Here is a 108,494-nt window from a genome sequence, read left to right as displayed (position 1 = left end):
TTTGCCTGGTTCACACTCTGCTCGCTACTTCTCTCTCCAGCACAAAACTTAGTTTCCTGGAATGTTCTTCATGTTCGTGGTGGCCATTTTAAGACCACCACTGCAGCTTGCTTTTGGGAGGGATTTTCCTATCAGGGAGGGGAGTTGCGGCTCCCCTCAACCTCCAGGCGATTTCCCCCTTCTTCACCACCCCACCAGGGTGGCTCTGGTCCATAATCGAGACCCTCCAGCAAGTGAGCTTGGGCGAAACTGTGCACGATCACGGATTCTGCACCGACACTGATGAGAACAAACTGGAAGTCGTAAATACCCATTTCGAAGGAAAGCAGCAAATGTTGACTGAGTGAATTTGCCAAAAAACAGATTCACTTCATTGTTTTAGGCCAGGACTGTAAAACTTGCGGGCTGTGGGCCAGATTTATCATGCGCAGGCCACGCCCACACTGTTTAGCGAAGGGGGAAAAGATGCAATACGTTATATAATGACGCGAGTTTGAAACCCCTGTTTTAGGCCAAGACCATAGCTGCTTGAAATTCAGATAAAATTTGGACCTGGTATATTTTGTCCATTAAATCTGAATTATTTCAAAATGAGGCCCAGGTCAATGGTGTTATGGTACATAATAGATTATGTGTTTTTGCATTATTCCTTTATTATATCAACTCTCTGAAGGAATTGTATATCATTTGCATGCTCTTATTAAATGTTTAGTGCTTTTAAGCCCAATGGTTTCAACTGGAAAATTGAGGTGCTAAAAACGTTTTGCCTTAAAACAAATGTAACTTAAAAAAACTTATCTGCATGACACAATATGACTCACTCCTCTCCTCTCCCAGTCAATCGACACACTTTGTGGCATCACATAATCTCAGATGATCTTGTCAAACATTCAGCAGCCATGATTTCCGATCATTGCTAAGCAGACTGGCACCTCATTTTCCAAGCTTTCCTTCCATGGTGGCACTTTGATGCAATTATGCATCATTCCACCCATTTCTTCCCCATTTTAATGGCTGTGAATAGCAAAATGATCACACACAAAATGCGGAGAAGCCAGTTTTTCAGGCATCTGGAAGATTTCATCCCAATGAAGGACAATGGCAAGGCAGTTTACCCTCTGGCAAATAGTTCTCATAATAGAATAGAAGAATGGAATACCTTTATTGTCATTGCATTCCACGAATACAATGAAATTTGAAAGCTACTCCAGCACAATGCCCCAAACACCACACCACAATCACACTAGAGTATTTAAAAATTAAAATAATTATAATAATAATAGGACTAAATCACAAACAGAGTTTGATTCAAGACAATTACTGCCCTGGAAAAAAAAACTGTTTCTCAATCTATTAGTCCTCATTTTAAGACACCTATATGAGTGAAATATGAGTGTCCAAGATGAGAACAGTCTGTGGAGATTTTTAGTGTTCTCGAGAGGAGTCTGGTCTTCACAATCTCTTCCAAAGAAGAAAGCAACTGATGATGATTTTTAACCCTCTGGAGCATCTTCTTATTCACTGCAGAACATCCAGCATATTGTGGGAGTTGATAGATCAGGAAAATTAGCAAACAAGACCAGATTGGATTTTAATATTTCTGGGTTAATTGGGTCAATCAAGTGACTCCAGCTTAGAGTTTTCAACCTAGTTAAGCATGTTTGCAAACTGTAATATAATTTCTTACTATTTAGTAATATTTATTAAATCACATTGTGTTTCTCAATAAACCAAAACTAATTTGAACACATTGTAAAAGGGAGAAATTGCCGATCTAGTTCAAGGGGTATAGTTAATATAACTTAACTGCATTAAGTTACTTTGATATTTTTCTTATATTTTAATAACTGTAATTAACAGTGTGGTTATAATTCTCATAAACTACAAAACGGAATGTAAGAATATCTAAATAATAGTCTAAGAGCCATGATGGTACAGTGGTTAGAGTGCAGTAATGCAGGCTACTTCTACTACCTGCTTGTAATTTGGTGGCTCAAATCGTACAGGGGTTGCGCAAGAGGTGCAGCACAGGCAGGGTGAATGAGGATACACAAGTGGCCAGCATGGTGTGAGTACAGGCTGGGGTGGGTCGATTTACCCACTAACTTGCAACCTTCTCTGGCTTCCACTTTGACTTTCTGTAGAAGCTGGCATGGAAACTTGCAAATGGTAATTAGGTGATCTCAGGGTGCTTGGCAACCAATCGTATGCTAAGCACCCAGTTAGCGATAATGCGACCATGGAGATGCTGGGATGGCCAGAAGACTAGTAATAACCACCATTTATTCAGTGCTATCGTAACTTGGAATGTTCATTGAACAGATGGTCATATGTCAAGGACTACCGTATTTGCCGGCGTATAAGATGACTTTTTTGCCCTGAAAAGATGCCTCCAATTGGGGGGGTCGTCTTATATGCCGGGTCGTCTTATACGCCGGCAAATAGTAATTGGGAAGCACTGCGGCTGCCCGCGGCTGAGGCACTTTGCGCACCGTGGAAGCGAATCCCATGAAGCCGAAAGGAGCAGCCAGCCTTCTCCCAGCTCCCAAGGAAACGAGGCTCGCACCGCCGAGCTCCGCTGAGGTATCCGGCTGGGGCTGTCAGGAGTTGTTACCGCTGGCGCGGCTCCGCGTGGCTCCAGTCCCACGTTGCCTCGGGAAGGGAAAGGCAAAACCAGGAGCTGCTGCTGCCATTGCAAGCGCCGCGGCTCTTCCTTTTGCCTTTCCCTTCCCGAGGCAACGCGGGACTGGAGCCGCGCCAGCGGTAACAACTCCTGACAGCCCCAGCCGGATACCTCAGCGGAGCCCGGGCGGTGCGAGCCTCGTTTCCTTGGGAGCTGGGAGAAGGCTGGCTGCTCCTTTCGGCTTCATGGGATTCGTTCCATGGTAGACAAAAGTGCCTCAAAAAAAAAAAAAAGTGCAAAAGTGGAAGGCGTCGGAAGAGGGCGAGTATATAACAAACTATATTTTGAGTGGAAATGTTGGGGGGTCGTCTTATACGCCGGGTCGTCTTATATGCCGGCATATACGGTACATGTTTTTAAAATGATCTGGAGAGTTAAACGTTTTATTGTATTTTTCTTTGAAAAATGCATCTACAAAATATCATTACTTTCAACGTTCCATGTTTTATCAAATACATAAGGGAGACATTCTATGCAGAGACTTATTTCCTTGCTTCTTCCTCTTTTCTGCTTCCATCTTTTATATCCTACAGGTAAAAGTGTCCATTCGATAGCCTTTTGTAATTGGGCCTCAGTATCAAGAAAAACATATGAAAAACTGAAGCCACCCTTTTACTCTTGACTAATAAAATGCAGTATAATACCAGCAAGCATATACAATGAATGCCAGTCTGAAGATAGCAAATAGGCCAAATTTTCTAGTTGCTTTGAAAAGTTTCACTCAAATCAATATTGTCCTTAATGTTCTGGATATTTGCTGTCTTCCAGGACAGCCTTCTAAATTGCTGAAACTATCATCATAGTTAGTGACTAATCATTCACCACTGAGGTTCTTGCGTCTTTTCAAGACACTAAATCTTGATGTTAGCCAATGTTGAATGTGTGGAATAAAATCTAAATGTACTATGTGAAAAAAACACACACAGGTGTTTGGTTTTATTGTTTTTCTACTCAAAGTAATTTGAAGTGAATGTAAAAAATGTATCCCCTTTGAAAAGTCTTAAAATACTTATCTAGTAACAGTACTCTGCTGAGTCAAGTAATTTAATGTTTGTTTCCATTGGCTATTTTTCATAGTTTGAATGCAGACATTGTCACTGAATGCAAAGGTTTTAGAAAGAATTAACCTGTATGTATTTAATCTGTGTTAAACACGAACCACAATTAATTGTACCACTAATATATTTGATTGAATCTTGCATTAAAATATAGTCTAAAAATAATTTATTAATGATACACTCCCTTAATCTATTAAAATAAAGTGATATATAAACATATAATTTACATAACGTTCAATACACTGTTATAAACCCCACTTATTCTTAAGCAACTAGGTCAGTCATACAGGTAATGGTACTTGTTCCTTATATTTGTGCCAGAAATAGGACTGTACTCTGATTTGATGCATGGCAAATCATGCATGTCATGCATAGAAAAACATAAGCCAAAGACTAATCATTGTTTAGTCTTCTCCCTTATGTGATACCTTTTTGTTCAGATGGCTGCAGAGGAACATGCAAACATCTCCTCTGTCCCATGCTTATCATACAATAGTTCAGGCCATTTTATGAGTTTAAATATTTCAAACTGATCTGCAAAATCCAATGTAGAATAGAAAATTAGTGGAATCCCAGTGTTAATGCCTACTGTACAATATAGAAAGCAGTCATACAAACAGTAAACAAATGTTTTGTACTTGGAACAAGTTAGATCTGCTCAAAGAACAGTTACTAGCACGATTCAAACATTTAATGTTTCAATGAAACAAAACTTCAGAATTTTGTGTGTGTTAGGCCTTAGAGAACAGCAGATTTAAACAGTGAACAACCACAAAATTAGGTGCAGTTAGGATTTGTGCTGTGTGCCTATTAAGACAATCTTTGGTGGGAGGAGGGGGGAAGGAAGTAAATAGGATGATTTAAAGAAGATTTTAAAAAATTAACCCAGACCACAAATAAATTAACTGAAAGGTGGGGGGGGGGGGGGACAGTCCTCTGTACATGACCTTGAGGCTTTTTCCAAATGCACATGTGGAGTGCACACATTTTGCTTTTATAATCCTGCCTGCAAACAAAATAGCAGTTAACAAACATCCAAGCACACTTTTGCACATAGCCATCTGTCTAAAAAAGGAAGGCCCAGTGCAGAGAACATACATGGACATACATACATGCAAGACACAAACTTTCTCAAAAATTAAATCACATACATACAGTTTCCTTAGCAACAATATCAAAATAGCCTGTGTCTCTTTGTCTTGAATATGTTTTTAATCTAATTTACGGCCTTGGGATCCTGGTGGTCTCTGGTTGAAACATTAGCCAGGCCTGGTGTTCCTTAGTGTCCAAGCCAAGAATTAAGCATGCAAACAATTACAACCATAATACATAGATTGATTGGGCAGTCAACATTCTCGTTCTTGTTCTAAAACAGTTCTAAAAATATGAATCACTTTTTGCTTATATCCATTCTCCAAATCTGCAACTCTGGAGAAACGTAACGTTAAGACCCAAGCAAAAATAATAATAACATGAAACAAAATGTCTGCATTTTGCCCCAAAATAAGAACAAAACTCAAGCTCCCCCCCCCAAAAAAAAATTTTTTTTGGAAATGTTTTGCAGTCTTTGTAGAAAATAAACATTGTTTAATAGCCCTCAAAACATGTGTTCTGCAAAAATCTTAAAACTTTCAAATTTCAGCTGAATCACTTTAGTATGCAAATTAAGACTATGGAAAAAAATGAATCTGGTATGTTTGATTTGGTTCAGGTTCCCCTCCCAAACCCAAAGTTAATTCCATTCAATTACTGCATCTATTTTTAAAACATTCATATAAAATTCATTAATCTATTAAATATATTAATGTAGTTTGTTATGTATGCAATTTTGTTACATTTTTGTAACTCTGGGCTGATAACAAAATTGGGGAAACTTGCCAACACTTGTATGTAACTATTCCAATTTATACCACTCGTTAATTTTTCCCCCTAAGCTAAATACAGTATCAGCGGTAGCATCAGTAAAGATTTCACCAGTAGTTACCTGTGTTTTGCTAAATGTGTTAGAGAAAATGTGTCTGAGGTTAATCAGCTTCTATTTTAACTGCACCAATTTTAGCAGTAATTAGAGATAAAAGAAAGTTATGAGCAAAATTTGTTGAAAATTAGCTTCCTACTAATTTGTTTTCATCTCTAAATGTATGCTGAATTATTTTTCATACTTAAAATGAATTGTTTGTTGAATAGGACTTTATATTGCATATTTACTATAAATAGACCCATATATGCCAAAGTAATAAAGGTTAAATAATTAACAAAAGGTTTATTGTAAATACTGATTTTAAAAAAACTTTCACCAACCATAAAAGACAGTTTCAGAAAATGTAGTGTTTTCTTTAATTTTTAAAAATGTGTAGATATTCTAGCTAAAAACATATTTTTCTTGAGCTGGAAAAGTAAGAGGGAAATAGCGTAAATCAGTATTATCATTAAAAGCTTTTTTTTTTCATTAAGAGTTGATAGACAAAGCCTCTTAAAATGGAACATTTTTCCTCCCATTTAGTAGTCAGGCTGCAGGGCAGGAATGTGGAAAAACTCCACTCAGGTCAAAGGCTTCGCTGAAGTCCAAGAAATCTGCTTGCTGGGCTTTAATCAGCATAAAGTTTCTCAAACATCCTTGGAAGGAATTCTTAGTGGTCAAGCAATTTTGTTTTATGTCAGCTGGAAAACAAATGAAAGGAGGCATGTTTACTGTGTGGATGACACTGCATGTAAATCTTGGAAGCAATAATTGAAGATAAATTGCCAAGTTAGAGCATGCAATAATTCCTTCAATCAATCTAATTTGTATATGGTAGCTTCATGCAATAAAGGGAACCCTGTTGATCATATAATCAGTGAATAAAAATGCTGGTCTGTAACCATAAGAGTAATTATTATATTATTATTAAATCAGTGAATAAATAATTCTTAAGGGCTAGATGGGTGTCTGAGCCCAGGATTGTGTTCAGACAGATTCTCTGGCGGCCTGAGGTATAAAGCTATAAGAAAAGGAACAAAACCAGAAACATTTGATAAATGGACACTGATGTTTTAATAGTCTTCATGTTTCAGAGAATTAACTTTATACGGCTCACTGTTTTTACATTGATTACTCGGAAAAATATACAAGAAATCAAGATTAAGTCAAGATTTTTTCCTGCTTTGCTTTGAATAGGAGTAAAATTACATACCAGGATACCCTCCAACATAAATGGGGTTATTTGTATCTGCAGAGGTTGAATGAACATGTGGATTATCAGTCTGAACCACATTTCCATCGACTATTAGAGCAATATGATGCTTGTTTTTCATAGCCTGCACTTTATGCCACTGTCCATCACACAGATTAGTCATTCCTTTTGGTTCATAGGAAGCCTTTATTCTGCCAGCTCCATTATTGACATTGAATAAAATCTACAAAAACAAAATAAATCACAACCAAACAGCCAAATGGAGAGCTAGAAGATGGTTCTTTTAATCCAATACATTTTCATAACTACTGGGAGATTGGGTAATTATTAAATCAATATTCATTTAATATGACTTTCTTAGCTTTGCATTTTGCCAAGAAACAACTAATTCAATGTGTCCTATTTCTATTTTGAAAGATTTGTTTTACATTACAATCATTTCTCCTCCACCACCACCACCCTTGATAACTTATGATAGATACATTTCTAAGTACAATGGTGAAGCACAGACAAGCTTTAAGAGACATACACTGACTATGTATCTTCCCTGAAAGCTTTAATGTTAGTTTCTGCTGTCCAGTAATTGATTAAAATGGTTAACTATAGTTTGGACCAACTTTCATAAGAGATTCTGAAAAGGGGGAAATGTGGAGACTTCCTTTGATATTATAGGGCAGGGGTCCCCAACCACCGGTCCGCGGACCAGTACCGGTCCACGGAACAAGTCCTACCGGGCCGCTGGCTTGCTGGGCGCCGCCATCTTTTTGATGAAAAAGTGCTTCCGGTGAGCTTTTCCGGGTAGAAAGCTCACCGGAAGCATGTTTCATCAAAAAGATAAGCGCCAATGCTTCCGGTGAGCTTTCCGGGTAGAAAGCTCACCGGAAGCACGTTTTCATCAAAAAGATGGCGGCGCCAGCGCTGGTGAGCTTTTCCAGGTAGAAAGCCATTTCTATCCGGAAAAGCTCACCAGCTGGCACCATCTACCATCACGATGAAAAAATGCCTCGGTGAGGTCACCGGAAGCACTTTTCATCAAAAAGATGGCGGCGCCAAGCTGATGCGGTACCGGGCGCGTAAAAGGTTGGGGATCACTGCTATAGGGAATGGTGATATCTTGGTGTATGTAGAGATGATTATTTTTGGAGTATGGTCCATGCAAAAATAAATATCAACTTTTTTTTTTCAAACAATTCCTAATGTTGGTCTGGGAGCATTTTGTATTTTTTTTCATGATTTCTTTTATTTTAACCACTGAACTTTTCACTGAAGACAAGATTATAAATATATTTGTAAAATCATAGGCATTTGCCTTCAAATTGGTTTTTTATCATTTCATCTGTTTCATAATTTTATTTCAGAGCTTTCACACCATCATCAATGGAACTGTTTCTTTTAGTATAACATTTCTGTTTTCCTATGTATAATATGTATAAATAGAAAATTGCAATTGGCTTAATAATCTAAAGCTAGTTTTCAGAATAAAAAAATTCTATTGCTATAGCATAACCAGATATGTTTTAGAGATCATTAAAACATATTAATTCCAGAATAATTATTATATATTAATAATTGCCACAGCTTTTCTCTCAAAAAATGCATATTTCTTATATATATTCAGATCCATCAGTTTAGGTACCACTTAATATTTATTAGGGCAAATTTATTGCAGTATATCCATTTCAAAACCTACCTTTCCATTTACAATCTCCAGTCCAATGGCATCTATTTTAGCACTACTGATTCCAAGAAGTACTCCATTCACAACATTCGTACGGAATTCAAAAGTAATGTTAATTTCAGATCTGACTTTATAGCCTTCCCTAACTGCAAAAGAGAGAGTGAAATAATGAAGTTAGAGAATTGTTGTCTATAACTGACATTATCAGAAGATCCAAATAATTTTGAGAAAAGGTTTAGAATAAAATAATACATTACATTGCACGCCCAATCCATATTAATTAGACCTCCATATTGCATGGTGTCCATATGTTGCATGGAAACCATAAATCTAACATATCTTGGTTTGTGCTCCAAAGACAATGCTTCCCTTTTCTTGCACTAGAAGCCTGTCTAATAGAAATGCTTAGTACTGTATAACACAAATAGTTCTGCTCGAAAGCGATCCTGACCAAGTGAGCAGACCAGGAATTATCCAATCGAATGATCATTTGACCAAAACAACAATAAAGACATAAAGGATAAATATAAAAATAAGAGCTTCTTGAACCATCTGCAAAAAGTTACACTAGTCCAACTTCAAAACTAAAGCTCTGTTTAAATGACAATTCACTTAGCAGTTTACAGAAAATGATAGGCCTCCATTTTAAAGAATTTCCTACTTATCTTTTATACATGAAAGTTACTGTAAAAAACACAGCTATCTAGGTGGGAATGTGTGCTCACTTTAAGTCTCTCCTTGAACTAGACAAGTGGGTTGGCTTTATTGGAAACAGAAGTTGTCTGCAATACAGAGATTTCCTTGTTCTTCAATGAAGCCATTCTATTTCTGAGTAAAGGAAATTATATGATTCTTACCCACTACCAGCAGCTACAATAACACAGAATTGGAGATAAAAGAACAAGAGGAATACATTTAATGTTATTGGATATTTTCTATATTTCATTTTTTACACCTATATTGGGAGGGGGAATAAAATAATACTTTGCTTACCAAGAGCAGCAAAACCACTTCCATCAAAGTAAGTTCCTTTCTGGATTGTAGCATAACACTTATTCACAGCAAAAGTTGAGACCAGACTATCTAATTGCTTGCTATTAATGGTTACTTCACTAATGCATGCAGGAATGCTGCGAGTAATCTGCAAAGACAATTTGGTAGTGTAGTTACTCCTGTAGAACGGTGTTTCTGAATCTTAGTAACCTCAAGACTTGTGCACTTCAATTCCTAGAATTCCCCAGCCAGCATACTTGTCTTAAAGTGTCTAAGCTTAAGAACCATTGCTATAGAAAATGTGTATAATACAGACATCTGTTATTACCCACAGAGATGTACCATTCAGAGCCTTGCTACTTTATAATTATTAAATCATTGAGAAATTCAGACATCTATTAGAGGAAGTCACTCAAATTTTGTGGTAAATTTGCACATCATTTTATATAGCTTTTTGTTTTCACATAGGTCCCATTGCAGCTTGGTGGCCTGGCTGGGAGAGGGAGGGGAGAGGGAACTGGGCTGTGCAAACGGCAGATCAGCGCATGTGCATGCTGCTCAAGTTGCATGAGCAGCGAGCCAATGCATGTGCATGCAGCTTGACTTGCGCGATTGCCTGCCAGCCCACTGCACAGACTGAGCTGTGTGTGTGCATGCACTCCAGCCAGCCACTCGTGTGGCCCAATTCTAAATAGTGTAGTGGGCCACAGCCCAGAGACTGGGAAATCTTAGATTCGGGGCAGGGAAAGAGAGCTGAACTATAATAAATACAGCAGGTACACCTTTGCATTTTATGAGGGAAATAAGATAGGATACAGAAAATCTATGATCAGCGGTCATCCACCCAGCCATTTTTCTATGCTGCTGACCTTGCCCTGTCGGTCTGAGTCTTGCTTTCATCTATCTGGAACAACTTGTGGGGAAAACAGATGCAGTCTAAACAACAATGTTTTTTTCTGTTGTAAATCTGAATAGTTACTTGGAAGAAGGAGAAGATTTAGGATAGAAAAACAGTGCAGCAAAAGATTAATCTGCTCTTTTCCATTACCGCTGTGGAGATCAAAATCTGACTTACAAGAGTTGTTTTATTTTGAAAAAATGTTGGGGAATCCATCTGTTTTCCAGTTTAAAATAGTTTCTTTCCATAGAGTGCAATTTAATACTGCTATTGTTATGGCTATGACCGTGAGCCTGCTTATTATGGTTACTGGAGAAGCTGAACATGCTGTTTCAGATACAGACATGTTTGATATCTTTTAACAAATTTAGTAAAACAAAAACAAAAACCAGTCCTATTATTTGACATAAAATGCAAACAGAGGAACTGGAATATTTCAGATCAAATGTGGATAAGCAAGTATAAAATAGCAAAATAGCATGTAAGAAAATGAACCTATTATCAGCATTACCCAGAATCAATTCAAATATATTACAGTGGGAATTCATTTCCTAAATCACTCTGTATGTTATCACTTGACAGCTCATGGTAAACAACAGTTCCTATCCTTCCTATGAAACTTCCACACAACTAATAACAACCACTATTTTACACTTCACTAGTCTCCCAATTAATTTTGAACTGGCACAATTGCCCTCAATTCTAGCTATTGAGAGTCATCTGAATAGTTCAGAACTCACTCCCATCCTCCCAACTTGGCTAATGGCAGAGGGAAATGAATCAGCCCCTTCCCTCCAGTGCCTTGCTGTGTTTGCAAAAGATATATACAGAGAAATCCCTTGGATTGAGCAAGACAACATTAAGGAGGGAAAGTACTGGAGCCTAAATATGGCACAAGTCCTATCAATGGAAATAACCAGTTGCCCACCAGAGGAGATGCAAAATTATCTTCACAATGTTTCTTCTAGAGCTGATGTGAGCTGATTTATATACAAAACACACCACCCTACAAAAACTTCACACCCCAGTGGAATTACAGCACTTCCTCAGATCAGCAGAACATTGACATGGAATATAGTCTGATATGATATACCTGGCACACAAAGGATCAATAAGAAAGTAAAGTCCTTACATTTCTAACGTTCTTTGTAAGGTAACCTAAGGGTAGACCCCCCAAGTACAATTTCCCATCCACATCCAAGGTGTTTCCGTCACCTGAAACATTGACCGCTTCAGTAGCCTGCCCATCAACTATGATTATACCTTTCCTCTTAGCATAATCTGTTTCCACCTGTAAGGTAAGATACATTAATTGTGAACAGTTGTTCATAGTTAAGAAACATGTAACTAAGAATAGTATTCCATATATGTATTTGTGACCAGCAGAAATTTATATTCTTGTTTCACAGTTGTTCGGGATTTTAAATATATCAACCAAATATGTCAAATGCAAAAACTACTGTGTACCTAATGCAACGTTTCCCCCCCTTAGGCGTTAAATATAACAAAACATTTATGTATCTGGGCAGTTGAATACAAGAATTTAAGAAATGTACCGTATGCCATTTTCCATCGCTGATCATTGCTCCATGAGAAACTACCGACTGTCCTTTTCCAAGATCAAATGAAAAACGAAGCTTTCCTTCTTGGAGTTGAAGGGCTGCATAATCAACTTGCTTCTGATGAGCTGTGTAGTATATTAGGCCACTAGAAGCAAGGGTCCTGACTCTTAATTGAACAGAAAACCTACAAAATAAGATATGGATCTGATCAAAGTTTGGACATTTCAATACATCATGTGAAGTCCATTGAAAACAGCATCTTTTCTTTTGAAAGACAGAAAATAATGTTAAATTCAATAAATATTCTAGGCTGGACTGTTGTGAGCTACCCAGAGATGTAAAGAGTCAGGTGGCATACAAGTTTAGTAAATTGTTGTCATTCAAGCATGTTGAGGTGGTTCAGCGCAATATTGCAGGCTAATTATGCTAACTGGCAGGAATTTGATCCTCACCAGCTCAAAGTTGACTCAGCCTTTAATCATTCCTCCCTAGGTCAGTAAAATGAGGATCCAGATTGTTGGGGGCAATATGCTGACCCTGTAAACCACTTAGAGAGGGCTGTAAAGCACTCTGAAGTGGTATATAAATCTAAATGCTATTGCTGTTGCTATGTTTGGCAGAGAAGCATTCCAAAGGAAGCAAGATAAACTAATTGATGAAAGCTGTGCTGCTTTGTTGTAGTTCAAACCCCGTCACTTTATTGTGTGGCTTATTACACTGCAAACAAATACGAAAAGGGCAGAGTTTATGGCATAATGGTACAAGACCACTTTCACCATCTTAATGAAAGTAGATCCTGCAAGGATATTTGGTTCAAATATTCTGTGAGCCTTCTTCCTCCAAGTCTAAATAGTATCACCTATGCTATTCTGGAAGGTTGGCAGATGCCCTGGAGTGGCATTACAGATAATACTGGCAACTTTCCACTGGTTTCTAGTTCCCTCTAATGGGAAATTCCCCTAACATTAACTGGAGTAGACATAAATGAAAATACTTCCATTTTCAGAGTGTTACAGGATAGTAAATAGGTGAATAATTACTGTAGAAGAATACAGAAAGATAAAATTCTAGGCAGCTATTACACACAAAGAAATCCATTGGGAAGAAAATAAAATAGTCAGAAACTAAGGAAAAGGAGTTATAGTAAACTGTACAATATTCCAATTTGCATTTAAAATTTTTGTCTATTGTAATGGAAATAACTTTTATTTCTTTAAAAAGCTATGAGAAAGATCATTGAACTTTTTAAGTTTAGAATTCCTGTTAGAATTAAAGATATACCTACTTTTTTCTTACTGTAGACTGATTGAAAAGTAGCATTAAATGGCTGTTTCTGGTAACGCCAAACTGATGGGCATTGGAAACATACTTCAGCTCTCCATTTTCTGAACACTGTTTCTGTAAACAGAATAACTGAGGTAAATGAACTAATTCTCCATTCAATACTCATTCTCTTGTTTTACTGAATATTGATGATACCCCAAACTACATACAAATTTCATGTTCAAATTATCAGAATCCAAGACAACAGAAGCCTGATTTTTATCTCTTCAGGCAACTGTGGTAGCATTATTTTTTTAAAAAAACAAAGGGCCATTTTCATGTCTTTCCTGTGAGGTGGGTTGAATTCCCAGACAGACAGAGGGAGTCACCTAGTCAGCTTTCATACCTAAGGTGGGAGTAGAACACACAGTCCCCTGGTATATAGTCTGGTGCCTTAACCACTACACCAAAATGGTTATCTTGCTTCTTACAATTCCAGTAATAAGCCGTGCTAATTGGAAATCAGGGAACTTGCTCCAAGTTTTTGTAGGAGACTATGGTAGAGAGCAGCACAGTGGTACTTTCTCATTTTGATGATCAAAAGAACTGAATTTGTGAAATATCCTCATGTTTAAAAGAAAAACTAGACCTACATTCAAGACAATCTGCAGCAGAACCAAGTACAGAATAGCTTCTATCATTTTTACCTCTATGATTACAATGACACATAATTGAAATTATTTATATCTAAATTTATATAAAATTATACTTATTGATCCAGTAATAGTTGCAAAAACACACATTCAGAAGTCAGATAAAAACCAAATAAAAATAAAATTGATTTTATTTATGTGTATATTTAATGAAAAGTAAATGAATTAATTCCATATGGTTAATAGGATTACTTTCCCTTGTATTTAATAAATTGCCCTGTGAGAGAGCAGGCGCCCAGAAAATTGCCAGCACCTGTGCTTTTTTCTTTCCTTCTCTTTAAGCTTTCTCACCAGTAGCAGTACAGCAAAGCTGCCTATAAAAGATGTATTGTAAAAGAATTGAGAGAGGGGGAGAGAAAGAGTTATGTGTGTTGTTTGTAGGGAAGTAAACTAGCAGAAAGCAGCGAGAAAGAGAAAGAGATTTTTTTCTCCCTAGCAGTACTCCCAAGGAGCAATACTGAGGAAGAATAAGTAATGGAGAGTAGTGAGTAATAGTACGCAAGTACTATGTATACTTGTGTTTGTTGTCTAGGCACCTGTGTTGTTGTTAACTCTTTTTGTGTCTTGAGCCCACCAAATTGGGCATAGTTAAAAGAACCCTTAACAAAGTGGCTTTATGATTTACCTGTGGCAAAGAGATGAATTATGAAATTGAAATTGGAAAATAAAAAAAGAAAATTTTCTTTCCCAGCTTAATTATGATCATAAGCACAGATATAACCATCATAACATACTTCCTTAGCTTGTGAAAAAGACTTTAGAGAACTTGGCAGCATCTGTATTTCAGATCGGATTTCAAAGTCTTCTGGTTGAATAACAGGCTTAGATTTCTCTGAAGGAAAGCAGCTGTCCATATCAACACCTTCATACCTTACTGCAGTGGTGAAATCCAGAAATCTGTATTTTTTTTAAAGGAAGGGAAGGAAAGAAGAAACAAATTGCAAGAAACATGAATTATTTTCAGCTGAAAACTAAGAACGCAAAAATATTTATCAAGTGCTAGCTACTTTTCTCACATATCTTTGATGTGAAATGCTAAAGAATTAATCATGTTTACTCCAATCCAACACTGTGCAATTCCATGATTTCCATGTTATATATCTACAGATCTTACTTGCTATCATGTTCCATATAAGTGACATCTTCTATTGTAGTCAATAGTTACAGAATAGTCTCAATGTCTGTAGACCAAAAATTGTCCAGCTAAGCATGATATTCTTTCCTATCCCACTGAACAACTTAGATATATTTGGTGTGAAAATCAGTTCTATATGTGGACAAAGGAGAACAATTTAAAACCAAATCTATCCATTAATAAAGCAAAAGACATGGCAATCAGACCTTCTGCCTAAAAGAGAGGGCCAGCCAGCCAATTGCATTTTAGGCAGGAAAAAGAGAAACAAGAATTCCAACACTGTTTCACTATAAATAGACTGGCACTTGATACTCAGGAATATTTGAAATTCTTTAATAATGGGTTCTTGGCTTTTCTACATAAAACTCTGCATCAGAGTTTCTGGATTATTCTGTGCCTGTTAAGTGGTTTTAGTTTAATCTTCTGTGACATTTAGCAGACAAGATATTCTGGTTTAAAATAAAAGCAGAACTATCATATCATGGTAAAAATAGTAAATGATGCCCTTCAATAAATAAAGGAATCCTTCTCTACCATGGAGATAGCATAGTAAAACTGAAACAAAGATTATTTTTTAAAAAAATAATGTAACTTTTCATCCATTAGTTAATTAAATAACTTATATGAAATATATATTCTTTAGAACTAAAAAAGCTTCTTGGATGAGAAGCGAAGGGTTTTCAAAGAAAAAAACCCAAGAAAATTCAATCACCTTTTGGAAAAAGCACCTTTGGAACAACCAGGATGATAACTTACTCGGTATTAAATATCACATTAGCTATACAACCATAGAAAGAATCCATCATCATTAATCCTGAAATGCTTTCTTCAGCAGGAATTCCACCAACGAAGAGCTTTGATATATTAATTGGTCTGCTTTCTGCCATGAATCCAAGTCTAATTTCTTCAGGTTTACTTTCATCCACTTGCACACTTATTATTCTGGGCAGCAAAAGAAGTGGGGAGAAAACAGAGAGAAATAATATTCAGTAACATTTTTTTTTTCAAGAGAATAATTTCAAGGAAGAGAAATCGAGTAAATTTTATAATCCACCCAGAATAACTAGAGCATAAATTTGGTTCTCCAACATATTTGGAGACTTGCTACTATGAAACATCAGACTTTCTAATGACTTTCTGATTAATTTATCTTGTAGGCTTTTTTTAATATATAAGACCTGAAGGCTTCTTAGCGTAGACATCTTAAAGTTGTCTTATGTTCTACAAATATTTGGTAACATTGCTTTTGGAAGTCAAAGCATCTACAAATTATAATGGGAATAATCACACACATTTTAATCAGTAGCTGGATACAAAAATATAACACAGGAAACTGAACTGCCTTGAACAGCAGGAAACTGTAAATGTGATTATTTTTCTGAAATAATGCAAGTTAGTTCTTTAGACAACATAGTAGGTAGCATAAGTGGTAATTAAATTGGTACTTCAGCTTGTACCTCTTATTCCGAGTAAGGATAACAGAATGTTCTTTTCCATCACTGTAAGTTCCATTATTAGACTTGACCATGACCCTTTTTGCACTTGCTCGGTCACCAGCAAGGACCTGCACAGCCAAGTGACCATTCACTAGCATGATGGAGAAAAAGGGCTATAAGGAATAGAGAAAAAAAAATAGTTCCATTATTTCTAGGCATGTTGTTAAAATGCGGAAAGTGGGGAGAGGGGAAGGACATCTCTCTTTTTTCCTCTGTCTGTCTTGGAATTTTATTTTATTATTTTATTTTTGGGAGAATGGGTTTGACACAAAACTATGTGGGTAGGCCTCAACTTATGACAGCAATTGGAACTAGAATTTGCTAAGCCATGGTGGTGCAATGGCTAGAATGTAGTACTGCAGCTGATTGACGGCTGCCAACTGTTTGGCAGTTCGAGTGTCAACCAGCTCAAGGTTGACTCAGCCTTCCATCCTTCCGAGGTCAGTAAAATGAGGACCCAGATTGTTGGGGGCAATAGGCTGACTCTGCAAACTGCTTAGGGGGACGCTGTCAAACACTGTGAAGTGATATATAAGTCTAAGTGCATTGCTAAGCCATATGGTGATAAATGCAGACACATTGCTTAGCAATTCCAATCCTTGTAGTCCCAAGTTGTTGTCGTTATCCAAATCCCAGTCATTCAGCAATGAAACTTCCTGCCGGTTTCCCACAACCAAAGTAGAGGACACAATACAACAAGGGTCAGGGAGGTTTTACAAAGGTTGTAGGTCGGGGAGGATGCACAAGAATGCAGCACAGGTCAAAGAGGGTGTACAAGGTCAGGGAGGATATGCAGACAGAACAGGGAGGGTGTACAAAGATATGGTGGGGAATGGAAATTATGTGCAGGGGTGTACAAATGAGTGGTGCAGTATGATACAAAGGGACTCAGGGAGAAAGCATGGGTGGGGGAGACTTACACCAGCAATTTGTGACCTTCCCTGCTAGCTTCCCCACTGACTTTCTGGAAGTCGGCAGGGAAGGTTGCAAATGGCAATCACATGATTGCCGGGTGCTGCAACCAGTCGGTAAAGACCATTCCAACTTCAAAAGGTCACTGAACAAATGGCTGTAGGAGGACTACCTACTTGCCGTAGTGGTGTGCACTCTTCTACTCAATCCAGTTTTTAACAGAAAAGGGAAAGCTCCCTTCATTGTCTCAAAATGTCCTCAAAGTTTACATGTTTATTGTGCTGACCAACCCAATTTTATTTGCAGAATTCAAACGAAAACACTCCCATATGTGAGCATCCTTATTTCTATAATGCCACCCTAACCTTTAATCTAACAGCTGATGATAAACATCTGTGTTTCCTCTGAACTGAACTCAAGGTCTAGTGACTTCACAGGCTTCTATTTTCTTGGCAATAATGCAGAACTGGCTTGCCAAGATGGTCTGTGATTTTTTTTCCAGTCTAAACAGCAGCCCTTTTAGAGATTACTCAAGATCCATTCCAGAAATAATTAAAAGCGTAAAATTAAAGATGACTGGGTACTCACAAGATGGACTTGCCTGCGTCTTCGTTTTGCTTCACCTTTGCTAAGCCCCACAAGAATGATTCCACTGGAGTTCTTTGTAGCAAAAGTAGCCATAAGTTCAGATTCCACCAAAAGGTGTTTGGGTGGCAACTCAATGTAACCATTATGTAAGATATTAGCGCTGCGTATAGGCTAAATTGCAAAAGGAAAGGAACAATCAGTCAATACATCACTTTAAATTTTAAAAAACCACAGCTTTTGATTATTTAACAGTCAACATGCTAGTCATTATAAAGTCATCATGTATTATTAATTCATTTCTCAGTAGCAAACAGCTTAAATCTAACGAACAGAACTGTTAGTATGTCTTACCTCTAGGATGCAGCCTTTTCTCACACCGTATGAATTTTTAAGCAAGTCAAAAGTAGATCGGGATATTTCCAAGTTCTTCATGCATCCCACAAATGTTCTGCTATGAACCCCTTTCCTAATAAAGGGAAATACTGAGCTGCTAAAATTGAACAAAATACTGAATTCTTCATAAAAGTCAGGATGGAGTCACTGCGTAATTAACTTCTGACAAATCAACACGTTTTCAACAATACCCAGAGACTACATCAATTACAAAATATAACAATATTTCAAAAACAAAAACCCCCACAAAGCACAATAAGAAGCTTTTCTTTCCATTTGATGTTGGCAACCCTTGTGTTCTAAACTCCTATGATGAATTTGATGACTAAAACTGTTATTAGTTATTTGTACTTTTTGTTGTTGTTGTTGGAGTCTAAGGTATAAGGGAAGGGAAGCAAATGAACCACAAAGTGTGGCCCTTCCCCTCCAATTTTCTCATTTTATGGAGAAGGTCTGAAGTGAGAATGGCTGAATAAAGTTAGTATCTGAACCAGTGAGGAACCTTGATCTATGTAATCAGGGTTGGCAGGTGCTCAGGCAATTCTCTTCCAATACGAAGAGACAGAAATGAAAGTTATCAGATGGTAGGCTTATCTCGTTTCCCCTCCATGAATTCTTTTTCCTCATGCCTTAAGAAATCTCTGATCAAAAGACAAACAGTGAGTGTATCCCTCCATGAAAGTGAGGGGTTGTAAGCATTTTTTTTTAAAAAAAACCCTCACAATATGATGGATACTGTTTGTTCACTTAAAATCTGTGTTTCAAAGTATATATTTCCAAGAAAATCTGAACGAAGGTACCCTCCACGACTCCAAAAGGAAATTGTTCTATATAGACCACTATTGGGAATAAACACAGATAATAGTTGACATCAAGCATATTTATAGTAGGCAAGAAGTGCCTCACTAAAAATCTAAGACTGATTGTCTGAAATAAGTCAGTTATACACATAATTTGTGTCCAAGCAATATAACGGGTTTTATATACCTTGCTGAAATGGCAAGAGGGTAACCAGTTTTTATTAGAGCTACATCCACTATATTTAGGGCCATATGCAATTTCAATAGAAGTATACTCAAAACTGAAAATATGTACTGGAAATACATATCTTGGAATTATGCCTAACATTTTGGATTGGCTCAGAATTCCAGATTTTAGTTAAATGTCAACTTAGTGAATTTTAGGGATGAATATTGCAAGACTAGTATACTTTAGTCTTTCTATTCTCCTCCTCAGCATGGCCCATCAGTCTTCTCAGAGACTCCCTTTCTCTACCTCCATTTAGTGCTGTCAGAGATATAATTGGTTTTATATACAGAAAAGTAGACAGAAGTTTGCCAGGGAGTAGGAGGATTAGTTGGATATGCTGTCCTTGGACTCAAGGCAAAAGCTTCTCTATTTGTTATCTCAGATTTTTCCTGTACACTGTCCACCCATTGGTCCTTGCATTGCTTTCGAGAAATCAGAGGTTCTCAGTCATCCAGGTTATAGCTGTCCCAAAGGTACTTTTTCAAGAGGCAACTGGACTTTGATATTTCACTTCTCATCCAAGAAGCTTCTTTAGCTCTTGGATGAGAAGAAGAATTGAAGAAGCTTCTTGGATGAAAGCGAAATATCACAGTTTAGTTGCCTCTTGAAAAAGCACGTGTCAGCCTTCAAGATTTTCTTCCTTTGCTTTGCATCTTTTGGCTGTCATAAGTAACGGGGGGGAGGGGGACATGGTTATGGGAAGCGAGCTGGAGGTGTTACAAAACAGAACTGTATAAGTTGGGGGGAGATTTTTGCTTAGGCTTCTATCCTATGCTATACAGAGCCGCAACACTTTATCAAAATATGTCAAGGTCAACGGACAGAGGCCTCATCACCACCTGGAGATGCCCACATGACACAACTTTTAATTGGATGAGCCAATTCAACTATTAGGGGTGGGAACTTGCCATCACTTTGTATATGTGATTTGTGCGCTCATTTTCTCAGATTCAGAATTCTTTTGTTGCTACCACTTGACTTCCAGTAAAAGATATCTTTTCTCTAATTAATGGAGTCTAAGTATTTCTTTCTTGGATTTTGAATGGAGCACCATCTGACAGCACGTTTGGGTACGAGAAGTTAGCATGCACAGAATAGTTGAGAACATTTTGTGCAACTACTCTTAAGGATTTTCCTTGAACATGGTTAATTGTACCTTACTGTCCTTGACCTTGGTAATCCTCCAATGTAAATTGGGTCTTTATCAGAACGATTCAAGTCAGAGGCTACACCAGAGGATTCTCCTTGCTTGATTTCTTTAGAATTGAGGCTGTAAGCATCCATGACTGCCAAAATCCCTGAAAGATAAAAGAAATGTCTGAAGTTAGCAAATAGTTTGTAAGAATTCAGGAATTTCTATTTAAACAAACATTGCAGAAAATGTAAATAACAATACATTGTTTTGTTAGTCATTAAGATCATTTAAACCCCATTCACATATAGTAGAAATACGAAGCATACAATATACATGTTATTTCAGACAGTACATTTACAGCACATTTCAATTTAAACAAAAGAGCAAGAAAACAATCTACCCTTCGCTATTCGACAGTTGAAAGTTTAGAAAATAAAAAGGTTTATTTTAGGAGGAATGGCTTTCAGGTAACCCAATGTGATCTGATCTCAAAATGTTAGAGAAATGCCACATTATTTAATATCTGCCTAGGGTCTACCTAGTTTTATCAGGTAATACTTGGAAAAGTGGCAACTTCAATTTTTTTGTGTGTGTCAAGATAATCAACCAACTCTTGAGAGTGGAATAATTTTGCTTTATAAAGGCTTTGCTTTTTTCAGCCTCATCTCTATTCATTATTAAACTGATACAAAGATGTTCCATCTAATTAAGATAATTCTTAAATACCTGTGTTTCCCCCAAAAGAAGACCCTGTCTTTATATACACACATATACATATACAGCATATATACATATACGGTATATATAGGTCTAGATGTGTTCGGGTCTTTTCCCGTATAAGATTAAGAGTATCTTGGCAACGTTTTGGCGAGGTCCGACTCGCCATCCTCAGGCTAGTGCTTTCGGCTTCGTGCCAGTGCAAGCAGTGTGTGATCAGAGCTGCCATCTCACTATAAATACTGGTGGTGGGGGCTGGTGTGCTGGGCTGGTTGGCTGCGCTGCTGCCTCTTGATTGGTTGATGGAGTTGATGTTGGTATAATGGGCTGTGTGATGGCCTTGTGAGTTTTGTTGTGGAGATATCCTGGATCTTGTGTTGTAATCTCCTGGGTTGTTTGTTTTGCAGTGATCTTTTTTCCATTAGCCTCTCGTGTTTTAACAGCTTGGGTAATGGGTTGTGTGATGGGCTTGCGAGTTCTTTTGTTGTGATATCCTGGGTCCTGCGTTGTAATCTCCTGGGTCGTTTGTGTTTTGATCTCTTTTCCATTAGCCTCCTGTGTAGTAACGGCTTGGGTAATGGGTTGTGTGATGACCTTGTGAGATTTATTGCTGTAGTATCCTTGGTCTTGTGCTGTGATATCCTGGGTCATTTGCTGTGTTGCACCTTCTTGAGTTCTTGTAGTGTAATTTCCTGGGTTTTCTGATGTGATATCCTGAGCGGGTGGCTGTGATGTAGCATTCTGGGTTTTAGTCTGGCTTCGAGTTTGGGGTCTGGGTCTGTGTTCTTGGCGTGTGTCAGCTTGTTTGGTTTTGGGGTCAAGGGGTGTGACAGCTGGCAAAGCAGCCGTGGTCTGTTTTCTGATTGGTGGTTGTCCTTCATTTATAGGATGGGCTTGGGCCTGGGGCTGATGAGGGGGATTGGCAGTGGTGTCCCATGTTGTTTTGGGTCTGGTGTTGGTTTTCATGGCTGGGACTTGTTTGTTGGTGAGGGCTAGCTTCCAGGTATCATCCCGTCTATTCATGTTATGGGGGTGTTTCTCTATCTCGATGGCTTCCCTGATTATTCTCTTGCTGGAGTGTTCAGTGTTGGATATTAATTTGGTTCCTTTGAAATTAATTTAATGTCCTGTGGCTTTAAGGTGCTGAAAGAGGGAGGAAGTATTTTCTTCTCTTCTGACTGTGTTTTGTGTTCTGCGATGCGTGCATTTATTCTCCTGTTGGTTTGTCCAATGTATGTGGCTGGGCAATTGTTGCATGGTATTTCATAAACTCCTTGGTTTTCTAGCGGGATCTTGTCTTTGGGGTTTCTTAGGATGTTGGCTATTTTTTGGTCCGTGCTGAAGGCTGTCCTGATATTGTGTTTGTGGAGAATTTTGCTGATTTTGTCTGTGGTGCCTTTGAAGTAGGGGAGGAGTGCGATACCGTTGTCTTGTTCTGTGTCTTGGTTTTTGGGGGGTATCTCTTTTCAGATTAGATTGGTGATAGTGTTTCTTTGGAATCCGTTGGAAATTAATACATTAGTGAGGGTGTGCAGTTCTGTTCTCAGGTGGTCTTGGTTCTGGAGATGAGGGTCTTGGCTACGGAGTTGATCTGTGCAGGGTGGTGATGGGATTGTGCATTTAGGTAGCACTGGCACAAAGCCGAAAGCACCAGCCTGAGGATGGCGAGTGGGACCTCACTGAAACGTCGCCAAGATACTCTTAATCTTACACGGGAAAAGACCTGAACACACTTAGACCTACATACCTGTAACCGTGAAAATCTACGAAAACATACACACACACACACACACACACACACACACACACATTTACCACCAAAAAAGGCACCAAGTCTTATTGTTGGGGGCAATGTCATCCATTGACTCACCTCACTTGCGTGCGTCACCCCCAGCCTCCTTTTTGCTGTCAGATGCCTTCAGGAACTTTTTCTGTGGCTGGCAAGGCTTTCCTGAAGGTCTCTGCAGCCGATCCAGAGCTCTGTTATCAGCTGCAGAGGCCTTCAGGAAAGCCTTGCTGGCCTTGTCAGCTACAGAAGAAATGGGCCGGCAAGGTAGGTGTTGGGGTGTTCAAGGCCTGACTGCAACTGTCCGAAGGTAAGTAGTAGGGTAGCTCCACCGCCCGTCCCCACCCTAGCTTAATTTTTACCTGTGCACCCTGGAGTGGGGTGGGGTCTTAATTAGGGCTTATTTTGGGGGGGTAGGGCTTATATGCAGCACACATGTAAAAATCAAACAAGGACTTACTTTTGGCGTAGGTCGCATTTTTGGGGGGAAACACAGTATTAGAAGCTCATGCAGAATCCATTAAAGAGCATCATCCTAATTCACCTTTCTGTGAATTTTCAGTTGCTATTTTTCAGTGTGCAGACTTGTAAACTATCAGATACTGATATGATAGTATTTGAATAAACCATTCAAATCAAACTTCTACCAAAAACCAATTTTCAAAGCTTTCTTGTATGTGCATAAACCATCGTTTTGAAGTGAAAAATTAGATGAAGCAGGTCAGTCCTGCTATATGCTTCTGTGCCACTTCTAATTCTTCCATTTCAGTGAAAACATGATACCTCTGATTCTTCAATCAAAGCAGTACAGGGATTGTGCCTAATTTTCATAGCCCTATCGTTTTAATTTTATAATTAAAATCAATGTCCAGGACAAACACACTCAGCTATGTCTGGATTGAGCTAACATATTTTACCTTCTTTTTTGTTTCGTCTGAATGAAAGTTTATACCATGTTCCATTATTGTAGCGGTTTTCTGTTTTAAGTGTAAGGGGGCCTGAACCAAGATCAACAGTTACTTTAATTCTGCCATCGACAAGCTCCAGAGTCAAGAAGTCCTTCTGCAGAAAAAGAAACCAAAAGTTAGGGAAATACACCACCACTTAATGCTGTAACTATTCAACTATACAAGTAAGATAACTTTGGAAACTTCTAACAGTTGTATTTCATTTGAAAACTCAGACTGAGTTACATACATTATCTTGATGCAAATTACTGGACAATCAAATCCCGTTCATTTTTATGAGAATGCTATGCATGTAACACACTGTACCGCTATGCCATTCTTATAAGGCATTAGGCATGAAAGCTGGCTGGGTAACTTTGGGCCAGTCACTCTCTCTTAGACCCACCTACCTCACAGGGTCATTGTTGTAGGGAAAATAAAGGGGAGGAGAAAGGAGTATGTTCATTGCCTTGAATGACTTATAAAGTAATAAAGGCAAGATAAAAATCTAATAAATATATAGAGCATAGTGATGAATGTATTCATTTTTATTTAGTTACTTATCAAAAAACAGCCCCAATGTAGTTTATGGAACTGATTATATCTTTTTTGATAAATTGGGATGATCTCCTTACTGTGCCATTGGAAGCCAGGTATACTAAGAGTCCGTTAGTTGAAAAAGTGTTGAAAAACAGAATTATCTGGGTCACAGTGGGACGAAGTGATTTCTCCACCACTGAATATCCACTGCCATCAAAATGAAATGAAGGATCTTCATATTGTGGGCTAGGGAAAACAAACAAAGGGAAGATTGAGACTGGCAGAATATAACTAAGTTCTTAGTAAGATGCATTCTGCTCACAGAACTCTGTGTACTACATTCTGTAATGAAAATCCAATTTAGCAACAGTCAAAATACTGAGTCTATACATCAGCTGAATACATCAACTGAGTCTATATGTAAAATTGCCGAATTGCTCTTTTAGCCGAGGAATTAAAATAGTGCAAAGGATCAGGACAAAATTAATTTGGTGTAATTTAATGTAGGTCTAAATTTTGGTAAAGCTGTATTAAATTAATTAAAGACAGTTTAAAAGTATATATGAGCAGAAGTGATTTACCTTTTGAAGACTGGTTTAAATATATACATGAAACTTTCTAATATATTATTTTCCTTTTTCAGGAAAGAAGGCAATATATGAATTTCAAATATACCCCATCAGTAAAACGGTTACATTTAAAAAGCAACATAATAAACCATTTGATAGTGTCTTTAGCAATTTAAAGGAGAATTATCAGCAGCCATAATTCTACAGTTTGTTAAGATTCTTCAAAACAGATTTATAAAATAATCATTTATCTCCCCCTGCTGGTTAAAACATACTTATGCAGCTACGAGCAATTTTAAAATTGGTTTTGATATAAAAATGATCATTTACAGAATTATCTCTGAATCACTTCTTAGCTCAGAGGAAATCCAGAAGGTAATTTTCAATATACATCATTACAACAATTTAAAAACAGGAAAACAATAAAATTAAATTCTGGGAGCACCCAAAATGGAACGTTGGTACAGGTATTTATTTTTTAAAAATCACCAAAAAATTGAATGTACAATAATGCTTTTACAACCCATCTACAAAAATTGCTGGCCTTCTGAACAGTTGAATTCCCCATCAAAATGCTTTGACAGAAATGCCTTGACCCATCTTTATTTCACAAGGAAGGTCAGAAGGAAAGCTGGAGGATCCCATGGCATTCTTCACTTGTGAAGGTTGTGGTACATGATCCAAACAATTTTAAAGGTCATTTATTTTTTAAGTTGCTTTATAGCGACCGGGGAAACTCTAATTAGATTTATAAAGGCCTCAAGCAATCCATATGGCCTTAGGCATACTTTTCAAACCCTAAATAGTTCTAGGCTGCAAATTAAATTCCTTTATCTATTGACTGAGATGATAATACACAAAATAGATAAATAAAATGGGTATCAGCAGCTACTTTCCAGTTCTCACCTTCCAAAGCATCCTGTGCACTTGCCTTCTCTTTCCATAAAATTCCAAAGCCCCACTGGTCTGCCATTCAGGAATGTCTCCCCAATGCACCCTTTAAAATGTGTTACTTTAATTGATGGTGACTTCTATAGAAAACAGAACACGTTTACAGTAAATAAAATAAGCTTTGGCTATTTGAAATTCCTTCAGGTACAGTTACAAAGGTAAGTGAAAAAAAGTTTGATTCATTATTCCCTGCTCTGTGTGTGTGTGTGTGTATGTATGTTTGTGTGTGTGATTTAGTGTAAGGTAAAACAAAATCAGTTAATAGAACGTTTTATCTGAGCTCCACTGATGAACTCTACTGTATTTGAGTAGCATGCCATTGTCCACACTGCAAAAATGAGACAATGGTATTTAATTCAAATCAAGTTAATATTGACTAATATCATTAATCCCCATATATGTAATAACATTCACCTATCTCCGGTGGTATCCTCAGGGGCTTGCTGCTTTTGTCAGTACTGCAGCACAACGCTGCAAATTTTGTGTTTGTGTGCAACAACATGACATATGTCCAAAAGAGATGAACTTGAGTCTTGAAATTAGTCTCATGAATTTGTCCCCCACCCCACCCCATGTTCCACAAGGATGGTGCAGTTTCTCACATTAAAATTATAGTCACTGGCAATATTTTAAAGCACTCTGGTTTACAAGAACAAGCAACCATCATATAGATGTCTTTCTTTTCATTTCCGAATGCTTGACAGCTCTTACAGATTCATCACAGTGAAGAGGAAATCATCTTCAATATTTGTCAAGTGAACTATCGCATTACAGTAAACCTTTCACCTTGATTTGTCCTCCAAGTCCACCAATGAACATTAGAGTTGACAGATTTACATCTAGTACAGTGGCTGTTCCAGGGGAGGTGGCACTTCTGATGGGCTTCTGAGGAGAACTAGTCTCCTCTACACTCAGAGTGCCAGTTTTCGCAAACCTAAGTAGAAGAATAATGAAGGAACTAAAATAGTTAAATCTGCTAACTGGTGTTACACATAGATGCAAATATTTGATGGCAACTATTCTGAATACCTTATCATTCATTAAATTCAGTTTATTTATGCAGACCCCCCCTTTTTCTAAAAAAAAAAATTACAGATCCTTTACCAAAGTATGAAAACTCTTCTACTTCAGAGTATACAATTTGCTTGAGTTATATGTATAACTGTGAATAGGTTATAGTGAATTTACAGGATGGTTGAGAAGGAGAAAATCTGTTGGGATAAATGAGGCTTTAGCTTGAGCCAAGAAAATGATGATTTACAAAAACACCTCAAACAGCATCTCCTCTCCCACTTAATTCCAAGATGCACAATGAATGCTTTTTAGTCTGGTCTATCCCATAGAACTGACACAGCCATGACATAATGATGATATTTTTCAGCTAATAAAGTACCTGGGAATCAAATTGCATTAAGTTACGTAAGTTTCAAAGGCCATTTGAGTAAGCTTCTGTGGTTGAAAGTGGGCTATAATGTCAGTCTCCCTGCTTCTAATGTAACTCCTTAATGAAGGCTCCTGGGCTGAGAGAGGGAAATTGGCCCAGTGAGCTTCCTTATCTGAGGATGATTAAGAGTCTAGGTCTTCTCTCTCCTGGTCCAACACCTTAACCATTGTACCACACAGCTCTCAAAATATCTACGTCTATATCGGGTTCTGTGATTAAGTGTGACTTATCAGCATTCTTTTATGCTCCTCAAGTAAATATGCTTTTACATTTGAGAGTATGAAGATGGGTTTTAAAAGGCAGAACTATTACTTTATATTTTACAAAGGCATCACTTTCAACATTCGACATTATATTTGTCTGTGAAACATGGCTCAATGCATCTCTCCCCGACTCCATTACCACAGTAAGAGACTATCATGTTTACAGATCAGATCGTGAAAATCGTCGAGGAGGTGGAGTTGCTATATTCTATAAAAATCCTTACATCTAAAAATATCCAAGTTACCCAGGAGTTTGCCCTTCCTGAAACCATCATCTGTGAACTATCCTCAAATATCACAATTCGATTCTTACTATGTTACAGAGCACCTGATTATGACATCGAACATGTAAACAAGCTAAATACATTACTAACATGGGCTGCATCCTGCCCATACCCTTTTATCCTTCTTGGTGATTTCAATCTACCTCATATTAACTGGACCCTAAATGATTGTACAACTGAAATCATACACACAACCTTCTACAATGCTATTACAAATCTGGGACTGGAACAACTAGTAACCAACAACACTAGACTAAACAACTGCCTCGATCTCATCTTCTGCAACAGTTTGAACCTAATCTACGGAATACAATCTAAAGAACCCTTTTCCAGTAGTGACCACAATATGATCGACTTTTGTCTCAACATACATCCACACAAAAATCACCACAATGATGTAATCCCTATTGTAACTTCAAAAAGGCAACTATGATCTTATAGACAACGATCTCTCATCCCTTGATTGGCAATCTCTATTCACTGGATGCAATACTGTTGAAGACCATTATAACATATTTTTACTTGAAGTCAAAAGAGTCATCAAACTATATGTACCAACAACAACTCCCAAAACAAAACAAAAAAGCAGATTACCCATATCAATAAGGAAACTTCAATCCAAAAAGAGATCACTCTGGCGGAAAAACAAATCTGGTCACGTTGCCAATTTCAAAAACCGATACAAAAATCTATGCCACCAGATAAAGACCGAATGCACCAATTATCACATTAAACAAGAGGAAAACCTTCTAAGCACCAATTCCACCCGCGCTTTTTACAATTTTGTAAACAACAAACTAAAAGACTCAAGGTCCATCCCTCCCTTGATAGGACCTGATGGTAAAGACTGCAACGACGACACCATTAAAGCCAACATCTTTAACACATTCTTCAGCTCAGTATTTGTAAACAGCAATGGATCATGCCCAGTATTTCCTAGCCGTACCACAGATAACAACAATGATCTAATACATATCGATTTCACAGAAGACAATGTTGAAAAAGCAACACGCAACCTAAAACCATCTCTATCTATTGGACCGGATGGAATATGTGCCTACTTCTTAAGAAAGCTATCCTCTGCCATAGCCAAACCTCTAAGCATAATCTTTGAAAAATCTTTCAGAACCAGCTCCTTGCCCAACCTATGGTCACAAGCCACAGTCATCCCCATCTTCAAAAAGGGAGACCCAAGCCTAGTTGAAAACTACAGGCCAATCTCCTTATGCTGCGTCACCTGTAAAGTCATGGAATCAATTATTAACCAATCCATCATCCTTCACTTAGAGACAAATAACCTACTCTCCCATAAACAATTTGGTTTCAGGAAAAAACTATCCTGTAATCTGCAACTCTTACACTGCAAAAACATATGGACGACACAACTCGACCAGGGCAAAACAATAGACGCAATCTACATAGACTTCTGTAAAGCCTTTGATTCAGTGGTACACGACAAACTACTCCTAAAAATAAAATCCTATGGTATCTCTGGACAACTGAATAACTGGATAGAAGCATTCCTGTCAAACAGACAACAAATGGTCAAAATCGGGAACGTCCTATCAAATCCAGTACCTGTCAATAGTGGTGTTCCCCAAGGCAGTGTTCTAGGACCAACTCTCTTCATACTCTACATAAACGACCTCTGTGATCATATTAAGAGCAATTGCGTTCTCTTCGCTGATGATGTAAAGCTGTTCAATACCACAGACAATACTGCTACCCTACAAAAAGATCTTGACTATGTATCCGAATGGTCAAACAAATGGCAACTTCAAATCTCAACAAATAAATGCTCTGTCTTACATATTGGCAAAAAAAATCAGAAAATAAAATACAAGCTGAATAGTCAAGATCTTGTTGACGACCCAAGCTCTGTAAAGGACCTTGGAATACTCACCTCTAATGATCTAAGTGCTAGAGCACACTGCAACTACATAGCCAAAAAGGCATTAAGAGTTGTTAACCTAATCCTACGTAGCTTTTTCTCTGGTAATATCACACTACTAACCAGAGCATACAAAACATTTGCTAGACCAATACTCGAATACAGTTCATCAGTCTGGAATCCACACTACGTATCTGATATTAGCACAATTGAGAAAGTCCAGAAATATTTCACAAGAAGAGTTCTCCACTCCTCTACTCGCTGTAGAATACCTTATGCCACCAGACTTGAAATTCTAGAACTAGAAAACCTTGAATTACGCCGTCTTCGGTCTGACTTAAGCATGGTATACAAAATCATACATTGCAATGTCCTACCTGTCAATGAATACTTCAGCTTCAACCATAACAACACAAGAGCACACAATAGATACAAACTCAAAGTAAACCGCACCAAACTTGATTGCAGGAAATACGACTTCAGCAATAGAGTGGTCAATGTCTGGAATACTCTACCCGACTCTGTAGTTTCTTCCCCAAACCCCAAAACTTTAACCTTAGACTGTCTACTATTGACCTCACCCCTTTCCTAAGAGGTCTGTAGGGGCGATGCATAAGCGCACCAACGTGCCTACCGTCCCTGTCCTATTGTTTCTCCTATTCTTTTATTTTTCTTATATGTAACCATTTCATGTATTCACAACTATGTATACATTTATACTTATTATCTTGTAAACAATTGGCAAATCAAATAAATAAATAAATAAAATAAAAATAAATTTAAAATGGTTGAATGTGCTGCAAAATTTGGTATTAACTAGCTATTGAAATTATAAAACCACTAGTATCTATATATCTCTGGATTGTATCTGTTTATCTCTAACATCATCTTATGATAAATACCTTTATCAGATAAATTAAACTATTATTCTAAAAATGCTAAAAGCTATTTATTGCCAACACAGCTTATCTTTTCTAGATATCTGATGTTCTACATAGATAGTATCACACCCATAATATTTTACCTTGTAGCATGTATTCTATGCCACTTGTTGTTATTAATAGATAAATCAGGGTATTCCAGTCTTGTTGATCCAGAGCCCAAATCCCACAAGAAGGCCACCTTGCCACGTCTCATCTCCACTGCCATGAAATCAGTCTAAAAAAAAGTTTGTAGATGTTAAAGGACCATGTCTAAAAGTGTTCTAATTTTTTTTAAAAATATTTCAAAAACAGCCTTGTTATGACTCCATGAGAGATTTTAATTTTTACTTTACCTTTCTGGTCCTGCAAAGGAAATTTATTATTTGACATACTGCTTTGAATCTCAAATACAGCAACTTAAATATGAGATATACTATACAGCCAACATTGTGTTGTGTTGTGTTGTATTTTGTATTGTATTATATTGTATTGTATTGTATTGTATTGTATTGTATTGTATTGTATTGTATTGTATTGGTATTTGTATTATTTGTATTTGTATTGTATTTGTATTGTATTTGTATTTTTGTATTGTATTGTATTGTATTATTGTATTGTATTGTATTGTACTGTATTGTATTGTATTGTACTGTATTGTATTGTATTGTATTGTATTGTATTGTATTGTATTGTATTGTATTGTATTGTATTGTATTAACTAGCCAACCACAAAAAACATATTGGAAAGCCCAGGGGGAAAATAATATAATATTAATACCGATCACACTCATATTTGAGAAGTCAGTAGTATACACAAATTGTGCTAAACTTTTCCAACTCAATTTTAAGAACTTGTTAAACATTTTGCTTGTAAATGAAGCATTCAAGACAAAAAAAATTTCAAAATGTAAAGGCCACATAAAATATATAGGCTTAATTAACCACAGAATCATTTAAATGAACATATTGTACCTCTAACTCCACTATAAAATACAAGCCATGTAGTTAAAGTACAAATTAGCATTGCATAACAATAAACTATACTATAAAAATCAATCCAAATTAGCTGTACCAATTGAGATACAATTGATTACAATTAACTGATTGGGAGCAATTGTGATGGTAAAAAATATAAAAAGGGAAGGGGAAAAAAGGCAGTATTGTTTTTTGAAATCCAAGTAATTTACTATTGAATTTCTTTTTTCCAATTGGACAGCTACCTACTGTCACCTATAAAGGTTAAGGAAATAAGGTTTCATTACTTATATATGGATTTCTATTGACTATCATAGTTTACTTCATGTAAAAGCAACAAAGTATCTTTAGATGTATCAAATTACAGTTTGTATAATATCTTTGTCATTTGGCTATGTTTTTGGCCACATGAGAATTATATCGTTTCAAGAATCGTATTTTCTGATCATTAATATTTGAATATTCAGGATATTAAATTTAAGAGAATATACATTACTGACCAACTAAAGTCTGTAATACTTGAAATATGCAAGAGATTGCACCCTTACATTTCATAATAACCCAAACTATTTTGCAACATTACCTCACATACTAACAAATATTAAAGTTGCCACTATTATTACTCATGTATAAAAACCCTTTTATAACCATTATATCGACCACTGAAATGCAATTTATTTATTGTATGGATGTCAGATATATAATTCAGTAGAAACCCAATGTAACTTGGTAGAGTACCTGGCCTATAGAAGAATCAAGATATAAAATCCTTTACTTACTTTACCATTGCTACCCAGATAGAACAAAAGATTGTCAGGTTCCATTGTTTTAACATTTAATGTTAATGTATTGTAGTTAGTAGATAATAACTGGGGTTGGTAGGCCCGAATACAGTCTTTTTCTACAGATACTGCAACTTTAATCTGACAAAAGGAAAAACAAAAAACTTATATAATGCAGGTACAATTTACACCTATACATATACATTTGGTGATGTATAGTGGATATCATAGAAATATTATTCACATTAATGAATAAAATACTTGACATAATCAATATGCTGATTCTGTAAACCGCTTAGAGAGGGCTGTAAAGCACTATCAAGTGGTATGTAATTCTAAGTGCTGTTGCTATTGCTAATCAAATGTAGGAGTCAGTGAGATGGGCAGCACATAAATTTATTAAATAAAAAATAAAATCAACCAATGGGAGGGAGCATCTTTCTCTATATCTTTATATTCCACCCAAATAACAAATGGTATTTCTGTATGATGTTGGTGGGGGCTGCTATGTACATCCTACAATGTAAAACATATTGAGGAAATAGTAGATAGTGGAAAACAATGCATGTTTTTTTTCAGGACCCTGGTTAGTTGTACTTGATTAGGGACTTATGTTCCCTAAGATGTGGGAATTAGATGATTGAAACAAAAGCCATATTGAAAGTATGGCTTCTGAGAAAAGACTGGAACAGATGGATTAGGTCAGGAGTCCCCAAACTTGGCAACTTTAAGACTTGTGGATTTCAACTCCCAGAATTCCCAGCATAGCTGGCTGGAGAATTCTGAGAGTTGAAGTCCACAAGTCTTGGAGACCTCTGGGTTAGGTAATCCCTAAGGTGATAGTTTTAGGAGGGAACATGGATTTCTGAATAGCTGAAACCAGCACTATGCAGAATGGAGTGATGAGGGGTCCTTGGTGCTCTCTGAACTTGGTTGCTTTCTTGCAGATGTTTCATTACCCAAACTAGGAAACATCATCACTACTAGTTATCATTTAGCATTGATGATGTTACCTGGTTTGGACATGAAATGTCTGCAAAAAAATTACCACATTCAGAGAGTTCCAAGGACCTCTCATTTCAAACCTGAGCTACAAATATTCTCCTTTTATTAGAAAGAAACGAAGAACATCCTGGGATGAAAATAGAGTCGTCCAGGAAGGCCTTGGAGAGCTTTGACAATAGAATCAATAGTTTATACTAATTATGCATACATTGCATGCACCTGTTCTCTTTGAAACTACATTTTTTAAACGGAAAGCTCATAGGCAGCCATGGAAGTGTAATATTATTTAAAGAAAAAGACAAGTCCTTTCCTCCCTCACTATCTACCATAGTGATAGTAGATACAACTATTTAGGGTATGTGCTGTACTTTACATTAAAGAACATATGTAATTTGTCAGTTATAGTTTATTACAATGATGCAACTATTTAGGATATATCCTGAAACAAAATAGTGGTTTCTTTTCTGGAACACAGAAAAAAGGTTAAGTGCTTACAGAAGCTGCCTGTTTGCGAGCCTGGTTTATGAGCTCTTTAATTTCAGAGATGTTTCTGCTTAAATTCTCCTCCAGTATTTTTAGAGGTTTCAATCTTCCATATAACAGACCAGCCTGGATTTCAACTTCATTCACTTTTTTTTCAGCTGATGCTGCTGCCAAAACAGAAGTGGAGATAAAGAGTTGAAAAAGAGTTTTTGGGGCAATTCTGCTAACTATTTATTTGTGTTTTAAACTGCATACAAATGAATAATGAATACACATACAAAAAAATATGTAACTAAGTACATTTAATTTTTTACTGATGTTTCATTCAGCCTTGCTAGTCTGAAAATGCCAACTTTCAAACAAAAAAAAATCACAAGTTCTCACCATATCAAAGTATACTAGTACAAACTACTTTCAATGTGAATAGAATAAAAAATGCTTTGGATTAAAAATTAATCCCACTCTTGCATGCAGTAACATTTCTAGTAAGCAATCAAGCAGCAAACCTACCAGCATTTGTTGAGTCAATTATAAGTTCATTTGTTTTCTGCAATGTATCATTAACTTTAGACAATGCAGATGAAGAATTCCACAGCTTCTCACTAAAACCATCAGTATGGCTTATACCATTAAGGGCAGTCAAATTAGCAGAAAGAGCCAGCCTTTTTATTGCCAAAATATTTTCATTAGTATCTGAAACAAATGATCAACATAAATTTCATTATCTATCACCCTGCTTGCAAAGAGTAGAAGACTCAATCTTTGCAACTTGGTTACTATCACCCTCAGGAACAAAATGAACCTAGTACAGAAGATCTGCAATCAGAATCTCTATTTATTTTAATTCCCTAAACTTAAAGTGTACCCTACTCTGATAAATGCAGTACTATCTTATGTCTGCAACTAAACAAGTAATCTTACAATAAAAACCTTCTTGATGCAGCTACATCTAAGCATATGCCTGCCCACTTCCTTTAGTTACTGATCCCCTATTATATGGAGGGACTATTAAAGTTCATATAAATTTCCATAAACTGGTCGGCTTACAATTAAATGAACACAAGAATAATCAGACCCTGCTATATATCTATCAAGGTCTGGAATTAAGAAGATTGTGAGTCTGTAAGCAGTTCATTTGCTTTTGTACTTTGGGCATAAAACAATACTGATTATCTCAACCACCATTCTATTGTGACACCTGTCAAATTAAGTTAAATTTAGGGTTCTTTTTAAGCCATATTCATAGTGTCCTGAATTCGTTTGGTTTTTGGCTTTAATCTTAAAGAATTGACCATCAAAACCAGAGTTAATGTGGAAAACTAAAGTTATATATATAGTTATACATATAAAAGTTATTCATAAAAAATTATATGATTTTTTAAATTGTGGTTTTGTTTTAGCTCTGGTATATTAACTAGGTGATGTCTACTACAATGAAGAAGTAAAAGTAGTACTATCCTGGAAAAGGAAATGAATGCCATTTCATCTAATTGTTAATATAAAAAACTGCTATTATAAAGCTTGCTACAACTGGCTATTACTTATACATGCAGTGTTAAATCATGGTTTATTAGCCATAAAGACCAATAAAATACCATTCAATTCTGCAATCCTATTTCAGCATGGCTAGGTTTCAGAGCTTTAATGACCAGAAAACCAGCCAATGAATCTTTGCTTCGCACAATGCACAGCAATGTAAGACTAATTATTTCCTATTCATTTTGTTGTTCTTTTTTGTTTTAAACAAATGCAAATATGCTGAAAACAGCAACCATATATTGTTCTCTTACACGCATGCTTTCAAAATAAATAAATAAATGTTTAAAAATCTGAAATAAAAAGATAAGATTCTCCTGTGCTGATGAAGTTAAATAGATCTGCCTGACAGAATGAAGGACAGTATTATCAAGATGAATTTCCCTTACCTCTGGGCAATGCAGTCAGCTGAAGTAGGGAATCATTAAACCTTTTTGCAATTCCACTGGCTTTCGCTTTAAGTCTTTCCACTTTTATGTTAATTTCATTTAACCCTGACCTGAGTCCTACAGAGAAAAATAGTTGTAAATCCAAAGCAGTAGATTAATTTTTGTAATAAACTAAAAGCAGTGAATTGTGCCTTATATAATCTGTGCCCTCTATGCTAAAAAGATGCCTATTCAGCAGATGCCTACATATAGCTTAAACTAATGAGCAAAGCCAAAGGTTGCAGGGATCACATATAAAAATGTACTAAAACATAATTGCAGCCTGTGCCAAACAGATGGCTGTTTTATTGCATCCAGGGGAACAACTTCTAAGTGGCCCAGGTTTACAGGTTCTTTATTACAAAATTTCTCATGCTAATATACAGCAACCAATATTTACACCCTGCAAAGATCTCAGGTGGAGTAAACACCTTGCTTTTATTAGCACAAGAGTCTTATGACGATAAAAGATGTAACATCCCCCAGTAAGCTTCACTACTGAGCAAAAATTAATATCTCAACCTATATGTAATGAAACCTACCATCATACTTCTTGTCAAGATGTTTTGCATCAGTTAAGACCGTGGAGCCAAGGTGAAGGACATTTTTCCCAGTAATGTTAAAGGGCTCTCTTTGCTTAAAACAATCACACAACAAGAAAACATTTACGAATAATGAAAAAGCAATATTAATATTATATGATTCAAGCATAATTTTTGGAAAACCCTGCTATATGTCATGTGGCTATAAAAAAACCTCATTTCTATAGTTTTATATTATTTTAGCTTAAGCTTTCAATCTCAGTTCTATGATCAAACACATCAGATTAATATGTGACATAAGACAGAAAACCATAAAAACATATCTTCACATACATAACACACAACTATATTAGAAATAGGGTGTTGTGAAGATCATTAATGCTTACACAAATATTTTGCTAAAATGGCCTTGTACAGATGTAGTTGACTTTCATCAACACATTCCATACTTGCTACTGTGGCTTGGGACTTGTTCCCAGAGATCACGGGTTGTACCAAATGCTTACATTGTGCATAATTATTTGGATTTCTGGGAACTTTGACCTCAAGAAGAAGGGTCTCATCCCTTAACCCATGTACACAGTAAGAAAAAAAAGGATCATGCCAGGGGTTAGCCAGGTGTCACATCACAAAGATCTAAAGATTAGGTCTGCTTAAAATTGAAAACAATTAAACTTTCCAATTCTTCTCAATGAACTGAATTTCTTAAAAGGAAAAGCTTGTACAAGTAAGGAGATACTTATCATTCCTAACTTTCATTATGTTTTCAGAAGATCAGGAAAATATTGTTTTTATAGATTTCAATACAGAGCTTTCAACAAAGAAAAAAATATGATTGCTGAACAAGCTTTTGAACAAGTCAGAAGCTACTTCTGTTGCATGGTAGTGGTAGTTATTTTTTTAAGCTTACATAATTTCATAATTAGAAAGAAAATCTGGGCATTTTGGTTAGCCATTAGAACATTCCAAAGCCTTTCATTTATTTGAGAAAGGAAACAAATTCATGTGTAGAATTTTTAAAAATCTGATATTGTGGGATACAGGCTATACATACTCAAGACACAGCTGCTTTAAAGAGTTGCATTAGAGACACAGGTGTTTTCATGAGGCAACTCCATACATTTTTCCCAGGTTTACCTAGAAGTCTGAAAAAAATGTAGCTCCTTTAAAGAGATGAAGGGTTTCACTCCCAGATGTTCCAAAATAACTCTAGCATATAAGTTTTGAATGATGAATATCTATATTGAAGAATATATATCTGTATTGATATTACACAGACTTATTATGCACTCACCACATGTATTGGTTCATAGACAATCTTAGTGACATCACTTGCCAGGTTCTCTGCACTTTCAACTAGATTTTTTATGGTAGAGTACACATGGACAGAATTTGTCACATTCACAGTCACATTTCTAACATTCAAAAGGCCACTGCAATAGAAGATGAAAATTATACCTTTTGCATTGAATTTAAACCTATTAAAATACTTATCAGATTTTACTAGAACCTAGAACCTATTTTAAGCCTTATATTTGGAACAGTTTATTTATTTTATTTTATTTTATTGATTAAATTGCTACAATGGCCATCTCGCCTAAATGACTCAGTGGTTTACAACATGCACTTGAAACAAAATAGCATTGCGTTATTTTAAAAACATAGAATAAAAGTTGCATATTGAACAGTCATTAATTCCACTGTTCTGTCACAATTGAAAGTTTATTTCCCTGAATAATTATATTATATTCTAAATAAAACAGCTTATGCATTTCTGTTCCAGTAGTACATTATCTAGCTATATGTAGCAATTAAGTATGTTAGAGCTTAGTACAGTATAAAAGAAACATAAACTCAGAAGAGCTGCAGTGTTATAATTGCTGAAGAAGGAAATTGTGACCATCTGCTTGAAGCACCTGTCATAACTTCATGAATCGCATGCATATAGAATCTATGTCCTTAAAATTCTACGTATGCAGAATTCATAATTAATTTCTGGTTTGAATGTAAGGGTTGAATTCCACACTCTAGACTGGAAGTTTTATATTTCCTATGTAAAAGTTTTGTGTCTAATAATCTTTAAGGCAGAAAGTCATTTCTAGTAGACAGACATTTTAGACACTAAGACTGCCTGCTATCTCTTTAAATAAAGCTTAATCTATTGATGACACTCTTACCTGTCTAATGCATGAACATTTTTTTCTAACTCAGCAACATGGTCTTCTGTCTTATAGACCAGTTCAAGAGCGCCTCGAGTAGACATCTGCATAACCAGGTCATCCACATGTTGTCTTAATTTACTACTCCATAACATCAATTCATCCTGATGGATTTCTAGATCCTAAACATTCAAGCTTAGTTAGTATCATATTATGGGTAATTAACCATGTATAAATTAGGATTATGAGTGTTCAGTGACTTACAGAGGTAGAATTAAATATATCCCTTGCAAAGGCGGTAGCAGCAGTTGTTTGGATTTTTCCTTCTTTTATCAGCATAACAGAAAGAGCCTCATCTTCTTTAACATTTAGCTTTTTATTCTGAATACAACATTGGGTATAATTAAAACTTTATATCAGCTATTACAGAGGTAAGTATATCTTACATAAAATCCCTTTATGCTTAAAGGGATGCAAATGTTAAGTGCAATATACTTTGCCTAATGTGAATATTAAACCTAATTTTTTTTTCTTTAAAGACTATTTTACACAGTCAGACAAATCACGTAAAATATACTGTGAGTCTTCTTACATTGAACTCATTGAGGTTGTTATTAATAGGAACAAGCAGACGTCTAGCCTCTTCAGTGTTACTGTTTGCTACGTTCACAACATCTTGGGCTTCTTGATGTTTGGAGCTATGGTCAGATAAGGCACCTTTTGCTGCTTTTTGAATGTCCTTAATTTTTTGCTGTGATCTCCAATATTCTCTCTGGATTCGTGTCAGCAACTTTTCTGCACTTCTAATACATACAGAAGACATACACAAAGTTATGTAATCCTCTTGAAAGTAAAAGCCACACTAGAGGAAGTTAAGATCTGTCTCATATAGCTAATGAGAAATTTGGCTTTGTTGTTTATTTACACTGTTTGTAGTCACCTATCATTCCATCAAATCATTATCCTAGGATTACAGACTAGTGCTTATGATATAAAATGCAAAGTTGCATTTAACCTTGGCTTGTTTGGATGGTCTAAAGTATGACCTGTGTTTGAATAACACAAGATGTTATTCCCAAAATATTTAAAGGAAAGGAGATAAAGAAACTATCTCCTATTTAGTGACAAGACCATGAACACTAACATACTGTGCATTCTAAAAGCGCTTTTTCAAAAGGCAGCTGGACTTTGTTTGCTCCTTGAAGATGTTTTGCTTCTCATCCAAGAGGCTTCTTAGTTCTGAAGAAGCACCTTTGGCACAACATGACCCAGATGACTGAGAACCTCCATAAGACATTCTGTGCATTCATATTCCAAATTGTTAAACTCATCTGTTTGGCATAACGTGATGAATGTGCTTAATATTTATTCTTGCCATGGTCTCAAGAGCAGAAAACTGAGTAGAAAAGTATCAGAACTCTTGATGGGAATCAAAAGATGTTTTCTTAGATGGCATCTTCTTGACTATAACTTTAAGAATATTTCTCAATTCTTTTAAATATATTTTACAAATTTATTCATACATTAAATCAGATTTCATTATTTTCCTTTTTTTTTTTTTTTACAAATTTCCATTTTAATTATGTCTAAACCCATACAAAATTACATTAAAACATGTTTTTGGATTTTATCACAAGTGAAATCTTGACTGCTAAATATCTTTGATATATATCCCAATACGAGATATTTCACCCTCTACTTCTAACATATTCTAAATCTAAATTCTAAATCAATTTACTCTAAAGACAGCTTGAAACAATTTATCTGCATGAGATATGAGTTATGTACAATAGACCGTATAATTCCTGGAACTGGAAATTAGTGCTAAATTTAAAGCACATATAAAAATCAATGAATCGTGTTAAGCCTTTAAAAAATTATGAATTCTAATTTTAATGAAAATCCTGTTGTTTTATGACATTAAGCTTTTAATTTGATTTAATACATTAAGCATCTTAGAAATTACATTTAGCAATTCATTCTTATCATAAAAGGACAGATACATTTTTCTCTACTTGTCTTAAATATTAATTATGATAACTGCAGCAAGCCACAAAAAAACTTACTTTAATTCATGTATACTATCTTGATGCAGTTTCTGGGAATACCTTCTACGCATTATGTCCAACATCATGGGAATATCATCTTGCAATTTCTGGAGTGTTTTATTTGATTGTGGGAAATCACTATCTCCTGTTGTGTTAAGAGTAGCTGCCATTTCCACAAGCACTTGGTGGAGAAAGAAAAAAATAATTGGGAAGAAAAAAGGATTTTAAAAATCATTTTATACAAATGCAGAAACAATAGATTTTTATTTATAAATATCTTATTCCCACTCCATCATATTTCTACTCCAAAACTATAACAGCCCCAAGCCAATCACCACATTACCTTTCATAGATGCCTGCAATGTGTTGATAAATTTAGCCAATTCTTTACTCTTGTTCAAGGTACCTTCAGTAGCATTGTTGAGATTTTCTTCTCTTTCTAATATTCTTGTTAACTAGTACAAAAAGCAAATATATATTTTTATGAAATGTGCCATTGAAATTGTGACTCTTAATTACCGTAACAAAGAATAAGGAACATATGTACAATTGTCACTCAATTACATGCAAAACAAACCTTTTATTTGGTAAAAATAGCATTTTATATTATTTTTATCAAATAAATGCTGCAGAAAGAGTGAAGTGTTTCAGATACTTAACATCTATGCTAAAAACTTTTTCAGTGGAAAAGTAACGGCATTTATAAATACTTGCATTTGAATTTTAGAAGAGATAATCTTACAATCCCTAAGAAAAGCTTAACAGAGCCAGTAAAAGGTAGAGGTGGTAGTTTTTGCTGCAAATAATGAAAGGTAATGATTGGAGAAGGGACAAATTACCATGCACCAGAAGATGTGTAAGAAGACCATAAGTGAGGTAGAGATCAGGATTCCATGAAAGACCAAAGAGCCACCATGAATGTAGACAAAGGCATTGAACTCAATAGCCTTTATTCTATAGTAAGCATGCTAGGATTTCCTTTTTGTTATTTTATTAATTTATTATTATCCCTACAGCCTAACTGATCCCGATTCATTTTAGAGTAACAAAAATAAGACTCTTTTGACAGTGTTCTTACATTTCTTAGAGCTGCTAAGTAGGCTGAGCTAAGCAGCAATTTGGGAATAAGAACTACTAAACTCTGTGCAATTTACTACAAAGGTTCAAACCCTTTCTTGTTGTTTTCAGACTTTTCTTTCTCCTTTGTTCTTGCCCATGCCTATTTCAGTCTAATTGTAATTGTTGTTGCAAGGGGATGTATGTGATTATATTACATGTGAATTGACAGATATGAGGAACAATTCTGCAACTCTTATTTTACAAGAAATTAATTTTAATCAATATATTAATATTAGCTGATTTTTTTCTCTTAATTTTGCCGTATTTTGGAATTTAAGCTACACACAGACACAAATTTTCCACATATCTCACACTTACATACATGCACACTGCTAGGGCAGAAAAATATTAAATATTTCAGCTGAGTCAAATCTCTAAGGCGGGCAAAATAAAATAAAATAACCTGTGAAGGCACATAATAATCTTCCCTGCTTTAGATAAGCTTTACAGTAAATAACGAAATCTTCTGCTTCTTTATTGAAACAGATTTTCACTCAGTAAATACAGAGCTAAACATTTATAATTACCCAATTCAATTCAATGTTGTGGTGTATCTTCTACTTGCAGGTCTACTTTACCAATTTTTACTTTACCTGTTTTCCTAATAGGTAAGCTTAAACTTGAAATAAAGAAGCAAAATCCCTACCTCGTTGTAGAACTGATCTGAAACATTTGATATTGTATCAAGATTGCCATTCATGATCTTCATTAAAGAGATTGGACTTTCTTCAACTCCCAAAGCGTCCTGGAAATAAAACGTGTATGCAAACAGCTTCAAGATTGGAGACAAGAATTTAAATTCAGACCTTTTAGCATGCAATTATTTCCATTTAGGTGCTTTAACAGTCCTTTTCATCAAGTAACTTTCCTAGAAAACCTTAAAACGTCTGTATAATAACTAGGAAATTTGTTGGTATATAATAGAAAATGAAATAAATACTATACTACATTGGTATGTGACTGAAAAACAAACTGATCAACATGTGAGATTTTAATTCAGCCAAGGTGTTAGTGAGACAGTCTAAAAAATATTAAGTTACAGATTCAATTGATGAATCTTTGAAAATCTGAATCTGTAATAACCTTTCAATGTAATTTTACCAGTGCTGTACAGTGATCCAAATTTGAAGGGAATAATGTGATTCAGAATTTGCATAAGCACATACATAGAACCTCTCAGGAACACCTTAAAACAAATATTTCTTGAGAATCAGTGATGTGGGGCACTGGGAGCATACCACATATGTTCGCATTCACATGTTGCACAGTGCAAAATGTGAATGGAAGCATATGTGTGGCACAGTGGTTAGAATGCAGTATTACAGGCTAACTCTGCCCACTGCCGGGAATTTGATCCTGACCAGCTCAAGATTGACTTAGCCTTCCATCCTTCCATGATTGGTAAAATGAGGACCAGATTGTTGGAGACAATATGCTATCTTCTGTAAACCACTGAGAGAGTGCTGTATGGCTATCTCTATGGAGTGGTATATAAATGTTAAGTGCTATTACTATTGGATAGCTGCGCGGCTAACTACAAAAATGTCCCCTTTCAGTTTTATTATATTTGAAAATATTTTATAAAGGCAATTATACAAGTAATTATATAAATAACAACAACTATATGGAACATTGTTATTATTAGGAGTATCATCATCACTGAATTCAACATGTGAAATGAACGGTCTCCTTCCATGAAATAACACATAGATTTATTTTAATGCACTTTATATAGGATTTACAGTAAGACAAGAAGCTGTTCCTTAACCATAATATTTGACAGTATCAGCCCAGCTCTCAACCATGGCTTAGTGGGTGGCAAGTTCAGAACAGTTGTTTCCATGGAATTATTTCTAATTAGAAATAGTGTTTTATCATAGAAGGAATAAGAACCAATCATACCATACTTAAAATAGCCCAGTGGTAATCAATATATTAATCTTCAGCTACCTACACAATAATATAAACTGCAATATAAAAGATAAGCAACAGCTTACACACCTTTAAATTTTTTGTGGCATTTTCCAAGTCTGAAAGTGCTCCATAAGGTGCCAAGATAGCATCAGTGAAGTTTACCAAATGCATGGCTTTGTCAAAATTATCCAGATCATTCAACAACTGCCCTGTACAGTCATCATCACAAGCTGAAGAAAGAATTTATAGATTTTGTTTTCATGTTAATACACATATTATATTAATGCTTACATTAAGTTTTGTATACTCATAAACTAAACAGAAAGTGAAAGATATTCCAAAAACAAAAAAGGAGAGAGGCAGCCCCCACATTTGTACCTCTTAAAAACAGATTATTTCATTGATTAACACAAGAATGACAACCTTTGTGATATCTCTTTAGAGTCTCATGCTTGGCCTCCAAAATACAGTATAAAGGAAAAACCCACACAACTTCAGAGACTCTTTCATGGTTAGATTATCATCATATACATGGTTACAAATTTTATAATGTACTTTAATTCATGGCATTCATGGCATTTACCATTTAGAAACTCATTCCTTCAGTTTCTGAAACATTTTTGGAGTTCTTCATTGCCACTTCTTTATAATTATACTAAATAATAACTCCAGGTAACTATGCATATGTTGAAAACCACTATTTCCAACAGAGAATCTAGAGTAACTCTCTCACTAATTGAATTTACATTCATTCCTCCACACTGCTTTTTATTCCTCAATAATTCTTTATTGATCAGAAAACAGAGTTCTTAACCCTCAAATTTTGTTAAGTGGAGAACTTTGTTAAGTGGAAACTATGCACAACAAATAAATATATTAAGTGGATATTTTTAAATTTATGCAATTTTATTCCTTCTCTATATGTGCATTTCTTTCTGTAACTATTTCCTTTCTTTTCCTTACAGGAATACTTACACTATATTTATACTTACACTTTTCCTTACAGGAATACTTACACTATTCAATAGCTTCATCTATTTAGCTGTCATATCCAAAATACAAACAGCATTTTTTAAAGAATGTAACTGAACAAATATGCTTCATGCTGCAATATCTTATAGATTGAATAATACTAAACACCACTTATCAGTCCCCATTCTAGGCACACTTCAACTTAAAAAGCAAATGGGAAAAATAAAAATAAAGCACTTACAAACACATTCATTCTCCACAAGAATGTGCCTTGAATCACACTGATCACACAGCTGTCCTGTTACACCTTGCTTACAAACACACTGCCCAGAAATATGATCACAGTGGTGATGGAGAGAACCATTTTGGTTGCACTGACATTGCTGACATTTGCCACCTGGTACTCTAGGATGTCCATAGTAACCTGGAGAACATCTAGAAAGAACCAAGACAAGTTAGCCTTTCTTGAATGTCTAGCCTTCTTTTAAAAAAAAAGATACCTTGAGATACCACTTATCATAAAACTATAATGTCCTCTCTGTCCTTTCAGGATCTCGTCTTTTATTTTAGCATGCTACAAATCTCACAATAGCCTGAGACTTAAACATACAACGTATTCCCCATGCTGAAGGGTATTAGGAGCCGTGGTGGTGCAGTGGTTAGATATACTGCAGGCTACTTCTTGCTGATCACCAGTTGCCAGAAGTTTGGCAGTTCAGGTCTCATTGGCTCAAGGTTGATTCAGCCTTCCATCCTTCCAAGGTGGGTAAAATGATGACCCAGATTGTTGGGGCAACATGCTGACTCTACAAACCGCTTAGAGAGAGGCTGTAAAGCACTGTGACGTGGTATATAAGTCTAAATGCTATTGCTATTGCTATTCTACATTCTGTAGACTCTGCAAATGAATTCTGAGAAATTCATTACCAGGGGTAATACTTAATTTTTTTGATAGCATCATAGTCCTATTGAGAGAATTTCATACTAGGATTGTAACATATAAAGAAGCAAAGGCATACTTTTGGACTGAATGATTACACATTACAACACAGAGATAGCCAATAAATCAGGTTTAATAGTCATTAGTTTTTTATGTTAATACTTTAATTCTACAATGAAACATAAGAGCAACTTGTTATCTACTATATTTCTAATAAGGTAATGAATTTTTGCATTCCTTTTGCCTAATGCTGTCTGAATCAACTAAAATTAAGCTATGTCAACTCTTCTTAATGTAGGCACATTTGTTGCAAAAGTTTTAATGAGTTGAATATCTTACCTTTCACAATACTGCCCTTCATATCCAGTGACACAAGCATTGCAGTGGAAATCATTTATACCTTTTGCAACACATGTTGGACTAAAGCTTGAAGAACAAAGAAATCATTAGGTTTAGGAAAAACCTATTTATCCCAACTGGTATATAACTTTATTTATTAGATTTGTATTGTTTCATTCAAGGACTTAAAGAAATAGACAGCCCTTGCTTTCCCCATTTTTTCCCCATCATAATCCCATGAAATAATTTCAGCTGTCATTGAGTGGTTGACCCAAAGTAACACAATGATCTACAAAAGATGTGGGTGAACCTGAACCTGAATCCCCCCATTATCACCCCAATATCTTGTTGTATAGCTATAATTAGGTATGTGGGGATATAGCTATAATTAGGTATGTAGGGATATAGCTATAATTAGGTATGTAGGGATATTAAGTCTCATTCATATATATATATATATATATATATATATATATATATATATATATATATATATATATATATATATATATATATATATATATATATATTCATATTCTTAAGTTTTCACAGGTATTTATATGTATGGTATTCAGCTTTATTCGGGTATTTTCCCAGGTCATTATAGTTGTGCTTTTAAAGTTGTAGCAACGTTTCGGCAGAATCTCATCTGTCATCATCAGGCTTCACAATACAGAAGCCTGATGATGGCAGATGAGATTCTGCTGAAATGTTGCTACAACTTTAAAAGCACAACTATAATGACGTGGGGAAATACCTGAACAAAGCTGAATACCACACACACACACACACACACACACACACACACACACATCTCATTGATTACAATAAGGCATTTCCCTAGGTAAATAAGATTGTTGCGTAACTATATTAATGCATAAATACAATTCTGTTCCTTGTTGCAGTCTTTGTGTAGCCTAATACTTTCCCAAAATGTTGCATTATTATGTTTAGTCATTGTGAAAGGGTGATGTGATGCAACCACAAGATCAACCACTAGACTATGATAATGTCTATTAAATTATCTGATTAAGCTGAATTACAAGTCCCATTTTAGTCAAGGATTTTAAAAAGAAGGTAGAATCACCTAGAAATGTAGCTGGCCACACCAGCTATTATTGATATAATACTATATTAAGTATAATAATCATTAAGCCAGCCAGGTGAATACTTAGCTACCTTTCAGGGTTCGTTCTTGGACATGCACATAGTGAACAATCATTGATGGATCCTTTAACTTTGCCGTAATAACCAGGGGCACAAATATTGCAGTGATCACCAACTGTATTTTCTCTGCAATCCTATGAAGCAATAATTCATGAATTTTAAAATTAAAATAATAATAATTTCCACTTCATAAATACACAGTGCTCCTACTAATTACCTAAAATGTCAATAGATAGGAATAACAGATAATATATGTATTCCTTTAATTATAAAAAGATTGGTATTTATAGAAAACCAATGGAGTAAAACTGTAGAAAATTCTTGCCATTTCAATATGGGTAATCCTTGGAATGAAAGTAATTAGTTCAGTTTCTTATTTTAACATTCCTTGATGATTGCCCTAATTTCTTCAAGCCATCTGAATCATCTCCATCAGTGATTCATTTTTTGTAATGTTTCAAATGAAATTGTAAAATTTAAGTGGTTAAGGCCACCATGCTTAACCTAAACTACTGTAGCATACTCCACAGAAACAGTTATTTTGAATTCAGAGCATCTTGAAATATTGTGTGCCTGTTTAATTTAGTGTTTCAATCCTTTCTTCCTTGTACTAGTTTCTTTCAGAAAATAACCTCTTAGACATAGTCTAATACTTGTTTGTATTAGCTTTGTAAATCTTATTTTTCAGATGTCTTTTTTATCTTGAATTATTTCATTTATTTTAAACATTTATATAACTGTCCACCTTAAAGCAAATTGGGCAGCTCCCAAATATTGATACAAAAAGGATTATTTGTAGGAGTTTACATACCAAACACTTCCCTGTTTCTGAATCACAAGCACTGCTGTGATTGTTGCACTGGCAGGGCACACATAATGAAACTACTGAGGGTAACATTTTTAGGTGTGCGTTTCCATGCCTCTCTCTATAGTATCCGGGTGCACAATCCTACACAGAAAAGAACGTTATTAACATGGTAGACTTATTTTTAAATAAGGCATTTAAGGTATGACAAGATGTTACCCTAAAAAAATTTTTTTTTCACTAAGACATACCATACCTGACAGGAGAGTCCTGCATAACCTCCAGGGCACAGGCATTTTTCAATGTGGTGAGCTGGTTCCTTGGCCAAAGGCATGTAATCGGCTTTCACTGCAATATCCATGGAGACATTTGAGATTCTAAAAGGTGTTCCATAAAAACAAAGTAAAAATGAGGCAATCTTCATTTATCAGACAAGAGATAACAATTCCTTATTATTTCCTACCAATTATCTGGATGGCTTCTGCAAAGAGCTATACGTTACAAAATTAAAAGGTAGAAATAAATTTCAAAACACAAGATTTGGATTCTTGAGGTACTAGTAGGTAAGAAAAATTAATAAAAGGCTTAAACAAATGGCCCTCCTGGCTAGACATTTCTGGACATTTTCATCCCAAAATATTTAGAAGGACCAGAAGAGCAAGGCTGCTCTACATAGCAAATCCTGTGATAATAATGTTCCTGAATATGATAGTCATTAGGTGTGTTTATTAAAGTTTCTCTGAATATGCACTAATAATTTTTCAGATAACCTACAAAGGATTGCTAAATTGTGCACTATAATCTGCATTCAGAGTTTCTTCTGAAAAAAATGTCCTGATTATCAGAAACATTTTTAGAAGCATAACCATCAAAAACAGCATAACTTTATATCATATTTATATTTATATATACTGAACAATATGTGGTGAACTAATAAAAGGACTCCATTATTATTACCCATTATTTTTTAAGCTGCATTTTATAGTTTTTAATGTTTTTAAAAATAATAGTTATTTGTGAACTCTTGTTTATTAACTTTGTTATATGCCACCTAGTCACTTGTTTTGTGACCGATGGCTATATGAATTTAATAAATAATTACATAATTAAATAAATAATATCAAAGTTTGAGCACTTTACCTGCTTTGTTGCAATCCTTGACCATATGAAGCCTTGATAAGAATATATTCAATATGGCTCAGAACTGACATGAAGTCAGAATGTGAAACAGATTCATCTGAAACAGCATTAAAGTATTTCCAGGTGTTCTAGTAAAGACAAGAAAAATATAAACATAAATTAATTACAAACTGTTAATAACACATACTTGGTTAATCATATTGTTTTTTAGTTTTTTGTGTATAAGTATTCCTCATTTAGTGACCACAATTGGGGCTGGCAACTTTGTCAGCACTACGATTGTCTTTATGATTTTACTTCAGTTTTCCTTTGCTTTATAAATCTGCAAAGGTCATAAATGCAAGCATTGGTTATAAACTTCCTTTTTTATCACTGTGGTAATTGTAAATAGTCACTGAATGAGTATTATCAATATTTCCCTCAACACCTTAGCTGCCAAAATTAATTGCATATGAAATGTAGAGTGCTTCTGCATTTAATAAAGCTGATCATAAGAATTAGTTATGACACTTTCCTAATTAAGTCTTCACTGGCTTTATGAGCTCAGTGGAATAAAATTAATAACCTGGAGAAACAAACATATAGTAAATTAAGCATATTCTAAATTACTATGCTAAATTTGAAAGATATTGAAAATTATTTTCAAAGACAGATGCACAAGGCTGTAAGGAGCAAGGCTGATGCAAGAAAATATCTCCTGCTCAAAATATAGTAATATTATTTGATAGATTCAAACCCAAAGTAGTATTATTGCTTATGCCATAACTGTGATAACATTTTTGCCCTCTTCAAGTCATAAAGTTTACATATTACATATACGTTTTATTGAAATGTTGCTCAGCAACCAGTCTTTCAGTAATTTGTGCAAAGATTTCCAAACCAACTCTGATATTTGTATTCCGCTTTTGGTTCTGGGACAAGTTTATGTATGTATTACTGTATGTACAGTATGTATGTATATATAACTTCTAATACACATTTATTATTAAAAATAATTCTAGAATTGTTTCATTCAATTTCTATAGGCTTCCAATCAAAATTTGAAAGAGAATAAGGACATTTTTCATGGACATGAGACATTTTAATATGACACATGATGATGTCATACAACATATGTTATAAAACATAAATAACCTGAAGTGAAATGGCCTATGATTTTTTTATGTTCACACAAAAAAAGAGAAAACAATGTGTCTATTCAACTGTGAGCAAAAACTCTAGATACATTTCTATACATATAACCAAAATTTTAGCCTTACCTCCATCATTAGTATCTCTTCATCTTGCCTTAATCCATTTTCTGGAGCAGGAACATCCACATAGATGACCTGTTTCCTTGGGCGACCTCCCTTAATCAGAACTTGTGGTTCAAGATTTGCAGTTCCAAGATCATCCAGAGCAAAAAAAGCTACTGAATATTTCAATTTCCCACCATATGACATGAGCTGTTTTGATAAATAAATATATTGTTAATTTAAGATACTTTTGAAGTACTTTCACTAAAATCTAGGTTTAGTAGCAGACCATCTTTTTCTTCGTGGTCTGCTCCAAACTCTGATCTCCAGAATCATCTCTTTTTTCCTACTACTTTTCATATATTGACTTCATTTACAAATCAAGCAGGAATTTCTTATTTTTCAAGATAGTCAATATAATTAGGTTTTGCTTTTTGCTTTCCGTTAAGCATAATTTCTTGTGCCATCAGAATCAAGAACTATAATCAACTTAACCTATATTCAGTTTTAAAAAGCCAGTTCAGGAATCTAAGATTTCAAACAAGCATGTTTAAAACAATCTAAAGCAGGGGTGTCAAACTTGCGGCATCACGGCAGCATCATGTGGCGTATTGTGACTTTTTCCCCCTTCGCTAAACCAGGCATGGGCGTAGCCAGCACATGATGCATCCGGCCAGTGGGCCATGAGTTTGACAGCCCTGATCTAAAGCTAACAATTGCATTTCATTCTAGAAAAGTAAAAGTAACATTTACAAGCTTCTCCACTGAGAATATTGGGGGGGGGGGGGGGAATGAGGTGAGGAACTATGTTGCAATATACTGTAATTTGGTGAAAACAAATTAACATCTGTTACAATAAGATATGTAATTCAACAGTCCCCAATACTAGTTGATATCCTTGCTTCTGGATTTCTTGAGGGATAATTTCATTATTTCTCTACTTCTTAGTTTTAGTCACCTTTTAATCACTTGCTTTCATTATTTGCTTGCTTTCAACAGCAATTTTTCTATTACCATATTCTTAGCAAATAGAAGGCCCTAAATGTCACACACTTCCCTTTAATGTAATCTTAATATACACGCCTTACATAAAAATCAAATACAAGAATAAGCACAATAAACAATGAAAACAATACAATGCAACTTTGGAAATGTAGATTATTGTAAAAATATACAACTAGTTCTTCATTCTTCTGGACTCTGTCTGTACTTCCCCATACTCATCCAAGTAGCAATTATGTTAAACAACTACCAACACATCAGACAGCTAGGACAGCATCAATTCAGAGTCAGAAAACCAGGGCATTTGGTTGGGCTTTCAATGACAGTACTAGCTAGCTACAACCCCAGGAATATGCTACAGTCTCTGTCTCTAAATTCACTCTGAGTCTAAATTCTTATTGAGTCTAGTAGCTTTCAAAATTATGCAAGTGGTCTCAAAAATAAAAGATATGTAAAATTGTAACAGTTTTGCTGTGAACATACAGTGAATGTATATCAATGAATGTAAGTATTCAGAAACACACAGTGAATTTTCTTCAGAATTTTTTATTTTATTTATTTTATTTTTTAAAACAAATTTTATTAATTTTACAGACAAACAAAGCATCATTAAACATTAAAGACATTGAACCTCTTTCCATTATAAATTTTACAAGGCAAATAAAACATTGTTTTATACAATACAATTCTAATATATCCCATTTCCACTTAAATATTTTTTTAACAAATTTCTCATTATTTCTCTTTAGTCTTATTCAATTACATTTCTTCTATATTTATCCATTTTATACTCATCATATTCATATTTCCCTCTGCCTTGTTTACAAATATTCCTCTCGCTTTCTCCCAAGGTTTTATTAAACCTCAATCAGACATACACACACAAAAAACAAAAACATAAAACTTCTTTTTAAAAAGTAGCTTGGCCCCGGATTACCTCTCTTTGTATGGACTTCAATTAAATAATTTTCTTCAGAATTTTTAGATATTCAGTTGCAGACTTATCCACAGAAAGGACAGAAAAATAAATGTTTACCTGATTTCCCTGGAATTGATCTGGTAATTTCCAGTAAAAGGGTTCTGCATTCAAGTGTTGGCGGACTGTTGCTGCATCCATTACTATGTCTGGAAATTGGGAAAATACACCTTCGCTTGTTCCAGTAAAGTTACTGAGAGAAACCACGTGTAATAGTTCCTGTTCTAGAGTCAGTGTTATCTGCAATAACAAGCCAAGAGGTTATCCATTTTCATAAAATGAACTACATATGGTCTCAGACTAAGAAAGATTTCACATGCTTCCTGAAAACAACTAACACATCACCCATCCTTTGAAATTTGGAGCGAATTTTATTAACGCACCTTACATTTTGTATTAGTATAAAGCTGCTTCTACATTGAATGCACAATTGTGTTTCATTGTTTATATTTTTCTCCTTCTATCTCTAGATATACGTATAAATCAGCTGAAGATAAGATTGCAGGAAAAGAAAGCAAAAAGAAACCAAACTTGGATTTCAAGAATGCATAGAGAATTCTATAGTAAAAGCAATTCAAAACAATATAAAATTTCCTGCAAGTGGAATGCATATAAATAAGTGATTTACTCACTTATTTATGAGTTACTTAAGTATTTGCATTGAACTTTCAATCAACCAGGACAGCTTGCAACAAATTTTAAGAAACTTAAAGTAGCAAAATAAACTGATTTGGAATTGGATATGTCTAAATTAATAAAATAGAAAATTCTTGATGGCAGGAAAATTCTGAACAGAATACTACGAAACATTAAGACTCTTCCAAATATTCTGGTGTCTTCCCAATCCAAGAACAGGTGTGATCAAGCGAGGAAGAAATTAGAATAGGAATAAGACTGGTACACTTTACTAACCGGAATTCGCACATAACCATCTACTTCTGCACAGAATTCTGTCATCCCAGAACAGAAGCAAGGGATGCATCCCAAAGGATTAATAGCATGTAGAGCAAAGGTCCCACTTTTGCATTCATTGCAGTGTAATCCAAAGACATTATCCTGAAGCAAGAAGAGATCATGATCAGCATCATGGCTTGAATAATAGTATTTTTGTAGCCTTAACAATATGTCAACAATAGATATTTAGTATGTATAATTCTATAAGATACCTACAGAAGCTTGTATTTATTCCCTAGGTAACTATTAATTCTAGCCAACTCACTTCCCCATGAAGACTCTACCCCACTTTAAAGGAAACGTCGAACTTCTATGATCATAGTAAATATATTTATGGCTCAGTTCGGGTGTATCTAAACTGGAAAAAGTTTTTTACCCTGAAATACTGAGGCTTGAAAGGTACTTAGATTGTCCATTTCTTCAATTTTATATTCCCTTAATTACTTAGCTTCAGCTGGTCTCTTAAGAGAAATAGCCCAGCAAAACTGACAAAGGTTCTGTTTGTTCTCTCTTCTCTTTCACCAGAAATGTAGCATGAGATTGTTTAGGGTAAGTTTTTCTGATATAATGGCAAAGTGAATAGAGAATGTTGGTTTTTTGCAGAAGTGCCTTTACAATGCTTCCCAATTCCAGCTGCTTCAAAATATTACCAAGTTTTTTTCTCTTTCTCTCTCTCCTACAACATACAACCATGATTAAAACCATTAAGAGCCATGGGGGGCAGTGGCTGCAGGCTGTCTGCTGACTGCCAGCTGCCTACAGTTCGGCAGTTCGATTTTCACCAGCACAAGGCTGACTCAGCCTTCCATCTTTCCGAGGTCGGTAAAATGAGGACCCAGATTGTTGGGGGCAATATACTGACTTTGTAAACCGCTTAGGGAGGTCTGTAAAGCACTGTGAAGCGGTATTTAAGTCTAAGTTGCTATTACTATTATGAAAATCCTAATAGGCCAATACTTATTATTATGCTATACCTTGCAAACACACACACCAGTTTCCTCTTCACAGCTGCACATTCCTTGATTGCACATCTCGGCTTTACTCCCACGCACATCACAGTCACAAGGAATACAATCAGGATAGTCCCTGTAACCCAAAGCACAGAGGGCACACCTGTCCCCTCCGTATCCTTGCTTACACTGGCACTGAGAAGTCAGCTGGTCACACTGGAGACTGAGGGAACCTAATTGACTACAATTGCAAGCCTGAAAAAAAAAAAAGATAGAATCCTATAATTTGAAAAAAAAAACATGTTTAAAAATACTTTTTACAGTCATTAAAAAGTCACCAATATTGTTTTCTTTTACAAGAGCATTTGTTTGTTTTGCTATAAGAAAGAGAAATATAGCTATTTCTCTAAAAATTATTATTGGAACTTATTTTAAAAGTTGTCTCAAAGTAATTTACAAATATACCTTTGTAGTAGTGATTTTAGGATGCAATAAAGTTGACTGTAATGAAATCAGTCAACTGAAATAGAAAGAGGGAAAATACAGTTTCTTGAGGTGTTCCATTTAGAAAAATTCCCTGGATTTTAAAATTGTGAATCTAGGTTGGAGTTTGAAAAATTCAGAAAGTTTCAATAAACATCAAAGCACTGTTGTTGCTGTACATTATCTAATAAATGATTGTATTATGGTTTAAAATTGCTAGATAAATTGCTGGCTTATACAATATTTTCAACACTGGGAAGACTAAATAAGGGAAGACTTAAACAACACAATGTAACTCCAAGTCAATCACACTTCTGTAAAATCAAACTGTCCACTTAGGTAGTAACACTGATTGACAATCAATGTCACATGCTGTTGTGCAAATGGAATAGACAACAGGTGGAAAGCATAGACATCCCCAATAAAGGAGTGGTTCTGCAGGTGGTGACCACAGACCACTTCTCAGTTCCTATGCTTTCTGGCTGATGGTTGGGTCACTTTTGAATGCTGGCGGTGCTTTCACTTTAGTGGTAGCATGAGATGGAGTCTACAACCCACACAAGTGGCTCAGGTAGTACAGCTCATCCAGGATGGCACATCAATGCGAGCTGTGGCAAGAAGGTTTGCTGTGTCTGTCAGCGTAGTGTCCAGAGCATGGAGGTGCTACCAGGAGACAGGCCAGTACATCAGGAGAATGTGGAGGAGGCCGTAGGAGGGCAACAACCCAGCATCAGGACCGCTACCTGCGCCTTTGTGCAAGGAGGGACAGGAGGAGCACAGCCAGAGCCCTGCAAAATGACCTCCAGCGGGCCACAAATGTGCATGTGGCTGCTCAAACGATCAGAAACAGACTCCATGAGGGTGGTATGAGGGCGTGACGTCCACAGGTGGGGGTTGTGCTTACAGCCCAACACCGTGCAGGATGTTTGGCATTTGCCAGAGAACACCAAGATTGGCAAATTTGCCACTGGCACCCTGTGCTCTTCACAGATGACAGCAGGTTCACACTGAACACATGTGACAGACGTGACAGGGTCTGGAGACGCCGTGGAGAATGTTCTGCTGCCTGCAACATCCTCCAGCATGACCGGTTTGGCAGTGGGTCAGTAATGGTGTGGGGTCGCATTTCTTTAGCGGGCCGCACAGCCCTCCATGTGCTCGCCAGAGGTAGCCTGACTGCCATTAGGTACCAAGATGAGATCCTCAGAACCCTTGTAAGACGATATGCTGATGTGGTTGGCCCTTGGTTCCACTGCAGCCACATGCTAGACCTCACGTGGCTGCAGTGTGTCAGCAGTTCCTGCAAGACAAAGGCACTGATACTTTGGACTGGCCTGCCTGTTCCGCAGACCTGAATCCAATTGAGCACATCTGGGACATCATGTCTCGATCCATCCACCAACGCCACATTGCACCACTGACTGTCCAGGAGTTGGGGGATACTTTAGTCCAGGTGTGGGAGATCCCTCAGGAGACCATCCGCCACCTCATCAGGAGCATGCCCAGGCATTGTAGGGAGGTCATACAGGCACGTGGAGGCCACACACACTACTGAGCCTCATTTTGACTTATTTTAAGGACATTACATCAAAGTTGGATCAGCCTGTAGTGTTTTTTTCCACTTTAATTTTGAGTGTAACTCCAAATCCAGACCTCCATGGGTTGCTAAATTTGATTTCCATTGATAATTTTTGTGTGATTTTGTTGTCAGCACATTCAACTATGTAATAAACAAAGTATTTAATGAGAATATTTCATTCATTCAGAACTAGGATGTCTTATTTTTGTGTTCCCTTTATTTTTTTGAGCAATGTATATTACAAAAATGTAATATACTATACAATGTGAAAAAAATGAACTAGGAAATAAATTTTTCTATACAATCTTTTTTTATAGATAACAGTGCAAAAGATTGTGATAGCAAGATTTCTTACAGTTCAGTTAACATATTAAGAGAATAATTTAGAACTTCAGTAATTGAGATATTTACATTTGCATTGTCTAAAAATTGGATTAGCAAAAATAAAACTTTGTATTGATCATTTTTACTATGGTAGAAGACGGATTCTCTGGTCCACGCCTTCTGAGAAATCTTACGTTAATTTTCTTTCATCAGGCAAGAAAAGCCATATTACACCTAATGTAGCAACATTTTGTATAGCAAATATGAACGTACCCAATTGATCTACAAGAGTGATATCTTTGTATTTGCTCCAACAATCACAACTTATTAATATTTTAGATAAGATTTTATAAAACATTTTTTTCTATATCCTGAACTTAATGCACAGTAGATTGAATTTCTATTTTTATAATTCACTTATAATTTTAATGTTTTTTCTTAACCTTAAGAACTAGTTTTAGGTTTAATCTTTGTGCTACATTATTTTACTTACACCCAAGTATTTCATGGATTGTATGGTAGATTTTATCTTGGTTTAATCTGATTGGTCTGTCTGTCTGTCTGTCTACCTATCTATCTGTCTGTCTGTCTATTAACTATCCATTTAGATGCATTTTAAAAAAGAGGAAACTTCTCTGAAATAACCCATGGTGGAAAAAAAACCTAATATGTATATTTTTATATAAAATAATTCATGAAATTTCATCCAACTTTTCAAAATTCTTAATTTCCTTTTTTAACAAATTACAAGCACATTACCTTGCATCCCTTTTCTATATCATGACCCCAGAAATTTTCTTCACAAAGTTCACATTTTTCTCCAGTTGTATGAGGAGCACAAATGCATTGTCCCGAATCTTTATCACATGTATTGTGAGTATGAGCACAATCACAAGCTGCAATTAGGGCAAGACAGAAACAAGTAAATTGGAAGAATTATTAGTTCATTTTTTAAAATCTAGGATTTAATCATTCTGAAAATCAATGCCTTGCAAAATCCTAACATTTGTTTTCCAATTTTTATTAAAAGAAATTTAAACATCCATTATTGGGCCTATATCAAGTAAATGTTCTTGCAAGTAAATGTGATGTGTTTTTTTATTGTCTAATCTTTTCCATCTGTATTCACCTTTAAAATGGACCAGCTTCATACAGTAATATGAAAGAAAAAGAGAGAGAGGCAGAGAGAGAGACAAACTCCATTTGGTGTAGTTTGATGCTGGCCTAGAAACCAGGAAATCATGAGTTCTAGTCTTGCCTTAGGCACGAAAACCCAGCTGGGTGGCTTTGGGCCACTCTCTCTCTCTCTCTCTCCCAGCCCAAACCACCTCACAAAGTCATCATGGGGAAACTATGAGGAGGAAAGAATGTTAAGTATGTTCACCGCTTTGAGTTACTTGAAGGGCAGGATAAAAATTAATAAATAAATATAAAATAACTATATTGTAGGCTCTAAAAACAGATTAGATAGCACAATTCTCCATGTTAAAGTGAGAACATGAATATCTTCAAAGAGGCATTTCATATCACTTTGATGCTCTTGTGTTTGCAGCTCCTAGGCAATGGGCTGTTTTCACTTTTAGAACAATTTCAGTTATTGCAAGATCTGTTTATGAGCTAAAAATTACGTTTGCAACCACCATCCTGAAATGCATAAAACCCTGGAGCACAATGTCCACACTTGTCTCCAGCCACTCCTAGTGCACAACGACACTGTCCTTCTTCATTACAATCTTCTGTAGCTGAGCCAATTTTACTGCAAAGGCAGGGAAGGCAACTAGCTGTAGTACTGAGGCCATAATAACCAAACTGTAAGAAAGAAAGAAAAAAGAATTTGGATACTTTTTAAATCATTCTTTCCCCACCCCCTTCTTCTTCTCCTTTCTAATACCACATTTAAGTTGAAAGTTGCCAAGGTTGGAGCCCCTGCTATAGACTCTTGCTGTTCTCTTTGGAAGTGCATTAGAAAGGAATGTTTTTCTCTCTTATGTTTACAGCACAGAGAATTTTTTTTTTAAAAAAAGCATTTGGGTACTTTTTAAAGTAATGCCCTGGGATTCATCTAATAAAAAAAAATAATGAAACATTTTAACAGTCAACTATCTACTAATATCTGTCAAAATGTAGAAATACATCAAGATCAAGTAGATTAGACAAAACCAATTAAATGCTAATGTCATAAATTTAACATTTGGGGGAAAGTACAATCTTTATTAGCATATAAACAGCTCCTAAATGTGTTAGATATTTAATATTTTGATAGCTAGAATTTGCAAGTGTTGAAAACATGAAACTACTTTCAAAGGTATATTTAAGATTGGTGAGATAAAAAGCTTGCTAAATTTCTAATTAATGCCAGATCCTCTGGCTGTCTAATTTTAGCTTTTATATTTTTAATGCATGGGTCAATTCTAAAATGTGACAAGAGGATAGGACACTATTATAATAAAGAGTTTAATTACATCAATTCAAGTATGCCTTTCTGGAGATGAACAGGACATCTGTTTCTATTTTTAATTTCCTAATTTTAAATTACTATAAAAATTAAAGTTTAATGATAAAGCGATACTTCAATTATCTGAAGCTTTATCTCTATCCAACAACTTTGTTGCATTCTCACAGACAGTATAGCTATCATTTTAAATGTTTTTTTCTCAATCAATTTGATTTATAAAACTGATCTCATAATTCCTTGGAGACTGGGAAATATGTTTTTGTCACTTCCCAGCATTCCTGCCTTGCAGATGCCAGCTGTATTTGGAATAAAGAAAAGAGAGACAGATGTAAATGATGTAGGGTGATGATAAGGCTCTATTCCCCAAGATCTCCGGAATTAAAATTAGGCCAGTCTGTTATGATCTCTCAGTGGGCAGTATGACTTCAAACAAAAAAGAATAAAATCCCTTTTTGGTGTATCATCTTAGTTTGATTGTGCCTTTCAGTTACTATGAATTACACCTAGATTGTTTCACCATTATACTGAAATTTAAATAATATGTACATTGTTAGACCCTATGGACAAATAATTAGTAAAACCATAATATGTTAGTAAGGTAATTGCTGTTTTTTACCAAGCATTTATCACATCTCTTTCCGACTACATTGGCTTTGCATTGGCAGAGGCCAGTTTCATGATGACAGACGCTGGAAACCGAGCCGTTTATGTCACATTCACAAACTTAGATATAAAATGAACAAAGATAAAAGATGATTATTATTGTGACAAAATACACAATAGTAACTATTATATACTTTTTTTCCAAATAAAATGTAGAATTTAATTTCTTACTTTTCTATAGTCTGGGCATTATAATTTTAAATTTATATCTTTTGGAAAAAGAAATTAATGTTACAAAACAAGGAACTCCAACTGTAAGTGGGAAGTATTTTTACTCGAAGGAGACTTCCCTAATTTTATTAATGAGTACATTGTATTCATGATAATCTCACAATCTTGGGGTGGGCAGAGCTCAAATGCAGAAAAAAAACATTGTTGATTGGTAATTGTTGATAAGATATTGAGAGTAAATACTGTACTGAAAACCTCACATTTTTAAATTAGAAGTACGTATCCTTCACTCTAATCTTAAGATCAACTGTTGTAAACAATTTCCTTGTTGTAAAACAAAATGATTTGACAAAGTCTATGAAAAGTTTATGCAGAACATCAGTTCGAAACAAGATATGATACCCCCAATGAAAGTGTTTAGTGTCAGATTCTGCAATTACCCCAATTAAATCATGCGTCTTGAGCCAAACTTCCAAAACTTCAAAAGGATTTATTGGGAGTTAACATGTCCGGCACTGCCTGGGTGTAGCCGACTTGACACACATAATTCATTGTCACCCTTGACCCTGGTTTTCCCCCAACCCCTGGGTGTATCATAATTCATATTCTCCAATGAGACACATCCATAGCCAAGAGTCATCAATCATGCCCTCCAGTTAGAATTTTGCCGTGGCAGAAATTAGTTACTATCTTTGAAAACTATTTATGGAATGCACTTTTGATTTCCAAGCTGCCACACTGCTCTTTCCCCCCCTACCTTTCTGTTGGCAACTCTAAAAAGACCATAGAAATATTTTATGAGTTGACATTTAGTATCAGGAGACCAATCTGGCTGTATTCAACTAAAAATACTTTATATCTACCTGATCATGAGGAACTCACCATAACAATGTTTGTTGGTCACTGCATCCCCATAATAGCCATCAGCACACCTTTCACAGTGATGTCCCACAGTATTTCCAATGCATTTCAAACATTCCCCTGTAACTGAATGACAATGGCCATCTTCCAATGGGTTTACATTGCCATTGCAATCACAAGGAATACATGGTTTTCCTGGCACTAAAGGATTGCCATAATATCCATTTGCACATCTGCACATAAAATAGGACAATTACATCAGAGTAGAAATTTGCTGGTTTGTTTATTATGCCACTCATGTTACTGATACAGTGAGTCTGTTTAGATGGTAAGACTACAATCATATTTCCTATTTATTTTCATAATTTGGATCTATTGTGCAAAAAGAAAAATCATTGCAGATACCATGCTTAAGAAAGTTATAAAAACTGCAAAAGATGGATCAATACAGTAACATTGGCTCTTCCAGGGAAGAAATGGCAAACTGCAGACAATTCTGCTAAAGTCCACAACTGCAGCAGAATAAAGAGATGATAATAGACCAACTTGTCATAATTCCTTTCCATATCTGGAATGGATTTGAAATCACCCACAGGTGATCCATACTGTTGTTCCTGATGATGAGACCACAAGATAGTGGTCTCTGGTGGATCAGGGTGATGAGGGAATATTAATCTTTTTGCTCAAATCATGGTTGGAACTTTCAAAGGGACACTGGGTTTCCATGTTTCTTTTTCTAATCACTTTCAGAAATTGCTTCTTAACTGTTTTTCAGTTATTAGTAATCTTTGGATCAATAATCAAGTTTGATAGCACCAGGTGGAGTTCCTTCAATACTTAATGAAAGAGGTTTTAAACACAAATTTAAGGTCTTAAAAATATTTTGGAATGAACAGCAAAAGGGGATTAGAATTTAAATTTTAGAAACTTACAAGTGAACTAATAGCCATCTTCAATAAAAACTTGGAATTAATTACACGAATCCTTCCCATGGGAAAATGCTGCTGTTTTGAATTTCTTTTTAAAAAAACCAGACTTTGAAGATTGGACATTAGAGGAACCAGAAGGAACTATAGATTACAATTAAAAGAGAAGAACACTTAAATTTGATTTACTAATGTAGAATGGAGCAAAATATTTTAATATTTAACACAATGAAGGAAATTTTTGAACAATGCAACCAGAAGTTAATTTTAAGAGTATCTGTCTCTATAGACAGACTCTGTTAAAAGACAAGACTGGAACTGATTGAAAATTTAAAAATGACAGGCTATAAGAATGATATGTAAAAGATGCTATACTGCAGATACCAATGAAACCAGCTGATGTCTTAATAATTAAAAGGGATATATAAATAACAAAGCAACAGAGTGACCTAGATAACTTTACTATTTAATTGGATTTACAAAAGGAAGCTTTGAAGAATTTTGGGAGAAAGAACAAAGAAAAAAATTGGAAGAAATCAAATTCTAGGACACCCTTTGAAGGAACTAAAGATCAAGATTGTTGAAAGTAAAAAGGAAGGAAATAAAGCTGATTTATTTTATCAAGCTGAAAATAGATATGTTGTTATTTCTGATTTTAATGCAGAACTGAACAGAAGTTATTGAGGATTTGTTATGGATAAAGGAAGACATACATAATCTTCTGTTGCATAAGTTACTAAATTATTTATATACGTGATGAAGGAGGAAGTCATTTCTTTATGTATTTCTTTACTATATTCTTATGTTTTCCTTCTTCCATTTTTTCCTGCACTTTCTATTTTTTCTTTTTATTCATTTCTCTTTTATATTATAAGTGTTACATTTGTGAAACATGAAATGGATATAGTATCCAGAAAGGAACATGGTCAGGCGAGTTCAGGACAATTGTTTCTTTCTTTTTTTGGTGGGGGGTTTATTTCCCTGCATCCCTTTTAACTATTCTTCTACTTTGAACAAAATTACTTTCTCACATAAATCAGCCATTCATTTCAAACAAAAGAACCTTACTGCCAACAATACCTATGTCATAGATGTTAAAGCAAAACATCATATTTTGATAGCTGGATATGCTAGTTAATGGTGAGACTATTTAGCAATTGTATTGAAAACTTTAGATATATTTGAAAAGAGTTAGTTCGGGATCAAATTTGCAATACATTTTGGATATCAAATAATTCATCTTCTTGGTCATTTGCTTTTGATGTAATATGAGACGATCGGCCATATCAGATAGTTGGGCTTATTGGATCTTGAAGGAATAAACCATATTGTACACATTCAAAATACGTTTACAGGTAGCTCTCAACTTACAACCACAATCGAGTCCAGAATTTATTTTGCTAAGTGAGAGATTTGTTAAGTGACATTTTACGACTTTTCTGGCCATATTTGTAAACTGAATCACTGCAGTTGTTAAATTAGCGATTGTTAAGTAAACCTGGCTTCCTCATTGACTTTGCCTGTCAGAAGTTAAAAAAATAATCACATGACCCCAGGATACTACAAACATCATAAATATGAGTTGCATCTATGTTTAATTACATTTAACTAACAACAATTTCTGCTACTCCATACCTTTCACATCTGACTCCTGCATATCCTGGAGCACATTTATCACAGACAACTTCATCTCTGTTATCCAAATGACAAGTAGGACTGAAACTAAAAATAAATAACTTAAGAATTATGAGATAGATTATACAAAGTTAATGCATCAAATACATGCACAATTCATGACTGCACAATGTAGTAATTAGTGAACACAGGAAAATATAATCAGTGTGTAATCCTGCATGTGCCTATTTAAAATCAAGCCCCACTCATTATTGTTTCAAATTGTGTTACACCTGTGTAAGTATATTGACTATTACATTCTTAGCTACATGCATGTGGATTTTCATAAACAACTTTACATTATCTGAAAGATTCACAGTACTTAGGAGAAAAAATGTTTAAATCCTTTAAAAGATAAACGTCTCCAGAATGTCTGAAACAATTTACTGGACTGCTACCAATCACTTGGCAAGACTCAGCTTAAATTACTCTTATTTCATATAAATAGCAAAATTCTATCAGATATTTTTTTTAATGCGAGCAGCACACAACACTACTTTTCAAGACAGGCTACATTTTAACTTTAAAAAAACTGAGAAAAACAAAACTTCCTCATTTGAGCCAACAAGAGTGACCATTTGAGAAGAATGAAGTGAAATTTTTGACTTTTCCCCCTTCCCATTCTGATTCTCCTTCCTCCACTCCCTTGTCCCTTAGCGGCCCCGCCTATTCTGAAATTGCTGGAGTTTTTATATAGCATTTCCAATAAGCAGTTTACTTGTTAGTAGCACTTCTCAGTGGACAGGCACATGGTTGGCAATCCTCTGTGGTTCCCCTCGAAGGCATTCCGTAGAATCCTGGCAAACACTGCTCACAAGATTCCCCTGTGGTATTATGCTCACATGCCTATAAACAAACAAGAAGCCTTTTGATACTTAATTTGGATGGAATTTTATTCCCAGAGGGAGCTCAGTATGAAAAAGCATGCAGATTTAGTATTCAAAGAACAAACACAAAGAAACAGGGATGCCAGTGGCAATAGGTTTTTGTAAACTCACAGCAACAACTTAAGCATGCGCCCTTTACCAGAACTGATACGCACATTTGATTTCATAAATTAGCTTCATTACTTTGATGGGGAATGAAAGAAAATTAAATGTATTTTAATTTGGCAATCATACAATTCATTCAGATATTTTTATTTCCATCCTTAAAGAAATAATGTTTATTTCTTAAGAAAATATTATCTGGAAATAATGTTCACAATAATTTTTTTAAAATAATAACTTAATTACCAGTTAGGAGCCAACTAGAATTACTTTGATGCCATACAAATAAAATAATAAAGTAAAATGCTCCTGTATTTTTCCATCCAAATCTATAGGAATTTGGCCATTGACCTGAATGGAAAAAAGCTGTAGCTTGCATGGATTTTCTTATAAAATATGTTTTACATTAGTTATAACTAAAGACAGACTTCGAAGGTACTTTAATACGCACAAAAAATAGGCTTTAAAACAGGGGTGTCAAACTCAATTTCATTGAGGGCTGCATCAGGGTTGTGTTTAACCTCGGGATGTGTGTGTGTGTGTGTGGTGGTGTGTGGACAAGTGGGCGTGGCCATCTTGATGTCACTCTTGTCAGGGGTGTGCCCCTCCCGCATACGGACTTCCTGAGTTCCGTTATTGCTTGCAGAGAGTTGTAGGAGACCGTCCCAGCCAAAAACAGAGATTGGGGGCCCGTTTTCACTGGCAGAGGGACCGCGTGCCTGTCCTTTGCTGTTTCCAGCAGGCCAGATTTAAGCACCTTGTGGGCCGGATCCAGCCCGCAGGCCTTGAGTTTGACACCCCTGCTTTAAAGGTAGCAGAAATAGTTAGGAAAATGTGTATCCCTCCCCGTTTGATGCCTGTTTAAAAATTCAACATTTTACAAACCAGGAATGGTTTGATCTTACAAGCAGGACACAAACTTACAATACAAACACCATGACTATCACATTCCGTTGCATGACCATTGCATTCACATGGCAGGCAAATCCCTCCAAAAAGTATTGCATCCACTCGATAGTACCCAGGAACACAGGACTAAAAATAGTAGTAAAAAAAGAAATTACAGCAAGCATGTGTTAATTATCATAAATCTAACCTTACGGTTCAGTATAGCAATATTTTGAAAACCCATTAAACCAAATCAAACTATGTTACCTATAAATAAACTTTACAATTTTAGATCTATAGTGCTTTTTCAGAAAATTTAACAAAAGCTAATTGCAGACCTCTCTACGTCTGACAACAATTTCAAAAGTGAGCTAAACTAGTGAATTCTTTCTTATAGGATATAACAGAAAATATTTTCTAAATATATTAATATTCTTATGAGTTTTATTAATAAATAACAAATTAATAATAGTTTTCACAAGAGAAAGAATAACAATGACATGATTTTAATTTTAGATCTAGCTACAGGGAAAATGAACTCTCACCAGGTTCCTTAAAATGTAAGAGAAAGGTTATGTTATTCACAAAATGGAAAATATGTGAAGTTGTTTTAGACAGATAGAATAGGAAATGGTATTTTGGCACTTCAATTTTCAAAACTGCAGGTCAAAAGGCAATTTGTATGTAAATTTAACTGCTATAAATTTCTAATAAGCTTTTATAGACCAGGGATGTGACACAAAACCAAGTTTGAAGGGGGAAAGATGACTGGGTATGCAAATTGGTGCTTTAAAAGCTGCACCGCCCTAATATGCATGCTAAGTGGCTATCTTAGAGTCAGTTATTAGAATTATCTTTAAAGCCAGTTTGGAACAGTAGTTAAGGTGCTACCCTGGAAACCAGGAGACTGTGAGTTCTAATTCCAATTTAGGCATGAAAGCTGACTGGGTGACTTTGGCCATTTCTTCTCAGCCAACCCACCTCACAGGATGATCGTTTTGGGGGAAATAGGAGGAAATAGTATTGCTGCCTTGAGTCATATATAAAAATAATAAAGGAGGGAAATCAATTAATCTTTGGAAGTCTTATTCCCTGAGAAGGACATCTTTATTGTAGATGCCCCACAATTTTGGAATTTCCTGAAAGAAGTAATGACTGTACATATTGTACCATTTTGGCAATGCTGGCAAGTAACATTTTATTCTCTAATCTATTTAATTTTGATTATATTTATTAAATATGTCCTTTCAAACACATTTCTTGGGATTTTATTTTGTTATTGTTGTTTTTTGCTGGTGGTCATTGACCGTGCTTGATGATTTTTACTTCTTACTACGTGGTTACATGCTGATATTTTTCGATTGTATTTCTATATATGGCTTCACTGATAAGTAAATTGATCGTGTGATCCCTTTGGAAAACCCATTTTTAAAATGAGGCAATACTATTACATAACAAATAAATAAATAAATAAATAAAATATTGAAATTACTTCACAAGATATTCCAGAGTAACCCTGTGGACATTCACAATATTCTACATGTACAGCTGAAGACAGATCTATAAGATTAGCATTTGCTGTATCCAAAGTCACAGAGTCCAACCTGCAATAAAAATGGGAAATCAATGATGTAAACAATGTATTGGGGTTTTTTCACTGTGTAAAATAATCCATAGCCATAAAACCACAAAAATGCAGAGATAAAACTTTGCATTGTTTCTTGTTCTGAATGCATAATTCTACATAAAATACATTTCACAATCTATTATACATTCAGTAGCTCTAAATAAAATCCAATTGTAATCAATATGAGCTTTACAACATTTGTAATACAGCCAGGATCCTGGCAAATATGGGTAATGGATAATAATTTCAGGTCACATTATTTGTCTGTTATTCTTTTACATTTCTTATCACTTAATCCTATTTAACTTAAAAAAAATGGGAACCTGATATTATCCCATGGAAAATTAGCCCTTTGTCCAAACTTTTGAATATTTTAATAAAAGAACACATTAAATGCTTTTGAGATTCTTTTGTGATTCTTTTGGTATGGCTGAAATATATATATATATATATATTAAGCAGATCTTTGTATTACCTATATACAGATTTTTCTGCAGTGTTGTAACTGGCCCTAAGTAGAATACGGGTAACATTAACTAAAACTGTCATCAGTGTGTCTCGATCTATTGACTTCTTTGTATTAAAATCAACAAAGTTTTCAGATATAAGATGCACTGTACTGGAATATTCCTCATATGGTTGCAAAGACAGCCCTTCAGATCTTGTAGAAAGAATATATCCATTGCCCTGAAATGACAGGTATTGTTATTTTATACATTTCTAAAGTATAATTGGAAATTGTTTAAAATTACACTTAATGGAAACCATACAAGGTTCCCAGGATTCCTCTTTTCCCCAAAACCCACACTATCTTTTCCAAACTTTACATTTCTCTTAAGAGTATGTCATATGTTTTGAATCTGAATTGTTCTTAATGGAAAACATCAGTTTCAAATGTCATATATCTTTATCTATATGTCAATTATATTGGAAGTACATCAGGATTTTAAAGAAGAAAAAAAAGTATGTTTCAAGTGCAAAACCTTCCAGTTTCTAAACTCTGTTCAAATGGGATTTAAAATAAAGTATTCTGAACAATCCAAATTCAAAACATTTTGCGCACCATCCATTAAGAAATGCCTAGATCATGAATTTAAACACATTTTCATGGAAATAAACCCACTTAGCCATAAAACCCATTTAACATCTTTACTTTTCCATCTAAACCAAGTCTCAGTACAACTGGAAGACACCATGAGGGAGAAGACAGCTCTTGGCTTTAAATCAGATGCACTGACAGTGTACACAAATATCACCACATATATTTTTTTAATTTTAAAGAAAAATTTAAAAGCCAAAAGTCTGCATGTTGGAGGAGGTTTCCAAGTTCATTGTTGCAAGGGTATCTTTTCTCAACTCTCTACTAAAGGACCATCTGCAGAAATTCAGAAGACCCTCTAGGAAGCACTGCCAAAGGAACAAGAACTACTACCAGAAGAAGGAACTACAGGTACTTCTCGACTTACAACAGTTAATTTGGTGACCATTCAAAGTTACAACAGCACCAAAAAAAGTGACTTATGACTGTTTTTCACCCTTACGACCTTTGTAGCAGCCTCCCATGATCATGTGATCAAAATTTAGCCACTTGGCAACTGGTCCATATTTATGACCATTGCTGTTCCCAAAGTCATGTGTTCATTTTTTGTGACCTTCTGACAAGCAAAGTCAACTGGGAAACTTAACAATCAAGTTACGGTGCTCCACTTAACAATTTGAGGTTGAGGACTACCTGTACCAAGTCTGGAACTTCCTCCCTCAAAAGCATTCAGAATACTTTATGCATTCATACTTTGTATCCCTGCCCACTTAATACAATTACCTGGATAATAACATCGACACTAGATACCAAGTCACTATCTGTACTGTCCATGGGAATATCGTAAGACACGGTATACTTTAAAGAGCCACCAAAGGCAGTGAGCTGAAAGCATAAAAGGCAAGAAATAAAAAATGTTATTTTTTTATCTTATTTTTGGCAATATGAAAATGAAATATAATTTTTGCATCAAAAATAGATTTCACCTTTTTAAGATTTCTTATTAAATTATCTGTTAAATGCTAGATTAGACACAAAACAAATAAATCCTAAGAAAAATCTTCTTTTGGATATTTGCCATCACATTCTAACATCTATGTCTAACTTGACATTTTACATTTGCTGATTTTTTTTTAATTCCGAGCCTCTTTTTAATTTCACTATCTTTCTATTACATACAATCGTAAATTTTCAAAAACCAATTCTTAGTTTTTGGAACAACTGAGGTGCCTAAATATAATTATTGTTTAACGTTTAAATTGTACCTTGCAACAGTTCTCTGAATATTTCTTAAATCAAATCTTTCCTGTACAATAAGTAAATCATAAATATAGACATGGGAAAACAGCTACTATATTTAAATGCACAATCCTTTTTGCTCACAATGTTTGCATCTTAATGCCAACACCATTTTTTTGAGCAAGAGGCAGAGATGACATATATTCCAGATTTAACTTTAATGATCCTAATATGGTAGGGTTCCTAGGAAAAGATGTCCTATGCTTTTTGAACATTACATTATATATATATAATAAAGTGAATATGCAATGCAGAAAACTTTATACATATACAGAACACTGAAAAAAGCACATTTCCTCCAGAGTACTTACTTTATTTCCAAGGTATGATTTAGGTGCAGACCAGTAATAAGGAGGGTTTAGTACTTTTGCAACCTCAGTGTCGTTAATACTTATTTGATGAGATTTATCAAAGTGATTTTCTTGAGGTTGTATAGTTTTTGAAGAATATAGAGTTGTCACCTCCCACCCAATCATAGAAGACACCTTAATAAAACAGGAAACATGATCAAGCATTCAAGTAATCAAGAAACAGAAAGTGTGTTGTTTGTGTGTGTTTTGCTTTAGCAAAGTTCTATTTTTATTTGGCTCACAATATGATACTGTGTTATGGCAGAGTAATCCAAGCAAAACAGAAATCACAGGATAAAGTTTTTCGGTCTCTGCGCGTCCCATTTTCTGTCCCTTCCGATCATTGGTAGGATTCAAATGTTTTTACTACCGGTTCGTGGCTTGGTGGGCGTGGCAGGGGAAAGATAATGTAAAATCTCCAGTCAGATGTGATATTTGCTGGTTCTCTGAACTACTCAAAATTTACATTACTGGTTCTGCAGAACTGGTCAGAACCTGCTGAGTACCATCTCTGGTTCCGAACCCCACTGCCCGCGTTGAGGCTGAAAATGAGGTGTGCAGAGGCTGAAAACGGGATGCGGAGGCCAAAATTGGGACGCACAGAGGCGGTAATAGGCTATGGCAATCCCTGCAGCCTGAAACAGCTGATTATCGGAAGGTCGATCCAACCAACAATCAGCTGCTTATGTTAATCAGGCTTTGCTGAAGCTGACCAGGCTGTTTGCTGTTTGCTGCAAGGAGGCAAATTGCTGGGAGGCAGAGGCAGATTTTTTCCCCTTTGTTTTCCTCCCCAAAAGCTAGATGCATCTTATAGTACGGAATGTCTTATACTCTGAAAAATATGGTACTTATACTTAAAATTCAAGCATCTCTTTTACTTTAATTTTTAGTGCTTGGTTTTCAATAGGGAAATTGTATGCAAACTTGTAACTGAACAGTACTTTCAAATATTATAATATATCTCTAGATAATTTGCTGCTTTCTATCATTTAAACACATATAAAATAGAAGTATGAATTATGTTTTGCTCACTTGGTATCCTTTATATTTATCATTCCATTTCTTAGATATTCTTTGGCTTTTTAGTTTAAACCTAAATTGCAGCCTCTTACACCTAAGTTTTTATTGAGTGAAATAATTAACAGACTAAAAGCATTTATGGAAATCAGACTGAAATGGAATGCCTGTCAGGCAAAGATAACACAGGGAATGTTTATGCTTGAAGAAAACAAATGAGATACTAATTGTGGAATATTAGTCATATTATACCTTAGTAGTGGACCATGGAAGACTTTCACACACATCAGAAACACCAAAACAGAAGCATTCAGTGCAACCCTGTGGGTTTCTTTCTTGAAGATTATAGAATCCAGATTTGCAACGGTCACAATTTTCTCCTTCTACGTTTTCCTATGAACATAATCAGAACCAACATACAATAAAACGTAGTAGCATTTTTACCTTAACATTTTCTAGAACTTTTCTTCTGAACTAAAGTATTGAATAGAAAATTTTCACCCTTTATGTTGTGTCAATAAGTACTTGTATTTTATACTGAGAATGTCCACATGACAAGCAAAGATACCAAATATCATACTGACTATGCATACTGTGACTACAGGCTCCACATAACTGATGAATGTCAGGTTCAAAAAGGTCAATCTACTTCATGGTCACAAAAAAAGGTCAACTTTCGCCATTATCATTTTTTGGTTTAAATTCCATTCAATCAGGTTTTTTTTTATTTTGGCACTTACAAGCTAAATATTAAGCCTAATGCCAGGGAAATGAAGTTTCTTGAAGCTTATAATAAAATCATATTAGAACATCAAAGTCATTATAGATAGTAGATTTTTGTTCCTAGATAAATAATGTGTGAGTAAATGTGAGTGGTTAAAAAAAACCAACTAATGTATTCCCAAGCACCCACCTTCCCCACCAATGTTATCTTAATTTGGAATTGCTCTTTCCAAGCCAAAATTTAATCACAGAATCTGATACATAATTTTGCCAGTGTAAAATGTATGATATACCTGTATCATGTATCTTAGTTTAAATCCCCATCTGGTAGATTTTGGCTTAACTCCAATTAATTGTTAGAATTAGATGTAGGATTGCTATTAAGAAAGAAATTTCCCAAAATAAATAAATGGACAAGTTCCACTTTAAAGTGTATTATTAATAAAAATTTTAGTACAGTGTTACCTCAGTGCTCATCATTAATTAGTTCCAGGAGGCACATAAGTACAAAAATGATGAGTACCAAACACATTTTTCCCATGAGGAATAAGGTAGTGAGTCACAAGACAGCCGACACCCACAAGTTCAAGCTTATACATAAAGTACCAAACAAATGATGAGTATAAGGACAAAATTTTCACATAAAATGCATTGAGTACCAAATTTGCTGAATTTCAAAGCAGTTGAGTACTAAGGTACCACTGTATAGTAAATCAAACTAAAAATCAGAGCTATACTTACTTTGCAAAGGCAAGGTTCACTACAAGGATCATCATTGATGCTGCCAACGAGGCTACAATTACAGCGTATGCAATTTGGATAACCTTTGTAGCCAAAAGCACAATGGTCACATTTTTTTCCAGCATACCCTTCCTTGCAATGACATTGACCAGGCTGAATATCTTGAAAAAAATAAAATAAATACAAGAAAGTTGCTTATTCTTCCTTTATATAGGTACAACGGTAATAAAATCCAAAGAAACTGAATTGAATTTTATGTTTCGTTGTTTCTTATAGATCCAATACCTGATTTTGTAAATATTGCCTAGACCGTTACTCTTACCTTTTTGGGGGTCAGCATGATTATTATCCTTAACACAGTCAAAGCCAAAGGACCCAAATAAATCACATTCACATGGACGACAAGGATTGTTGTCATAAGGAGACACCTGGAATATTTTAATTTTTATTAACTGTTTGATGCTACTGAAAATGAATTCTTGTTCCTTTTTAGGAGTATATATGAAGATATACATCTCAACTGGCAAGGATTGATTAGTTATTTCCATGGGATGAGTGCAAGGCAAAAACTAGATAAATGTAAGCATAAATGAGGTAATGTTGAAACCAGCCATTGTGGAACCGGGAAACTCTCTGTATGTTACAAAAATGAACACAGATTTATTTCTAAAAACATGAGCATCTGTACAACCCTGGCCCTATGGCTTGAGTATGACTCTGTGGGGAAAAGACACCATACAGAGAAACTGGCACAGATGAGGCTATAATAAAGCCAAAGGCTTCATGGGATTGTTTCTTAAATTGAGAAGGGTACAAAGTCCCATAAGCCAGAAATTCCCTTCTTTTGATCTAATATGTATTTGTAAATGATGTCTTGACAAATGTTGAGTTTATATATACAGGTAAACAGGTATAACACAAAATATACATGAGATACTATTTTCACAAATTGTTTGTACATGGCTGGACAGTCTTCCTAGTCTTATCATTTCATTATGAATTCACATGGTTTTAACCACATATTAAATGAATAGTAAAGCTCAAAAAAACTAGATGTCAAGTTTTAGCATTGTTTACAAGTAATGATAAACAATATTTCAGAATCCTCTTACTTTTTGTGGTCTGTAGTAGCCATTACTACACACATCACAGTTTATTCCAGTGGTATGTTGTGTACAATTTATGCATACTCCACCTCCTTTGAATTGACCAAATATGTTTATACTTTTTTTTTCATCTGCTACTCTCTGGTCATAATAACAATCTTCTGTTTTGTTGTGACAGTTGCATCCTAAAAAAAAAACAATACTCTTTTAGTGTGTGTGTATGTGTGTGTGTGTGTGTGTGTGTGTGTGTGTGTGTGTGTAAATAAGTGAATCAACCAGATAAACAAACTGAACACATTATATTCTACATGCAAAATTAACCTTTTACATAACACTCAATATTAAACATAGATGGAAGACTTTAACCTTCTATTAAAATAAATAATAATTAATATCATGTAGAGTTGCCTTATCAGGGAGATGGACATGATAAATGAATGAATGAATGAATGAATGAATGAATGAATGAATGAATGAATAAAATTTTGGTCTCCCACCTGTCACTAATCAAAATAGCTTTATTCATAAACCTTATAGTAAAAAAGAGTATTATGCTGCTGGTGTTTATTTAGTATTCCCAATTTTATTCTAATAAGATTATTGATGAATTCACATCTAATTTTCTATAATACATTTATATATAACATGATATATTCAGTTTAATAAACACATTCTATTCCTCAAAACATATAGATATTGGATTATATATTTTATTGAAAGATTAGAATGAAAATTAAAATTACAAATATCTAAATTCTACATGAAATAAGGTGACAGACTGATAATATATGCTCCAAAGAAAAAATGAAAAATTCATAGGTTTTACAAGCTTGGTTTAAATTTTACTACTTATAAATTTTCAGTGTTAGAAATATTTATGCATCATTAAAGAGAATTCCCCATGTCAAACTCATGGTTTTAGTGATGAATGGATTACTTATCTAATCAGTAAAGTGGTAAACTTTAAGAGATCTGTCATTTAGTACCACATACTTTCACATTTGTTGCCAGCAGAAATAGTTCCAGGTCTCCATGGTGCCTGATGGTAGCCAGGACAACATTCATTACAACTTTCACCACAAGTATTGTGTTCACACTGGCACTGTAGTTTCTACATGAAAATAAATTATAATATGATTCTATTACCAATTACCTTAAAACAAAACTATTTATCCCACATTTAAGAAATACCTGAAATATCCTCTAAGTGTTTAGGGCTGGATAGATTCTTGTGTATATTGTAAGTTTGTACAAAACCTTGGTGTAAAATCTCATCTGTAAGAGTTGTAAGAATCCAATGAAAAAGCAACAATAGCAACTGATAAATACAAGTAGTTCAATAGTATGAACAAAAGAAAAACAAAAGAGAAAGGAAAGGGAAAAGCTTCTTTTAAAATCCAGATACAACAAGCAAAGCTGCTTGTTGATGATGTGGACAGATACCGCTAGGTGCAAATGTGGACATTTATTTAAACATAGATGTGAGAAACTGAATGACTTAATAAAGAATTGGAGAAAGTTACATCTGTTTCTACCCAACATAGGCTGTTCTGAAAAAAGTGGAGCAAAGGTTGATCTGGTTAGTATTTAAAAGGCAAACTACATGGAAACCCAGGGCTTGAAAGCTGGGGGGGGTGCAGCAGAAGCTGATAGGTCAATGTAGTAATCTGAAAAATTCTTTACTGCTGCTTCTGTCCTTTGCTTATCTGGTTCATTAGAGCTGAAAACAAAGTTCCAGGTGATATCTGATTTTTACCATTGGTTTTCCATATAACCAAAACATTCCATAACTAAAACCAAAATGTTTCAATATTTCATAGGATCTAAAATGATATGTCTCTGTGTGACCTCATGATTGGCTTCTCTTTGTGACTTTATATATTTCATTAAACACTACTTCTGTGTAGCCTATTTGGATCTTAACTATCCATTTCCTGAACACTGTCCTATTTTCCTTCTACTTATAAAATAATAAAAACATTTATTTTCCAGCAATAACTAAAAACCCGTTAAGTTTCATTGTCTTAAAATCCAACTCCCAGTAAAAAAATGTCACTCTTAATTTACTCCATCTCATGATTCTTCATCACCTATCTGATACTCTGGATAAAACATATTAACATGTGGCGCATGATTGCAGGTAAGTAATTTCAGCATTTTTTTATAAAAATGAACAAATTACCAGAGAGATAATTTGCTAGAAGGCAAAAAAGCTAACAATACATTAAAGCATAATATAGGGATAAACTGTAGTATATATTTCATTTACAAAATAATTTATCAGATACTTCAAGCACTTAGCTATGAAAATAATTGCAGAAAAATGTAAAGAGACTAAAAAAATCTAAGATGTTTTAATGATTCAGGACTTTGACAAGTTTTCACAAGGCAGTGTGCTTATGCAATGCTTAGGCATTGTTAACACTTGTCATGTCTGCACAGCTGTTTGTTTGCAAGCAGATGTTATCTATATACGATTGTGTAACTGTGTATACAAAATAGTTTTATTTGGTAAGGAAGATGTCCAGAAAAGGAAACATAATGCATTTGAACTGAGTCTATACGTTCTTATGTAGCATATTTTCTTAATTCCTATGCAATGTTAAAGCAATCCACTCGGTGTCTGTTCCTATTCCTGTAAGCTTTTTTGGATTTGTATGTATTTGTTCACTGATTTAAAAGGCCCTTTAATTCATGTAAAGTTAATATGATATAAGACAAAGAAAAGTGTTAGAAATGCTATCATTTCAATAAATAGCAGACAATCATATTATCTTTCTAAATAATCTTGCTTTTCAAAAAGGCAAAAATGTACATTTGTCTGTAGGAACAAGTAAAAAAAAAAAGTACCTCTGTGTGTTTATCCAAAGGACAACTTCGAGCATGCCCATAGCAAATGCACATGCCTCCAATAGAGATGTCTTTTATTGAATAGTAATACTAAATAAAGCAAAGTTTGAGTCATTAAGTTTAATGCATTTAACAGAAACACAATAAGCCAATATTCATTAGAAAATAATGATGCATAAATATTTAATTATAATTTTTTAAAAATCCAGTTTCTAAATTGCAATTGGCTTCAGTTAGAATTTACACATAAGGTTTACATGTGAAGGTCTTCATACACACACACACACACACACCTTACACACAAACACACACACACACACACACAAATTACATTGATCAGTCAGGGCATATTCTTATGTCATGTTCTTATGCTAAATCTAAAAATCCCTACAAATAACATAAAACTGTTCAAGGACATACATATACAATACAACACATTATATTGTACGCGCTCAGATTTACATGTGTTCAAAATTAAAACTACTTTAATATACAGAAATATTTTTAATAAGATTGGTTTTACAGAAAGTTTAAAAAGTAATTATATGTCTTCATTCTCATAGAAATGAAACAAGAATAGTTTTAGCAGGGTTATGGCACCTGTTAGGTTAACCTAATTGTAAAATAGTATTAGACCAGAGGTGTCAAACTTGCGTTGTCACAGCGGCATCATGTGATGTACCGGAACTTTTTTCCCCTTCACTAAACCGGGCAGGAGCGTAGCCAGTACGTGACACATCTGGTCCGCGGGCTGTGAGTTTGACACCCCTGTATTAGATCCTTCAGATAATGCTACTTCACCACTATTGTTGCTGTTCTAAAACAAAGCACTGTTCACAATATATCTTTACATCAAGATACTACCTGTATTTTATATAAAAGAACACTCAGTGCATAAATTGAGTATTTTTGCAGAACAAGGTTTATGAGCTAATTGTCAGTGTTAAGACAGTGCATTTCTAGCATGGTATCATGCTCCTTGCCTAACAAGTTGGCTTCAGCAATCAGTTCTGTATTTGAAGAGCAATTCTTGTTTACTAATATTTAATTAACTAGGTAATAAACAAATTGACCCCAAAAGAGCTCTAAATCCATACTTAAACCCCTTGCCATAGTTACCAAACAGATAGTTGACTAATATGGAAGATAGCCCATGTGTCATCACATCACCATATACGCTATTTTAGCATATTAGTGTATCACAGTACTCCTAATTTCCAGGAATATTATTTGAAAAAGCACCCATAAGACAATGATAAGCGTCTTAATTCTTCCATGCTGAAAAATTAACAAGTATTCTGGATTTTAGCCTATTTTAGGATAAATTCCATCAAGGCAGAGATAACAGGTTTCAAGCACACTGATAAATGAACATCACCGGCTTACCCTTCTTGTAACAATAGGATCAACATCTTTAGGATCATGGTGACTAAGGGTCATGAGATCAGCATTAAGAGTTCTTATCCGCTGCAATCGGAGACGGATATATCTTGCAGAGGTAAATTCCAGTAATGCTGGCGAAGGGTCATCAGCACTAGGTCTCCCATTAATCAGTGATGTGTGTATCTAAAAAATAAGACTAATTTAATTATAAGCACATTGTCCATATCTGTGTAAAAATAACTGGTGTTTCCTCATTCATAGGCTTCTGTAAGAATTTAGAATTATTTACCAGCCAATGAGCTTATAGTACAGAAACAAAACAAAACAAAAAGCTTTTGTATGCTGGCAAACAGGTCAAAAGAAAAATGGTGAACAATCAAAGTTTTGTGAAACTCAGGCCAAATAGTGCTTTATTTTCTTATTTGCAGTTTGTTATACATAAAATTCCTTCTTTTATATTTGCTTATTTAAAACTGCTTTTTCAAAGTCTTTTTTTTTTAAAGCAAGAACTCAAGAACACAATAACAGAACTGGACTGATCTGCACAAGATTTACCAAATTCAAATTCTATTATGTTCACTGAATACCTCCTCACACACACATCCCTTACATTCCTTCTTAAAGATGTTGAATCAGCTGTCTGTATCTCATACAAACTCTTTTTTTTCTATGGGGAGATAAATTCTGCCAAGAGTGGACCTCCCCGGAAATTTCTAACTCACAATCCTGACAAATCTCTGCTTTAGAAGTTTGAAAAAAACACTGGAAGATCAGCAGTCCTTGACCTGTTACTAACTAACAGGGGAGAATCAAAGGAATAAATAGTGTGGAAATGCAATCATGCTGAACTTATGGATTTTACAGGACACTAAATGTGCTTAAAGAGGTATTCAAAAATATCCTTCAAAAATATAGATTAAAAGAAACCCAACAACAATCTGCAGGACTGCAGGATCCCTCAGCAAAAGGATATAATAGGAAAAGGAGCTTAAGGTAGGTAGCAATTCCTAAAAGGAAGGTACTAAAAGCAGAACGGGAAAAATTCCAAAGAGGAAAAAAAATATGAGAAATGGCAATAGAAGCCCACAGCTCAAAAAAAGCCTAATGCAAAGTTGAAAACATACGACATATGAGACAGAAAAAGGGACTAGTCACTAAGACTATAAGCTATAGAGAAAGCACCACTAAGTTAAAGCTCCAAATACGCCAAGATGTATGCAGAGCATATTTCTTGTTTTTTTTTCCATATCCCTTTAGCAAAATTGGACATTGGAAGTATCTATATTTTCTTCTTTGTAACAAAATAATGAAATGTATTCCATCTGTGCATATGTTTGCATGTGTGTGTGTGTTTCTATTCTCCTCATCTGTTACATCTGTATATGTGCCCTGGGAAGTTCAGGAAGAGCTATACTTCATGACCGTTCATTCAGTAACTATTGAGAGTTTCAGCAACATTGAATGAAAGTTACTGCTGATCCTCAAACTTCTGGCTGTTGCAGTGCCCTCCTGTTCACCTGATCAGAATTTGGGGACTTGACAGCTTGCCTGCACTTATAATCACAGGAGCAATTCAATGCCCTCAACCTGCTGTGAGCTACCGAGCGCTCATGTGAAGCAGCCTGAACAACCAATCTGAGGATTTCAACATGTTGAAACTGCAAGACCCTGCAAGGCTTTGTAGGATGAAGGCTGGGCCAAGAACAGAGGACCTACAGGTAGACTCTGCTGTTACTGGGCTCACCTTTACCCCTCACTGAAGCCTGCTGAAGCACTTCCAATGTGATATGCAGAACATGCGTTGGCTCTCCAAGAAGCCTTTGTCCCTCCACTTCCTACAATTCTGCCACCACTCTGAACAGTGTCTTCTTCATAGCCTCTACCCAGGGAAACACTACAGCCTCTCCAGCCTTGCCTGCAACAAAGCATGCCATGCATCACCATCCTGTCCCACTCCCTCACTCCCTTGTTGGGCCTGGCAGTCTCCCCTGTGCTCTGCACGGCTTGCACATCTTACGGCTGCCCCCCTCATCTGAATCCCTGGCCAGCAGCAGCAGGAGGATGAAAACAATGAAGTTGACAGCTGGATTTTTGTTTAAATAATTTGAGAACTTAAACCTGCCTTCTCCTACTTGGATGCTGTCCAGATGTTGACTTTAATTCAAAGAATTCTCCATGATATAAAATCTGTCTGGAACGTATAGACGCTAATTCCATTTAACTTTAAAAGTCAGGAAAGCATTAAACCCAGTTAAAAGTCTACTAAAATTTCCTAACATGCTTTATTCTAAATTTCTTTCAATTATGAGGATTAGAACAAATGTTTCAGCTCAGGAAACATCAGAAATATCCAGCAATCTGATATCTCAATTTAACGTTGGACCATGCTTGTAACTAGGCCTAGAGCAGCAATTTAGCATTTACTAAATTAATGTTACTAGTGTTTTAGTTCCAAATGCATATTCTTTTAAGGAAAATTTTAGATTTCTTTTCTAGTAACTTTGTATTGAAGTCAGAGTTCTATCTGCATTCATTGCAGGTTAATTTTCAATGCACAATTTCCTTATAAGACGGGTTGCTTCTCTGATCTATGCCAGATAGCAAGTATGAATAGAGCTGCTTGAAAGGAATAACAATCAACTGTTGACCTGCCAATGCCAGCTCTTTTGATCAAGCTCTCCTTGAAATGATGCCAACAATTATTTCAGAGTTCAAGCTGCATACAGTCATTCAGATTTTTATTCCAGTGTGTTATTTTTTTCCTAAAGCAATTAAACAATTTTATTAAAAACTTTCCCTACAAAACAATTGAGATCCAGCTAAAGGAGAATGTACATTTTATCTATTGTGTTATTTATGAAGCTTATCAACTGTCCTATTTTTATAAGCAAACAAACTAGACCTCAACATTTGAAATAAAAATGTAAGTGTAAAGAAAAACAACATAATCAATACAAATAAAAATCAATTTTATAAATTCTGAGAGCATACAGACAAATTCACATCCTTTAGGAGAAAAATACAAAAGAATTGTAACCAGAACAAGGCCCTTCCCATTTATTAGAAATAGATACTGGCATTTGGTCAACATCTTCAAAGGGGCTCTCCAAAATATGGAACAGGTTCACAGCAGAAGAGATATTTTATCCCTCTGATAAACACCTTGAATTATGCCTAGAAAACAACTAACACCCATTATAGATTTTTCTATAAAGACATATAATCTCTGTACTTTTCCTTTCCTGGGTTAGCAACCTCATTGCAGTACTTTGCATTAATTTCAAATTCTAAACGTTTTTCAAATACAGCACCATACAATGTGTTGCACTAGTTTAGTATCAAAACAAAGAATAATTTCCTTGTTCAGATACTACCAGATCTGTGGAATTCTACTTCAGAGGAGACTCAAAGTGTCCCCTGCAAGAAGTGTTTCATAAATTGGAAAGCTTTTGATCCTCAGAAATCAAACCTGCCTCAGTTGCTACTATTGATAGATAAAAGATGGATGGAGGAAAAACAGAATGAACTTTTCAGCAGAAAGATTTTTGTTATCATTTTATTCCTTCCACGGCCACAAATAATAGGCACATGAACCAAAAGAAAACATACCTCTCCATGCTCAAGTGGAACAAGTTTAGAATAATAGGAAGTGCATATCACTTCATTGTCTTTCTTATATGTAGGAGGACCAAGTCTTGGTGTCACGTTGTATCTGGTTAGACACTCGGTATCGCTAATTGCATAGTATTGCCAGGGGCTGAATTCAATACCATTCACAGAACGTTCCAAAATCCAGTTTCCGGGCCTTGGAGCGTTAGCAGCTTTTATGATGATGTAAGCAACTTGAAAGATCTAAAAATAATGTAACAAAAAGGACCAATCTTTTATCAGAAACATGTCCAAAATCAGATATACAGGCTTCAGTAACATGCAAGGTTACTTCTTTTGATTATATAATTGATTATAGAAATACTTTGCATTACATTTCAATTACTGATTATAGTTCCATGAGTGTTCTTTATACAGAGTTCAATTTAATTTTGATCTAATTTTCAGACTAAAAAGTTACATATTTTTCCCAACATATGAAACCTTTAAAACCAAGCATCGAGGGAAAACAGAATTAAAATGTAACATCATAAATATAAAACAGGAATATACTAAGTAAAGGCTGAAAATTAAATTTTAATTAAAAGTTTAAAAATATTTTAATACTACTTGTTTGTGCTAGCTTATAGATCCATGCTAAAAGGTCTCCTTCAGATTGAATATATACAAAGATATATGCAAAGATATATCTTGACACTCCTAAAAATTTAATTGTAATTTAATTTATAATATTTATTTTAATTATTTATTAAATATACTTATATGCTCCCACAATAAAAATAATTCTCAGGAACACCATCAAAATACACTAAAACAAGTCCATACGAAAGTAAAACACAACATTTACATGCCCTGATAGCAAGAAACAGTTTGATTATTTAAATCATGATTTTCTCTTTTAAGTACTACAACATATATTTTTAAAAAGCTTGATCTAACAGACTGCCATTTAACCATAAAATATCTAATGAGAGCCATACTATCCTATTTGTGTGATTTAAGACAATTATGGGTCTGGTAATTCTGTAATTAGGTCTGTGTAAATCTGCAATTGCTTATTTACATAATTTCTAACATAATCAACAAATTGCAAATAATACAGTATCATAAAAGTACTACTTTAAATTTATACCAGTTTGCTATGTATAAAAAGTTTCCAGCAACAATATTATTTCATTACTCAGGTGCAGTATCTGAGTTTAAAAATGTGCATAATGCAGCTGTAGTATTTCAAAATAAATTTCACTTCTAATGTTTTCCCACTACTTGTGGGAAACTGAGATCCCTTAGGTACCACAGCCTATCATAATGTAATAATTGCATGGAATAGGGGGGAGCTTTTATTTCAGTGTTTTCTTCAAAGGAAAAATTTCTAATCTTAATATATTTGATACAGCTGTGCATGCCATGTTGTATCTTTTTTTTTAGTTTTTTTTTAATGCAGGTGTGCCTTAATGAATAGGCCGGGGATGCTGTGATTATGCAATGATGAATATTTTTTTCCTAATAAATTTAAAGTGCGCGCATCCTTAATATTTAGGAACTATCCGAATTAACATTCCAGCTGTTGTATGTTAGAACTCACTAAGCAAATACTTGTAAATGGTGTTTTTTAATTCTACTTAATTCTACTTTTCAGGGGACAGCAGGGAGAAACGGGCAAGAATGTAACCTGCAGTAATACTTCTATGCAATCAGGGGTCCTTGGTGCTCCCTAAGCTTGGTTGTTTTAGTGAAGACATTTCATTACCAGACTAGGTAACACCATCATCACAAGCACTGATGATATTACCTAGTTTGGGTAACTGAATGTCTGCAAGAAAACAACCAAGTTCAGAATGCACCAAGGACTTCTCATTTCAACCCTGAGCTACAAATATTCTCCTTTATTTATTCTATGCAATCACCACATATTTCAGGACTGAATTTTTCTACAGTGACTCTGAACTCATCTTTGTCTATGCATAAATTTTCTGAGCTAGTTATTGATTTTGATACAGTATTTGCAAATCATCAGGAAACAGTTGGAGCTGAAGTGCATTACTGGACCACATGTTATAGCACCTTTCTTTCCCATTCCCATATTCGTAATTTACAGTGTTTCTGAGTAACTTTTCCCCTACAAGAAATCACAGGTGCAGTTGGTCTGATTCCAAGCAAGAGTAGAGGCATAAATCTTTCCCTATTCTTCATAGAATCAGAGAATGAATTAGTGATACAAATGAAATGAAAAATGCATGGAACAAACATATTTTGGTGCAGAGGTTCAGCAGGACCACTCTGCATAGACCATTATTTTAACTTCCATTAGCCACTGCCAAGTTCATTTCATTTCATTTCATTTCATTTCATTCATTCATTCATTCATTCATTCATTCGAGTACAGCTTAGAGGTCAGTCAACTGCAGATAACTCAGGGTGACAGACATTAAAAGCAAAAGACATTAAAAAGAAAAGGAAATGAAAGAGATCATAAACTTTCAAAAGGAAAACTCCATATAACAACAAAACATCCTATGATGGCTCTACCGATACTCTGACTCAAAGATAGGGAAAACAGGAATATTTTCAGCAACTTTCTGAACACCACCAGAAGGGAACTTAGGTGTGTCATACACTGGGTCTACCCATACCTACCTGAAATTTCCTGTGTCACCAGTGTCATCCCATACCCACCTGAGCCCTCTCTTTACCACTCCATTCTTTCCTTTCTCACAGCCACTTCATTCCTACCGTCGCATCCACTGGGTCCAGACATCTTACTTCTCTAGCAATGCAAAGCTTCTTTCCCACCCAACCCTCTACTTTCTACTTTCCTGGCTGCCATTTTTCTATAGCCATTTGCTGCTTCCATCCAGCAACACCTATTTTTCATCTCCAATGCAAACCTTCCTTTCCTGCTCTCATTGCTTAGCACCCACCTGACACATACTTTCTAATTCTCCAGGTTCACAAGCTGCAAGCTTTCCTTTTGTCAGCTCTCTCTCTACAACTCCAAAAGATCTTTGCCAGAATGCACATGTTCCAAGTCCATGCACAGACCTAGCACAAATGCTTTGGATTTAAATCTGAATTACCCTATATCCTTAAGTCATGCACGGAAATTGTTGCACACTTTTTAACTTAGATGAGATGGAAATGATCCAATAGGTCATCTGATTCAATTTCCTGCTGGATTCAGGAATTCACGAAACCCTAATTAACAGGTCAGCCCCTGTTTGAAAACCTCTAATACATCTAGGTCGAACACTTTTCTAGACAGATTATTCCTTACTATAAAGAAACTTCTATTCAGCACCCAATTCTCCTTGAATCAATTAATTTTAATTTCAACAACAAAAATGAGTTTTCTCCTTTAGGGAAACATTACAGACATTTGTATAAAGTTAGCTAATAATTTCCTTACTACAGATTGCAGGGTTGCCTCAAACCATAATGTTCTAATGATAAATAATGCATGACTAGTTAGGCTGTAGGAAATAAATGGAGGCAGCGAATGCAAAGAAACCTTTTGTTGCATTTCCCATCAACAGTTGCTCTATTGTTCACCCTTCACAGCCACATGAACAAGAGCACAACTACCAAGGCACAAAAAAATCCATTAATATGCTCTTGCTAGCCTCCAGGTCTTTCCCCTTTTCACTTTGTTATTCTTTTATTTGTTCTGCTTTCTCATGTATGATACTTGGCAATATGAAATGGGAAGGGAATGATAGAAATTATTGGAGGTGTGATATTCTATTAAACCAGGGGTGGGATTCTACCAGTTTGCACCTATTCGCTAGAACCAGTTGTTAACATTCCAAGCAGTTCAGAGAACCGGTTGTTAGAAGAAATTATGGGCCTAATCCTGTAAGGAAAGCAGGAAGAAAACATTCTGGTGTTGCTTACAGAAACTGCCTGTTAACCCTTATTACGTTCTTGGCAGGACTGGACTTCATGTTTCAGGAACTTGGAGTTTTTTTCTCCTCCTTTGCTGGTACTTTGCTTGTGTGGAGTGACCATTCAAAGTTACAATGGCACATTTTTCACACTTACGACCGTTGCAGCATCCCCATAGTCATGAGAGGCCAGGCGAGGAGATGCGTGCCTCTATGTGAGTGATGTTGAGTTGGCCAGACCCAGCCAAAAACATGACCACCAAGCCACGCCCACCAACTTAGCCACGCCCAACAGAACTGGTTGTTAAAAAATTTGAATCCCACCCCTGATTAAAACCATTATCTGTAGCTAAGGAAAAGAAAAATAAACTCTTAATAAAGTCCACCAGAAAATATCAGAGCTGTAGACTGGACTGGTAACTAAAAAAATGCAGATACTCAAATAAAGCAACTAGAAATCATTCCATCACTGTAGCCAAGAAAACAACAAGTACATAAAGTTATGAAAGATCAAGACTGACCAGAAAGATATTTTACCTGCAACCTTTTCTTTGTCCTGGTCTTATAGCTACCAACCTGATTTCATAGAGCAGGTGCAAGAAACTGTCCAAAACAGTTTGCACACAATTGATTAAGAACTATGGTTTATCTTAATGATAATTAACTGAAAATCATGTCACCATGATTGAAATTCCATCCCTTTGTACATTTGTGTGACATCAACCAGGGCAACTGCAAGCTGTGACTACTATCTTGCCTACTTTGATACTCCTCCCAGAAGATACTTCTAGGAAAATATAATACGAATCCAAGGATCACCCTAACAAATCATTACCGTATTTGCCGGCGTATAAGACGACCCGGCGTATAAGACGACCCCCACCACCACCGGAAACGCCCTCCAGAAATCCCGGGGCTGCAGCGGCAGGGCAGAGTGCCAGGGGCCGTGGGAAGAGCAGTAAGGCTGCAGCCTCGGGCGGAGCGAGGCGAGCGGGATGAAGCGGAGCGGCGCAGGGATCCAGGAAGCCAGAGGCGCCTTCGCTGCGTCCAACAAGCCTCCGAAAGCCGGCAGTGGATATACCGGCGTATAAGACGACCCCCACTTGGAGGCATGTTTTTGGGGCAAAAAGTCGTCTTATACGCCGGCAAATACGGTACTTAGCATTTCATAAATTGTCAGATTTACCCAACAGGCCAAACTATTGTTAATTAGATAAAATCACAAAAATTCAAGAACTTCTGCTAAGTAACTTTTATCAGGGCAAAAAAGGAAGCCATAACAAAATAATTTTGAGATGTCATTTTGTTTCAAAAGCAAGTTCTAAATCTACATAATGATTAAATAATTCCACATCTATTCCTCTTTTCTTCCCACTCTTAGCAGTTTACTATCTTCCACAAAAGAGGGCTGATTTTCATCATCTTGTGTTTTACAATGAGCAGATTTACTATCAAACTATGTTTCACTTATTGTATTAATTCTCCAAAGTAACATAATATTAATGTATGCTTTAATTTATATCTTCTTAGAAAATGGTTAATAATTCAAGATTAGTTTTAGAAATTATTATATATGTATCCCCCTTGAGGCAATTCAAACAGCTGAAGAACTTGGAACACATTCGGCAATTTCCCCATCTTAAAATTAATAACTGAGAAGTAATCATTCACAGATCCCAAGCAATCTTTATTAAGCCAAATGTTTTCTTACTGAAAACAAATGTATATCGGTATGAAATGCTTTTTTTAAAAAAAAAATGCTGTAAAGCAGAAAGAAATAAGGAAAAAGAGGCACTTCATGGTGAAAGGTATAAAATCAATGTAATGAATGCTGGAATGCCTTAAGAAGAAAGATGCAATGCCAATTTGGAAAGACTTTCTACATATAAATGATATGATGCTTCTTTTTAAAAAGTTAATTAAAGTCTGGATAATATGTTTAGCAGTGAACTGCAGATGGGCCAATGTTAATTTTGTCTCTTACAAGTTTAATTTTGAATCAAATACCATATAATGAAAGGCTAGTTCAAAGCTGATAAAATATATATCAACTGCAAATTACTCAATCAGAGCTGCTTCCATATTTATATAACTAGCTAGGTCAACAGCTGTTTCATATTTTAAGTTATCACAACTGTTCATAGAAAAGTGATCTTTTTTACAAATAATGGCTTAGTATTGAGACATAAATTGCTTTTCTGAGTATGCTTTCATCTTTAAAGCTCTCCAGAGAAATAATTTTCTTATCTCCTGATGGGGTTTTGATATATAATTTCAAAATAATCCTTTAATTCTTTTTCAAAAGATAATCATTCTATTTTAGCAAATATTAAGTATGTATGTATGAGTGTCTATGAATTTTGGTCACTTATTTTCAGTTTATTCAGTTAGTGCAGAACATATAGCTAAGCTGCACTAACCAAAATGCATTTTTAATATAACAGTAAAGAAAAACAACTACTATGTTTTCTATAAGTTGTTAGATACAAATGAAATTGCCTTCATTTCATCTTTGTTCTACCCCAGGCATTGCCTTTTTGAACGTTTCTTAGCACACTATTCAAGATCAAATATTGCACTCAATCCAGAGAAAGCTCAGTACTTCTTGCTGAATACTAGTAATCAAATGCTTATGAAGGAAGGATGAAAATGTAAGTGATATGTCATATATATTGTTGATATATATAGGGTCAATCAACTGAGTGTCAGCTCTGTAATAGTTCAAAGCAATTCTTACATTTGCTAGTACAGTGTGTCGATATGTTAAATGCAAGACTCAATTGAACCATGCATGCATTGAGTTGCTATCGGCATTTATTTATCTCAATCCAATCTACCTCACAGAAATGTTATAGAGATAAAGATAAAGGTGACCTTCATGTAGATTGCTATAAGCTTCTAAGAAGCATGAGATAATTTTCCAATTGCTATCACTGTACACTAGAGAGCAATAATAAAAAAAATCAAATAGTCCTTTAGGAATGAAAACAAACTGCCTCTACTTACCTGTCTTAGGTCTAGAGTAATTGTTACCCAATGGTATTCTCTTCCATTCTGAATGCTAGGACTTTGCCACCAGTGATTAGTACCATCTATAGCATTTGAGATAGGATGTTGCTCTAAAATAAACACAAATTACAATCAAATTTTCCCAGTTTCTTTTAATGTATTATTGCCATGCTACAACCACTCACATATATTAATGTATACAAGTTATAAAAAGAAAATAAATCAGTTAAATCAATCTAGACTATGCTATATAAGATCAGACCACAAATCTAAGATTAAATACAACTCAGAATTATGTTTAAATTGGAGCGTTCAAATGATATGACCTTACTAGCTGTATGCTCTACTCAAAAAATTGTGGGTGTAGAGCAGGGATGTCAAACTAGTGGCCCACGGGCCGGATGCATCACGCGCAGGCCATGTCCACCCAAGCTCCACGTATGGGAAAAATGTCACAAAACATCATATGATGGCAACATGACACAGCATGCTTGATACCCGTGGTGTAGAGAATAAGAAAGGAAATATGCAGGTAGTTACTTAAATTCAGAACAAGGAGATAACATTCAGAAGCAGCTGAACACTTTTAATTTAGCCAAGTATAAGAACAATATACTATGCAGTATTCAGTATAATCAGAGTTGCAAAATTCTATTATTATAGCCAATCTCAACAGAAATCATTTTAGTCTTCCTGTAGAGTTGCCTTCCTGGTCTGATCTACTTGATAGGGCTGACAATGATTCACAGATATCTGAAAAAAGTACAATGTAATAAACTTGCCTTTGGAATTTGCACTATTGTAATCACAAATTCGACATTGTGCATTGCGTAGGGGTCGACCTGGAACGTGTTCCACAAGTTTACAAAACATTTCGGGGCCTTTTTCACCACATGTAGCATTAGTGCTGATATGAGCATTACTAGCTAGGTTTAGAATGGCAGGAAATAAACCTGAAAAAGATTAGATGTCAATCTTTATTAATATTTATGGCAGTCTTTATCAAATCCTCAAATAATTTCTTATGTGTGAGTAGCAACATGCTCTAAATTTGCTACATTAACAAATAATTGCTTTACTATAATATATCACAGAATATCACAGAAAGAGAATCACTATATGAAGAACAGTTCTCTGAACTTTAAGAAAGGATGTTTTTCTTCATCATAGACCAATTTAATCAATATTTTTGCCAACAACTAAGCTATATTAAGAGGATACTTTAAAACAAAACAAAAAAATAAAAATCTTCTCAAATCTTTAACTGTGATAGTAGGTTTTTTTTTTTAGGAAAGTCCCATTAATATAAGAATAGCAATACATCTCATGAAGATTTTTCTTACCTTTTTGGATATTAGAGCAGATACGTTTAAAGCTTATCTAGAAATTACATCCTTCGGTTTTTTTACCCCTCTACTCAATTTGATTGTGGTAGGATAAATAGGATTTTAGCTATGTATCCCCAACAGCAGTCACAAGTTAAGCAACAAACAAGTACAAATGAATAGTAGCTGGAGATAAAAAGTTAATGAGAAATAACTAAAATAAGATTGACCAGTGGGGAAAAAACTGGGAGTAATACAACAAGCTCTATTTTATAGGTTTGCTGGATTCCAATATATCACATTAAGCCAATTTGTTTAATTATGATTTGAAAATAAAGAATATTATCAGGATTCACAAAGAGTCCTAAACTATATATTAAGTTTAACAAAGGATAGTCAACTAACACAATACCTTACTAACTCACGGACAGTATAAAGCCTCACATGGCACACTGAAGTTTGTATCTCAAAAGTACAATTCCATTGGCCCAATTCAGAGTATGGGAAGTGCTGTGGAGTTGTAATGCATATCTTTAATCATAAAGGGGCTCCCATTTTTCTAACTAAAATCTTCCTCATAAAGCACAATAAATGAGATTTAGTGAAATTACGGCACTGAAAAAGTGACTTATAACCATTTTTCATGTTTACGAACATTGCAACATCCCCCTGGTTACATAATCAAAATTCAGATGCTTGCAACTGGCATATATTTATGAAAGTTGCAGTGTCCCGAAGTCATATGATCACATTCCAACCTTCTGACAAGCAAACTCGATGGGGAAGCCAAATTCACTTAACAATCATGTTATTAACTTAACAATGGCAATGATTCACTTAGGTCATAAAGGTCATAAAATAGGGACAAAACAGATTTAACCACTGTCTTGCTTAGCAATGGATATTTTAGGCTCAGTTGTAGCCATAAGTTGAGTACTACCTGTATGTGATTTTTATTGCAACAGACTAATAAGGTTGCTCCCCAGGAAACTGTAAATATATTTAGGATTTGGGACTACCAATTTTCTGGATCTTATTTTTTTTTCTTTAACTCTTGTTAGTTGAAAAAGCACTAATGAGATAGTAATGCTAATTTGTGCTTAGGAAAATAAACAAATGAGCCAGCATTAATTTAAACAAGCAAACTGTGAAGAATTGGAGTTCTTTCAAAACTTTTTATCTACCATAATAATGTGGCGTTCAATTTGTGTTTTTTTACCCAACTGTGCATTCTTTCTTTTAAGAGCCAGATATGTTGTCTCAGTTTTTTTAAAAAAATGATAGAAGGATATCCAAGATTATTTCACTTCGGAATAAAGTTGTATCTTGAACATAAAAATGCCTTCTAAATATAGCATGAAAATAAATTTCACTGAAGGTGTAATTTGAATAAATACCTACATAATGCTAAATCAAAAAGCATAATTCACCGTGCTTGAACAGACCATATTAGATATTATTGAGGAATAATTCAATATATTGTTAGTGCTGAGAAATATTTTTGGTTATAAAACTGACTACAATCACAGATCCATTTTCCATTTTAGCATTTAAATTTCATTTTGGAATCTTCTCCTTTATACCTGGGAAAGTTTATCTGACATTTATAATTATAGTACTGAATTTTTAAAAGCGTACCCACTTGAGCTGGGAGAAAGTAGTAGAGATTTTGAATATTATAGTATTCAAACAGAAGAGTACATCGATATGTGTATATTTTATTTCAAAACAAATATTCTGGATATCTTTTACATAATGATATTCTATCACCCTTAGTACGGAAATTTCAATGGGTTAGAGCAGGGGTGTCAAACTTGCGTCATCACGGTGGCATCATGTGACATATCACTTTTTCCCCTTGGCTAAACCAGACATGGGCATGGCTAGCGTGTAACGTATCAGGACCGGGGCCGCAAGTTTGACAACCCTTGGTTAGAGGGTTAGAGAGGCTGAATATATACCCAAGTATGAATGACATTTGATTTAAAAAGTGATAAATTTTTCAGTGGGAAAAATTTCCCTGTCCTCTTATTTATTTAAGGGCAAGCTGTTGTATTCTGTCTAATCATTTAAGTATAGTTGCATAAATTCTGGAGAAGGTCTGTGCTCTGGTGATTCAAGTCCTACCAACATGTGATGTAACATGTGGGTACGCTTTTAAAAATTCAGTAATTCCTGTCACATGCCTCAGCTCCTGCCAAGCTACAGTTCAAAACCATGTTACATATAAACTGCATACAGATAAATAGGTATCACTTCGGTGGGAGAAATAATAGCGCTTCATGCAGAAGTACGATCCCAACCAGTGCAGGACCTGCTTGAATGCCCAAACGCGAGACAATATCTGTGGAGGGAAAAACACCAGATGACACAGCAAACTGCTGTTAACCATTCTGAGTGTGGTGCTAGTTCATCCCGTGATGCACCATGGATAGTGCATGAGCATGAACCAAGCATACAAGAGTAATCTTAGGCAGCCAAACAATTACTCTGTACTAACACTGTAGTTTCCTGGCTAATGTCATACACTAAATAAACAAATGCTTTCAATCTTACCATTCTATTGGGCCTCCTTTGAGAGAGTGTTTTAACTGAGCATTTGTTACCTGCCCCACTTCCAAAGGAATTGAGTTCTACTTGTGCAAACTTTTTCATTCTCTTGAAACTGGTAATAAAAAATTAAATGGCACATTGTCCTGCCACAAAATAGCTGTTCTACTTTATTTAATGCTGCAACTTTGCTTACAATGCCTGACTTGTCTAGGAGAAAAAATTATAACCAATTGAAGTATAGCTTATTCAAAAATTATAAATATACTTTCCTCATCAGTATCAAATATATCATCTATCATTCAGTACAGATATCTTGTTAATAATTAAATCTTTAGATTTTTTTGCATCAAGGAGATAACAAATATACTTTTCTACTTTTAATTTTGAAAAAGAATGTACACTTAATACAGATTAATTTTTGGAAAACTGCCAAAGCATATATTTGTTGTAACTTGCACAAAAATGTCCCCCAAAGAAGTTATATACCAAAAAAATAAATACAACTGTCAATGCATAATAGCTGTATGAAATCTTAAATATAAACTAATTTTAATTATTTAAATAGTGTGTCTATGAGTGTGTGTTTAAAATTATTAAACTATGCTATAGATTTCAATATTCTATTTTAGTCAATTACATTTTCTATATATAGCACTAGGACAATATGATGATTTTTCTGTCACATATTCTAGGAAAACTTAATTCTCAGCAATCTCTCTCTCTGTCTTTCTCTCTCTTGTTCTCTCTCTCTCTCTCTCTCTCTGTGTGTGTGTGTGTGTGTAAATAATAAATGAATTTTAAGAGGTTTGAATACACAGACATAAGTACATTATTTTTGTTCTCTCTGCAAAGAATGCATCCTTGTCTTGCAATGCATTTTGCAATACTTTGGACAACACTTTGAAGCCATTAATTCCAAGAGGAAGTAATAAAACCATCTGCTTTGCTGTTTGAATATTTCAGTGTCGACGTGATCTCATTAAAGCTCACAATCCTCTAAACTCCTTCAAGTTACAAACTTCACAGATAATATTTCTTATCAGTTTGGCACCACCATCCCCTGCTGACAATAAAAAAGAAATCTTCGTTCCAGAAGATAAAAAGTGATGTATACATAGAAATCCTAAAAAGATTGGGACAGCTAGTTTTTGGTAAATATATTGGAAAAACACAAGATTTTTATTTTGGAGTAATACCTAATTTCTCGGAATTTTTTTTATATTCTCCCCCCCTCCCCCAAAAAAGAAACAGAACACGGATAAATTTACATCTACAAAATAATTGTCACAAACACTAAACTGCTGTTTCAAGAGGCAATATGAGGATTTTATAAAAGTTGTAGTATAACCATTAAATATTTTTAACGATTTTTGATATTTATTTTTTAAAAAATTAAGTAACCTCTTAATATAGCATGGTTTTCTAATGTATATAGTATTTCGTTATCCTGTCTAGAAGATAACAGCAAGGAGTGTTCCAAGGACAGCAGCTGTTGAATCCTTATTAAAGAACAAAGAAAAGGGAACTTTCAGAAGAATCCTTCTGTCTTTAAGTCCTGTAAATACCTGCAACTAATCAGCACATGCTGATATTTTTTTGGTACACAAAAGACAACATTTTCTGACATAGGCAAAATTATTTGTTTAGTAAACTTAATCTTTATCCTATTCAAAACAGCTTCACAACATTTGTAGGTATGGGCATAATAAATGCTATTTTATTCTAGCTGGAGTTGTAAATATAGGTAGTCCTCAACTTATAACCACAATTGAGCCCAACATTTCTGTTGCTAAGTGAGAAAGTTGTTGAGTGAGTTTTGCCCCATTTTACAACCTTTCTTGCCACAGTTGTATGGTTGTTAAGTGCATCTGGCTTCACCATTGACTTTGTTTGTCAGAAGGTCGCAAAAGGTAATCACACACAAATCTGGGAGACTGGAACCATCATAAATATGAGTCAGTTGCCAAGCATCTGAATTTTGATCACATGACTGTGGGGATTCTGCAATGGTCATGTGAAAAACGGCCATGTCACTTTTTTCACTGCCGTTGTAACTCTAAACAGTCGCTAAACGAACTGTTGTAAGTAGAGGACTACCTGTAATAACCAATTTATTTTGCATACAGTGCATGACCATCAGATTAGTGTGCAATTAATTAGAAAGAGAAGTACGGTTATTTATAACTGCTTTTCATCTATTCGGAGCAAAATATACAAGTCAAAACATTTGAATTTTGGGCCTTTACCTACTCCATTCTGGGTATGGCAAGCTATAGAAAGAGCACAAAGAAGTAATGGAAGGATAAGAGAAAAGCGAGCATTTGAGTCAGTTCATTTTTCAAAAGAAATTCTTGTTTGCCTTGGAGATGCCAATCAAATATTTGGGTGGGGGAGAAAGCTTTAATAAAAATCGGGGGCTGAGAAGGATTTCCTGTGCCCTTTATCCAGCTGTATGATGATGTTTTATCAGGTATTGCTGATATGACCTAGAGACGTAGTTATTTGTAGAAAAGTTCTGACTCATCAGTCATCTTCACTATAACTCAGAAAAAGTAATCATCTTTTAAAATAATTTTATCATACTCTGATGAAAAATAAAAATCGATTTTCAAACTCTAGACTCTGAGAGAACAGAATTTCATTTTTTTACTTCAGGTCCAGACATCAGTGGGACTGGACTATAATAATAGTCCATTTCTAGAATTCTGGGTCACCCCATATTAGGCCCCAAATCAAATTTGTAATTACAAAAATTACTAAAAAAATAATTAAGAAAACCTTAACTTTTAGAAAAACCCGAAAAGCATTGGATTAATCCTGGAATCATAATTAATTTACATTTCATTGATTTCATTATTAATTTATAACTCAAAATACACTTGTGGATGGAATTAAGAGTTGTCACCAAATAAATTGGAAAGGTATCATATTGAAGAAGGATGAATCAGAATACAGTGATACTTTTAAATCAGCCTCTACACTTTATACGTATTAGGCTGAATTGTTTTTGTGAGTTTGTTGCTAAAGCCACTGAATACCCATAGGCGCATCCTGCAGAGAAGAAATTGTAAATCTTTCACAGCCTAAATAGGATCCCCATGTACAGTATATCAACAGTAAGCCAGGCCATAGTTAACTGTGCAAGACTACTCCTTTTTTTAGTATATGCATAAATATATAAAGATGTTCCTCTTGGGATCACTTTTCCATCTCGTGTATTCTATTCTTTTGCACATAAAAGAATCTTTAGTTTTTATTTACCATACTCATTATTGCAAGAATTTTGATTAAATTACAGTTATATCAAAATAGTTTTGAAGTAATTTATCATTCTGATTAGATAAGGCAGATGGCATATTGCTCCTAGAATTTTAAACCAATAAACGCTAATTTTTGTTCTATTCAAATTAATACAAAAAATATGTATTTCTTTTCAAAATGATAGCAGCTACATTCTCAAAAGATTTAAGATTTTTTAAAAAAACAAGAAGTTGGAGAATTCAATATAATAGGAAGAGCAAAAGCACTTAAACTTATATACCATCCCATAGTGTCCAATTGTTGGGGATAAGATGCTGACGTTGGGTAGTTTACAATGTTAACATATTTCCCCCAACAATCTGGGTCCTCATTTTACCAACCTCGGAAGAATGTAAGGCTGAGAAAACCTTGAGCCTGTCAGTATCAAATTCCAGGCTGTGGGAAGAGTTTGCCTACTAACCACTGCACTGCCGGGGGCTCAGCAAATTTTTATAAAGTTCTTCATAAAACAATGGGGCAAAGGTATGTTCTGAGAGCATGTAGTAATAGCTATTTAGTGATATTCTCATTATCTTTATAGAGGCTCTGCTTCTCACATCCTGCTATGTAGAGGTTGTCCTTGACTTATGACTGGTTGTTTAACTGTTCAAAGTTAATGACGCTTTTAAAAAGTTACTTACAAATTTAAATTCCAATTGTGATTGAGGACTACCTCTATGCCATGTTATGTTGTACAGTGAAAAAGAGGTGAGATATAAAACCATTAGAGACACAAAAAGGGAAAAGGAGGCCAACATATCCCCTACTACAAATGCAGAGGACTGGTTTTCATTCATTCATTCAGATTTCTATCAGATGCTTGCCAATACATTCATGAAATAGTAAAAAAATTGTGGCAAAGAAAATGGACAGGTATGTAATTACATGATGGTCATGATATTTCTGCAAAAAAAAGGTTCATGACCACAGTCCATCCATTATATCTATCTATCAGTAGTTCCACTTTAAAAAAGCAACTTCAAAACTTCCATACATAAAAATAAGCAATTACTAAATAATCAATATAATTGGTTGCAAAATCTACTGTAATGAATCATATAGATTAGAGCATGGAAGGGGAATAATACAGTTGGAAGGGGAGGCGGATGACTTCTGCAGCACTCTGCCAGCCAAAACGGGGTCTCTTGTCTCCCTCCATGGCCACCTGCAGCACTCTGCCAGCCAAAAATCACGTGGCCCATTTTCAGGCTGTTTTTAGCTGTTTTGGGCCCATTTTTCAGCCTGGTTTTTGGTCTATTTTCAGCCCGTTTTGGCCCCATTTTTTCAGCCATTTTTGGCTTGTTTTGAGCTCATTTTTCGGCCTGTTTTTTCAGCATGTTATGGGCCGGTTTTGAACCCAATTTTTATCTGTTTGGGGCCCGTTTTTCAGCCATTTTCAGCCCATTTTGGGGCTTGGTTTCAGTCTGGTTATGGCAGACAGAGTGCTTCAGGAGGCCATGGAGGCTAAAACGGGGTACTGGGAGCCACAAGTGGCCCATTTTAGCTGCCAGAGGCACTGTGGGCCAGTGCTTTGATATTTCTAGGCTGGCTCCATGGGCTGGATTTAAGCACCCCGTGGCCGGGTCCAGCCCATGGGCATTGAATATTACACGGCTGGTTTAGCATGTAAATACTGTGATTCGTATATTATTAGTGTGCAGACAGGTATTGTGGATTTTGAGCAAACCATAGCTTAAAACATGACACTGATGGGCTAACCCAGCCAGTATTAAATTTTATGTCCCTTTTTATTTCTTAGTACTGTCTAGATCAGGGGTGTCAAACTGGCAGCCCACGGACTGGATATATCACACGGAGGACACACCCACCCCAGCTCTGCGAAGGGGAAAAACATTGCTATATGTCACGTGACAGCAATGTGATGCTGCAAGTTGACACCCATGGTCTAGATGGTTAGTACAAAAAAATTCTCCTCATAGAAGAGGATGATACATATATTCTTAATGCAAGGACAATTCCAAATGCTCATACCAAACTGGCAGAAATAAATACTTTCCCCTTTAAAATCCACAGAATACTACATTCTGTGCTTCATAGTCTTTTGTCCAAGATCTTATTACCTCAGAAATAAATTATATAGAGTTACTCTTATACAAAACTGTAAAATGCTTATAATACCACTGAGCTATTAACAAGTCATTTTTTTAATGTGTTCAGGAGATGAATAAATTGTCCGCAATCTGCTGAGCAAGTAATTCAAACAGTATTAACTAAAAATACTGTAGAGTTATTCCATTTTTTTCCACATTTTCTATGGAAAATATTACAGAAAATTGGGTGGAAATTAAAGAGCACTTAAAAATGAAAGGAGATATTGTAAAAATTGATGAATGGGGCACAGCATTTCCAATAAAAGTAATGAAAAACAGGTCACAAATTTGTTCGTAAATAAAAGTCTTGTTTTGCAGCATCTAGCAGAGAGAAAAGACATAAATAAATAAAACACACCAAGCAATGTATGTTTTTAGCATTTTGCTTTTTTCATCATTGCATGTTATAAGAAATACAGTATTAAATGTAAAAAAGTAGAATCTAGATGCTATCTATTATGTAAGCATCTATAACAGCTATATCAAAATTATATTTAAAATTACTTTTCTACTATGAAATATCAATACGTTGATTCCTCATGATTGAATTTATCACATCCATTTACCTATTAACAGTGAGTTTTTGTCAGATAAGTGCATTTCTTGAAATACATAAAAAGTTTCCGTAACAGCAAATATATAATGAAATCTGGATTATCATGCATATAATCACAATGAGATTTAGGCAAAAAAACAATTTTTGCACAATCTCTCTGAAAAACAGTAAATACACCTCACACACTCATGTCTACAAGCTGTTCTCTCCAGATGTGGTATGAGTAAAACTTACACAATTCTCAAATAATAAATTCTGCTATGTGGAGTTCCAGTACTTCCAGAAAAGGAGAGATCAGAAAAAGATAATATCCATACACCGGTGTTCTTGTCCAAGACAAACAACTACTAAAGATTTCTTGGGATTTCATGCTTCCACTGTAGCAGTCTCCTCCAACCCCTCTAAATTTACCAGATTCTAATTATCATTCTATAACACTGTGGATAGGAATTGTAATTTAGTACATCTAGAAAGCACCAGGAAGTCTGCTAATCTTTCCTTTGTGAAAAACTAACAATATATAGCCATCAGTCCAGTTATTCAAACATAACTTTCCTACTCCTGGGATAATCTGTCACCAGCAAAAATGGTCCATAGGTTACTTCAGAGTACATTATTGCATACTTAATAGCTCACAAGAATGGTTTACTCGTAACTATGAATAACAATTTCATAGTGATCTGCAGTGACCTTCTGGAAATGGCAATTCTCATTTAAGGAAATAATTGTCTTTGTCAGTTTCTCAAATCTTAGCACCCTCATGATGTGTGAACTTCAACTTCCAGAATTCCCCAGAAAGCCAGTTGGCTAAGTAATGGAAATTGAAGTCCACACATCTTAAAGTCGCTAAGGTTGAGAAACCTTAGCATTATCAAGGGATGCAGAATCATATGAACATAAGGCAGGGCTATTTAGACCATCAAGTGACCTTTTTCATCATTTAGGAATCAAAGATAAAGCAACCCAGAGAGGTAGCTGTCCCTCTGCTTGAACATATCCACTGAAAGGACTCAAATCACCTGCTTCAATAGCTGCTAATATAGGTAGTCTTCAACTTACAACCACAATTGATCTCCAAATTTATGTTGTTAAGTGAGAAATTTGCTAAGTGAGTGATTTGCTAAGTGAGTTTTGCCGCATTTTACGACTTTCCTTGCCCCATTTGTGAATCACTGAAGTTATTAAACTAGTTATTAAATGGTTGTTAAGTGAATCTGGCTTCCCCATTGACTTTGCTTGTAAGAATGTTGCAAAAGGTTGACCCCGGGACAGTGCAACCATCATAAATATGAACCAGTTATCAAGCTATCAATATAAATCACATGACCACAGGGATGCCGCAACAGTAATAAGTAAAATGGTCATAAGTCACTTTTTTCAGTGACATAACTTTGAATGGTCACTAAACAAACTGTTGTAAGTTGAGGACTACTTGTACTGTTAAGACTTATCCAGTTCATCCTTGTCTCTTCATTAGGCTTCAGTGTTCTTAAACTGGGGTTAATTACCACCTCCCCTCCTGGATGTAATGGAATTTGTGACTTGGGAATCCAGTTTGAGACTGCCACTTCCTAAAAGGACTTCAAATGTATGCTGATAGCGGCAAGAATGCTTTATGCACAAAAATGGAAAGCTACTTTAATTCCCACAAAAGATAACTGGTTGCAAAAGGTGAGGGAGTAAACCTAGATGGCCAAATTGACTGCTTCAATTAAAGAATACAATTAACTTTCTTTCCACCTGGAATACGGTTCTGTATTTTAGGTTTGTTGTTATAGAAATGGCGAGTATATATTAGTATGTAAAAGTAAAACTTTGAGGTTGTATGTTATCTTATTCTACTGTGCTAAAAAGAGTTGGAAGTCAATGCTTTTCTTCTTCTTTCCCCTTCACTTTTTCCCCTTCCCTATTACCTCCCCTACTTTCCCATTATTTTTGTTTGTATGTTTTATGTTGATAAACAAATAAAATGTGAAGTAAAATGAGGCTGACACTGCCATGATGTGTAAAGCTATAGCCTTTGGGGGAGGGGGGTTAATGACATTGAGACCAGGATAGGAGTACACTGACAGAGTGAAACTGTTTAAGAACCACTGGCTTAGTTTCTAACTCCTTGATCATCTTTATTATTGTTCACTGGACCTATTTCAATCTCCCTAAATCTTAAATTCTTGACTTTAAAATTATTCTTATATTGACTGACTTTTATGATATGATTATGCTGTTGTTTGCCCCCCCACAGAGAGAGAATTAAGGCATGATTTCTTCTACCAAATAATTTTTAAAAACAACTTTTGGCATTAATAATTATATCTTTATAAAACAACATGTGTTTTCAATCTTAATAGTTTTATTCTCTTCCTCATCCATCCCCAATTCAGAATAGAGATCCAGCTGTAATCGGTACAATTTATAATGTGCTTAGAATATATTCTTCCACCCACAGCAGCTCTGCAAGCATGTTTTTTTTTTTTTTTAGTTCTCATAGAACATATACAATATATATTCCAAAGCTTTCTTTCTCCCGTTCACCAGAACTCACAATATTATATTCCATCACTGTTATCTGTTCTGAATAGCTGATTACACACTTGTTTCGGCTGCACAAAAGCAACTTCATAAAATCCAGCACTCCCATGCGGTGGTTCCTGGGTCTGAGTAGCCCAGGATGCATCATAGCCTATGTAGTCCCAAATGCCATTTTGCTAAAGGCAAACTCCCAGGGGGAAGGGAAAAAAGAGGGGGAAAGAGAACCAGCAGCCTTCAGAGTTACAATGGCTCTAGAACCCCTCATAGTTCTCATGTCTGACTCAGCCAATCTACAAAGAAAAGAGCATCTGAAGGCTGGAAGGGGAATACTGTCAGTCTATTGTTGTGGGGAAGCAAGATGCCAACCTTGAGGGCAATTCCACCGCTAGAAGACAAACATTTCTAAACTTTTTTAAAAAGTATATTGAATGTCTTTTTTTGTTTTGTTTCACCCTATTGAAAACAAAACGAAGAATACATAAGCCCACTTTAAAGCAGATGGCGGGGGCTTCAACTCAACCCGCAAAAGGCGAAATCCCATTGCCGCAAAAAGATGAAACGGTGGAGAAGAGTTGGAAAGGAGAGAAGGGTAGAAAGGAGTTGTAAATTGCAAACAGGATGGCCGGCAAGAACAGAGAGGGGCGGATGGGAATTGGAAGAGCCAAGACGGTGGGGAAAAGCCAATCGAGGCGAGGGGTAGCAGAGCTGCTCTCGGGGCAAAGGAAGATCTTTCCCGGGATAAATCAATGAAGCCTCCAGCCCCTTTCGGCATCTTAACATTGGCCTTTGTGTCTCTCTCTCCCCTTCGGTGGAAACCGAAAACTTAAACTTTTAAGCACGTGTTGCCGGCGGAACACGAACTCCGGGAGCTTTTCCACCCTCCCCGCCTGAGCTGGGGAAAAAAGGCACGCGAAGAAATCGAAGATGTTTCTCCGCCGCCGGAGCATCGCGTCCCGCTGACCCGGGCTCGCTGACCCCCCCCCCCCCTTAACTCCGGCTGCGCGCCCTCGCCTTGCGCGGCCGGAGGAACCAGGCATGCGGGTATCCGACGCAAAGGCTGAGGGGAGTGGGGGGGGGGGGGTTCGAGGACTGGGACTCCCGGAGCCTTCAAGACGCGGACCCATCCTCACGTGCTTTCGACAAGGATTATGTCCCGGGCAAAGGCTCGACCGCCGCCGCACTGAGCATTGCGGCAACGGCTCGGGGTTCAACGGCCCTCGGGATTCCCCGCAGCTTCGTCGGAATGGAGCGCTCACCTCGAAGCTGACCCTCGGCACCGCCGAGGAGCAGCAGAGCCGGGAACACCAGCTGCCACGAGCAGGCGCGGCCGCCCATTTCCCCCGCGGTTTGGCTGGAGCGGCGCGAAGCGGCTCCACAGGTGGAACGGCGGGAAGTCTCGGGCTCCGGAGATGCCTTTTGTTGCCGCTTTCTACTCTGCCGCGAAGCAGCAGCAGTCCGGCTCCGCCGCGCCCGCCCCTTCTTGTCACCCGCCCTTATCTCTGCCGCCCTCTGCAGTATGTGAGCCTTCCAGCCCTTGGCAAGCCGGCAGGTCCGGCGGAAACCATTCCCACAAGGATGGGGTCCCTCCCTGAGGCTTGGGTGCTGCGGGGTGTAATCCCGGGGTCCCGCGGGAACCCCCAAAGTGGACATATTTGTTCTCTCCATTCAAAGATGTCAGGAACAATCTGCTGGCTACCTGAGACCCCCGCCCAGAGATGTTGCTATTTCCCAAGCGTCACATCGCCACCCTTGCGGGGTGGTTCGCTCCAGCAGTAGCTGTGGTAGCCAAAGACCCTGAAATGGGGATTGAGGTGGGGGGAGGGGGAGTTTCGTGATGCGGGAGGGAAACATTCCTAAGCCGTTCAGAACGATTTTAAGCCGCTTCCTCGGAAAACAGGGACGGTTTGTAGAGTAAAGGCAGCTGATTCAGCTTCGAGGCAAGCACTTCGCTCAGCTTCAAAGGTCATAGTATGCATCTTTGAAAAGAAAGAACGCGACTCGTTTTCTATATAAAATGCCCTAGCTTAGGATATCCAGCGATACAGAGGAGAGTCCGGTGTTAACTTGTTCCCATTTATTCGTACCTATTTCCTGTATTCTTACTCATGTTTATACTTATACCTATTACCTTGTAGGCGATTGATAAATAAATAAAATAAATGAACTTTTCTATCGCCCAAGGACAGAAGTTATTGTAAATATAGGGATGCATCAGAGTTTTAAAAGATGGATTATCTCATCTGCAATGAATCATTTTCTTTTGAAACTTTTTCCTCACTTTCTTTTAGGAATTTTTTTTTAGCTGTTTGCCACTGTGGAAGCAGCCCTGCAATTATAATTTGTTAAAAAGAAAAGTACTGTGAAAATGCAGCTATAAATTACAATAATTTTTTCCATAACAAATAAGTCTATAGTATTTTAGCATGCCTGTGCTGTAAAAGTGGATTCAGAATGTTAGGTGAATTTAGAAAAGTGGATTCTGCAAACAATTAGTAAATCAACTATGGGCAATTGTACTGTGCTTCATATTACAATCCTAACTATTGGGTTCCTAGTATTAAGCTGATTTTGAACATATTGTTTCTATTGTTCTTACCATTGTTTTTTTTGTACATAGTCTTGGAAATACTCATTCTAAACGAAGGTTATATATTTCCTAATACATACATATAAATCAATAGAGGGAACCTATCCTACATAAAAAGCAACTTAGTACCAAGTAATTACTAATAAGTTTTGAACAAGTACATTTCACAAAATATGAAGTACATCTAACAATATATAGACAAGGTAGTCAGGAATCAGTGTAAGAAACCCCAAGAAATACAAGAGCATTCCATTTAATTAAGTATATTATTTGGAGTTAGTGCATGTCAGAAAGCTGCTCCTCTACTCATTCCAGCAGCTTATGTTTCAGTTCTGGCATGAAAGAAGAAAGCAAAACATCCGCAGCAGAAAAAGTCAACATATTTCCAGAAACAGCATGTCAGTGAGAAGAATCTTCCCTGTAGTGACACAAAACCAGATGGGGAGCAAAGAACAAAAGGCAAAAAAAAAATAATAGAAAAGAAAACATGACCATTTGCGTATCTTTGAAACTCAGTTAAATCTTACACTTAATTTTTTTAAAAAATCACAAATCAATCTTAAGCATTTCTTTCTATATGCTACATTACTGTAGCAGATAGTTAAGACCTGATGAACCCTTTGGGCTCAGAGAGATAAAGGGATTAGGAATTAGATAGGGCAGAACCTCCAGGAAATTCCTGGGGTGTAGGCTCGGTGGAGAAGAAACATCCCCAAAAACAGCCATTCAAAGCGCTTCCATGCTGTTGCCAAGAAAATGACATGGATATGACTGTGCGCACCCCAGGAGTCAAGTTCAAGCCAAGGGCATTTTTCGCCTTTTGACTGTTTCCAAGCCAATCAAAGGTTGGAGGTTAAATAAAAGGTTTAATAAAAGAAATTATAAAAAGAGTCTCATTACTCTGCCCATCTCAACCTGTCTAACTTCTCATAAGCAGGATATCTACCTGTTTCCAAAAACAACAGAAACAAACCAAATTTTATGTGCAGGTTTAGGCAAATAAATAAGAATTAGGCAAATAAATAAGATCCTGTTGCAAAATGGGCTGAATCAGTGTAGGGGCAGCAGAGAAAAAAATACTCCAGAAAAATGGATCCCTCCTACCTCTGGGAAAGGTAGGCAAAAACAGTAACTCAAATGTTGCTGTTTGTTCATTTATAAGCTTCCTCTGCACATTATTTCCTTCTGCCTCCCTTATTGTTTGGATATGCACAGAAACTACTGTACAAGAAGGAAGAGATGAAATCTGTGACTTTATTTCTCAAAAAAAAAAAAGTTTTATTCCATGGCCATTGCTGGCAAAAGAATGGGAAAAGCAATTTTCTGCATGCTTTCCCGATTTTGTGTTTTATCCAACCAAAAGTAACATGGGGATGAAAACATGTAAAGAGAGGCCACATTTAATGGAAAGGGATAAGTTGGCAAAAGAAAGATTGACCTTGAAAATGAACTGGATCAGGCTGGATCAGCAGACAAAACAATTTCTAGAAAATGGCTGCAAATTTTGTAAAGCAACAATTTAAAGCAGCATTTCTCAAGCTTAGCAATTTTAAGATTAGTGGACCTGAACTCCCAGAATTCTCCAGCTGGCATGCTGAATTCTAGAGTTGAAGTCCACATATCTTAAAGTCATTAAGGCTGAGCGGTAAGGCTTCAGGGCATTTCTAGCATTTGAGAATGTTGCTACTCCTACACTGTAAAACTCTAAATTCCAGGTCATGTGACTCATAGTGGAGCTGTTATTAAGGGATTTGAAAAAGTTTTGCAGATACATTTTGCATGCTTTCCCTATCTTCTTTATACTACCACATTACCAAAGGTCATTATATAATGTAAAAATAAGGAATGGAGGTGAAGAAAGAGAGAGGTAAGCTATTTTCTTCTGGAGTGTCTTGGCACCATCAGCAACGTCTGCTGGTCAGATACAGAAGCTATCAAGTTAAGCTATGATAGTACTATGCCATAATGTCATTTGCAGCAACTGTACTATGTCTTCACTAAAAATTGAGCAATGTGGCAGTTAGGAAATAGTGAAGATAGTCACTGACATCCATGGAGAAGCGAAGTAAGAAACTCTTACTTCTACTTTGAAGACTTTAAATTCCACCTCTTAAGGTCAAAAGTGATAATAATGTCAACAATTATCCCAGGAGGATTATATTTTGCATTCCAAGAGATTAAAGCAGTTTACATGCATTATTTTAGGAACAAGACACAATACACACAAACCTACCAATGGTTGATTAAAATTGGTATATTAATCCATACTAGACATCTATATTGGTATGTATGGTTTCCTTAAAAGAGCTGGGCTACAATTGGATTCTGTATTATGTTTTGAAGCCACTTTGCTGCTTCCTGACATTCAGGGCATAAGTGTTGAAAGGGTGTCTTCTTTCATTGCTAATGGTGGAACTTGAGGGAGGGGGACTGTGTCACCAATGCCTTCATAACTTTCTACTTAGATCATTGCCACATGCTTTACTTAAGGGTTATGCCTGAAGAAATTTTGAAAGCCATATTTGTGCAAACAAGCTAGAGTTTATGTAGGAAAATTGCAAAGCCCCCTTATGCATTTTAATTCCATTTCAGTGACTGCCAAATTAAGGAGATCAAAGCATCATCTGTTGAATAACTTCATGGTTACCTCTTATCTCTTCTGAATATTCTGCCATACTTTTAACATGGCATCTGCCTGAAACAATGTCTTTGGGACTACTTAGTGGGAATTATAAATATGTCACTTCTCCAAACTACAACATTTTTTCTTTTTGCAATGAACAGGTTTCTTTTTTGAGTTTTTTCAGATAAATATATGTTGTAGTGAAAAGACAATAAAGTGTTTCATGCTAGAAAAAGACACCAAAAAACCCCCTCCTACTTGTGACATTTTATTGTACTACTCTATATTCCGTTGTCACCACTCAAATAATTAGATGACACAAACAAAAGAACTAGAACAAAGAACAAACTACGCTAAATGTTTTAAGGAAAGGAGAGGAATATAATTTAAGACTATCATTTTTGGCAGTCACTTCATAAGGTTTATAAATAGACCTGCACTGAGCAAATCACAAAGCACAGGGCAATAAAGAGACCAAGCCCCAAATGAATTGAGTTATGAAGCTTATAATATTTGGCAACCTGGCATGTTGCTGTGTTGATTAAAAGGAAAGACTTGCAAATGTTTTCAGCATAAACTGATATCTGGATAAGAGGCATTTACTAATTTATGAAGATTGTGTTTCTGTGTAAACAAGAGCTGTTGATTAGAGGCATGATGCTGAGAATGAGAAATATGTGGAATCACAACCTAATTAAGTATCTCAAGAGATAAGCTCTCTATCTAGCCTTTATCATCAAAGACTGTGTTTAACAAGAGAAGAACTTTTCAGGTTCATCTGTGTTGCAGTTGCTGACTCAACTTTAGTTGTTCAGTTACCAGGAAAATACTCTTCCATCCTTGATCTTCTGCATAGCTGCTCTACTTCTCTGATAAAGCCTTCTGAATTAATGGATTCTTCTGCTGGGGATTGAAGTAATGAAAATCAACTTTCAGTTAAAATGCTATTCATAGATAGATAGATAGATAGATAGATAGATAGATAGATAGATAGATAGATAGATAGATAGATAGATAGATAGATAGATGATAGATAGATAGATAGATAGATAGATAGATAGATAGATAGATAGATAGATGATAGATAGAGTACTGCATTCCATGAATTTTCACTAACAATCTTGTCCCTGCCCTCCAAAATACAGTTTCCTAGGTTTAAACATCTTTGAAACCTAAAGTTTAATCATAACACAAGAATTACTGAAAGAACTGTGGGTTATTATCCTCATTGTATGTAAATATCCTCAAACCAATAGTGAGGCATTCCAATTAATACCTAACTTGAAGTGGATCAATACGTTAGTTAATACTTACAAGAGGTCCTACTAATCCAGTCTTACTAAAAAAAACTAATATTAGTTACATATGCATGAGTTATGTTGAAACATTGTGAGGTCATAACACAAAAATCAGGCTCTTTTATACTTACATCATGATTTTGTAGGAACATATATCAGGGTGGAGCTTGTGATGTCATAGCAAATGTTTTGATGAAATTTGATGAAATTTCAGCTTGGATGCTCCTGATAATTGTTAGCCATAATAATGGCTTTAACTTATTGCCAAATAATTTACAATTTACAAAGTCAGTGTGGAGTGCTTGGTGCTTTCTGAACTTGATTGTTTTCACAGTCAACAAGCCAAAAAGGGAACAAAGATTAAAACACCTATTACCAGCAATCAGCAGCCAGATGATCATACATTTATTTAAGATTAAAATCAGACCAACAATCAAGTAAACAATACCCCAGTCAAGGAACTGCCAAACAAACCAACAATAAACTGGCTAACCAAAGAACCTCTAAGACCATCTGCACCAACACTTCTTCAGCTCTGACTGGATGTAGGGAATGGAAGGATTTACACCCATTTGCACTACTTAGGTGATTCTGAGATCACAGATAAACTTTCAAGTCGCCTCAACTACTCTCTAAAAGAATGGAAATGACCAGCTTCCTGCAAGGAATATAAATCCTTCCATTCCCCACAATCCAGTCAGAGTGGAAGCTTCTTGGATGAGAAGTAAAATGTCTTCAAAGAAAAACAAAGTCCAGTTGTCTCTTTAAAAAGCACCTTTGGACCTTTTCCTTTATTAGCTGTTTTACTTGCAGACATTTCATTACCAAACTAGGTAACATCATCAATGCTAGTAGGGAGTGGAATTCTGCTCTCATTTTATATTCTGTTGGTTTTCCTTATCAGTTTTGGTGGGAGTGACCTTGGCGGTTCTTTGATTAGGCTGTTTACTGTTAGCTTGTTTGGAAGTTTCCTGATTGGGGTATTGATTGCTTTTTGACTGTGGTATAACGTTAATTTTGGTGTTAATCTCTGCTCATCTGGGTGTTGATTGCTCATGAGGAGGTATTTTGGTCTTTTTGTTCCCTTTTTGTTTGTTTGTTTTATTGTCTCTTTTGAGTAATATGTCTATGTTGTCTATGTCTATATGCCCATTGATGGCCAATTTCTCTGAATACCAAGCTTCCAGGACCTCTCTAGTGTCTTTGGACTTGGTTTAATCCAGGATGCTCACAGTTCCCCAGTTAAAACTGTGGTTACATCTGTCCATATGTTGTAAAACTAAAGAGTTTTCATCATGTCTTCAGACTGCTAGTTGGTGTTCATGGACTGCTAGTTGATATCCATGGTCTTCTTCTATATAGCCAGTATCCTGAATATATACAGTGTAATAGTGTATATTTAGAAAGCAATTTAAGGTCAGTTTCTTAAGGCATGGCTCATTTGTTTTTAAGGACATTGGTTTTATAACT

The 108,494-nt window shown here is 35.6% G+C and overlaps 1 protein-coding gene across 2 annotated transcripts; it reads right to left on the bottom strand.

Annotated features, from left to right (window-relative positions):
- Positions 1–5,989: 5,989 nt before the first annotated feature.
- Positions 5,990–102,026, bottom strand: LAMA1 (laminin subunit alpha 1). 2 transcript variants are annotated; one of them, XM_087961552.1, is made up of 63 exons: positions 101,773–102,026; positions 88,925–89,095; positions 88,140–88,252; positions 81,253–81,495; positions 77,647–77,826; positions 76,261–76,350; positions 74,404–74,521; positions 73,417–73,595; positions 72,627–72,732; positions 72,305–72,465; positions 71,093–71,233; positions 69,785–69,958; positions 68,958–69,059; positions 67,611–67,822; positions 67,001–67,112; positions 65,545–65,655; positions 64,350–64,477; positions 63,593–63,679; positions 61,053–61,264; positions 59,953–60,059; positions 58,510–58,690; positions 57,641–57,777; positions 54,520–54,750; positions 53,504–53,647; positions 52,652–52,831; positions 50,638–50,823; positions 49,379–49,506; positions 48,495–48,615; positions 48,245–48,382; positions 47,446–47,567; positions 46,267–46,353; positions 45,229–45,422; positions 44,103–44,245; positions 42,748–42,846; positions 41,326–41,437; positions 41,001–41,163; positions 39,527–39,737; positions 39,199–39,315; positions 38,953–39,116; positions 38,070–38,208; positions 36,776–36,869; positions 36,195–36,311; positions 34,780–34,962; positions 34,282–34,436; positions 32,779–32,922; positions 31,126–31,259; positions 27,006–27,153; positions 26,175–26,299; positions 24,795–24,945; positions 24,130–24,274; positions 20,731–20,872; positions 18,504–18,618; positions 18,153–18,323; positions 16,614–16,765; positions 15,913–16,098; positions 14,756–14,918; positions 13,331–13,443; positions 12,040–12,229; positions 11,616–11,774; positions 9,586–9,733; positions 8,605–8,738; positions 6,915–7,137; positions 5,990–6,402 (listed from the first exon to the last, which is right to left on the bottom strand). In XM_087961552.1, exons 1-63 carry the CDS (start codon positions 101,849–101,851, stop codon positions 6,248–6,250), a joined length of 9,270 nt encoding a protein of 3,089 aa, XP_087817678.1. In that variant the 5' UTR covers positions 101,852–102,026; the 3' UTR covers positions 5,990–6,247. The 2 variants fall into 2 exon arrangements, with proteins under 2 accessions (XP_087817678.1, XP_087817679.1); XM_087961553.1 differs by having other exon boundaries at positions 34,282–34,433.
- Positions 102,027–108,494: the final 6,468 nt, after the last annotated feature.

The sequence above is a fragment of the Notechis scutatus genome, chromosome 3, assembly GCF_049901735.1.
Source record: "Notechis scutatus isolate UNSWTSFEM ecotype Mainland chromosome 3, rNotScu1.2, whole genome shotgun sequence".
In the NCBI taxonomy this organism is placed as follows: Eukaryota; Metazoa; Chordata; class Lepidosauria; order Squamata; family Elapidae; genus Notechis; species Notechis scutatus.
This window is presented reverse-complemented; position numbering and strand designations above follow the sequence as displayed.

Bases quoted from the DNA above. Each gene is read 5' to 3' on its own strand.
- LAMA1 (XM_087961552.1), bottom strand. From the start codon at position 101,851: ATGGGCGGCCGCGCCTGCTCGTGGCAGCTGGTGTTCCCGGCTCTGCTG. The intron at 42,847-44,102 runs GTGTGTAAGCTG...TTTTATTTCCAG, and splicing joins ATGCCACAAAAAATTTAAAG to GACGCTTTGGGAGTTGAAGA. The intron at 34,437-34,779 runs GTAGGTTTGCTG...CTGTTTTGGCAG, and splicing joins AATTGACTCAACAAATGCTG to CAGCATCAGCTGAAAAAAAA.